This window comes from Haliaeetus leucocephalus, unplaced genomic scaffold (assembly GCF_000737465.1).
Source record: "Haliaeetus leucocephalus isolate CR32 unplaced genomic scaffold, Haliaeetus_leucocephalus-4.0 Scaffold417, whole genome shotgun sequence".
NCBI lineage: Eukaryota > Metazoa > Chordata > Aves > Accipitriformes > Accipitridae > Haliaeetus > Haliaeetus leucocephalus.
This window is the reverse complement of record NW_010972853.1, coordinates 6,372,741-6,516,390: the sequence shown is the minus strand read 5'-3', so window position 1 is coordinate 6,516,390 and position 143,650 is coordinate 6,372,741. Positions and strand designations below refer to the sequence as shown.

The following is a 143,650-nucleotide window of genomic DNA, read 5'->3' as shown; positions in this document are numbered from 1 at the left end:
GCGGTGCGTCTGGCAGCGGAGCCCTCCTTCCCCCGCCGTCGGAGCGGGGCGGCCGTGCGGGCCCCGGCCCTGCAGCCCCCCCCCCCCCGTAGCGGGAGGCTTCGCTCTGGCACCGGCCCCAGAGCCTGGGCGCCGGCGGGAGCCGCTGGTGCAGCCCGGCGGTGGTCGTTGCCCCGTCGTTCCTCCTGGGGAGGCCCTCCGGGTGGTGAGGAGCAGCGGAAAACGGGCCAGCAAACGTTAAGCGGATCTGGTGGTCTCCTTCCCACGCAATGTTTTAGGAGTAACCTTGGCGGTCTGGTGAAACAGCCACCGCTGCCTTCCCTGCCTTCTGTTTGAACTGGGTTTGCTAATGGGAAAGTAAAACTTACAACATCTGTCTTCTTTATCCTCTCGTGTTGCAGCGATGCTGCTGAAGTCTGAAGTTCAAACCGAGGAGTTTATGTCTTAGGAATTGCATCACTTTGCAAATCCCTCTATCTTTAAATATAAGCAGTCTTTTAGGATGTGTTCAGCTTGGCTGTTTTCCTTTTGTGAGTCAGAACTAGTGTTACTGCTTTTCATTGCTTGAACAGGCTCCACAGACCCATGATGCCTCTCTTAAGAGTTTTAAGAGTTGTTGCTCATGTGATGGGGATCATCTGGCATCCCTCTGTACTTAACGTTGCTGAGGCAGACAGGACCTTTTCCTTTTCTGTCCTGAAATGCTGGAACATGGCAATGTGGTAACTTGATTCTCTTTTGATTATGATATCCGATCAAAGCTGCGGCATCTAACTGTAGAGGAGGCCTCTGACCTGCGGTCTATTTTTTAAGAGAGGAATAAGCAGAGGGCAGGGAAGTTGTACCTTGCTGGTGATGCGTTGAGTTAGCAAGTCACAGGTTTCTCTTCCACATCTGTAGCTTCCAAGCACCCTTTAACTCCTGAATTTTTCTGTAAGTGTAGTTAGCTATTTTAATGGGGCTTTAAAAACTCCAAACGTGGTGTTTTTTGAAGTAATGAATACGAAAGAAATACTTGTGGTAGTTTATGGGTGTGAACAATCATAATGGTGAGTTGGGATTTTTTTCCCCCACCCTCTGTGAAATATAATTTTACAGTTTCTTGCCCCTAGGAAGAATGATCCCCTGTGGGGTTGATGGTAGTCTGCTTGATAAATTACTTGAAAAAGGTCTCTTTCAGTTAAGTGGTTTAGGGCCTTTCTGCCTGGGAGAATACGGTTATGGTGTAGTCGTGCCACACTAATTTCCCTTGTCCGTACTCTTGATTTTCTTTAAGAATATGCCTTAAAAGTTGGACGGCACCTTTAAAGATGCACTGAGATAAATCAATGAAAATAAAAAATACCATGACATTTCTAGAGTGGAGTGAAAGTACTGTTTTGGAAGTTAGCCCAGTCACCATTTTGTGATAGCTTCTCCAGGTGTAGGAATTTCCAGGTGGAAAAAGGTCTGTGAAGAATTGTGCAATGGAAAGTAAGGGGTGTTTTACCCCTGAGTAAGAGTGTTTGCTGTGGTGATGGAAGCTGCTGTTAACTTGCTTATGTTGATTTCGCATTTCCATTTCATTTATCTTCAAGTTTCTGAGTGTCCCTCTATACATGGTCTGAATCTGAACATCTGAAGTCAGGGAAGTGTGATGATGACACAATGACGTGTGCTACAGAAGGCCCAAAGAGAAATATTCTGTGTTTTTTTCTTCTAGGTCTATATTCAGATCACCTCACTTTTGTGTGCATGTGGGATTTTTAGATGGAGAGGATAATATAAAAATAAGCTATTTATAAAATCCTCAGTATGAAGGGTTTTGTTTTTTTTTTTCCCCGCCTAGTTGAATATTTTTTCATTATGCTAGTCCAGGCTACTTACACTGGAAGTTCACTTCTTAAATAAGATGAATTAATCAATAGATACTTCTTGTGTTTGTACTGTTGTTAGTAGATTAAAGGGTACATTTTGGAGAACTTAAAAATACCTTTTTTTAAAAAAATGCAGTTTTTAAAATGGTATGGGATAAGATGACTTCTGTTTTATTATGAATAAAATCTGTGAAATGCTGACTCTGGAAAATAGTAGCTGTTGGTCTGTTTTGGGGGGACGTATGCTGTCTAAATGATAGTGCATTTGTTCTCTTTTCTTCCTTTGTAACTTAATGTTCCTTTCCAGTGTACAGCTGGTAAGTTAACATTGCCAAGGTTGTACAAAGTGTTTTAATCACAGTTTTGGAAGGCCGTGTTTGGATAATGTGATGGTAAGGCAAATTGTTTCCTCCTGTTTTTAACCAAACAGGAGTGCTATAGCTAATGTGTGTACAGAGACAAATCAAGTCCTTCACGAGAACACTCAATTTGCTTAGTCCTTGATTGGCAGTCTCTAGTGATGTTGGGGATTTGAAAAATGGATGAACTAAAAAGCCTTGGCATTAATTTGTATTGTAGCCAGATATGCCAGTGAATTCATTAATACACTTTTGCATACGACTGCAGCAGGCAGTGCTGTGTTAACTGTATAGAAGCGTGTTTAAATTTAGGCTGTTGGTTTGACTGTTCTTCAGAGTCAGGATGCACACACTAGTGTAAATCTAGTAACAGTGCTAATAAACATCACCTGTTGCTTCTTGTGTAGCATTCCTTGGTTATACAAATCTTTAATAGGGAACAGCTAAACCTGTTTTTTATGTATCCCAGAGAAATTTCTCAAACTTGGAGAAAAGGAGAGCAAAATACTAACAACAATTCAAACCAAGAAGTATGTTAACAAGAGACAGGACTATTGGTTTTCCTGCCCAAATGATGTCATTGAACATTTAGACTGTGATGTGAAGGGGGGAACTCTGGTTTTAGAGGGGGTGGGGGGAAGGACATTGCCTCTTACTGCCTTTTTTTTTTTTCCTCCCCTCCTCTGAGTAAGCTGCTATCACAGAAATGAATGATGGTTTCTCAGGAAGCAAATGCGTTTCTGAGGCTATATATAGCAGAAATAAAGTCGTGAAATGTACTCACTGGGTAATTGAGGGGACAAAAGAGACCAGACCATTTTACAAAATCATTGTATTCAAACTCTTTCAAAACTTCCAGTACCCTCCCTCCATCCTGAAAAATCTTTTTCTGGTAGTCCCTTTTCTTTCTCCAGTATGCATTTGCTGGAGGCCCACCTGACTTTTTGGCATGTGTTGTTCGTTGTGACACTCTGGAGCTCATAGTTGAACATTAAAGTGCGTTTTTTTCCATCTTAAGCTTAGGCAGACATCCTCTGCACCTGAGGTCTTCGACACAGACAATGCCGTGGGGCTTCTTTGTCATAAGTATAAAAGATACTAATTCCTTTGCAAATGGGATTGTGTGACTGTAGGTTAGCTCAAGAATATCATGTGTTCCTTCTTTCCCTTTCATAATTTTTCTTTGGTAGATAGTGTTGGGAAAGGATTCCTGGCTGCGCTGGAGTGCTGCAGGTCTGGGAGCAGTTTGGACTGTAATGTTTCTGGAAGGGTGGGCTCTGTGCTTTACAAGATAGCACTTATATTGGATTTCGATGCTTGGAAGACCTAGGTTTATATATGTGTGTGTTTAATGTTGTGAGCTTCTGACTTTTAGTGTAGATTACAGTTAGTGCAATGACAGTAGCCCCAAAGGAAAAAATCTAGACATTTCTGACCTGTAACATTTTGATTTCCTTAATAAAACAGGAGCATTTATGAGCATTTAAGATTGCTCAGTGGTGCAGAATTCTTACCAGTGGTTATGAACATGAGTTATTGTCCTGGTTTCAGCTGGGATGTAGTTAACTGTCTTCCTAGTAGCTGGTACAGTGCTATGTTTTGAGTTCAGTATGTGAAGAATGTTGATAACACTGATGTTTTCAGTTGTTGCTCAGTAGTGTTTAGACTATAGTCAAGGATTTTTCAGCTTGTCATGCCCAGCCAGGGCACCTGACCCAAACTGGCCAACAGTGTAGTCCATACCATGTGACGTCCCATCTAGTTTAGGAACTGGGAAGGGGGGGGCAGGGGTTTTTGCCGCTCGGGGACTGGCTGGGTGTCGGTCGGCGGGTGGTGAGCAATTGCCCTGCGCATCATTTGTACATTTCAATCCTTTTATTACTACTGTTGTCATTTTACTAGTGTTATCATTATCATTATTAGTCTCTTCTTTTCTGTTCTATTAAATCGTTCTTATCTCAACCCAGGAGTTTTACTTCTTTTCCTGATTTTCTCCCCCATCCCACTGGATGGGGGGGAGTGAGTGAGCGGCTGCGTGGTGCTTAGTTGCTGGCTGGGGTTAAACCACGACAGTTATTAAAACTTTTACTGTCATGAGCTGATACGGATTAAAGTCCAGCACTAAAAGCTAAACTTTTTCTTTCTTGCCCTTTAAACTTTGTTCTAGTCTTGCTGTAGACAGGAGAGCAGTGCCAGCTCCAAGAGCCTTTTTGGGAGTGGTGGAGGTTTTTTTGTTTTGTTTTACTTCCCTGCCTTGACTATCTTGTGTGGTAAACTTCAGATGCTTTCCCTTCATTATCTTTTCTTAGAGATTGCATGTGATTTTTATCTGTGAAGTTTCCAAGTAGCGTAAAACTCATGTGGTGTAATTACAGCCAGATGTGTAATAATGGGGGAAACCACCAAATTATATGTATCTGTATAAAACACTTCAGATGAAGAGACTTTGCAAAACAGCTTTCTGGGTAGGTTCAGTTTGTCTTGTCTCTGTGTGAACTAGTTGAGTTAAACCTGTATCAGTAATAAATAATAAACTTGTTTTGAATTAGGTTTCAGTATAAGAAGTTAACCTACTCCAGCTAAACTGAACCAAAATAAACCTGGTTAAATCATGAATAAAGTTGTGCTGCTGTGGAAGCAATTCCTTTTGCTTGAAGCATCACCATAGGGTAAAATTGGAAATGTAACTTTTACAAAATTTGTACTTGCCCACAATTTATCTGCAAAAAAGAGCTTATAAATACTTAAAATTTCTTCTTGGTAGCTGTGCTGGCCAACAAGTTTGTTGTTTATACCTTTTGGGTGTGGGTCTCCTTTTCATAGGCAATTCTGTGCTATGCATGCAGGTTGTTTTAGAAAACACTCTTGTATCTTACAATTACTGGTTCACAGAACCAAACCATTAATTCCCTAAGTTTGCCTACAATTTTTTCAGCATTGTTGAAGTGCAAAATTGGAAAGTGTTTAACTTCTATTTCTACCTTTCCACTTGCTAGTATATTTTGGAGGAGGGGAAGAACAAACACTTGGCCATATGCAATCCACACTTGGAAACTCCCTCTTGGTAATTAATAGAAGTTCTAGGATGTTCATAAGCTTACTCTTGAATTGTTTGCCTTTGTGGGCCATGATCTGAGCATAACAACTGTCTCTCTTCATTGAAAGAGACACAATGTTCAGGTCATCCTCTTTGATCATATTCTTTCTTTCTATATATGATTAATTATTGACAGATGAGTGTTACTCAGAGTGAGTTCCTGTTAGTTCATTTATTTTCTTGAGCTTGTGTGGCAGGTTCCTGACACTGTAATAAAAAGTGTCCGAATGTTCTGATATGCCCAGAGGTTAGTGACAAGTCTGTTAGCACCTTTGTGACTTCAATAATATAAACATTCCAGTTAGTTTTGTGGGGTGGGAGTTTGTCCACTGTAGGTTAACAGTCAACTCTACCTTCTAACAGCACATGCTTTGTTATTCTGTAGGACTCTGTATTGGGGCCTTAGTCTTTCAGGCAGCATGCACCGGAGAAGGGATTGATGCTCAGAGGAGATGTGCTCCACTTGTGCCTGGCAATGCAAAGGGACTTCTTACTGGCTTCCTGGTGGCCATCAGTTCCTTGCTGATAGGCAGCCACTGCAGATGGGCTCTGCACCTGTGGCCTTTGCCACTTTTCTTAACTGAATGCATGTTATGAGGTTCAGAGAGACAAAAAAAGTGCCTGATGTCTTTGTACTGTGCAAGACCAACAGAATAACTTGTATTCAGCTGCCTGTAGTCTCTTAAGGACAGATTTAAAGGAAGGTGTTGAAACTCAGAATTTACAACTTAGTTTTGTCATTTTAAAATCTATACGTACACCAAAGTGATTGCCTGAACAAAACAATCTGACTTTAAAATACAAAACGTGAGAAGATCACAGAATCACAGAACAGCTGAGCTTGGATGGAACCTCTGGAGGTCCCCTTTTTCAGTTCTCACACACCTTCTCTTCAGGAGAAAAGCTATGTTAAGATTAGCTTTTTTGTTTGTTTTGGGAGATGTAGAAAGGAAATAGCTGCTTGTAAATGTAGATGCTCACTAGTTGAGAGGGAGTATCAAACATAGCAGGCTTTGTTTTGTTCTTTGCCCTTTGTTTTATAAGCAGACAGCTGAGTGAGGTCAGGCATTCACAGGTGGAATGGAGTTCTTGGTTACTAGACCTGAAATTTTCCTAACGGATGTTTTTCTGAGCCATCTTAAATTGTTCCCAAACTATTTATTTGTGTCTTGATCAGTACAGAAGTTCAGTTTCAGTATAAACACACTTTCAGTATGTTGTTTGGGGAAGGATTATTCTTGGCTGGTTTTAGTAAAACTCCAACTTGACAGAATTGAAATCATGTGACAATTGTTCATTTAAATTTTGAAAACATCGGTTTTACTGTAGCCTGTATGTATTTGCAGCTGTTCGGAAGTGACTGTCAGAGGAGCAAAGAATGGTTCAACAGCATGTGAAGTGCTGGATACTTCCCACATCGCTGGTAATGTAGTATGTTCTGTATTTGAAAAATGTAACCAAGACTGAATAGTTACATGTTTTTAATAATTTTTCTGGATGACAAACTAGTTTGGCTGTGTTACAGTAGCAGACTGAGGTTGCTTTAAGGTATGGTATTCAGATCACTTTCAGTTTACCAGGGCCTGAAATACGCATACAGAAATCCATGATTGAAGTGTGGTTTTTGAAGATTCTGACTTAATTTAACTCCTATGGAAATGAAAGAAAAGTCTGTAGTTGACTTCATTGGGACTTGAAGAGAACAGCTAGGCATGCTTTTTCCCGTGGAGTTGCTTTACTTTTCTACCTCCTATGTATTTAGGTAGGTTTCAGACATTCCTTTATTATGTAACTATGGGACTAGGTGACATACGTTTCTCAGATGCTAAGACTATAGTTATGGTATGTAGTCTATTCTTGAAATACCCAAATCTAAGATTAAGGATTTTTCTTGTGGTGATTGGTTGTATCTTACAAAGCTGTTAGTTAACCTGCAGTTAGACACAAATTGCATTTGTGGTTCAGTCTGGGCTTAAAACTAGAGTCTTTTATGTCAGGCCTTGCCTTGACTCTTGTGAGCTGATGCTGTCTGCTTCAGGGACCTGATTGTCCCCTGACCTGAGGTGTCCACATTTCCTGTCAGTCAGTGGAAAGAGTTTGAAGCCCTGAGGGCATGAATCAGAGCATTGTAGTGTTTCACAAAATAGTAATGGCATTACTTCAGTAAGCAGTATTAAAAAGCATGAACAGAAATAGCTTTTATGTGAGTCGGGAATAAGGCAATACAATTTTGTGACTGTACCACGTTAGGTGATTCTAGCTATGTCTGTCGGGTTACGTCCCATTTACACATCTTGGCACACCACCGTCCCTGCATGACCCAACTTACCAAGGTAATACTGAATTGTGGAAGGTTCTTGTCCTCAGCCCAGGGGATCAGTTGCACGGGTGTGGCTCTTGAGAAAGCTTTGTGAAGGTAAGAGAATTCATTGATCTGTGAAATTTCTCAGGACGAAGTTGGGACCTGTAACTTACTTTTAATGCCTTAATGGGATCTCAAATATGACATTTAACATCTTAAAATAAAACCTGGGTGTCTGAGATGATATTTTAACTCAAAGCCCTTATATAACAGAAGATTAATATGCCAGCCCTTAAAGGGTTAAGAATCCAAAATGCCTATAACTTGATTCAGGAATCTAGTAGATGTGAGCTATGTATAGGACACCTTCAGATCCTCAGACAAATTACATAAAAGACAACCAGTTTCAGGTTCTGGTCAGTTGCTAGACAATGTTTCATTTCAGGGGACAAGAAGTGTGCAGTTAAAATATTTTAGACTGGTAGCTTTTAAATTTTTTTTCTTTAAAAATCATGCGTCTTAACCTCCTAAAAAGAAAACTTCAAAGATAATGTCTGTCAGCTAAGAAGTGTCTTGATTCTGTTTACTTTTTTCCATAAAAGAAAAAATGTGTATGTATGTGTATATATATATTATACATAATATGTATACACACATACATATTGGACTTTGTCATGTCAAATAAAACTGCTTTTTTTTGGTGGTTATTGTGAAAGAGACAGTGCTATGTTTTGGTGTGGGAGAATAAGTGCCTATGATGGACCTTGTAAACTCCTTTTTCATGGTTCCAGATGCCTGCGTGTCCAATCCTACTTCTAGGTACTTGTGTATAAATCTTCTAATTCATTCTTCTTATAGAAATGACTGCTTATGCATGAGAGTTTGCAGGTCTGGGCTGAGGTAAGGCTTGATCCTGTTGTCCTTAGAGTGCAGTAACAGTGCTGCTGCATTGCTCTTAGGGGGATGGTAAGAACATGTTTGCAACTCTGCTTCCTCTTCCCTGCCACTAGTTTATTGTTTTTCTGGATGTTTGGGTAAATAAAACTGGGAATTCTCCAGTAGTATTGGACACTTGTTTATTTCATATTTGTCCCCTATGGAAGCTTGTGAAGCAGTGTATAGTCAAGATGCTGAAATAGCTTGTGATTAGGTGCTTGTTTCAAACAGTAATAGCTGATGTCTTTGAATTACTTATCTGAAACCTTGGAGTTACTTTAAATATTGGCTCATTTTTGTTTGTGAAAGTAGTCTTGTTATTCATTCAAAAGCTAACTGTGTATGGTTTGGTATTTGTTCTTCGTATTCCATTTAGTTACCGGGAAAAGTGCAGGAATGAGTTGTCTTTGCTGGTAACCCAGATACTGCTTTGATGGCTAAGTGAAGCTTCCTTACAGCCCCCTCTCAGAGAAGTGATTGGGCTGAGGACCGCAGCTGTGCAACCCTGAAGCACCGACCTGGTGTTCAGCAGCACCTACCACCTGAGGTCCCACAAATGCTTGTCAGATGCTGAGCTCTCCCGTACGTCCGTGAGCTGGGTGTGGTGAACCCTCACTTGCTGCTGAAGTAAATGGCCTGAAGTGAATTGTTGAAGGTCATGTTATACTTCAGTGGTAAAACTGTGATAATAATGCATCTTTCTATTTTTATGGATTGCCAGTGTGTCAGACTTCATTTTTATCTTTTAAGCAATTCCGTAAAAGACTTGAAATCAACTCAGTATGCATTTGAAGTCCCTTGGTATTTGAATTTGTGGATTTATGTCATGGATAATCTTGCCCAATTGGTAACACAAACTTCTTCTCCTTTCCAGTTTATAACAAACCAGTTACTTAGGTTTTTAGAGTAAAATAGGCAATGATGTCTATGAACTATTACATTTTCTGCCTCTTTCTTTGTGCATCAGTTGTGTCTTGCTCTGTAGTCTGACATAGTTTGTGCATGTACCCTGTCTCTGCACCAGAAGGAAATGAAATTTCACAGGTGGAGCAATAAAAGCCACCCATGTGAAGGTGTAGTGTCTGGGTGTTTCGTAGGGACCCGGTTTGGTAGCCAGAGTTACAGGAGTGCATTTGCTCACTTCCTGCTGGTGACAAAGCAGTAAATCCAGGGTTAGTTTTCTGTATGTTATCTCCACTGTGTGGATTTATTTCATGTTCTTACAACATAGGCTTGTCTGAACTTTACGACATGCCCAGCTTTGATGTAAGGGCTCATGTTCATTTTTGCCTTATCGTTTCAACATCCCCTACCTTCCAAAAGGGTGGTATGAGAGAGAGGTGACATTTTATGTCTGTTACGGCTTTGAAAGGGAACCTTGTTCTTCTGAAAGGGGGGTAAATACATAATTTTGCTGGCAGTAGGAGAAAAATCTGTTATATTTCATTCAGTGAGCTACTCTGGGGAGGGGGGTAGTAGGGATCAGAAAAGTGGAACCCAAACTGTGACATAATGTATTATAATAAGCTATTCTGAATAAACTCTTCTGAAAATGGGAAAGAGATATTATAGGATTTCCAGAAAGTGCAGCAGTCCCCCTATAAACATGTCTGAGACAAGAAGAAGTGAGACTTCAGTGCCAGTGAAACAGAGGTGCAATGAGTAGCCTTCTTAATGTTGAGGTGTGGAAGCTGTTGGAGCTGTTTATCTGATTAATGAACCAGTAGCACTGGTTCAGCTGTCCTCCTTGGATAAGGATTATTCCCATGACCTGGTCTCAGCTGTGTGTTACTCTGTCTAATCTCACTCTATATTTTCTGCCTTTGTAATTTTGTCTGTTCTTTCAGCATTTCTCATAATTTCTTATCTTGTCGTCCTTTGTATGTGTCTTTAATCATCAGGTTGCTCTCTTTCAAACCTTATTTAGCAGTCCCCTGGGATTTCTTAAGGGACTTAATAGGTGTGTATTTCCTGTCATGCCTCACCTTAAACATTAACTTCTGCGCCTTTGGACAAAAAATTTTGGCCAGAGATTGATTTCCTCCATTGACAGGTTAGTTCTCCCCTTTCCTCATTTTCTTGTTTCTTTATCTAAATAATCAGACTTTTCCAGCTTAATTTGAAAACAAGGTATCTTCTGGGGAGAGTAAGATGTGATGTTTCCTTTCTAGCTTCCATTTCTCTCTACTTTCCATTTTTCTTCCCTTTCACAAAGTTTCCTCTATCGTTCTTGTGAGAATTGCATACTTTAAATGAAACAATGAAGTTACTGATGATAAGGGATAAAAGGTAAGTGTTCTGTAAATGCCACTGCGGTATGTTCTGGGTCTTTCCGGATGATGTTATTACACTCTGACAGGATGTGAAATATTTCACACACATTGAGTAAATAATAGCTGTTAGGAATAAACGCTTATAAATTAGCAGAGCTGGATAACTTGTTCCAGAAAATCCTAAAATGAAAAGCTGGAAAAAGTGTGCATAGAATAAGGGGTTGAATGGAGGGAGGAGGGCCCTGGAATTATATTAGATGGGTAACTAAATGTTTGCTCTTTATGGTACAGTGGAGCAAAAGAAGCCAATGCCACACCAGTGCTGAATGGTCACTAAAAATAAGAAAAAGACAAATTTGAGGTGGTGGGTGGTTGTTTGCTTCAAAGTAGGGTGCTGTCAAGTCTAATATATATATTTTAATACTGTGCAGAATATTCTCTGTGTAATGAAGCTTAAAACTGGAGCAACGTACATTCAAAGGCAAGAGAAATAGATCTGTTATCTTTTAATCTTTCATGGAAATGAGTAATTGATTTCAGCGTAGGTTTATCTGTATAACAAAGTACAGGACATTGAAGGGCTACTTCTTCTGGTTGGCGTTTTTCCTTGTTCTAAAAAGTCTGAGCACTTTACTGGTAATATCTCCATCATACTTCTGAATTTTCCCTTGAGCTGCTTTAAAATTATTTTTTAAGGGTTAACTTCAGTATATATAATTTGTAAATTAATTAGACATTTATCTGTATCTGAGACCTCTGCTTTTTAAGAGATGAACTTGTATCTTTGCATATCCATAATGTGCATTTTTTTGTTTGATATTAGTTTGGAAAGTGGGACTTAAATCAAATATGAATTGTCTTAACTTCAGATATCTGTAAAAATCTGCTCTTATGTAGAATATGAAGATGAATAAAACCAATGGTCTGTTTGCAGAGCTTCATTTTATTACCACTATACAGAAGACCTTAGAATGGAAGCGATCTGAGCAGTATTATGTTTTGGATTGATAATATGAATCCTGATAAACGATTTATTGATTAGTCTGCTGTATTGATAGAATACATACTTTTTGTGTGTGTCTTTGGACTGAATGGACAGCTGAGGAAAAAAAAAGCATTTCTTGGAAGACTTTTGGAAGGTTTATTAGCAGTAGATCCTTGCTTGATTCCAGATGGAAATGTTTCAGTTCTCTTTGGGGTTCCTAGGAAATTGTTCTTTCCTACAGTAAGCAAATAGTCTCTCTCAAGTATATAAATGATGTTAGAATTGTCAAGCTGAGTGAGCAACTAAAAATAATGAGTTGCAAAGAATTCAAAGTATGCATCTGGCTATTAGGGCTATACCCACACTTTTCTGATATCATCCTTATTTGAAAAACTTCTCTTGCTTTCTTCGCTTGCTGTGCAGATGGCCATACAAAAGATTGCTCTTTGAAGAAAGAATGAAACGTCACTAGGCATAGTAGCTAAAAGCACAGAATGCACTTAACTCTGTCCTTCTCAATCTCAAAATCTCTCTCTCATGTGGATTTAGAAGCAGCTCTCATAGCGATGTATCTTTTGACAAATTGTTATCCTTGTAAAAATGAAATGAAAGCCTTTTAAGAAGTTATGAGAACAGGATTTGTAACATGCTGTGTGCCTACAGTCATGGCTCTTGCATTATAGATGCTGATTTTTCCAGGGTTGCTTGTCTCTTCTTGCAATACTTCTTGTATGAAATTTTCTTTGAGAGACGGAAGGTTCTCAAATAGTAATAGACCCTGTAGCCCTTAAGACATGTATACTTTGCAAATGAAACGCTTGTTTCTTTCTTCAGGCAAATGGAGTAACATGGGGTTTCTGGATTTTTTTTGAAGGAAAAAAAAATTCTAAGCTTTTTTTCTCCCAAAATGCTCTGGGGAGAATTAACTTTGAAAATTTAGTTGACTCCTGTTTTTCTTCTTTGAAACCTTTCTAACATATAAACAGGAATAATAAAGATTTTTAAGTACTGCAATCCTGATAGAATCCCACTTTTTAAAAAGCATTCGGTGCTATTGGAATCTTGATGAAAACATCTGAACTTGTGGAAAGCTAGGTTCGGCTACTGTAGTGGAGAATGACCAGAAGAAGGCATATGTAGATATGTGCATGTACCCACTGTCATCAGACCCTTTTAAGGATGATGTTTAGTGGTTCTCTTTTTTGAAACTTCTTTGCCTATCTGTATGTGTTGTGATTCATTGGTGGCCTCGTTCTACCTGTTATGCTGGATATAGTCTGTTTATATTTTGGCTCAGCATCACTCCTTAAATACATACTGTACACCTGCATTGCACATAAACATCCTATTAAAAGAAAAAAAAAAAAATCAATATCTCTCATATCTGCCCAGGCTTGAATTCAAACCTTTGAGTTTATGGGATTTTTTTGCTGTGGCTTGGGAATCAGTTGTGAAATTGTAGTGAGGAATGTGGGTCCTGCCTTGACCTGAGGTGTTGATGAAGATGGAAGAATTCTGTAAGCTAGGTGGTTTGTTTTAAAGACTAAAACTTGCCATATTCAAATCGCAGAAAGTTAGTGTTGTGGTGGAACGTAATGACCGATGCTTAGCAGAGTAGGGATGAAAACGTTATTTGCAAAGCAAATGCGTGGAAAATCAAATGGATCTACCTTATTATCTTCGTGGGGTATGGATAATTTTTTGTTTGTTTGGATTTCTTTGCTTTTTTTTTTTATACTGTGTAATATGTTAGTGATAACATCTATGATGAAATGCATGGCTAAATCCTTCTTGCATAATGGGAGAGCTACTGGAAGAGCTGTTAAATATGAAGAATTATCTGTAAGGCTTTAACTACCTGTCCTGAAGATCTCTCTCAGGGATTTATCCGGTTATTGAACATAATGAGCACAGAACATCATTAACTTTAAAGATACTTATGTATAGAACAGGATCCTGGCTCTCCATTGAATGTATGACAGTTAGGGATTTTCTTCCTCTTGGAGGAAGAAATTTCTCCTTTCTTGTGGTCTGTCCTGTCCTTGTTGCACACTTGTCTTCATATGAAAATTAATAGGACTTCCCTTCCTTTCCTTCTTTCCTCCTCAATTTTCCTTCTCCTTATCCTGGCATCATGTACTTGGATTGCCTTTCTTTTGTTTTATCTCCTGTTCCCTCCCTTCACCAAATTTCCCTTGGGTACAAGTGGTTAAAAAGACTGTAGTTGCAGCAGGATGCCCCCTCAGGTTACAGCATGATAGTGTGAAAGTTTAATATTAAAAGGAGCAGACTTTAAAGAAAGAAAAAAGTCTTAAGCTACCAGCAAAAATGTACAAAACTTTGATGTTTGACAAGGTGTAGAATGGCATGCACATTGCAGTGAAGAGTACTGATGACAAAAGAATATTAATAACAGTACTCTGAATAAGATTTTAACAATTCTAGGACAAGATTCTAGTCGATGAAAATCTGTTTAAAAATATTTTCATTTTGACTTCAGCGTACATTCTCACAGCTCTCTGCGCTTCCCACTGTATTGTAACAGGGCTGAAAAACCCCGAGTTAAACCATTTTTCTTTCCTTTCACAAATAAACAGAGGAGAGAATTGTGTTTCTGGTGAAGACAGCTCTAGAGCTGTGTATGAGGAAATACTAGATCTGAATTGTTCTTATTGCAGTTGTGAGAAGGCATCAGAGCAGTAAAAAATTCTATTGTGTAGCAGCAAAGACAACTAAAGGACGGTAAACATTTGGGTTTGATCTTGAATCCGATTTACATAGTTTATTTAACAAGGCTACCTGCTTTTAGAGTAGAAGAGCAGGAACTTGTGGCAATTATAAGGTGAGTAGTAATTTGAGTTTCCATGTATGCCTTCCTCAGGTGTTTGGGCTTACTGGGTGTCAAGTACCTTGAAGCAGTTAACGTACTTGCAAAAGCTAGAAGGAATACTGCATATGTTTGAATGCTCAGCAAACATTTTTCCTTTATTTTAGGCAAGCTCACAGGTATCAGAGTAAACTTATAAGGCACCAAATGTGCTGGTATGTTGAAAGCACGTCTACTCAGTGTGAACACAGCTGTACAAGCTGGCTTCTTCGCTACTGGGAAATTAGATCCTGAGAAGGGTGACTCCTCCTAACAGAAGGTGGAGAAAACCTGGTGGTGTTTGAAGGACTTAGTCCTTTCTCTCTGCATGTGAAACATAGCTAGCATTGTCTTTGCAGTGCAAGGGAAGAGAGAGTTGGGCAACCTTCCTGTGAGAGCTTCAGAGTCCATGCTGACTGAGTTTTAGAACATTGTATGGAAAAATTCTGTAATCTGCTAGCAGAGTACTGGTATAGCCAGGAAGTATGGCTGAAGTCTACTCTTAATCTGTTTGGGGTGTCGACAAATATAAGAATGAAAAAAAAAAAAAAAAAAAATTACATGGACTTGAAGAGAAGATGAAATTCATCTGATGTCATCATCATTGAGGGCAGCAGTATTAGCCAGAACAGCCTGTTGATTTCAAGTAAACTGTGCATTGATTTAAAAGCCCCTAAAGAGGTAGAACCACATAAGTTTGTTTATGAAACTCGGGTAATTTGAAGAGATTGTGGGTGTTTGTTTCACATGAGGCCTTTGTTCTCCCTTTCACCTACCCGCTCTCTGTTCATATTTTGAAGCTATACCAGGATTGTACCACCAACTTCAATTACGTGATTGCAGTATTGTAGGTTTCCCCCTGCCCCCTCTCCTTCAATAACGGTAAGGAAAATAAGGTAATTACTGTTCTCTTTGAAAGTGTATTGTTGAGTAGTAGCAATGACGGCATTTTATTAAAACTGTAGAACTGTCCTAGATTGCGCTCTCATCAAAACACCGTTCTTCAAACAAAATGGACTTGTTTTATGAATTATTCAAAAATGCAGTCTACTAATATGTTTGAATTGGAAGAAATAGACTCAAATATATGCTTAGTTTAATCATTTTTTTTGGAACTAAAGTTATGTAAGAAGTGGCAGTTGGTCACTTCTCTGTTACCTCTTCTCCTTCAGGGAGCACACCCAAAACACCAATAAAGGCAGACTTGCGTGGATCAGAGTGAGTAATGTTCCAAGGTTATGGCATTCAGATTCAATATGCTTTGCTCCTAAATCCTTTTCTTCTATACCACCTGCATAGTGCTGCCCCCACACTTAAAAAAGTTACATACTGAAGATCCATAAATTGGGGAATCTGATAAATGATTTAACCTCCTATATCAGCTAAGATCATTATCTCTTCTGTTCAGGTTGTGGAATGAAATTTGGAGATTTGAATTGCTCAGGGTATTCCTCAAAAGTATATCGAAACAGTAAGCACGGGGCAGGAGTTACCACTCAACTGAGTTGGAGTAGAGGTGGTAAATAGAATGCAGTACTGTGGTGAAAAAAGCAGTATTTTCCTTTGTGTCTGGATTATCATCATAATGTTAAAAGATAAAGGATGTTGGTGTGGATTTAGCATGGAGGCAAACTTTTTTCTTAAACTGCATAATAAAAAGTTGCAGTAACTTCTAAGAGACAGTTCCTGGCAGGCACTAGGATTATGACTATATTGATAAAGTTAGTTGCATGATTTTTTTTTTTTTCCTTTTGAGTTGGAGGTGGTGGTTCCTCTCATAGAAGATTTCTGAGATCTTCTGTTAATGTGTGTAACAGTGAGATTGCCAGGAAATGGTTCTCTAAAAATGCAATCTCTTAAGGCAACCGAATGCTTCATTGCAAGCAGGTTTTTTTAATCTGCAAGTCAGTAGGCATCAATCCTGTTCAGTGATTTGAGCTCCTGATTGTTTAACTTCTTTTAAAAGAAGAACATTCATATAATCCTGAAGTTTGTGTAATGCCAGTGCTGGTTGCCTAATGCAGATTATTTCTATGAGCTACTCTAAATTCTAGACTTCATTGGTAGTGCAGATACTTTACATTGTCTTCTGGAAACAGAAAGGATCCTCTTTTCTGCATTATTTTCCATATCCTAGTTTCAGAGTAAGTGAAGAAGGTCCATTTGCCTACCGTTTTCCACCAGTGGCCATAGCAATGTTCCTAGATGTTTCTGATTTCACAAAACAAGTTTATGAAGGTAATCAAAGAAAGGCCATTTTGAAATAGAGCAGGAGGAGAAAGGGAATCTTCCTCTATGGATACCGGCACTATGCCAAAGTGAGAACAGCTTGGAAGTCTGGCCTTTGCATATGGGTTTTCTTTTTTTCCCTTTTTTTTTTTTGTTTTTTGTTTAATGGCATGGGTATATCAGAGACAAACCATGTAATCCCTCTGTCATCATATGTGGAAATGCTGTCAGAAGAAAAATGGGAAGAGGGAAGATGATGTGGGACAGCAGAAAGATCTTAATTATGAACATGAACTTCCAAATCTAGTGTTTTCTTTTAGTATGTTTTCAGTTTGCATCTGTTTATTTGCTTGGAACAGAATTACCACTACTTACTTTAACCTTTCCATTTTTCTTTTTTTTTTTTTTTTTTTTTGAGCACTTTGGTTGTATTATTAAACCACTTGATAACCTAAAATGTTACTGTTTGTCAGTGAAGTCCATAACACCTTTTCGTTCTTTGGCTTAAAGGAAGAGATGTGCTCTCTGCTCATAGATGGCCTTTTTGGTTTGTGTGGTTTTGCTAGAAGGTGGTAACTGGCACCTTGCTTTTTCATAAAATTTAAGGGTGCTTTTTAATGAATTTCCTTTGCTGTTTTTCAAGGTAACTAATTCACATATTCAGTAACTCATAAGAAACTGAAAGGAAATTACATGGACTATTACATGGCTGTTTCTCTTTCAGCAATGCTTAGTAAGCATGTTTCATCATTCCAGAAATTCTGTTCAGTCTAAGCCTAATTTTGGAAAGGAAGGAAGACTGGCTGTTTCTATCTGGAACTTGCTTGTGACAGGACAGAAACTTTGTAACTGAAGGAATACATGTAATTTGTGTTTGAAGAAATTAATAACCATAAGGAAAAATTTGATTAGTTGGAGTCTTAGTTTTTTTATTTGATTTCAACTGTTACTGGAGAGTGACCAGATTCATTAAATGTTTCACCTAACCTCTCTTTGAGTATGCCCTAACCACGTGTATTGGGTTTGTGTGGCAAGGTTTTGGTAGCGGGGGGGGTTACAGGGGTGGCTTCTGTGAGAAGCTGCTGGAAGCTTCCCCTGTGTCTGACAGAGCCAATACCAGCCGGCTCTAAGATGGACCCACCGCCGGCCAAGGCCGAGCCCATCAGCAATAGTGGTAGCGCCTCTGTGATAACATATTTAAGAAGGAAAAAAAGTTGCTGGGGCAGACAGAAATGGCAGCTGGAGAGAGGAGTGAGAACATATAAGAGAAACAACCCTGCAGACCCCCAGGATGGTGAAGAAGGAGGGGGAGGAGGTGCTCCAGGCACCGGAGCAGAGATTCCCCTGCAGCCCGTGGTGAAGACCATGGTGAGGCAGGCTGTCCTCCTGCAGCCCAGGGAGGTCCCTGGTGGAGCAGATATCCACCTGCAGGCCGGGGAGGACCCCACGCTGGAGCAGGTGGATGCTGCCGAAGATGGCTGTGACTCCATGGGAAGCCCACGCTGGAGCAGGCTCCTGGCAGGACCTGCGGATCTGTGGAGAGAGGAGCCCATGCTGGAGCAGGTTTTCTGGCAGGACTTGTGACCCCGTGGGGGACCCACGCTGGAGCAGTGTGCTCCTGAAGGACTGCACGCCATGGAAGGGACCCATGTTGGAGCAGTTCGTGAAGAACTGCAGCCCGTGGGAAGGACCCACGTTGGAGCAGTTCGTGGAGGACTGTCTCCTGTGGGTGGGACCCCACGCTGGAGCAGGGAAAGAGTGTGATGAGTCCTGCCCCTGAGGAGGATGAAGTGGCAGAAATAACATGTGATGAACTGACTGTAAACCCCATTCCCCATCCCTCTCTGCCGCTCGGGGGGTAGGTAGAGAATCTGGGAGTGAAGCTGTGCCTGGGAAGAAGGGAGGGGTGGAGGAAAGGTGTTCTGAGATTTGGGTTTATTTCTCATTACCCTACTCTGGTTGATTTGTAATAAATTGAGTTAATTTTTCCCAAGTTGAGTCTGTTTTGCCTGTGATGGTAATTGATGAGTGATCTCTCCTGTCCTTATCTCAACCCATGAGCCCTTTGTTATATTTTCTCTCCCCTGTCCAGCTGAGGAGGGAGGAATGATAGAACAGCTTTGGGCACCTGGCATCCAGCCAGGGTCAACCCACCACACCATGTCTCTGGTCTCCTCCTTTTGGATGCTTGATGGCTGTCATTGTGGATTTTTCGTTAAGTGAAAATAACAACTTCAGTAGAAATAACAGTTTTCAAATCCACTTCTAAATAGACACTTATGAATAGCAACTTTGTCCAGCTGCTCATAGATTGCATTAATCCCCTTGCACTGCTTGTAATGGGTTTGTGGGATATCTTTAGCAGCTGGAAAGAAGTCTGTCTTAACAACGCTTGTCAGCATCACCTTTTATAGTTCCTACAGCATATCATCTACTGCTTGCTGCTGAAGTGCTGAGCTACTCTAGCTTGGATGCATGTGACTTATGAGTCTTGCATACATTTATCCTATGCATAAGCACTGCAATTACCTCATGCTTATGTGTCACAAGCATGGGCATGAACCTGCTGTGTAATACAGAATGCTCATGTAATGGAGGAATGCTTGGTGGAGCGATGTAATTTAAGTGTGGTGCAAACAGGACGAGTGTTTGTCAAGCATGAGCTGTATGTTCTGAAACTAGTACAAATAAATGGTCATCTTTTGGATGGACAGATGTCTAGCGCTTTGATCTGTCAAATGCTAGATGACAAGAGTATCAATTACTAAACAGAAAGCTGTTAAATCTTTTTGTTTTTAAATTTGGGTTTAGAAGATTGAGCTGTATGTTCTAATGCTGTTAAGACTAATTTACATCAACACAGGGACAATAGTTTCTGGTTTTAAAAGTCAGATTACTAGTTTTATTACTACTTTTAAAGATACTTATGCACTTTGGCAATGTTTGTGGGTTTGAACTATTCTGCAGAAGCAGCTGAGGCTTGAGTGGTATAAATGACATTAGTAGTGAGTAGGATTAAAGGATATTAAAACAAGCCAAGGAATGACTTGTTCCCTTTGTTTTCTTTTTTTTATTATTTTTAATATCTCATATGCATGAAGTGACGAGTTTCCTCTTGTTTAGACAGATTTAGGAATGACATTTCCTGGTTTCATCTCCTGGGGGAAAAATACCTCTAGAAGGAGGCTACCTTGGGGTGGCATTAAAAACTGCTTAGAGAAATAGCAGTTGTAAATGTGTGGTGGAGCTGTCCCTTTGAGGGACTGGATCTTTTGAAATGCTTTCCAGATCTATTTTCCGAGTTTCAATATGAATTGAACTTCTTTCAGAACAAAAACTTCCCCACTATCTAGTCCTGTCCCCAGAAATAAGTCGATCCATTATTTCTGGTGGTGTTCTACTATCGGTAATTCTGAACTGGTAGTTTGCCTGGCAGTGGTGGTAGTTTATTTATGTTTTATTGCTGTTTTCCATTTTGTATCTCAAAACGTTGCCTCCTTTGAGAAGAATCAGTTTATCAATAAGTGGGTATAGCAGTGCTTGTGTACAATGGGCAGTTATTCTCATTTCATACATCCACTGAACAAAAGTGGAGAAAACCTGTGGGAAATAATGAAACCTTTGAAATTCACCAAGGGTTATTATGAAATATGACCTCAAAATTTCTTGTAATTATACCAGGAGAAGTTGCAGTCTCTTACTTAATATATAGTCAGCATTTTGAGAGGTAGAATTAATTAAACTATTAAGGTTTGTGGCCAATGTCTTATCGATAGTTACACATACTAGTGATCTGTGAAATGGTTTTAACTCTCTGAACAATTGCACAAATTGCTCAAAAATCTGATTTAAAATGTTGATTTTGCTGTTTTGCTTATACAATAACAATACTAGCTCTTTGAGCTTTTTTTTTTCCTTTCTGTACAGGCATGCTTATAGGTTCAAAGATTTATTTCTTCTTTAATTTCTTCAAATTTACAGACTAGAGTCTCCCTGACATTCAGAAGGTTGCCTGTTGCTGATCCGTATGGAGAGGGAACCATATTGAACTGTGGAGCAAGACCATTTTGTGCATAATTCTCCTTTCTGGCCTGTTGCATTTGTCTTCTCACTAGAACAGGATTATACCCCCAGGATGTTGATAAATATTGATAAGGATCAGTTGCAGTCTGAGCAGTTACTTCTATTATGCATGAACTATTGTGTTTGAATAAGAAGGAATTTTTATTGACACGGGTATGATGTGTTGGGCTCTCTAATTATCGTACTGTTGTTAAAGTGGTTATCCCTTCGTCTTGACTTAGGGTGGAAGAACTGGCAAGGCTTGGGAGGTCCTTTGCCTCCTATCTCATTTGGATTCTTGCCAATGTCACCGAACCAATTTTTTAATGTGTGCTTATTAGACTACAATTTTTCGTATCGTTTTTCTTTTCCACTAAAGCTCAGCTCAGAGTTTGTCAGAAGGACTAAGTATGTTCTTGCGATGCTGGTGAGTGTTTTGAAGAACATCATTAGTCACTTCAGCTCTGTGTGTTTAGGCTTGCCTACAGGAGGCATGGTGACTAAGGGAGATGGTGTAGCCTTTCTAGGTCAAAGTCAAATTGGGCTGCTTCTGTCATTCTGCAGAAGTTTTGCAGCCCTCCCTCTGAAGATCTTCATCTGCAGTTCTGAAGCCCTCGCTGCCCTTGCTAACCACAAATAAGCACAAAGTTTTTGATTCAGTGGTATAGCTTTCAGATGTGTGCTGTCTTCCTTCCCACTGCTGAGCTCCTGTGCTGGGCAGTCTCTTGCATGATTACCTTTTCTTTGAAAAAGAAAAACAGTTCAGGCTGGCTAGTGCTGCTGAATTGGAGATAACTGCTGTGTGCAAGCAATGCTTAGGTGTTTCTAACTGTTTCCTTCTTGTGCTTCTCTGCTCTCACAGGTTGGCTATCCTTTACTGGTAGCTTCCATGGTAGTCTCTCTCATGGTCTGCAGTCCATTACTTAAAACCTTCTGAAAGCAAGTAAAAATCAATTTTGTTTGCTCGATTCCTTTGTTTTTCCCTTTCCCTGTCACAATGAGATTTGGACTAACTGTGTGATAGCAAAAAGCTTGAGTCAGTCCGGGCTTTGGATCCTGCTTGCTGCTTAAACACATTTACTCAAGCTCTTTGTTCCTTGCGCAGACAGTTGCTGATGGTTTTCAGTCGCTCTTTTGTTTCTCACCTTGGTTAAACCTGCCCAGGCACCCTGTGGGTTAGTGGCTCCCAGTGGCCAGGGCACCAGGAGTGGCAGGGGCACTCTGGGGCTTGCAGCCGGTGGGGGGGGGTAGCCCCAGCCCGAGGCATTGGGCACCTCCCTGGGGATGAGGACAAGCTGAGGCCAGGCCAGGACATCAGCCCGCGGGCAGGTGAGGGGGCAGGATCAGGCCCGTAGAGGGGAACTGTAGTCAGACAGGGCTGTAGGGACGGGCCAAGGCCAGGCTAGGGTATGGGCCCGTGGGTGGGCCTGGCTCGGTGAAGCCCGTGGCTGGGCAGGGCGGTGGGGAGCTGGAGGGCGGCCCTGCTGGGTGTCACTGGGGCAGGGGCTGACGGCCCCGGGGGCTGGCGTGGCGGCCTGGGCTGTGGGCAGGGAGGGGGGAGCCCTGGGGGGGCTGTTAAGGCCTGTCAGGGTCCTGACAAAACCTATACAAGGTCTTCGCTGTAAAATTAAAATACCTAATAGAGCAGTTTAAAATGCCTATTTAAATACGAGGCGTTTTTTTTTTTAAAGAAAAAACATAGCGGAAGCACTGGTGGTGGTCAGATGAGTAGAAGGCTGGACTGAGGATATTTGCTAGCACAGAAAGATCATGAACATACTGGCAATCATTTTTGACATCGTAAAACTTGACTTTTAAAAAATTTAACTAGCTATTTCTTTGACATGCTTCTGGTAAATTTCTTTTCTATAACAGTAAGAGGTGCTGTACAATTTTAATATTTGTACTCTTGTACCCCTGCTGATGCTTTCAATGTACTATTTTCTTTTTTGGTCAGATTGAATGTCATGGAGATAACAGCTTGTCATCGCTTGTTTGCAGATATCTTCTTGGAGAATTGTAGTCTACATTTAAACCTTGGCTGAGAAAAGAGGATTACTTCCACTATTCCCTTCTCCATCTATGTCTTTTCTTTCTCCTTTATGCTAAATAACAATTAGTACGTGAAGAACTTTGTTCATGTAATTGATGTGCCAAAGATCGTATGGTTTACAGCAGCAACAAAAAGTCTGAAAGTTTTTGCACGCTATTTTTATTTTGTGGCATAAGACAACCTGGTTTTTGCTCTTGGCCATACATAAATAAATGAAGTTAGTAGTGCTATATATTTACCTTATTATGGCTGCTATGTAAATCAAATGGGTTTTGTGAGAGTATTTTCTCTGATATACCACAACCACCTGTTCCATTTGGGAGAAACTTGCTTGCTGATTTACATTATTTAAGGTAGAAGGTAGACAAAAAGTGAGATAATTCTAATATTGCTGTTCTAATATTGCTCTGAAACTAGATTAATCTCAGACTTATTGGGAAGAATGCAATGGGAATGTGGCAAAATCACTTCTTTAAACCCAGCAGTTTTCTGGCTATCAGGCAGTGACCAACTGATGGACGTGTTGTGTATTGAACTTAGTATGATATAACTGACCTGTAGCTGTTATGTTCTATACTTTTGTATCTTTGTCAGATAACTGACAATGCCCTTAATAGACCTGAATTTAACAGTTGCATGTTGATTGCTTTGCTGCAAAAGTAGAAAATCAAGGATGGTAGAGAGGTGGTAATATAGTGGTTTTGGGGGTTTGTATTTCTCATATCAAAATACGCATACAGTTTTATTAAGGAACTAGTTACATGCAGCGTACAGTGGTACTAAACTCTTACATCATCAGCTCAAGGTAATCTGTTTCTCAGATTACTCTTAGTTTGGGCTATCTCTGTAGCTCAGATGAGTAAAGGCATACATTTGTTGGTTAATTGCCATAGGGTTTTTCCAGGTTGTTAACATTTCAGCTGCATGGATGCATGTCTCTTCTTGCATTTGGTTTGAAAGCTGTGAGAAAGATCTTTCTTCTGCAGTATTGAACAGTATCTAGGTCATTGAATGAAGACCAGAGAGCCCCTTAAAACACAAGTGAAATGTAATATATTTGAGCATAAATAAAATAATTTGAAGTGAGGGGTTTATGACTGTGTATTTGGAGCTGGTTTCCAGTTCCATGCATTTCACTAAGGTATGGATACTTAGCTTCCATTAATGCTTTGAAGTGCCAGGTTTTCATCACTGGGATGCAAATTAGATACACCTTAGAGTAGTGTTAGAAAAGAAACCGGATAGGAAGGAGGAAGTACTGTCTTAGAAAACAACGAGCCACGTGCAAAGGAGGATATGGTTATAACAGGGTGGGGGAGGAGAACGCAAGTGTGCATCATAAGTAAATTTATCTCTATTGAACTGGTTGATACTGGGATTCTGTGCATTTTAGGGGTAGACGAAAATAAATGTTTTATTTACTAGGGGAAGTCGCAAACATCATGTAATGGTTACTTCTCTTAAGTTAGTGTAACTCCACTAATTTTATTCAAGTATGCAGTGAGAAAGACTTTTAAAAACTTAGTTAACAAAGCTGTCTGAATGAAATCACTCTACTGTTTTAACCTTTGATGTCAAACTGAACAGTGCTGAAAGTTATTTCTTTCATTATCTGTTAATAAACTGTACTTTGGCCTTAGTTTAATTTTATGTCACAAGAAACAAATAATAATAGTTTTTGCTGCATAAGATCTATGGAATTAAATTTTAAAGCCAGAAACCTGAATATTTAAAAGTTACACATTTTTACAGATCATAACTGGGAAATTAAATTTTTATTGGGAAGACAGTGTTTTCTTTTTCCTAAATAAGCTGTTCAAGCATTGGCAGCATCCACTGCTATTTCAGTGTTAACACAATAGTATTTACAAAAGAGTAAGGCAGGAGCATGACTATCATGCTTTATCTTCTGCATACAAAGTGAAGCTTGATATTTTTAAGAGTGAGACATGCTGAAGGAATTAATTCATCATAAACAAAACATCTGTCTCCCCAGCAATTTTTTGCTGGGTTTGGAATGAGTCATGGGTTTGGGAACTGTGCTGGTCTCAGCGCAATGAGATCACCAGAAGACTTAAGGATTTTCACTGTGTTTTCCAAAAAGAAAAACTATATTGTGAAGTCAGTAAAACTTACCTTCTTTTTACGCTTGCACATGGCCATCTGCTTTTGAGCCTTTATGATACTAAGAACTCTTTTCCGGGAGAGCAGTTTCCTTTTCTTCCCCATTAAATGGATTGAAGGGACTTGAGAAAAAATTTCTGTACTAGTAAAAGTAAGAATCTGAATGCAGTGAGAGGGAATGAAGAGTATGGCAAGAGTGGTGACGAACAGCATGCTGTTGCCAGTTCAGTTTTGGCCTAAATTTGTATATGGGTGAATACCATCATTGAGGGAAAAACTTTGAGTGACTGGCAAAAAGTAGTACAGAAATGTTTCAAAGAAAATCAGATTTTAAACACAAACTACTTGAAAAGCTGTATTCTGGCACTAGTAGATGGAAAACGGTTGAAAAATGAAGCTGTTCTCTTCTGCACTTGATTTTTCTGAGGGTTTATTTGTGAAATATTAGTTTATTTATCTAGTTGAGTTATGGGGGTTTTTTACAAGAAGAAATCAACTTGACTCTTTCAATACATCAGTCCATTCTTTCTAATTTTTGTAGGAGATATACTGGGTTTTGAAATACTGTCTAGCAAGGATCTTGTACAACTGTATTATCCGGATTTGGTGCTGTAGTTTATAAGGTGAGAACAGCAACTATTTTGTTGGCAGAAATGTACACAGTTGGGTTAACATAATCACCTCATGCTTGAGCTTTCCTTTCTGACACTTTCTAAAATCTCTAGATTTGATTTATATGGGAACTGATCCAATCTCAGTGCCTTAAAAGAATCTAGTTTGTTTTATACCTCAGCTCCTGGATCCCATGAGCTTCCTGAGATCTTTTGTTACCATGGTGGTCAGTGGCCCTGTCTCTGGGTCTTTTGCGTGTGTTCCTGCAGTCAGATTCTCTATCTGGCAGTCTCATTAAGCAGTGGGATTCTGTACTGCAGTTATTAGTCATAGGCCCTCCCATGATCTTACTTCCTCTTTAGGGTCTGATTTTCTGTGGGAGTTTTAATTTTCAAAGTTTCTTTTATTTACATTAATATGTCTTAGAGACAGCTGCACATAAATTGAGGAAGGAGGCTTATCCTAAGACTCTTAAAGCATGAACAAATTACTTTTGTACTTGGCAAGACCATTAGGGCACAAGAGTCTATCACCGAACTGCTTCCCATGTCTTTGAGTCAACCCCTTGTCTGGCCAGCCCCTGGCATAGCTGTAGTCCAGGTTGGTAAAACCCAAACCTGGATTTCACCGCACCCTAGCCAGGCTCCATAATATGACCTTGTGAAGCACCTTCAGTGCTTCTGCGTGGAGGCTTGGCTTCCACTAGCACCCACATTTCTGCAGTGAAAGAAACAAGCAGTTCAGCTCCTGAAGCAATAGCTTGGTTTTATTTAGACACTGCAGGATTAAAAAATAAAATAATTCTTAGGCTCTGAAAGGCATTTTATGATTTCAGTTCAGTGTTGGAGAAGGAACAGCTTTTCTCCAGGTATCCTTTCAGTTATCAGAAATCTAGGCAGGGACGGTGCTGCTACCTTCCACAACCCCATTTCATATCCATTGCCAGAGAAGAATGAAGTGTCTGTCCTTCCTGGCTGGGCTGGGATCTTTTGCAACTTGTGTGTTTTGCTCAAGTCCTTAGGAGGAGCCTTCTTCTCCTGGCTCTGAGCGTACCTGATTGCACTCGGATAGGAGAGTTGTACCTCTTCGCATTGTCTCAGCCTAGGGGTCAGGTAGAAGGAGAAGAAAAAAATGACTTTTATATTCTTATACTTGGATGGAAAGCAATTGTGATTGTTCACGCTAATAAGGCAAAATCAGGTTCCTGTGAGGTGTCTTGCCAGAATAGCTGCTGAGACTAGTGTGTTCTAGTTATGTAGGATATACTGCAGTAATAGCATTGTATAATATTTTTGTATATTCCTATATGCAGCAGGTTCTGATTTAGTGCAGAAATTGCACTGCAATCTAACAGAGCCTAACTTCCAACCTGCCTTTTTGCTATGTCTCTGTTTTTAAACCAACAAATAATAGAGTCAGTGTACCAAGAAATTTGCTTCTATCCTGAGACACGTTTGTTCTTATTGAGGAGAAGGCCCATATGAACTCCTCTGTTTTACCAGTTTTTATTCAGTTTGGTTCTTTGTTGTTAAGTTTTGATTTTGAAAAATTTTATCTAGATTGGCTCCATGCCATGTCTTCAGTCAGCCAATTTCACTCAGTATTTGGTGAAAGCTCCTGACATTTCAGGTTCTGTCTTTAAACCGCAATTTCATCATCCTTGTAAACTAATACTGCTGGTGCCTAAGGCAGCCCTAATCTTACCCCTGCTCTTCCTTCCCATGTGCTGACACACAGCTGCGTAGTGAGCAGAGTCAGGGAGTTGATCTGAGTAAAACCAAAACTAATCACTATTTTTCTTCTTTTAAACTGGATTAAACCTGGATTAATTCTCCTGTCTAGTTCAGTGTGCTACCACATAAGCACTGTGCTGCCATAAAGAAGAAAAGTGCACAGGGAAATCAATCATTTCTGCCAACACAAATGCATGAGGTAGACATAAATGAAATGTGAAACAACACAAACTGCTGAAAGAAACTGTCCATGCTCTGAACTGCAGTCCTTCAAACCAGTTTCCCTTTCCCTGGGGAATGTCAGCTGCTCCTTCTCACCAAGATTCTTTAACTTCTTTTTTTGAAATGATTTTTCTTTGCTAAAATATTGGACAAACAATGGAACAAATGGAAAGAGAGCTCAAACCCCAAAACACCACCAACTTAAATTGATTTGTTTCTGTGATAAAGTATTAGGCCATATGAATAAGTTGGAACTGACAAATGTATCTCAGTGATGCCTTTGATACTGTCTCATGTGACATTAGTCATGAGTGAACTAAGGAAATCAAGTTTACATGGAAGTAGCGCAAGATGTAGGAACACAAAAATGATTGTAGAATTGTATTCAAAGGATTTGGCATCTTTCTGGTTCTAACTGGAGGAGTGAAGGGAGGCTGTGTTGGGTCTCAAACAATTTTAAGTGGCTAAAGTGATGGCACACAGTACGTACGTTCTGACTTTTGGTGGGTGTCAGTCTAGAGGCCTGCAAGTGTTGAGAGACAGGATTGGAATTTAAAATGATCTTACAGTGTTGGAGAAATGGCCTGAAAGTAGTAAGTACAAAAATCCCCTGTTAAGTGGGAATAATTAGTTACTCAGATGTCAGATGTCTTTTTTTCAGAAAAATATTGAAGAACATGGTAGATGTTGAACTGAAGCTCTTATCTTTTGCTGACCAGTTGGAAAAGAACCATGTATGGCAGTAGCTGTATAAGCAGGAGTGTTCACTGTAAGGTTTATAAAGTATCAGAGAATCATAGAATATCCTGAGTTGGAAGGGACCTATAAGGATCATTGAGTCCAACTCCCTGCTCCCCACAGGACTACCTAAGACTAAACCATATGACTAAGAGCGTTGTCCAGATGCTTCTTGAACTCTGACAGGCTTGGTGCCATGACCACTTCCCTGGTGAGTCTGTTCCAGTAAGTGACCAAGTAGTTCTTCCAGTTGACTCTGGTGCCATAAATGAAGCTGTGAGTCCAGATTTGAGGATTGCATTTCAAAAAAGATGTAGGGCAACGGGAAAGAGTCTAGAGAGGTGAGGTGTCTGCAACAAGAAATCTGTGAGGAATGACAGAAGAAACTATAATAGTTCAACCTGCAAATGAAAGTCTAAGGGTGGATGTAATAACTGGTCTTATAATCTAAACATATCTGAAAGGTTATAAGAATTAAGTTGACTTCTTAAGACTATCATTTTTCAACGTTGCTATGCGGGTGTAGTAGTTCTTACTGCTATGAATGACCCAGCGTCCTGAAGTAATAAATACAACTTTCCAGAAATGCAAATGAGTTCTCTCTGGGGCTTTGTTATAACATCTGGCAGTTCCTAAGTTTCTTTGTGAATCTCTTTGTGAGATTCAAAATGTTCCTGTCTCAGATTACTCCAGCGGCAGTCTGCCCAAGCACTTCTGGGTTGCCTTTTGGTAAGCAGTTTCATTGTTTGGATGGTGCTGCTTAATGTGGCATTGTCTGTCCTTATTTTCAAATTCATATGTTCTCAAACAATAACAACTTTCAGATTTTGGGACTCTTCTAACGAGAACCTCTCTGAGTGGGTCCCTAGCTGTTGCTCTCCACTCGGAGAGGCCCTGACAAGGCTGTACCACCTTCTACTGAGATGCCTTTGCCTCCCTGAGGCCTCTCCCAGAAGCACCCCCAGCTGTGCATATGGGGTGCAGGGGAAAGCATATTTAGGGAACACAGCTGCTCTTGGCTGTTAAGAAAATGCTTAGAGAATGAATGTTCACAATGTCCACTGATTCTTGCATTATTATTTTATTAACTGCTTAGGAGTATAGTCTTGATCCAAAATGCTAAGAGAACATGAGCAGCAATTCATTTTAATTTGCTGCAGTTCTTGAATGCGTGATTGTTGCATGCCTGTTTAGTGTGTTAACTGTGTGCAGCCGTTGATACACAGAATTGCAGTACAGAAATGTTTTGTGTCTTATATTTGAGTTGGATTTTTCCAGCTTGCAGTACTGTAGGTTCACTTCAGAATTAGCATCCTCTTGTGAGCAAAGTTTAGCTGGGACCCACCATACTGTTTATTAGGACATTAGCTGCTAGATCTGGAATTGCTGTTTTCTTGTCAGAACAAGAAAAAATTGTTTTACCTAGAATATACAGTAACCCATCTATCAGTGTGCCGTCTTTGCCACCTCCTACTTAATTTTCTGTACCTCTCGGGGAGAGTTTGGGGACACAGAGTCTCAAAAGAACCAAGTGATGTTGCATCTTCTGCTTTTGCTACCAGCTGGCTTGAGGAAGTAAGGGTAATGGTTACCATGATGCTGTATGTATGTGTCTCACTCTCTCAGTAGTATAGGCCTTTACTAGCGCAGAGTGCAGGAATGAAAACAGCTGCTGTCTTCCACATGACAGTGGGACTGGTTCTCATTTACCCACTTACGGGATTTCTGTGATGTCCCTGATAATCTGTCATTGTAAGTAGATGTTTGGGGTTTTTTGGGGTGGTAGAGGAGATAAACAAAACTTCTAGGTGAACTTTGTTCATTTTTTAAAAGGGTTGTGTTATGGTCTGCCAGATTGAGGTACTGGATGATAAAAACTCAAAGGTACCTTTCTGTTCTGCATCCCTTTTTTATTGCTTCTTTATAAATACATATTCCATTCAGAGCTCTTGATGCATTTGATCTGTTTAGATCCATAGGTCCATATAACTTGCACAGAACTCAAATCACCTTCCTTTGGGATGAAAGGCTGTAGGAATTGCTCAGGGCCTCAGACTGCCTGCCTCAGGTGAAGAAACATGTCAAACATCAGTATTCAGGCACTTACTGCTTCTGTCCGACTTCAACATATTACTGCTGGGCACTTTGCCTTTCTCCTTTTATTTTTTTTCTTTTGAATAAAAACATCACATGTTCTCAGGCCACAGAGTATGATACCCAGTATATTCTTTGCCATTCCTTTTCCTTATTCTAGGAGTTTTTGAGATTCATAGATCATTCAAACCAGACTGCTTTAAGGGATCAGTAAACAATTCTGAACACTATGAAATCCTTGTAGCCAAACAATAGCTTAGTTAAAAACAAACTTAAGGCAGCTTGTATTTCTAATTTACAGTACATTCTGCCAAACGTTGGTCTTGGATTAGGTGGGCTACAATATAAAGCCTTGTAGGCTCCACTTAAAAGAATGAAAAAAGTCACTTCACCGCAAGAAAGACTCAAGGTTTAGATTTAGGAGCCACTGCTCTCCAAAGTATGCTTATGTCCAGCTCAGCTTTATTGGGCAGACAGTTTACTTTGTAGTTATATATGTAAGTAAAAACACATTTCTTGTTTCTATTTTAAATTGCCACAAATACAGTTACAATTTAATAGTTTTCATATTTTAGAATTAATGTTTTATTCAAATGAACCAGTCATCACTGAAATCTTATTTGAAAAAATGAATTGGAAATGTGACTGTCTACAGATAACTCTGGAGAGTGATTTTTTTTTTTTTTTTTTTTTTTTTTTTTTCCCCCCAGTAAATACTTTTAAAAGTTGTGAACTCATGTTAGTAGGATGTAGTAGAATTTTTCTGGCCTATGCAGTGGCTGCTGCTATTGTCCTAAGTTAAATAAAAATCTATCAAGCAAAGTTAGATTTGGAAACAGAAGGATGACAGAAGATACTCTGATCTTCTTGTTATGTTCAAGCCTTTTAAAGATTTTTACCTCGACTGTTTTAGAGTAAGGTTGATCTACTGGCTTAATTCTTGTTTGCAGAGCTAATTAAACTTGGTGTTATTCCTTTAGGATAGAGTTAAGCTGAATAAATCTATTGCAAATGAACTTTAGAAATTTTATGTTCTCCTATTTGTTTTTTTTTAAGGATTTATGAATTATTTGCCTTAGTTTAGCAATGATTTTGTGCTTCTCCAAAGTCGTGCTAGCTATTTGAGATGACAACACAATTTTTATGAACAGTAAAGATCAAATATGTAGTCTCAACACTTCCAGCAAGTAAATACCAGACAATGATCACAATAGCAGAAGCTGGGCTTTTAATAATGGTATCTTGCAATGATTTCCTAAAGTAGATGTTCTCTGTCAGGGTGGTGGCTTCATTAAAAGCAGATTTGAGTGCTTGCTAGAGCTACCAGTGCAGCTCAACAATAGTTGGTTGCTCAGATGATTTCACGCTGCAGGCAGCATTTCAGTGGTCAGCCTGTCCTGTGAGCCCATCCCTGTTTGTGATTAAACTAAAGATCCTTGAAAACTGCAAGACTTAACATACTGAACATTTTTTCTTTTTTTTGGGAAACATCACTTGCTCTTCCTTCTCTTGCATCTTAGTTCATTTCTCCTAGCTAATTTACTACTATTTAAATTCTGCATGCTGAGGATTAGTTTCTCCAGTTCTTTCTGTATAACAATACCTCAACAAAGATACTGTAAATCTCCTTTTTCCCACTTAACTTGCATAGTCCTATAAAACATCTGGATGTAAAAATAAGTTAGCTGCTTGCTTGCTGTCTGTCTGCCTGAGAACAGTCTGAGATTCTGGCTGACCAGAAAATGGTCAAAGTTTTTTTGTTACTGAACGTGTGGGATCTGTGAAGGTATCGGCTTAAGTATCTTGGTTTTATTTAATTTTTTTTTTAGAAATTACCTTTAATTGCTGTCACCTCACACACTTATAGATGGTCAGCAGTTCCCTAGGAGGAGTTTTTAGTGATGGAAATATCATGGAGAAGAATTGCAGTAGAGAAAGATTTGAGGAGATGCAAATGGGGAAGTGTATTGCAGCCACTAAATCAAATCCACATGGGAATCTTCCCTCTCAGGCGTTTCTGTTGGGCGCTGGGGGCACAGTGTAAATGCTGACATCCTCTTCCATAATGCTGTAATGGCTGGAGTGAAAAACCGCGGGAGGAAAATGGAATTTTCTTTGTTCAGCCAAAAGTGTCATTATAATAATTTGAGCAGAATTAAATATGTGGAACAAAAAGTGTGTGAGGCAGGAAATGCAGGCTGTCTTTAAAGACTCTTAGGTTTATTGAGACGTTTTAATCCCTCTTGCCTCAGAGGGGTAAATGTTGGGAACAGTAATGCACTGTCTCGGAGTGCTCAGAGTTCCTCCAATAAAAGTTTCTTCTTTAAGGCATTTTGTATTCGAGCATGGGGGAAACGGTTTGCATTCTGGTGTGTGAGTCCACATGGGCCATGAATGGAAACTGCTGATGGTTTGAATTCATCTGGGAACGTGTGCCAAGAACAAACATTACTGTGTGAAGAAATCTGCATGTACTACATGAAGTTGTGCATGTACAGCCAGCATCTTTTTTTTGGTGTTTTTTTATGAGGTGTTTTTGTTGGAGAATGGGAAAATGGACTTATTCATGTTCCTTGAGCAAGTCTTCCATTTTTATTTTTTTTTTTTAGTAAAGCTAACAAAAAGATTACATTATGTCTGCTTTTAAAAAAGAGGAACACTGGAATGTTTTACTTGAGCACAGGTCTTTTGCATAGATCCACCAGTAAATATGGAGAAGGTTGCTTATTTAAATCCAGCTGGTGATTTTTTTGACCTATGAAAAACAACTTCATCCAAACTATACTGACAGCTCAATCTTAAAAGCCTGTTTGCACACAGGCACAGTTAGTTGTTTTCTTTTTTAAATAAGTAGGCTTTTGTGGTTCGTGCTAGTGTCAGTTTCCACATTAGATTCAGCAGGCATGTCAAGTATACTGCATTAGATTAATTGCTTAATTCTGGCATCTGAGGCTGTTGTAAACCCAAGTATTGGGAATAGAAGGATCACAGCTTCCCAGGCAGTGAGCACATGCTTTAGTTGGAGGTTCCAGTTACAACATTTGGTATCTACTGCATCTGTCTACAGCTCCTGCTGGATGAATATAAAAGCAGCTCAATCATAAAGCAAATAACAGCATGCAGCAATAAACTGCAATATTTGATTGTTCTATGTCATGTCTTCCGTGTCTCTACTGAAACGGCAGATTTAATACGTCTTGGGATACCGTTTTGAGCTGGACTTTAAATAAAGTTGGATTTGTATGATGATTGTGCATAAAAGTACTTGCATTAAGAGATAGAGATGTGTATATACATCGAGAGGTATGTTAATCACATCTCCTAGGTTTTGCATTTATTTTGGGTTATTGCGTATGTGGCAGTCATTCTAGTTTCGTGCTGTAAGTGGCAGCGCACATATGAAGCAAAATGATTTGGGAAATCTATGAAACAGGATTTGGATAGCATCTCTTGTTTGTTTGGCTTGCCCTCTTGTTCAGCAGTCTTATCAAATGCAACTATATACAGTGAGACCTATTGCTTGTAATATCCTTAAAGTAAATCTTGAAGTACTATATGAAAGTTTTGAAGCTATAAACCAGTAACATTTTCTGCTACAATCAACTGTAGGTAAGGAAAACTTACATCCTCTCTTAATCCAGGAAGCTTTTACATCACTGAGTATATCTTAGAAATCACACTTTATTTTGCCATGTGTGAACCTCAAGAAAACATCTGAGAACATCTATTCAACGACTCAGTTGCAGAATTAACAGCATCAGATCATTGCAAGCTGGAGAACACTTTTTCAGTTGGATGTAACTTGAGTATATTTTTACATGACAGCATTTGTGTGTGTTTTCCCAATAAGCTATTTATTGAAAATTCTTTAAGCATGCAAAGGTCTGAGACTGAAGTTGTTTTTGCAAAGATTATCAGTCTCTATCTCAGTCAGAAGGAGATCTGTGTGATTAAACCCATAGTCATTGACGATGGCCTTGAATTAAAAAAAAAAAACAAAACAAACCCCAAAACAACCAACCAACCAAAAAACCCAACCAACCAAAAAACCAAACCAAAAACTAGTTATAATGTGCCAACAGCTTACATGCTGGTATAAGATATGCTGCAAATATTTTCATAACATAGAAGAGGAGAAAATTGTGGTATAATGAATGTGAAAACAACCTTTTCTAAGTAAGTAGCAGGTAAATTTATTGTTTTGATTCTGTTTTTGTGTTGATATATTTGTTGTTAAAGGATAGGTAACTTACATGGTAGGAGTTATGTAATCATATCTTTTCAGGAGCTGTGTGTTCTTTCTTCCTTTGAAATTGGACTGGATTTTTCTTTTGATGGGGTCCTTTTTTTAAATGCAATTGATTTTTGGAAAGGTGCGTGTAAAATGTCTTAATGCTAAAACTCTTGCATACCTCTTTATTGGTTAACTGAAGTATACTGTTACAGATTATTTTGGCAGCGGATTCTGTTTTTATTTCAAAATAGGTAGGTGGTGAATTTGATTTGGCCTAAGTTGTGCTTGCTCATGCCTCCATGTATGCAGCTCTTTATTTTTTGCCGTTTTCCTGCCCTTTTCCCTCTCCTCTCTCTCTGTCTCTCTCCAAGATCAGGAAATATCATAAATAAGTGCCAACAAAATGTTGAAACTGCAAGTGTTAAGACAATTCCTTTACTGATAGTACTCACACTAAATAATGGATCCATGACTCTTTTGGCTTCATAATCCAATTTGACTGGAATTTATCTATGTTTTCTAATAGTTAAATTGTGGCAGATATCAAGTGATCCCACAGACAGAATTTCTGGCTTCAGTAGCTGAGACCTGAAGATGATCTTATACTAAGAAAGCTAGGAGTTCAAAAAAGATCTGTGGGCTTGAAAGTCTAAATAATACAGAGATGTGGAATTTAATCTATGTCTATTGGAGCATCATTGTATTTGAACAATGAAAAGGGTCATTCAGCAGTCTCTACCAGTGGGACCTATGTACAGATTTCAGTGCAGAACTAATTGGAGTTATAATTGTGGTGGTGTCTACATAAAGAGCCTGTTAATGTCCCCTCTGTAACTGAGTTGTCCCTCCTTCAGTTAGGTTCCTCTGTAAGCTGTGGCCGGACGGACCTTTCCTTTGCAGGACATGCCTGAATAAGCAGCTTCCCTCCATCTCCCTCCCTGTTCTCTACAATTTTTTTTTTCTCTCCAAATGTCTCTCCTAAGTTGACTGTGCTGTTTTCTTATGACATGCATTGAGGAACTGACCTCAGTCAAAATTATTTAGCAGAAAAGAGGTGTGGTTTTGTCTGCATTAACCCCAATGGTTTCTCCGACACTGTTTTCTGTGCAATTGCCTAGTTGCTAATTACTGAGGGGATGAGGTGCTAAAGCTGCAAAAGGTGCAGGAGCTGCTTCATCAAGTACTGTCACCAAGAGCGGTGCTCCTGAAGGAGCAGTCTTACCGAGTCTGAAGCTTTCTGTATTTTCTGTGAACACAACTTGTTGTCTGCCAGCACAACCACAGTGTTCCTTCCCTGTGCCCTTGCAATGCTTTCCCTCTCTATGTGGATGTCCTGGTTTCAGCTGGGATGGAGTTAATTTTCTTTCTAGTAGTTGGTATAGTGCTATGTTTTGGGTTCAGTATGCGAAGAATGTTGATAACACTGATTTTTTTTCAGCTGTTGCTAAGTAGTGTTTAGTCTAAAGTCAAGGATTTTTCAGCTTCGCATGCCCAGCCAGCAAGAAGGCTGGAGGGACACAAGAAGTTGGGAGGGGACACAGCCAGGGCAGCTGACCCAAACTGGCCAAAGGGGTATTCCATACCATGTGATGTCATGCCCAGTATATAAACTGGGGGGAGTTGGCCTGGGGGGATGGCTGCTCGGGAACTAACTGGGCATCAGTTGGCGGTGGCCAATTGCATTGTGTGTCACTTGTTTTGTATATTCCAATTCTTTTACTATTGTCATTTTATTATTGTTGTTATTATCATTATTAATTTCTTCCTTTCTGTTCTGTTAAACTGTTCTTATCTGAACCCATGAGTTTTACTTTTTTTCCCGATTCTCTCCCCCATCCCACTGGGTGGGGGGGAAATGAGTGAGCAGCTGCATGGTGCTTAGTTGCTGGCTGGGGTTAAACCACGACAGTGGGACAGATGAGTTTCCCTCCAGTTACCAGAGAGGGAATTAATGAAGCTTTTATGCAGCATGAAGTTACGAGGTGTCTATCTGAGAAGATTTTGCATCATCCTGAAGTGCTAGTGTGGACAGCTTCTGCCCAAAATAAGTTGAGCTAGTTTAAGAGAATTGAAGAAGCGTGGAAAACAACTTCTGTGAAGACTCTTAGAGACTTTGAAAATTCTGCCTCTAAGTGTGTGAAATTATCTTCTAAATTCTTTATATCACTAAAACCTTTATTTGAAGGTCAGAGCTGGTAAAGCCCATGTGAATTAACTGGACTTTCATGTAACTTAGGGGTTTCTAATTTTTTTTTTTCATTTATGATTTTATTTTTTAGAGAGCGGCAGTCTGCTATATCTGTGATCTACAATGAATGCAAAATCTGCAATCAGCAAAGAAATTTTTGCCCCACATGATGAAAGGATGCTGGGAGCTGTCCAAGTGAAAAGAAGAACAAAAAAAAAGATTCCTTTCCTAGCTACTGGGGGTCAGGGTGAATATTTAACATACATCTGCCTGTCAGGTAAGATTGATTTTTGACATCCAGTTACCTGTTTAGTTTTATCTTTGATTAACTGATTAGCTGTTATCCATACCCATAAGGAGCTGGGTGAGTCGAATATTAATAATGAACCAGAGAATTATGGCGCTTGTATCTTTAATCTAAGGAACCACATGCTTAAGGCTATTAATATTTATACCATATAATAAATGGAACAGGTGGTTTCATTGTTTAAAAAAAAAAAGGTGTTCGCTCACAGCATAGCTGCAGAGTATGAACAAATAGAATATTTGATAACAGTCTTTGCTTATTGAGGTTAAGATTTTTCTTGGAGGGATGAACTTAACATTGTATTTCATTTTAATGCCCTGAAATTTTTTGTTTGAAGCAAATATGTTTGCCGCCTCTTTTCATATTTGCCTGTATATGTTACCGGCTCGTTGGGAACTTAGGCAACTTTCAGCCAGAATATTTTCAGTTCATTGAATGGAACAGTGGTGCTATGTGTCAATCACCTGACTTTTAAAAAGGATGAAGATGGAAATACTTGGATTGAAGCAGAAAAGGATGTATAAAGACACATTATGTGAGAGGTCATGGGGAACAGGGAGAAATTATCTGTGTGTTGATAATGTGTTCAGATGAAATTAATTTGAGTTTCTCCAAGGTTAAACCAACACTCATAAGAGTCTAGATTTCAGGAACAGGGTAGGTACTTGGTGTACGATAGTTGGCTTTATTTTTTTACCCTTTCTAATAAAATTAAAGGTCCAGTTAATGTTTTTAAGTGTATAAATGAAACCCATTGATTGGGTACTTGTGGTTAACTATGGTATTGTAGGTTTTTTGGCTGGCTTTTTTATGCTTTGAATACTTTCTGTTATTGTAGTGAAATTTACCTTAATTTAAGATTACGTCTCAAGGCAGTTGGAAAGCAGTTTGTGATCTTGATTTGCCTGTGGTTTATACCTGTTTTCAGACTTAGAGTGGAATTCAGTTGCCTGGAGGTAGGCATTCAGTGCAGTTTTAGGTTTGCAGCCCATCCTTCAGGTAGCTCTCTAGAAAGGCAGAAATCCTTTGTTGTTTCTATGCCTGCCAACTGAGTGTGTGTGAATATCTTTGGTATTCTAGGGTAATTTAGTCACTTAGGTTTTTAGGCATATCAGTTGCTCCCTTTGAGCATATGCATCTTACTGGAAGTACAACTAGTGGTCAGAGGAAGAAGTGGTCTGTGAATCTCAGAAGACTGCAATTATATTTGGACTGAATGGAAGATAGTGTTTCATGGACTCTTTTTTTTTTTTTCCCCGTTGAAAACTATGTTAACACTTTCAATATATAGGAAGTAAAACCCTGTGACTCTGCTACTGGTATAAGACATTACACACCTGCACACAAAATGTACATTTATTGAATGCTATTGGATGAAGTCTTATATGTATGCATATGTACAAATGCTTATGTTAAAATAGAAGGTGCAGAGTATATGCATACACGTACTGAGGACAGCGAGATAAAACAGAAGACTTCTCATTTCTAGCAATGTTCTGCTTGTCATTTTCCCCATATACAAAGCTGCAAGGAAGGGTTTAAAAATTGATTTACCTAGGCTTTTCCCTAGACTTGTGGTTGGGATACTCTTTTTGGATGTAAGGATTGCAGGTTTCAGTCCTCTCAGGTTGCAGAGGAAACTGAATCTAGGTCTCCCATCTCTTAAAGAAATGTTCAAATCACTAACTTTTTGAAGCAAAGGTCAACTCTTCTTCCTTTGGCAGTCAAATTTTTCAACTGTTAGTCCAATTTCTTTTCTAACTCTCTTACTTTAAAGAACAATCCTGTTCTAGGGCTGTGCAGTCCGTTTTGGAATACCCGGGTGTTTGATACCCATGTTCATGACGAAAGATTAGAGGTGTGATCTGTGCTTACAATTTTCTGTAGGCTAAGTCTATTCAGTAGGTGGATTTTTTTTTTTAATTGCTATTCTGGGGAACCTAGCCCTCTTCCAGCTCCCCCACCCCCATGTTGATGTGTAGCAGCTAACACGGATTTTAAGAGATTGAATGACCTTGGACACATCTAATGTCTTTCTGTAACAGGATAACATATTATGAGTAAGGAATAAAGAGCAGATGTCCTGACTTCAGCAGAGCTTCTCACTGACAAGGAGAAGTATTCAGGATCCAAATAAAATTATTGTATGGTGGGCACCGAAAAGCTGCATAATTGCATTGGGAGAGCCCTCATGGGTGGCTCACTATTAATGGAGTTTTGCATGGATCTGAGACCAGTTGTTTTATATACATTTATAGTTTATATTATGGAATGTACAGTATGATTGGTAATTTCAGTAGACAATGAAGTGACTAAGGAGAGGACTGCCTGGCTGTGTTTGTGTTTAAGGGCAATATTAGAGTTCCAAACAGTCTGATCAGAAAGATGATGCAATTCAATAGGGTCAAGTGCAGTTAGTTACTTAGTCAGGAATAATCAATGGCAGAAAACTAAGGGGTAGGGAACAACTGTTTCTACCACTGTGGTTAAAGGAAATGTGACAATGATAAACTATGGTTTTTGCTAATCCTGATGGCTGTGAAGCAATAATGGTTTTACCTACAGCAACAAGTTGTGTTACAAATTAAGGAAAAGTTTTTCTTTAGTAAGGGTAAGTTAATGTGGGGATGGCAGTTTAGCTTTGTCCCGAAACAGTCCAAGATGAACTATATCTTGGGATAACAGAATATACAAAGTGACGTTCCATTTTTCTGTGATGCAATGAATGAGGCACAATGGTGGCTAGCTCTGGATTTTAGTTTCCACTTTAAGTGACCCATGCTTTAATGCTGAATGTGCAACATCTATCTCGGAAACACCTTTATCAGCCTTTGACTCTTATCCTGTTTTTCCCAGTTTTGCAATGTATTAGGTAAACGTAGTGACTGGAATATGTGTTCTTAGTTTCCTTGGACGAACTCAGTTTGGCCTTTGCTAAAAGAATTTGATCATTTACTGTTTAGAACTGAATTTCAACTGTCAGTTGAAAAAATACACATAGAAACTGACTTGCTAAGGGACTTATAAATATTTAGGAATATAAAATACGCTGCTTAGTTGTAGTTTCATTCAAGATATGGTACAGAAAATGAAACAGCCATTCTGATAGCTGCTTTTATTTACTGCTCAGTTTGTAACTGACAAATTGTACGAATTGTTGTAATCAGAGTTAAATGTTTTCCTTTCTGTGTTGAATTGAAAATACATTATATTATAATTGTTTTCTATCTGCATTTTTGTAAGCATGGATAGAGATGCTGAGCAGGGAGAATGCAATGCCCTCAGGCCTCAAAGTGATAGAATAGTGAAGCATTAAAAGAGTCAAACATTGAAGAGAGCAAGATGGGAGAGTAAGAGAGATTCTTCCTTAAAATTTGTATTTGAAGTATGTACTGGATTTTTTTTTTATCTGACAATACTAAATACTGAATTGGTTAGAAGGTAATACTCGTTAATGCTCCAAAAGGGTGTACCTAAAGTCTGTCATCTGAAACTGGAGACAGGTTAAGGTAAGAAATCTGAAGCAAGACTGCTTCCCAGACTGCTGGAAACCAAGCAGCTGGGTTACCTGCAACCTTCTAGCCTGCGCTAGTGGTGGGACTGGCCAAGTTAGACTGGCAAGCAGAGCCAAGAGAGATCTTTTGAGAGTTATTTAGCTGAAGAACAGCAAGAAGGGAGTAGACAGATGGGAAACCCAGAGGTGGGGTGGCTGTAGGCAGAACAGAGAAGATGAAAACTGGGATATTTTTTTTTTTAAATGTAGAAGAGGATTTAACACAGAGGAAAGACAAGAAATTCAGAGCTGAAAGTGGATATTTGTCACCTCCTCCACACTAGCAGACCTAGTGACAGTTATTGGATCAGATCTAAGTTTTAATTTTGTCACCATTGTCTTATATAATTGAAACATGATTGTTTAAAATAGTTCTTAGCCTTATTTAGAATTCTGAATTAAGTATAAAATACTTAAAAGGTCACTTCAGAAATACAGGACAGTGGCAGTCTCTCCTACTTGCTTGTGCACAGTTCTGTGTGTGTTATTTCCCTTGACACCCTATCATTATGTTTTTTAAGTAACTTCTAATATTTAAAAAGATTTTTAATGTAGTGCATTGGAAGTGTTCCAGTTTGTACATATGGATGTGGCGTTGACCTTTCAGGGCTAAAAATCTATCGCAGTTGCAGTGAACTGAATGAACCAGATGGTTCCTTTTGAACCTGAATTCCTGTGTGTCATAACACTCTCAGCTTAGCTGCACCACTCTTTCTAGTCCTTCTGCTGAAAAGCTTGGGATTTGACTGTAAAGCTGAAGTTATTTAAACTTGGAGTGGAACTTTTTCCCACTGTGGTTATGACTTTAATAGTGTTCTTTCTTTGCCATCTCCAAATTAAACTAACATATTGCCAGTTCAGCGGTTTTTTTGGATGGCTTTTATGCAAAAGTACAATCTATCAAGAATGGTGCTAGAAGAGCCAAAAGGAAATGCAAAGAAATCATAAGAAATAGTATACAAAAATAAGATATACATGCAGGGGGAGAGTGTGTTGGGTTTTTCTTCCTTCTTTAAAATTTAACCTTATTGACCATGCCGTGGACTTTTTCAAAAGACAGGCAGTAAATAGCTTAGAAAGCTATTTGCAGTTACCACAGTAGGTTTTTGGAGGTTGTTTTATTTCTGTTTCTAAGTGTACAGAGAGTCAGAGGCTCCACTTATTAGCTTAAATAATCCTGTGAATATCCTCGTCTGTGCTCTTACAGCACACTTACTTCAGCAGATACCTAGCCACAGCACTCAGTTACACTTCCAACATAAGCTTTTGTATTCTCTTTTTTGCCTGTAGAGCCAATGGTGCTGTAAAGTTGTTTTTCAAAATATGAATTTGTTGTTCTTCCCATACTGGCTGCTCATGGAATAGAATATTACTTAGGAATGACCTATATCTCTTGCTCCTTTTCAGGTTACTTCACATGGCTGCCAGAAATTGGCCATAGTTTCATGGGGAGTTCAAGGGCAGGTTAAGTACAATTGAGTTTTCAGCATGGTAGCTGAACTGAAAATTGGAAAGTAGTGAGAAGGAGCTTCATATCAAGAGAATTCAGTTTTCTCCTAATGTGTTCTCATTTTCCGTTTGAGTTTTGCTACTGTACTGAAGTGACAATCTCCCAATTTATTTTCTATATTTTCTTGTTGAAGAAAATATCCCATTTTCAGGAGCTTATAGTGTAGAGGATTCCCATGGTTCCTTCTCGGGACATGAGAAACCAAAGTAAACTTCATTTTCTCACTGATGTTCCAGGAGAATGCTGTAATCGCCTCCCCCATAGGTATTACTGAGGTATTACCGCGTATGTGGCGGGGAAGGGGGTGGCAGGGGTGGATTTCCTCTCTGTTTAAATGTGGTATTAAGAAGTGAGAATGATACTTCAGTGTTCATGGTCAGACACAGGGCATTCACTTAGAGCCTGACCCACTTAGATGTCACACTCTCCATTGAATGTTTAATTATTTATGCAAAATAGAATATGATTTACATGAGAGATTCAGTCAGCCCAGAAGAACATGCATACCAAATGGTGGTGCAGTCTTCTGCCAGCTCCAACGTGGACGGCTGTTTGAAGACAGTTGTGGTGCTTTCCCTAGCCCCATGGACCTAGATTGGCACAGCAGGCTGAACATCTGGGCGTAGATTGGTATGTTCAGTCAGCGATCAGGGGAAACGTTTCTGGAACCTGTACTTAATGCAAGGACTGCCTGTTGCAGACAGTGGCTTTAATGTGAAGACTCATATTCTGTCCCTCAGAGAAGACAGATGTTAAGTATTCCTATGTCTCAGATGAGTTCCTTGAATACTAACCATCAGTATAAAGAGTGTGGCTGCTGTCACCAGTCACCAGTTGGCTGCCTAACACTTTTGGATTTTATCTGAAAATATCTGGTAACTTTCTGATGGCCAATGGAGAAACTGTTCCAGATTCAATGGACAGGACTCTGCAATGCAGAAAATGTAGAAAATAAATATACTATTTCTTCTTTATTGGCCTTTTTAATGTCAAAGTACAGACACATTGGAGGCTTTCTTTGGCTACCGATTCCTCTAAAACCTTCTCATTGTGCAGAGTCAGTGGCTGCTTTTGCTTCCAGTTACTCAGAGATCTAACCTACACAGATTTTGTGCAAATTTTGCATTCATGTTGACTAAGGCAAAGTCATACAGTTTGCTAGTGTGGGTGGAGTTAAATTGATGTAACATTATGTGGTTTCCACACACATGTAGTTAGTTTCCAGTTTAATGGCAACTTCTTCATGTTTATTCCTGGACTTCCATGGACTGATTCCTCTGCCTTCCTAGTGCTTACACTGAAGTTCATGTCTCTATATAGTGAGCTGACCATAGCAGCTCACTGAAGCTTTTTACCATTGCTTATTCAGCTGAGCTGGTGCAAATGTGTGAGCAAGAATCTCTGGCCATAAGAAACATGAACAACTGAAACAGAAGTTGACCTTTTTTTTTTTTTAACAGTAAGAATAGCAAGTCATTGGTATAGCTAGCTATGAAATGTTACAAAATATGTCATTGGAGACCTTTGGGAAGAAGCTGTGGAAGTGTGTCAGGAATGACATTAAAGGTGACTGGGTTTGCCTTTAGGATAAGAAGATGCTTTGAGAGATCACTTGGGTTTACTTCTAGATAGATATTGGTTTGTTTAATACATTATTACATAGATTAATTTTTCAGAGTAACTTCAGCACAGAGGAAAAAAAAAAATCAGTGATATTGCTATTTTCTGAATGAATAAGCTACTGATTTCCACCCCCCCCACTCCCGTTCTACTGCTGGTTACCTTTTGATGTGCTTAGATGTAAGTGTGTTGGCATATACCTGTGTAAAATATAATCATACTAAATCCTTTTATTTTTTATTCAGTCTTTATACAGTAGTTGTTTTACCACCAGAAAGTAAGTAAATATACACAAGCGTTGTCAGCCTTTATATGCTATTTCATATATGCCATATCTTGTTTCTGCATTTCCAGTTTTTTGTTTGTATTTTCAGGTTAGAAAATCTGGGAAACAATTTTCTGGCTGTGTGCAGCGCACCATCTGTATAATATTTAGTTGATAATTGGAGCTTGTAGAAGACACTTGAATACTCAGTTTTAGTCCTTCTAGCCATGGTTCAGTCTTGAAAAATCAGCTTTCCTCATCTGGGGAAATACTTAATTCCCTGAAGAAGCTTTCCAGGGAACCTGCTGAAACACATAAGCTCTTCAGTGGAGTTTAAGGGGGTGTGTGAGGATTCCTTAAAGTGAGTCAGGAGGCTGTGGCAAACATTAAAAAGGGTCAAGAACTGTGTCCTTTTCAATACCTATGTTTTTACCTTGAAACTTTCGATGTTTGGAGGGTGGAATAGGCTCATTCCACTTTCTTCTTTGCTTTGCTCCATTAATTTAGAAAAAAATTATTTGATCATTCCAATGCTTATCTGTTCTACTTCTGAATGAGATAATGCCGCCTTGGGATTGTGTACATGGCAGATCATTCTATTTTCTTTACCGCTGAGTGTGTTTTAGGCTGGTGCTTGTATTTGTTGCTTAGCAAAGTTATTTCCAGTTATGATATCAAATTCAAAAATTTCATTAAATGCTATGCAAAAAACCCTCCATGCTTACTGACTGTAAGGATTACTATAAAGGCAGTTTCTGCATAATGTAAATTCTCAACTGGAAAACATGTTTACATCATCAAATACACAAGAATGATTATGGCCTTTCATGGACGGATACATTTTTCCTCCTTATTAACATTGCTTCAGAAGTCAGTCTTAGTGGAGTTGAAATCCTTTCTAAAAGCAATAGGTTTGAAGCTAGTAGGTCTCTTCAGCACTCCTACCTTGTCTTTACTAGGGTTTTTTTTAACCTTGATTACCCATCAAGTTAAAAAGAGTTTGGAGGAATTCTCTGACATTTGCTCTGCCTTTACTTCTCCTTTTGAAATAACTACCTAAAAAAATCATCAAAAGCTTTTTGGTTAAAACTTTTAAAGTTATTTAAATTTTATTAAATTCTTTTAAAAATAAGGAAATAGAAGTTTATGCATGTAGAGGCATAATGTTATCATTAGCCTTTCTGTGGAGTGAACTAAGGCTTATTACAACCTTGATGTCTTCTATTCAAAGATAAATAAAAAATAAACAAAGTCCAAGAGATGTTTCAGACCTAGTCTTCCCTACCATGAGCCTCTAACCATGCATGTGTATTGCTTTGGGTCCAGGTGTTAGCTGGGTTTTTTGCATTTTGTTTTTAACAACAAAAACAACATAAGTTTTGTACTGTGTTTCATGGTGAAAATGCAAAACCTTTTTTTCATAAGCCCGAACAGGAAAAAAACCAAACAAGCTTCTCTTCCTTCCACTTCTTCCAAGGGTAAAGTTTGTAACCATTACTGTCGCATGCTGGTAATGGCTTCTTTAAGGTGAAGGTTTAATTATTCAGGTACCTGTAGGGCAAATGAATGCCTAGCTCCTCTTGCTGTGTGCTCTATGACCTATATTCACTGCTCTGACATGATCATTAAGCTGGCTAAAGGAAAGCACTGATACTTTTTGAATTGTTGCTTAACATGGTTACATTCATGTAGTGTACTGTGTGTGTCTAAATAAATATATATTAAATGTATACATATGGATGAAGTTTCCATCTACTCTTAGCTGCTAGCCTCAGGGCTTGTAGAAACTATGGAAGCAGTTGTCTCCGGTAATGCTGGTTGATTATAACTGGCTGTGCTCAGACTTAGCTCGTGTTGTGGCTTGGGAGACGGGCAACACAGACAAGGGTAATGCTTGTCTCAAAACCAGCTTCCCTGTTGCATCACAGCTCAGTGAATTTGTCACGATGTTGATGTTTTGGGTGCAGTGCTCATATTAAACTGTCAAAATATAATTGCCTTCATCTACTTACAATAAGTGATTGTGATACTGAATACAGTTCTTAACAAAGCCTCTCTTCCCTTCTTGATCAGAATGTTTTTGTCTTTGTTAGGTATTTCTGATATTTTAATTCTGTGGTTCCCAAAAGGAGTTTTAGAAGTCCAAGTATCACTTGTTCTTAGTGATAATAAATGCCAAATTCCATTTCATAAAAGGAATTTAAAGATCTGAAGTCGTGTTAAGGGTCTTTGAAAAACTTTAGCAGTGATCGAATCACAGAAGTGAAAAACTGATGGCTTTTGGGTGGGAGACGGTTTAACCTTCTGTTCTTCATTATGGGTCTTTTTGTATTTATGGAAATAGAAGAGAGGAAACGATGAACTACTTTGATGGGTAGGCTACAATTATTGATCGTATTCAGAATGATACCCTTAATATATGTTGATGCTCTGATCCCTCCTGACTGTTGAGTTGTTCAATTCAATGTAACCAGTCCTTTTTCACAAGAATTTTGTGTAGGAGGGAATCTTGCTATAGCAAAGCTACAGAATTGCATATTTGAAAGCATCTAGACTAAGATTAGTGGGGGTTTGGGTTTGTTTTTTTCTTTTCTTGAAGTGGAGAAAGAAGGTATATGTGCGCCCGTGCATCCTCCCAACACACTACTTGATCTAATTTGCATGCAGGAAATATTTTCTAAATTGCAAGCTGAAGGTGTGTAGCTATATGTCTGCTGTTCAGCTCTTTTTCTTTTTTCTTTTTTTTTTTTTAGAATAGGATTGTAGCAGATTGATAAAGCTTAACAATTTACTATTGTGCATCACTTTCAGTTTTATAAAATGATGTCTCAATCCAGGGAACTTGTGTTACTGATGTTGCCTTCAGTTTTATTCAGAATTGAGCTTTTGGAATAGGTTTTCACTCCACCTCAAGCACACATGGACTCCTTGGAGAGATTGTCAAAATCCCAAATGAGATTATCTTGGAAAAATAAGGAAGGGAAAAACATGAGCAAAACAAAACCATAGAAAACTTGATGGGAAAAGTGAAGTATCAGATCTGTTTATTTAGTCAGATGTAATTTTGCAGTAATTAAAAGGGATAGGTTTAATATTCATAAATACGAAACCTGTATTGATACAATAAGTTTTTATGCATAAAACAAGTTGGTTGCAAAGCTTTACATTGGAAGCTGTACACAGGAAGCTGTATGTTGCCCCATTCATCATAAATGAAGCTTGATGAGATTGTACTTAGTTGGAATTTGTAGCCTTTTCCATGGAGGCATCCAAAAATTACTCTGAAGGCTTACACCAGGTAGTTAGGTTGCAGACTCCCTTTCCCACCTCCATGTTCAGAAGAGGATGGTGGCTCTGCAGTGCTTTATCCATTCGTTGGAATTACTTGTGCTGGGTAGGTTTGTATTTCTCAAGAGCTGGCAGTAGCTTCCTTCAGTGAGTATAGTGTATTTCACTGCAGTGATTTGCCCAGAACATGGCAGATGCTTGCATCAAGTTTAATGCCAGGTTAAAATGTTTGAATGTCGTCCTGTCTTTGGAAGCATTTTGTTCGTTCTTTGTCCAAGTGAGGCTTTTGGCAGGGCTTGGTGCTATCTCATATGTGATAAAAATGCAGAACTTAGAAGTAAGGATATGCTAAACAATATTGCATGGTAACTATGTTTTCAAGTTGAAGTACAGCAACCATACATGCAAGACCTGCATGAGTATCCCCTAATTGCTAGCTTTGATAGAAACCATTCTCGTTATACCATAACAGTTAAACCTGGTGTGTTTTGCTTTGAGGTAGGATTCATTTTGAACAGTTTTCATAGTTTTCATTGTGCTGGAGAGTGGTATTTATAATACCCTGACTCACTGTGTTATGGATTGTTGAACTTGAATCGTACTGGGCAGAAAACATCTGGATTGTTCCCTTGCTGTTGCACTTCAGAAAGCATTTCTGTCAATTGCTGTGTAACTCTCCTCTTAGTAGTTGTATCAGCTTGTGAAGAAAACCAGAAGTTCTATTTCTGCCTGACTAGTGGTTGGTGTATTACAGGCTGTCTTTTAGTAGATAAACATCAGATTAAATTCTTAGCCTTTTATAGTACTCCAAGCTGTAGGAGTCAAATCCTGAAAGTTTTCATCATACTTCTGACCTTTAAAGACGGTACGATCAAATAATTTTCAGTGCAGAGCAGCACGTAAGAAGTACTTAACAAAGGAATTGCTAAGGAGATTAGAATATTGCATCAAGCTTCTGTATCATTAGGTAGGTTTTATTGTTGCCTTGACAAAGAGAAGGATGAATAATGCAGTCCTGATCTCTAAATATTTTCTGTTTGTGACTTTAGTCTACAAATAATCTTTTTAAAGCAAGTTAAATAGAAAAAGAACAGATCAGAACTGATGCCTGATCTTCTGCTATGATTTGCCTCTATCTCCCAGCTTATCCAAACTGCTGCCACAGGAGCTCAGATGCCAATCAAGTAGCGTACCACCTATAAAATACAGTAGGGGGGGGAATTTTGAACTAATTCTGTCCAATTCTCCCTCACTGGTGTAATATCTGAACATTTCAGACTGTAGCAATAAAAACAAGCTCATGGTTTTGTGTATGCATGTATATATGTTACCGCAAACAATTGTTCTGTATTTACAGCAGGCAATGTTTTTCCTCCAGCCTACTTACGTTGAGATTTTTACGTAACTTAGTTTTTGTAGTCTGATTATGCATATCCTAACAAGAAGGAAAAAACAACATATGAAGGGTGGGGAGGCTGAGAGAATATAAACTATGCAAAGTTTTGTTGGCCTTGTATCAGGGAGGAGCCTACCCATTTGTCCAAGTTAAAACAATCTCTAGTAACTTGTCTGGAACAAGTTCATAGAGAAAGTCTGGCACACCCTGCCAGCTGCTCTTTTGCTGTGTTCATTAGAGCTCAGCAGCACACAGTAACTTTCGGTAGCCTCAGGGAGTGATGGACTTAAAACCATACTGCAGCTCAAATTCTCTAACGTTAGTATTTTGAAGAAAACCTCATTTAGGTGGAATCTTTAGTGGGTGGGTCTGAGATAGCTTTATAATATTGTGGAACATATGCATCAGGCAGTGAAGTTTCTTAGGCAATTTTATCCCCTAAATCTAGATGGCTATTGGAAAATTGCTTTAAGCACCTAATTGTCCTTCCGTATTGTCTCCTCAGACATGTCTTCACTGGACAGGCTCAGCTGGAAGGCAAGCTGCAACATAAACTTCTTGCTGGATGAAATAACTAGTAAATGCTTTTCATGAATAATATGATATCAGCCCCTGCTGTGTTAGTTTCCTTAAATCTCTGCCTCTTGTCCCTCTTTGTGGAACACAGTAGTAATGGCAAGAGCAGTTTTCTGTGACTGGATCAATGGCGTGGAAGAGAACAGAACTGTAAAAAGAATATTCTTTTACTTCTAGCAAAGAAAGCATTTACACAAAGCATTTAAAGCATTTACACAAAGCATGCTTTTCCTGAGTGAGGTGAAAATTGAAAGCTTAAATAAACAAAAGCTTTCAACCTCCAGTCATTGTTCACCTGCATTAATGACAGATTCCTAACATCTTGAATGTTCAAGTGTCTGGGAATGTCTAAAGTTGTCCAAAATACTGTCTGATAAGATTTTTGGCAGCTGAAATTTGTTAAATTTATTTAAAAAGAAAACGACAAGAGCCAGGTTGAGAATTTTTTTTTTTAAGTTCTGGAATAATTGTGTTCTGTTTTATTTTTGTATTCAGATACCACGGTTTCTTTTAAGAATAGCTTTCTCAATTTAGCCCACATAAATTTAGCGTACAAATACACACAAACCATCCTTCAGCTGTACCATCTGAGGGAATGCTGGTTGCTTACCCACTTTTCATTCTGTAACGGGAGGTAGTTGGGAAGCAAAAGAACAAAAATCATCCTTAACTATGGAGAACATAAAATTGGAAAAGACTTGGAGAGATGCTTTGAAATTTGTCAGGAGTTGGAAAAAGGAATGGTTTGTACCATGACATTTGAAAGATTCTAGACCACTCTGTGTGTTGACTGATAAAGCCATGAAGTATTCATGTTTTATTCAGTTGGACTCCCAAGTAAATTCTAAATTTTTTTAATTTAAATTTTAAAAACAGTTTTCCTGTTGTGTCCTGTCGTGTCTTCTCCCCCTCCCCCCCAAAAAAAACCCCACCAAATTAAGCAAGCCTGCCTTTGAATGTGTCAACTTGTTGAAGTACTGATCCGTGTTCGTAGCAGGTTGTATAAAGCAATATGTATCAGTTTTAATCAAAGGTGAGGTTTGTTTTCTATCTAGAAACTGAAGTAGCCTAATGAAACATTTTTGCGCTAATGTCAAATAGCTTTTTTTTTTCTTGGCCAGCGGGAAGGGTCAGGAGGGGAAGAGCAGAATGGGAAGAATCAGTGTGTGCAAATACACAAGCTGGTAGAACTACAGACTTCTCTTGACTCTGATGTGTTGGAGCATGATGTTGCCATTTTGCAAGATAGGTCTTTCAATCCATACTGAGGTACTGTGAGGACTAGAGCACTTTGTCATTAACTTCCGGTGGTAGTGGGGTTTTTGTGATCCAGGTGATGAGAAATAACATAGATTTCATTAAAGGCTCTAATTGTTTTTAAATATGACAAAAATGTCTTTTTGTTTGTTTAGTCATATTTTAGTTATGTTACGCTAATCATAGAGTGGCAGAACAGGCCAGTTTGGAAGGGACCTTGCAAGATCCTCTGGTCCAACCTTTACCCACTAAATAACGTATCCAAAAAAATAGTGTGTAGTGAGACAGTGGTGCCACTCAGGCAGTCTGCTAGAATTATTCAGAGCAGCAGTCTAAACAGTAGAATTATTGTCAAGAACTGTATTAACCATTCATTTAGATAGGTAGCACAGTCTCAAAAACTTGAGTAGAGGTGTACTGTTGCTTTGAACTCGAAATTTAATGAAGTGGAGAAAATCTCCTAAGAATTACTTGTAGTTGTGACTTTCTACAGCTCTGCTTTTTCTCTTGTAAGCATTTACCCATAACCTATGGTTTTGGATTGTTTCAGCTCAGTCTTGGTCACTTTCTTAATGGATTTCGTAAAGACTGTTCTCACATCTCTGCTTAGTGCGTACCTGTTGAGACATTCATTTTTCCCATTTGCTCTTTGCTCTTTTTAAAAAAAACAAAACAACCCTACATGATTTAGGGGAATCAACTTGGTTTCATGATGCCTTCCCCCTTTTTGCATATCTAAAATGTTATTAAAGGCTGGAAAAAAATGTTTGAAATGCCCTTTTTCTGTAAGTAGCTCCTATTTTAAAACAAACCTGTTGTGGACAGCTTCTTTTAGTTGTCTTATTTGTGGAAGTTTTATTTTGGCAAGGTTTCTGTTTATTACTTCTACTTTTAAAGTATTTCTTTATGGTTAATTAATTGGATTGTTTCTGCAGCCATGGGTATTGCTTCTTGCCATATCAACAGTTTTCTGTCCATTGGTTGTCTCTGTGATTCTCTTGGGCTACACCACCTTGGAGAAATTTCAGTCACTAAACGTAGTTCCTTCGCTTAAAGTTAATTCTTGTTTTAATTTTGCGCACTTCCTTCCTGAGTGTGAATATTCACTAGTAACAAGCCATTGTCAACTTGCCGCTATTTCTGCTCAACTCAATTTCCAGCTGTCCAGCTCTACACAAGAATCTACCCCTTTTTTTAAACAAGTAAAACGTAACACTGTTCTTCCTTTGTGAACCGTTGCTGATGCCAACTTCTTCCGTTCCTAATGCAGACTAGTAATGTTGCTGATTGACTGTTAACCTTGTGTGATCATCCCATCCCCTCTTACTTTCTTGCTCTTTTTAAGCAGTCCACTTTTCTGACTTTTTGTCTTACAGTCAAAATCTTTAATTCTCAATACCTCATCTGCTCTGTTGGACCATATTTTTGTTTTGTTTTGCTTTGTTTTTCTCTTTCCCTTTGTTTCTAGAATCCTGCTGCAGCTGTAAACCCAGGCTTCCGCTATGCCATTTCCGTGAAAATTTGATATCCTATCACTTGGCTTCATTCCCTGCTCAGGAGGAGTCATTTGGATGTAGAATTCCCATTTCTTATTCTTCTTGCATGCTTTGCCTCCAGCCCAATTGGATGTTTGCTATTTCTATTGGGTTTTGTGAACTCCATGCTTTGTTAGTGAGTGTCTATTGGGAGATCAAAAGGTATTGTTCAGCTGATTTGTGTAGTATTTGATTAAAGCAGTCCTAGCACTTGCTTGTCAGCTCTGTACAGGGGGTCACATAGCTGAAGGGCAGAGAAATTGTTGGTGAAAAATGGTTTGGGGTTTTTTTGGCCGCAGAGCCTGGTTTTAAAACCATTTGGAAAATTAAGAAGTGCACAGAATAGCAAAGAAACAATGAGTATTAGAGCAGCCTTGTAGATCCATATTTTTGGCTGTGAATGAGTAGTCATTAGGACAAGTTTGTGGGGATGTATCATTGGGAACAGCTGTGTTGCATTCTCTTAAGTGTTTGGGATTCAGCTGTAAACTTCTGCTATAGCTAGTTGTGCTCTGGCTTCCTTTTCATGTGATAGAGTATACTACTCCTTCCCTCTAGGAGACCTTTTAGCTTTACTGTTGTTCATGCTTCGTTCTCTTTTGCATATTAATCTCAACAGAAGGAGAATTTACAGCTTCTTCCCCTCTTTTTACACAGTGTTCTCCATAAATACTATTATGTATACGTATAAAAAAAATAGTATATTGCATTGTCCATGTGTTGAGGCTTCAGTGACCAACACAAGAGAGAGGAGTACAAATTGATTTCTCTTTCAACACATCCATCCTCATATGTTATATTAGCAGCTTTAGACCTAGTTCCTACATTTGTTATAAGTTGTCTCACACCATTTCTTGCAAAAGAGTGCAGTTAAAAATTGGGTAGTATGCTGACTTAAAGCATTTTATGGAAAAGAAAAAAATTATCTCTGGTAGTGTGACATGTTAATAACACAGTTTGTCAAACATCTGTATGTATATAGACAATAGAATAAAAGAAATGCAAATTCTTTGGGCCTTAAAGTGCTGCCTAAGCAGACAGTTTCTCTTAAATCGTAACAGGAATGCCTCAGTTTGAGGGCTGATTTTAAAATTATTTTTCCTAAGTATAGAAATGGTTTTTAAAGGATGGATTTTGTTTCATTTTGAGCATAATACAAATATCTCAAGAATTGGATGGAATTGATATTCAGTAAATTCTGGAAACTTAATGTAATATATGCACATGCAACTTTGTCAGGCGATGCCTTGACTATGTGCTTTATCTGTCAAAGCAATCTGACTCAGAGTACACATAGAATTTCCTAGAATAGGAATAACTTGACTGACATGTCCTTTATTTTAAGATGTTATTTTTACTGAACCAGTAGTTTCATAATCTAGTTATCAATATTCTTGAAACAAAGGCAGTTACCACCAAGTTGCTAAGTGACTATAAGCTTGCATAAGGGGTAATTAGAACTGTAAAGAAAGGGGGTAGACTGCCCACTTCTAATGTTTCTAGTATAAAACTAAGAATTCTTGTCTAACTTTTCAGGTTCATTCTTTGACACCAATGTGGCTGCAGCTTGCATAGAAATTAGTTTTATCTTGCTGGATAGTGAGTACCAAAAGATATATTAGAAGAATGCTTGAATCATAACGTAGCTGATTGCAGGATTACCTTTCCACAAGAAATGCTATTTCCTTATTACCTGAAATGTTGGCTAGTGCTTTGTTTCATTATTTTTTTTTTAAAGCAAATGGAAGCAGGATCTTTACGAGGTACAGATGACGGAGTCTCAAGGGACAACTGATGCCATAATGTGCAAGCTGTGCGCAGTACAGTGCGCAGCCTCCATCATGAGTAGGGTGCAGCTGTGCAACTGCACTGCTCACATCCATTGGGTGGCCAGACCTTTAAGTGCAGTATCATCAGCCACAGGAGAGTGAGGCTCAGAACTTCTGGGGCACATTTTCATAGATTTGGTATTTTAGCTAATGGTATTCATAGTTATTTTATTGAAATTGAATCTGGATTAAGGGAGTAGCAGGTGTAAATTAAAATGTGCCACAAAGAAAATAAGTTACTGGAAGTGATGGTGGCTGCAGAACATCCAAAATGCAATTAAGCAAGGCGTCAAGATACTATTTCTGGATATTTCAAGTAACAGGAGAGTCTGCTGGATTTTCTTCACCGCTATAATACAGTATGAAAAGAACAAACAATAGAAGTAATGAATTAGCTTGCATTCCCTTTGGTATTGACCATAATGAATTGAACAAGCGGACTGAGGCAGGTAAAAGGAGACTGATTTACTAAACTGATGTGTATCAATACATGCGAACCTTGTGTTGTTAGGGTCTAGAATCTGGGAGGAATTGTAATATTTGGGAAGTAAAAGGTGATTCTTACGGACATCTCTAAAAAATCAGATGTACTTTGACAGTAAATGTGAGTGATACAGTATGTGTTATCCCTTTCCACCTGTGTACCTTTGGGATTGCTTTGTTGCTCTGAAATGCAGAGAATGTTCTAAAATGACTTTGTCATCTTCCCCCATCTTTTTTTGTTGTACCAGTAAGTGCTTGATGTACAGTTGATAATGGTATTGATAACTTCTAAAGAATTTAATGTTGTTTTCTTCCAGGTTCAGTGTGTTAGTTGTTTGAGATGCACTGTAAAAGGAAGTTGGTGAGGTGTCAGGAAGCATAACCCAGGTAAGGGGGGGTTGGAGATAGAGAAAAGAGCTATAGTTCCATCTGCAGCCAGTGTATCTTGCTGACAGTACGGCTGATCTATAAAATTAGGTGGATACTACCATAGCCAGTACAAACAAGTCTTATTTTATATCTGACATACAGTGTCCGCATTTGTTCAGAACGTCAAAGTTATTACACAGTTGGTTAGGTGTCTGTTGTGCCTTATCTGCTGGATTCTGTTTGAACTTGGTTATTAGTGTTCCACAGGAGTGCTGACAGGGGTAATCACACACTTAGTAGGTGGGTTTTTTTCAGATAAGACATTCATATTTTTTGTTTTAGGAAACTTTGACCTCTTAATCATATAAATGTTTTGATGCACTCCAGGAGAACAGAAGTTTACATTTTCCCAGCAGTAGTTCCGAGTCCTGAGAATACTGGACCACTACTGCACCGAAATACTTGGTTATTCAGTGTACTTTTATATACTGTCTGGAAAATCTTCCTTTGAAGACTGAAAGGTAGTTATCCTGTAAGGTCCTGCTATTCTGATTCCGATTTAACTATAATTTCAGAACTGTTTACTTTTAGTCATAGATTATATATAAACTCTAAAAAACCAAACCCCAACCCCTAAATACTGTTATCTGGAACCTCCATCTGTGATCACAATACTGTATCTGTGGTCCCATAATGTTAAATCATTCATCAACGAGATCTCTTATGTAATCTGTAACCTCAGTCTACAGATTAGCATTGTTTATCATAATGTGGTAATAAAATGTAATAATTTCCTACTCGTGCATTGCTGTATTTTTTAACTCTACAGCGTCATCCACATGATGATCGCTCTTGGCTGTGTCTCGTCTGTATTATGTATTCCACAGGATCTCTGCTGGTAACGTTTGTGTAAGCTTTCAAGATGCAGCTGCTTTATGTTATTAAATCCTTTTTATTATATATTCTTTATAGAAGGATAAATACAAATAGGTTAAATAACAATGGCAAGAGAGTTTACTGCAATCTGTGGCTATACAACTGCGATTTGTGTAGTATTGTGCAGTATGCTATGTTCAATTTTAAAGTTCAATATCATTAATCTACAAAGAAGCCACTATGAATTTGCTGTATAATTTCTAAAATTAGACTTAAAGCTGAGCTTCATAGGATAGTAGGATGAATTAGGAAAAGGCTGGAATTGCTATTAATGCTAACTGATTAGTATACTATATTGGCAAAAGAACTACTAAAATTTCTAATATTAGATATTAGATTAATGTTAGATACTAATCTGAGGACAATGGTGATGGGTACAGTATGAAATTCTAATTTAAAAATCAACTATTAAAAAATCTAAGTATCTTTAGTACTGGGTATTAGGATTTCTTGTTTGTTCATGGAAAATCCTGTAAACAAAAGAGTTACCTGCTGCAAAACCCTACCTATATTACTATGCATTTTCTAATCTCTCGAGATATGACCCTTTCTGAGAATTGTTCAGCACAAAAATTGGTCTGTGCTGCATATGTGGAAGGCTAAGGAATTATAGGAACTTTAAGTAGATATTGAGATGGTTGGTTTTTCCAGCAGCTACAAGCAGGGGGCAGTAACTCAGCTAAGTATTAGTTTGTTTCTATTCCAGGTACTTGAACAAGCTGATGTCATTCCAGGCCATGGGCTTTTGAATCCATGTTTATTTGCTCCATTGAGACAAGTATGTGCAACTCTGAGAGCCCTTTATCTTTCTCAGTGAAGGAGTACTTGAGTGAGATTTTTGTGGTATTGCGAAGGACTCCAAGCAATCTTAAGCAGAATTCTTGTGTTTCTGCATGGGATTTCCAGGCCAGTATGTATGAAAGTGCATGCATTGCAAGTCCTGAAGTGTGTTAGATGAACTGCAAGTGCACAATCAGTGCACGCACTCTACAGGTGTTTCTCAGGATCCTGGTATGTTGTTCAGTCTCATAGTCTCACCTGAACAACACATTCTGTGGGAAACATCATGCAAGTATTCAAAGTCTTCAGCTTATGTTTAGAGAAGGCTTCCAGATGGAAAGAGAGGAGGGTGTATCTGAGGAAACCTGAACATAGGGCAAGTCTGTTTCTTAGGTTTGTTTTATTTTCAGCTTTCTGGAAATTGACTTGCTTTATAAACAAAATGTGGAAATAATAGCCTTGTTTGATAATGTTAAAATAATTGATCTGCAATAGATGACAGATACTTACGTAGAATTTTTTAAAAGCTTATTGTATTCATATTACATGTTAAGGTTTGGGGACCAAGTGCGAATCAGGCTGGATTATTGTGTTTTAATTTGATTTTCCAGGTTAGAATGCTTTATCTTCTTACCCCAATTTGTAATCAAATGTGTCTAGGGGATCCTCCCTCTGCATATGTGAAACACAGTATCTTAAGCAGCTTCATAAAGCCATATTTTCCCATTCCTATCTGAACAGCAGTAACCCTAGCAATGACCCAGAGAACTTGCCACAGCATTGATATAGTACATACTGAACTGTTTACACTCTTTTTTTAGCTGTAATGATTTGGGTGAGTTTAGTAATATATCCAGTGGTGCTTATTGTTCTGATGGTTATAAGGCTTTAGTTATTGTAACAGTTGCGACCAAGTCCTAACTGGCAGTGCTGGCTATGGGAAGGTGTACTTCAATGCTCTATTGTCAGTGCTTTTGTTAAGGAGAGTAGTTTCTAGGTAATCTAGCAGTAAAAGATAGATTAGGTGTTGCACCTGAACAAAAGTGACATACTATTTATTTTAATGACAGCACATTGTTGTTATATTGGTGGGTGAATTGGAAAGTAGATGGGGTCCTAAGGCAGTAAGGGTTATTCAGCAATTGCATTTATAAAAATAGAGGAATTGAGTTCTTTTAGGAAATGTGCTTGATGATAGCTCCAAACTTGACTATTTGCTGAAATAAATAGTCCCCTTTTTTAGTCTCATGTATTAAGCTGTCATAATTTCAGATAAACTTATTAGGTGAAATATTTAAATGAATTAAATGCTGTAAGATATAGTTCAAGTCATATATACTAGCTTGAAAAGTATAGTGGGAAACACAGGTCAAGAAACTGTTTTAAACTAGTCAGTAGGGTCTGTTTCCTTCATGTAAGTTAGTTACTGTGGTTTAATTTTTGAGAATTTCATAGCTTCTTTCTCAAGCTGCAGAGTTTTGGTTGTTTCTACTTTTTCTTTTCTTGAAATAGTTTGAACCAAACATTAAATCAACAGGAAGGCCATAGCTTGAACCAGAACTTGGAAAACGTAGGATTAGAAGAAGCCCAATCTTTAATCTGTCTAGTCTCACCTCTCTAGTAGCATAGGTCATAGAATACTGCCCAGCAAATTGAGGTTGAATTGGTATTTAGTCAGCTCTTATCCGGTGTAATGGTGGACTGACACAGTCCAGGTCATGGAAGACAAGGAATTAGATCAGTAATGTACTGGGGGATGTGTCAGAATTGGGGGGGTGAGGGGTGGTGAATAACTCACAAAACCCCCAAAACCACAGGTCTGAAGGAGTCTGCAAAGCAAGTCCTTCAGCATAAGTCTTCTCTCTTAACATTTTGGTGGCTCTTTAGGCAGTTGCCGTTCTCTTCCCCTCTGATGGCACTGCAGTTTGTGCGGTTGTATACTGACCCATGTCAAGAACTGATTCAACTGAAAAATATTCTTCTTTTCCTGTGTTCTTTTTCAGCCTGCTCACTTTGCAGTCTGGTTTTTTTTGTGACTATGAAAGCCACAGCGTGGGACATAGTGAAAGCTAAGGCAATGAGAGGAGGAAGCTGGCAACAGTACCTGATTTAAACTGTACAGGTACCAAGCTTCTAACCATAGTCTGTGCTGCCTCTGCACTGCAGCTCTTGTTTGGTGCTGGTACAAATCCTGAACAAACTGGTTCCATGCATTTGTGCAAAGCTGTAGCTGAGCTTAGTGAGATCAGGTGAGGTCTTCATAAACGAGTTATGCATTTATTAGAAGTAAAGTAAAAAAATTGTGTGTAAATAATCAAAACAGGAACAAAGTGAAATTCACAAGGTTGAGGTATTATGCAAGCGTTTTCCTAAGCAGTAGCTATTAGTGTTACCTTAATACTTCAGATGTGCTTTTTTTTCCCAAAGACTAGAACAGTAGCTTGCACAGACTCCCCTTGATGAATTGGTCCTATATAGCAGGATATGTATTCAGAGGAAGCTAAGGGGCACAATGGCCCATTACATAAAGGAGAAGTTAGCAAGCTGGCTCAGTGTTCTCAGCCACAGGATGGCAGCTCACAACCCAAGTAAGTGTTCCAACTCAGTCACCCAAGCCTCTCAAAGATGGCTGGCTATGTCCTATTGAAAAGATTGTATCTGTCTTATAGGCATTTATCCCTACCAGGTTTATGTGAAATGTATGGTTTATTTCCTCAGACTATTTTTCTTTATTTGCCATTGATTGAAGACATAGTAAGTATCAACATTGTAGATGATCTCAAATCTTCATATTTATTGCAATGAATTAACTAACTTAATATTATATTTATTGCAAGAGTAGCTGTATAATATCTCCATCCTTATCTTTCTCAGGAGAAATGTTGTTTCTGATTGGCAATATCAGGTGAGTTGGGGAAAATGTATGGCATTATTGTTTTTCCTGTCATATTCTAATCCTTGTGAGTAAAGAACAGCTTCCTTCTTAAGCAAAAGTATTCCATCAGAGAGCATACCTTTTCCTGGGTTTTTATGGAAGTATGATACTAATTTGTGTGTACTTCATGGGTAGGAAAGAAAGCTATATAGCTTGAAGGTCTTTTATTACTGCACAGGTGACCTTTCTGCAAGGTCACTTCAAAATGAAATTAATAGCTCTGATGTCTGGACAATTTGACAAACACAGAAGGGTAGAAAAATTTCTGTTCCTTTTTTAGATCACTGTTTAAATGCCTCATATGTGGGGGTGATGTAGCAGTGAAACATCACTTGGCTGATGATGCATTTCAGCTCTTCTTAAGAGAAATTGATGTGGTTCAATTATTTGCTTTAAAGTAATCTGATCCTACTTATTTCATTGCAGTCTTGCTGGTCATATTCAATACCTATTAATCTGGGAATGGTCTGACCTAACTCAGCACATAAAATACAACTGAATCAGATGTCCCTTTAAAATACAATTAAAACTGAGAGGCCTTACTATTCCCATGGTACTGTCCAGTAATCTTTGAGCATTTGTAAACTATTGGGATGCTTCTTTAACCGGTCTGTTCATCAGTACTGTAGTTGTTATGCTTCATACTGTTGAGTTTGACTGGGGAGAGAGACATTAAGATAAACCCCTTCTAATGGGATAGGGCTGCTCTGCTCCCTTCCCCTGTAATTTTAGTCCTTGCATCCTTTCAATTCAAATGGCTTTGCTTTCTTTCCCTGATGTTGTAGTTTCTATAGCTATTCTGGATCACATTCAACTTCTTATGTTGGCAGTCTTTGCAATTATACCTCATTCAGTAAATCTCTGACAAGGCTAAATTGACTTCTGAAGAGTCTTTTGAAGGCCTCATTACCATCAGTTTCTGTCCTGACGTGCTAATAGGGACACATCCCTGCACTTCTAGCAGTGCCAAAGAATTAAGTACTTGAATACCTGTCTTTATGCAGTATAAATTTTTTAGGATAGTGCTCATTTCTTTTAGTTTCAAATAGCATATTCTTTACAGCTGTGGTAGAGTAGGTCCATGGAAACTTGGAACTGGGATGCAGATGTGTCTGCTTAAGAACTGTTAAACCAGCTGATGCAGCACCGTACTGCTTGTACAAAGCTCTCTCTAGCTGGCAAAAACTTCTTTAGATTCAGAGGTAATCTTGTGGATTTAAGATTCTAGTTCACGTAAGAGCAAACCATTTCAGTATTCTCAGGCTTAGGAGAAGGACAGAAAGGTTCAGTGATTGTCTCTTACCAGTGCTATGGGAGATTTTGCCAGCGAATGTTATGAGCAGCTGTTGCAGTAGTTAGGCAGGTCAGATGATAGGTACTAATTACTGTATCCCAGCGGTTCCCAGATATTCTGATGCACCATTTATTGTTTCATGAACAGAGACTGAGTTTTGAAAGAAAATTTTTTGCTTCTTGAAAAGCCGGTGACAGAAAAAGTGCCAGGCAGGGGAGAACTCAAACAGGAATGCTGCAATGGTTTTTAGTGCATAATGTTATTATAAACTCTTTTGATTTCTTAAATGGGCATGTGAGAAGATAGGAGGGCGGATTAAAACCCTTAAAGCAAGAGGTCATGTTTCTTGATCTTTTATTTATTTGTTTATTTCAGGGGGGAAGCAAAATAACTTGATTTTAGTAAAGCATCTTACCTAGCAGCAGAATGCTGTTCTGAGTGAACAGAAACTGAAGCCATAGTGTTTGCAACAGGTCACTAACTAGGAATAATTACTAGATGGAGAAAGTAATGGAAGTGGACATATGTGAAACAATGAAACGTTTCTCATGAAGAGAATTAGCCTGGAGGGTGGGGTGGGTGTGTTGTCCCCCCCAGGTGGTGTCTCAAACTGCTACTATTAATGTGTACTACTTACGTAATTAAGCTATTGAATGCCAGTAAATTGTTAAAACTTGTGTTTCTAGGAGATTTCTGTGGTGTTATTTTCTCTTAAATTTCACTCTGAAGCAACTTAAATAATGTAATGGCTTTATTGCTACTTTTTTCTTTTCCATTTTCATTTTTTAAAGGCTTGGGACTTGTAAATTTCCAACTGATTTTGCCAACTTAATTTCAGTGGGAGGCAGGGTCAGGCCTGCAGGAATTATGGTAGCTGTTGACAATATGCTGCTATTGTAAATTCTTTTAAGTTGTGAAGTGAATCTTTATGGTGTGAAGCAAACCCTGTGTGTTCTTTTTTTTTTAATACGAAACTGAAAACTGAACTTAAATGCTCAGAGAACTTCTTTAAGTACCCAGATTTTTGCATTTTTGTTTCAAACACTTTTTAACATTTCAGTTCTGTTTCTACCTTATAAAACTATTCTGAAATATAAATTTATTTACTCAACAAGGTTCTGTTAAGTAAAATAAAGGTTTGTTGAATAGGATTTGTGTTTGCAGGGACTGATCTGTGAAATTTTTTTTTTTTTTTTTTTTTTACTGCTTCTGTGGAAAAATAGTAATTTTTATTATTATTATTTTTTCCCTGTAATGGAAATTCTTTAGCAACAATTCTGTCTAACTTTTTTCATTTCAAAGGAGTGTAATAAATAGCGTGCCTGACTTTTCTAGAAGGGAAAGATATGTAAGTGCACTGTACCTCCTTGGTGGGTAGAGGAGGACAGAAATAGAAGCAAGCTATGGATGTAGCATGTTTGACATGCTTTGAATTACCTCTGTCTCCTCAAAATGTGTGCTTATCTGAAGAAAACAAAACACTGAAGCAATTCTTTGTACAAAAATTGATTCCTAGCATTAGAGAACCAACCGCAAATTGTAAAGCATAATAATAAAATAGGACTTGATACAGTGTAGTGAGTTCTTCCAGGCTGAACAAATCAAAGCAGTTAATTATTAGTGAAGCAGGACACAGTTTGACACTGCATGGTTGAAATCTTCCTCAATTTATACAAACAAAGAAAAAATATTAGCCTTAGGCCACGTGTGTAAGACAGTGGCTTGGAACTGTTTTCGTCCTGAAACATCAGCCAGAGACGTGGAGCTCCAATATAGTTATCTCTTGATGGCTGAGGATGGCTGGCTGTGAAATGGCGTGGAAGAGAACTGTTAAGGGAAAATAGATTGTGCCAAAGCTTCTTGTCGTGTTCCCCTTTTATCTTGACTTAAGAAGGTTGTCATGCCACTGTCGCAGGGCTCCGATAGGAAAGGGAAGTGTTACAAGTCTGAACTCTGCAGACAGTCGTGGCGTGTAATACAAATGTGTGGTTCAGTTAAGCATTGAGAAACTGATATATGGGCTGCAATCCTGAATTCCCTGGCCCCACTTCCTGAAACTGTAGAGCTGAGCCCAGTAAAGTAAATAACTTTTGATTTGAAATGAAAGAGACTTTCACTTGCTTATACCAGTATGCTTTAGACTTTTACAGTGTTCTTTTCAGTGCTCAACATCTTGTTTTAGCCATTTTGAGTCTTTTAAGGACTTCACAAAAGGCAGCTGAGAAATCATTCTTACAGTATTTTTGTTTGTTTTGTTTTCCCTCAAAGTCAACTAAGCATTTGGTAACTTGCAAAGAACTAGGATCCAAATCTAGGTTTGAATTTTATTTATAGTGGGTTTTGATTGAATAGCTGTGACTGGTTATTCTGTAACAGCGATACTGAGAAGGATCCATCCAGCTGCAATTTCTTTGATACTGCCTAATAATGAGTAGTTGGGGAGCGAAGATAAGGAAAGGGCAAACACATGTCAATATACTCACTAATATATTTTCTAGCTTCTTTCTAAATCTTAGACTTACTGAACTTGATACTGGATCTTTATACTTAATTTTTTGACGATCCTTTTTTGCAAGCTTGTCTAATAAGTTTTTAAACTCATCTAGGTTTTCTAGTGTTCTGTGACAATATTTGCATGGTTCAATTTTGAACGGCATGTGTTTCCTTTTTTGATTAACTTAATTTGATGTGAGAAATTGTGAGGAAACATTGAATAGTAACTCCCTATTCATCATCTTCATGCCATTCTTGAAGTTAGGACTTATAATATACTCCTCCCCTGCTTTCCCCCTTCCCAACGTTTAGTGCTCTTTTTCTAGATGGGAAAATGATATTTTTATTTTCTCATTGCAAAATTTCCCTGCACAATCTTTGATCATTCTTGTTATGTTACTCCATTTCTTCTAGGTTTACTTTTTCTTGTACAAGATGGAGGTACACCTACAGTACAGTACTACTGAACGCATACATGGGTATCTTAATTATGTTGCAAAAATATTAAGTAACATATCTAAATCCAATTATATAATATGGAATATAGAAACATGTACTGTGTTACAATAAAAGATGTGTAATTAGGAAAATAGTATTAATCTTGTGAGCTGGAACTTAACCTTGTTGTAATAATGATCTATTTAAGATAAAGTCTTTGTCAGATGATGGTTATTTAATCTTTCCTCCATTTTGTATTTGTCTTTCCTTTCTACTATCAGATAATATTATAATTTGTTGAAATGGTCAGTGATTCCTTTTAAAACTGATGATAGCACAGTTGTTACAAACCTTTTGTTTCATTTATTTGGTTTAGTATTTCTGGTTTTGCTTCTAAACTTCAACTTTTTGAGTGGAGTTGTATTGATTCATTGCTGCGGTACTAATAATGCCTTGTCCGGAAAAGATTCAGCAGTATAGCTAGCTTCCAAGCTAGAAAAATCACTCCCGAGTCTATAAGATTGCCTCTGAATGAGAAAAAGGTACTATACAAGACTATTAGTTAAGACATAAGTGTGTTTTTATCTTGATGATAGTGGTCTTAATACAGTTGCACACAGAAAAGAAGCCTCTGATTGAGGTTAAGCAGTCCTAATAAATTACTTAACCATGGGGCAGGGAAGAAGTGCAAATAAATAAATTTTAAATTCTCTATATTCAGAAAGAACTTAAAAGGATGTTATACTGAGAGTATAGAAGATGAAGTGTTTCAAGAAGATATAACATGCATTTTGCCTAACTTTTGGCATAATTTCAAAAATACATATCCTGGCTAAAAATAAAAATAATTAAAAAAAAAACAAACAAAAAAAACCAAAAACAAACACCAATCTAAATAGATGGTTGGGGTAAGGCGGAGAACATTCTGAAATCTGTTTGTTAGAAATAGCCATTCTATGGCTTTCATATGAAGTAGCTATTCTCTGAAATAAGTCCTGGTTCAACTCTTTAAATGGTATTTAGGCATTAAAAAACTCTAGAAATACATTCTTACGGAAAATGTTTTCTGCTTGTAATGCTTACGTTTATTTACTAACTGTCCTGTTACAGTGTTCTGCAGGGCATTTTTTCTTTTTTTAAATGTGAGGATTCTTAATAAATGTAAGAAACCATCAGCTGGATCCACTAGGGATACTGAACTTGCTTCTTTTCTTGCTTTGGCAGAATTTTGTTGTTGTCCTTGTCCTTTTGCTTATTAAATCTATAAAACATCTGATCACAGTATAGACAGTCATCAAAGGTTTTGTACTGATTTGCATCAGCTGATGAGTGGATGTAAAGGCCATGTGTTTAAACTGAGGTTGGACTGGGGCTTACTCCCTTTTGACAGCCTATAGACCAACTGGACAGACTGCATAATATACCACAGTCCATGGAGAGGGACCTCGTGTCTTTGGTCTTCAATAGTTATAAAGTTCTCAGTAAAATAGGGTATCTTTTATAAGGCACTTTTGCCTTTAATAGTTGGATAGTGATATACCAAAAGCTTATCATGTCATAGTTTTTTAATTCTTTAATTAAATCTGAGTCAAGACTGCCATGTTGTGTTTGTGGAATTATAAAAGCTTTATTCGCTAAAATGAATGTTTTTGAGGGGTCATTTTGGTAATGTAAATCACTCAAAATCACTGGAAAAAGCTGTTGAAGCTTGAGTTTAGTGACAAAACTTGCTACTTCTAAGGAGGCTTATTTTCTTTAGGAAGTTTTGACCCTCGTTTTCTTGGTTAGCTCTCATCATACGATTTCTGAATGTTATATTAAAAATGTAGTTATGCCTGTCAGCGATCTATAAGTATACCATTTTCTTAATGCTTTTAAACTAATAAGTCAGTACCTGTAAATTATGTTCTGAATTTTATGATTTAAGTACTTGGTTCATCCTGACGTCACATGGTAAATGTAATTTCAAAGGATGTTGTGCAATAACTTTTTTCTTACATAAACTTAAGATCTGTGTCATTAATTGATTTACCAGGAAATCTTTCCTAATCTGCAATGAAAATATGTAGTGTTACTGATAGGAGGTGAAGTAGTGACAATCTACTTTATGATGCTGTCATTGGAAAGGCTATTTTTAGACTGTTGGAAGAGTCTAAAAAAACTGGCAGAATAATTAACTTTATATATTTGTACACTTGCAATTATGTCTCAAGTATAGAGATTCACAACAAAGAAGCATAGAATGTGGTAAAATCTGTAAGTATCTTCTAAAATATATTCTTAATTTATGTAGCATAAGCAGAAATACTTCCGGGAATATCTTAGCAAGGTGCTTTGATGTAACTTTTGATCAATGTTCAGAATTTACTTTCTGAATTGCCAAAGCTGAATACAAGTGTATGTTTTGCAGTGATACTGATGAGCGTTGCAAATGCATTGCTCACGACACAGTTCCACTTTTTTGTTTGTCTACAGCTATTAATAATTTAACAAATGGAACTGCATTTTTATTCTAATTTTTATAAAATAATTTTATATTGTGCTTTTTTTATTTTACAGAGGCAAACTATTGTCTTTTGAGGAGATATGGTTAATTATTGGTGTCTCTAGCTATTTGTGTAAGAGTTTAATATGTTTAAGACTTTCAGCAAGCTTTGAAAGAATTTTATTTCACATAGGGTGGAGGCTTAAGGAAACTGAACAAGCTATGGAGTTGTTATTGCCACTCTGTAGTTCACGTTCAAGGCCATTCTGTTCACATGTTAAATAACAAAGTCCAATGTAGGCTCAAGCCCTTGAGAAACACATTGATACATTTAAACTAAGCAATTTATAGTAAGGACAGAAGATATATTTTCTTCTTTGCTGCACCATTTAACTGGTTTTATAAATGAGTATTTACGGATGACTCTAACAGGGTAATTACAGGATAGCCTTCATAGCAGACAAGCCAACACTCATAGTGATTTTTGGTTCTAAACTATGCAGTGGGAAGAAGCTATTAGAAGCAAATTTACAAGCAATGAGGCTTAGAGTAATAGAATATATTGATACTGTGTATTAGAGAACAGGAAAATCAAACAAATGCTCTACTATATATACAGTATCAGATTAGACATAGGAGCTTTCCTTTCAGGGTGGGAATTGTCTGGTTTAGGGGTATGTAAAGCTGAGAATAAGAAAGAAACTCCAAAAAGTCATAGCCACGACAGAAAAATGTTTAAAAAGGCAAATACAAATACAAAAATGCATGTAACTTGCATAGTAATAAATTTCATACAAGAAAAATAGGAGTTGGTTAGTTATATGTTGAAATCCCAGTTGTTAGTCCTGGAGTTTGGAGATTCTTCTGTTTCTTGATGGGAATTTAAATTTGAATAGGAGAAGTGGAGGAATGGGTAATTTGGTAGAAATATTGTGGGTTTTTTCTTTTACTCAATCCCTTCATTTTAAAGTGCTTACAGTTTTTACAGTGTAGTCAGCACACTAAAAATGACTTTGACATAAATGTTAAGGATATAGAATTTGATCAGAAGAAAATGCTGACACCAAGAAAGAGGGCAGTTAAGTTGAATAAGAGAATTATTTCTGAGTAATAGGTATGTAATTTCTATGTATTTTTAGAGTCCATTCACGCTTTCACTATAAGCTTATGTAAACATTACTTAAATTGAAATTTGCAAATCAACTTTCATTTGCAAATCTGCTCAGTGCTAGGCCCTTAGACACTATGTTTGGCATTATAGAATTGGTCTGATTTTAAGTGTTAGGCCCTGAGCCTTCAATAATTAAGTAATGCTAAAGTAGAATATCGGTGAGGGCAAAAACTAAGTATTATATAAAACTGACATCAAAAGATGGAAGATCTATAGCTCACTGTTTTGCATTACAGTGGTAAATCGATGTATTGATGCTTGTAATGGAATTTATAAATCCTCAAGTAAATCTAATATCACTCGGTTATCATATGGGAACGTAGCCATGTAGAAGTGTAGCACAGCTTTCAATGCTCTCCCTTTCCATCCTTGCAGGCAGATAGGGTAATTTGGATTGGAGGGGTGGACTGCTAGGTGAGGGGAAGAGCTGGGAGGACCACAGGGCTCAAAGGTGTGGTTCTGTCTCTCCCTGGTGGTTCGGAGTCTAACTGGCCAACTGCTGGCGGCATGGTGCAGGGGCTGACCCTGGTGCCTAGTTCATCTCCGTGTCTGTGACCGGGACAATGGGATGTGCTGTGCCTCCCTCAGGTTTGCAAGTGATGCCAAATTGGAGGGGCGTAATCGGTACAGAGGGAGGGAGACAGGACTTTTAATAAGCAGACTCTAGATGGGGGAATGGGATGACAGGAACTTCATGACGTTCAGCCAAAACAAATGCAAAGTCCTGCACCTGGGCTGGAATAATCCACTGCTCGGGCTGGGGGCTGGCCGCTTGAGTCGGGAGCAGCCTCGTGGGAAAGACAGGCTGGACAGGGTCCGTGGACCACCCGTGCAGCAGTGAAGATGAGCTGCATGTTGAGCTCTGTGAGCAGGAATGTAGCCTGCAGATCAGCAGGAGTGATTATTCTGCTGGGGGTATGGGACTGCATCTGGAAACCTGTTTTCAGCCTCCTAGTGTAAGAAGCATACTGCTGAACTGCAGAGTCTAGCACAAGTCAACGAAGGTATTTAGGAAGCTGTAGCATATGACGGGAGGAGAGACTGAGGAAACTGGTTTTGTTTAGAAAAGATCAAAAGAGGAGACAAGGCCAAGGGGGATCTAATTGCAGCCTTCCACTCCCTAAATGTTTCATAGAAGGTAGAACTAGATTCTTAGATGTGTACAGTAGAAAACTAGGAGGCAAAGGTGACAAGTTACAATAGGGGAGATACCAACTGGTTAAAAGGGAAAGGAAGAAAAAAAAATAAAATCACCATGAGGAAGTGAAGTGTTACGTGGTTAGTTTTACTATGTTTTGCCATTAAGCAGTATCACCGAATGTTACAGTTCGCCCTGCTCTGAGCAGGGCTTTGACTAGATGACCTTGAGAGGTCAGTTTCAGTTCTGTGATTCTGAATTGTATAAATGAGCAGGAGGCGGTGGAGGAACTCTAGCATGTGTGGACAAAGTAATTCCAGTCTGTCGTGAAATCACAAACATTTTGGAAATTGAGTGCTGTGTACAACAGGAGCTTCTTTAAAGCTTCGTAATGGAATAGGAAAACGCAAAAAACTCTTCTGGAGGAAGAGGAAAGTATTAAATTTAGGTTAAACCTCTTTATGAACATGCTGGGTGCTTCCTGAGGCTGTCACTGATAGCAGTGGACATTTTTTTTCCCTGAAGATTGAGTCTGGAGATGTCTGTTAGTCCTGAATTAACTTTGCTTTTAATTACAAGTACATTACATAAGAAATAGGATGCTGGTAAATGCAAGACACTTAGCGAGAGAAGGGAGCTTTTATCCAGATAAAACTAAACTGATTTTATCCTCACTCCTGATAAGTATTGTCAAAGTACCTGTGCTGGGTCTAAAGTTTGTTGGTTATCTTTTCCAAAATCTAGCAGAGAAGTGTGACAAGATTGTAACAGTATCGTGCTGTGAAGGAAATCGTACTTGATTTTAACTTCCCAGATTAATCTCCCTCACAAGGAAATTCTACAGTATTTATTAAAGTTGATATTTGAATCTTACTTCTCCTTGATGGCTTTAATGTATTCATTCTGTAACTATTGGTTGGACTTGGTTTTATTTGGTGTGTTTTGTACGTTAGTGTAGAATGGGTGGACCTAATGTGTTTTGGGTTTTTTTTTTGCTTTAGGTTAAGTGTTGCAATAGATGTATGAAAGTGAACACAAATTACCCATTTTCTCATGACTTCTGCAGCAAGTGCGCTGAGCCTTCTTGCTAGATTACTGTAGACACAAGAAGTAGGGAATTTAGTGAGTCCAGTTTTAAAGAAGTCAGGATAATTATTTTCATCTGATCTTGTTTGATTCTTGTGGTGTCTGGCTGGAAGAAACCAGATGCATTTTCCATATCAAGCATGTTTCCAGAGAGTTTCTTTTTAAAACATGTAGTGTGGTATATGTTATCCACACTGTTACCTCCAATGCACTGCAAAGGACTGAAAAAATCAGTCATGAGACAATAAAATGTCATGAGACGAAAAAGCTGCACTGTCAGATTTCAGTTTGCAGGCTGTGCATCTCTTTAGAGGTGGTTGTGTTTAGAGATCATAACTTCAAATATATGCTTTTAGAAAACCCACTGGAATTTGTTGTGTTGTTTCACATCTTAACAGTCTTGCCAGGTACCAAATTTGCCTGATCGTGTGCTGGTCTGCACCTCATTTCTTGCCATGGAAAAGCTAAAAATCAGTCAGAATTAAGTACAGGGAGACATAATGAGCAGTTCATCCATTTTAACATAAATCCCTCACATTGCATTGTACAATGAATACATAGTGACAACAATAGGAACAAATCTGCAAGGTGTTACAGTGGTGCTTGTAGTATCAGTTCTGTTTATGTTCAGACACTGGTTTTGTGTAAGGAGACATTTGGTGAAATGCAGATAGTTGGGGGGGTTTACAGCATTTCTTCATACCGAGATTTTCCTTAGCTCCCCCCCTCTCCCCAGTTTAAAGTGATCCTACTGTGTTTCTCCTGGTTTGGGGAATTATTTGTCCTCCAGATACTGCTGTGGATTTTAGGGCTTTTTTGCACTATTGTAGCATTGTATTTTTCCTCTCCTGATATGTGACTGTTTGTGGGAATAACTCTTTTTTAATTTGATTGCAGTAGTCCTAATGTCCTCTGTACAGCTGCCCACCAAGACAGCAAGTAGTCCACTCCATTATAGCTCTTACACCAGCAATCACAGCATGACTGTAGGCTAAAGGGGCACACCTGCTGACACAAGTTCGAACCATTGAGTGTCGTAGTTGTACAACTTTTGCTAGATAGTAAAACTATTTAAAGTATTGATTCATGTTTCACACTTGTTCTTTATCTTTGGTTTTGGTTGGGTTTGTCTTTTTTTTTTTAATATCCTTTCAAGGTCTTTCAAACTGTTGCATTTATCTGCTTCAAAATATCTTTAGTTTTAACCTTTGAAGGCAGAATAAATCAGGATCTGAATTGTTTTTTTCCTTTCACCCAGTTTTAATTTGACTATAAATATAAATGCATTACTCCATATACACAATTAGCAAAAGAAAATAATTGGTATTCCCCTCTCAAAGACTGATATTAGTAGTACTGTGTCCGGGAACTCTATGGATGATGCTTTAAAGAAAGTATTCTTTCCCCTGTGTGACAGTTTCCTTTACCTTATCCTTTGTGTACTGTCAATTCTTTTATACTTTCACTGGCTGTTTTCTGGTAGGAAATTGATCCAATTCAGTCATGCAAAACACACACTTCAAGCCAAATAATTCATAGTTATCTACTTGGACAGATAAAATCCTATTGTTCTGATGGTATAAAAAAAAAAAACCCACAAAACAAGCAATAGTGCTTTTAACAGACATGGTTTTATTTCTGGTTTGGTGGTGGTTTGTGTTTTGGTTTGGGTTGGGGTTTTCTGTTGTTCTGTTTTGCAAAGCAGATGTATGGGCTAGATGTGTAACAGTTTTGGTGCGTTTTATACTTTCTGAGGAAGAGATTTTGTGTTTTCTATTTTTCCATGAAGTGTGCCACAGTAGACCAAGCTTAGATGAGATGGTGTTCAAATGCTAATCTGCTGATCTGTTTCAAACCAGGCATTAGTATGCATTCCCTGTCCATAGAGCATAACTGAGAGGACCCGAGTCATTAGCTCAATTGGCCCTCTGTAGAGATGATTAATAACCCTTCAAAAGGCCAACTCAGTTCAAAAAACATGGAAGTTGATGCATTCTTTTGCAGCTCCTGAGGTGTACACTTCACTAATTATCTGCTGATTCCATCATTCAACCTCTAAAAAAAAAACCACCAAGGTCTTGTATTTTAGTCTATATATTGGAAGTGTTGAAAATAGTGGCTAATTTCTTGCCCTGTGAAGGAGGAGAAGGACTTTTGTGGTTCCATCTTATTGGAGAAGGGAGAGAGTCACTGTTTTTAGTCTTTCAGAAAAAATGACATATCAGTAAAATCTGCTAGACAGTATCAGAATTGTCTTTGGCAGTTGAAGCAAGTGCATGCTATAGCACTTGGGTGCTATACTACTGAATGCCTCCTATTTACCTTAAATTGAATAGTGACCACTAATGTATAGTATAAAAATAACTTTTTGAAAGTTCTGACTTCATTTTTAATCAGTTTTGATTTCTATTTAACTGATTTACGGTATCAGTGAGATTTTTGCTTTTGGGGGTCAGTATATTTTAACGATTTTTTTTTTGTCTTTTTGTTTTTTTGTTGGGGGCTTTGTGACTTGATGATAATTGGTGCTTGGTAGAGGAAAATGGGAATGTATGTCTGTAGTAGCTTCTATTGTTGGCATCTATAGATGATGGACAAAATTAGTGCAATCTATACAGACTTGTTAAGTGACACTTCAGTATTGACCTGGGACCCAAAATCAAACTTTGAAACGTTTCCAAACTGAAATATGTTTTCTCTTTTAGCATCACTTAACATTTCAGCTATGACTTTAGGTCTAGCCTCTTAATGTATCACTTAATGTGTCAAAAAATATTTCATGGCCTTTGGGTCTGTTAGTTTTCCTTCTCTCCTCTTTATCCATTTGGGTAGGACCGCAGTACTTAGAAGGCTTTAGTGAGTGTCTCCTAACCTGAAAAGTACTTTCATTGCAAGCCAAGCTAAAGACGACAAAATAATTGTGGATTGTTGTTTGGTTAGGGGTATTGGTTTTTTTGGTTGGTTGGTTGGAGTTTTTTTGCACAAAGTAGAAAGGGAAGCAACATAGTGACAATAGTATGTAAAATAACAAAATTATAAGAGACTTTTTTTTATCTGTTTAGGTGGTCTTAGTACTTTTGCCAGTGGGCTATTTCCTGCGTTCTGTTTTCTTTTGGAAACAATTGTCTCCTCAGGCAGGTCAAACGTAGACACCATCCCAACTGAACTACTGGCAAACTGTTAATCTGCTGAGGAGCAAATAGTGAATCTGTCAGATGTAGAATGTGAAAATATTACAGTGAAACATATTCACATTACGTGGGTTTTAACAATCCTGTTTGATAAAAATGTAAAGGAAATTATGATTTAATGTTTAGTAAAGACAGTGCTAGTGATCATTGCAATTACTGGAAACAGTTTTTTTCATTTGTAACTAGCAACATGTATCTAAGGTGGTAATGAGTTTCTTTTGGGGGGGTGGCATATTAACAGTTGGTTTTGTTTGGTTTTATGAAATGTAATGAAAAGGATGTTGTCCCTCAATAGTGCAGTACAATGTGTACAGTACAGTCAAAAAATAAGGTCAGTTGCAAAGGCCTCTCGCTATCAGGATCTGTAATGTGTAAAGAAATAAGGGCTCATTTTTTTGTGCTCTAAAATAAATTAATGAAGAAAACTCCTTTTTTAAGAATGGCAGTATAGATTATTTTTGGAGTAATTTTCAGAGGAAAATTTTTTACAAAGGAAAAGTTACTATAAGCAGTAAAATGTTACTGCAAATTAAAAATTAATGCTACGTTAGCACAGTAAATCATTAAAAGGTTTTTAAGATACTATTTTCTGTAGTGTAACTCTGTAAGAGTTATTTCTAGATTCTTTTTTTTAAGACATTTCTATGTCTGTAGGGTATCTATTTTTCTCATTAAGCATGAGTCATCAACTGTCTTAAACCTGTTTCCAAATTTCATGGGTTAAGTAATAGCCAGGGGCAGATTCAGGTTAGGTTTTCATAGCTTCAGAGCTGAGAGATTAAATCTGAAGCCGAATTTCATTTAACTGAGTTATGAATAAAGAGAAGAACATAGTCTTCCACATTACTGGGCAGAAAATTTGGGGCCTCTGAGGACTACCTAGGGTATATTCCTGTAAGAATTATGCCTATGAAATAGCAGTAATTAATCCTGTAACACAAGGAGCTTTATTGTGGTATGGCCTTTCGATGTGTCAGTCTGTAAGTAAGTGTTGATATAGTAGAAGTAGCAAAGTACACATATACTTCAGTTTCTAGGCACTTTAATTACTTGCATCTTGTTCACGAAGTGAAACAAGCTCAGTGGGTAGCTGCAATAAATCAATAGTTGAAAGAAAAAAAAGCCAGTTTGAGAAACGCCATCATTGTACAAATTTAAAATGGAGCAGGAGAATAAAGCATAGTGGAAAAGAATGGAGGGTAAATACACAACCTAAGTGTTGGGTTCCAGTTCAGCAAGACACTTATTTCTGTAAAATGGATGTTTTTAGCACTTCTTAAGTTGGCCTTGTTAGGGTCTCAATTTCACTTGATTTTCAAATCACTATTCACATGCTTAAAGATTTCAAAATTTTAAATATTACTCACGTATTACCTTCTATCTCATGGTCTCAAAGTGCTTTGCAAACCAAATTGGCATACAAGTAAGTGGAGGTGACCTCTGACCCTGAAATGCTGTTGTTGAACAGCACATGGAAATAGTGAACATCTTGGCAAGAGACTATACTGTCTCTCTTCAGATAATTAAAGCTGTAGGGAGTATTCGTGAAGGTTTAAGAAAGTCTGTTTATTCTGTGGGTTCTGTCAAGAATACTTGTTGGTTGATGCCATTGAAAAAGAGAACTCAACCACTGAACTCAGTGTGCAAGAGCAAGCATTGAAAACCCTTGGTTGCAGATGGGCAGAGAACTGATTTCCAGAAGCACAATGGGCACTGGAAGTGTGACAAGGATGCCGTCTGCTGAACTGTCCATAAAATACTGCACAGGATTCTGTCCATGGAGGTTTTTGGTCTTACCTCTAAACTCCCTTGATAGTGTTTAATATGTAAATTTGTGAAAATTGGTGTCTAAAGTTAATTTGCTGCATTCACACTTTTTAGAGCAACTAAAAAATTGGGGGGGTAAGACTGCATTTCAGAAGCCTGTTCATTCATATGTGCATATATGTATATATATGAAATAAAATAAAAAATTACTCTCTGGACTATTACGGGGATGCATAGGATAGAGATGGGACCTGCTGCTATATAAAATATCCTTTGTATTAGTGTAAGACACACACAACATGAGCATTCTTCCAGATCTAATAATAGTAGTACTGGTAGTCTTATTCTTATGAACTTAAATCAAGTTCAGAATATTCAGAATGTGCATACTTTAGAGGTGATTTTTTTTTCCCTACTTTTGCATCTCAGGCTACCTGAAATGTATGTGTTGCTTGCTGTATCTCGTTTTAGTTGTCTGCAGAAAATAATTCAGACAGCAAAAAACATCAGCATGTAAAAACGTCCCTTCATAGTAATTACTACACTTCCAGGGATAAGATGCAAGAAAAGCTGGATATGTGGCTTCTGCTGAGTAAATGTGTTGTGGGTTATATACTACGGGTAGAGTGCTTCATAGGTTGACATACTGGGTTTTCTTGTTGTTGAATGGACAGGATTTAAATAACGGGCTTCAGTTAAAATAATGTATGATGTTAACTTGGCATTGCAGCCATTGGCCCACTTAACTTGTTTTTCTTCCTGCTTGGCCTTTCCTTTAATCACCCCTTGTACTTCCCCACAGATGTGTTTCTGGGTTTTTTTGTTGTTTTGGTTTGGTTTGCGTGTGTGTTTGGTTTTTAATTTCTTCGTAATCTGAAGTGGTCAAAGTCTACCAGCCTTTTTTAGTTGCTTATATTGAGACTTGGATGTTATCATGCCACATGTGAATGTGAATGTTTTTGTAGAATTCTGTCCATCTGCAAGTTTGAGCCATAAGAATATGGAATAATTTACACACTGCTGTTCTGACTTAGGCCATTGTGTAGCAAAAGCTAGCGATTTTGTATTGAACAGATGTAATAGAGTCCTTTCTTGCATCTGCTGTGTGCAAAGTATTTTCTTTAGTAGTAGTCTCATCTACTATATTTTAGGTCATTGATTCAGTACAAAATCAAGAAAACAACACAGTTTTCTAAGTCACTTTAAAAGCTCCAGTAAACACTCTACCCTTTTACAACAGGATCCTCTAAGACTGTAGGGTCTTAAAAGTCATTGGCTGATTTGTTCCAGAACCTGACGCCTGTCGAGTTACCTAAGCAAACTTAGAAATGGAGAACTATTTCTTGATACTGTACTTTTTGTGTGAGTTAGTGAGTAATGAATTCAAACTTTAGTTTTCCAGAGCCTTTTCCTGCCCCTCAGGACACTTGCTGTGAAGTTCAAACATTGTTTTCAGGCTGGTGAGGTAATTCCTAGTGTACTCTCCGCATGCGGATGCACATCTGTTAACTTGTATTGGAATTATGCCAAATTCCACTTATTAAGTTTAGAAGTACTTTCGTGGTATTGACTTCAACTGGTTCTCCATAGTTGCGGGTGCTGAAGTGACCAGAATGTGATAAAAGGAATATCTCAAGCCACCCACACAGATATTCACTGTGGTTTGTATCTTGAGCCATGATTTCTAAACTAGATTAAAGTGGGGTTTTCTGAAGCGTGCGTAAATGCTTACAAGGCTATTTAAAGTATCCTGTTCAGCAAAGTCTGTGTAGGATGCTGCCTTCCTTTTAAGGAAAAGGGAGAAAAGAAGATTGAAGCTGTAGATGATCCAAACTAATACAGAAGGGCACATGCTGTGGTGGGCTCAAATTCTCAGTCACAAAATACCTACTGTCCCAGGACAAGGTGAACTACTAATGCAAAATTCCCTAGGCCAGGATCAGCAGGAGCTCTACGCTGGCTGAGAGGTCCCCAATGAAGACTTTGGTTCCTGGGTTGTGAGGAATTCATCCCTCTTCCCTGGGACCTGGCTGGAATACCTGTTATCTTCCTCTGCAGTAACAGCACCTTGTGTAGTGGTTTGACCCCAGCCAGCAACTAAGCACCACACAGCTGCTCACTCACTCCCCCCCACCCAGTGGGATGGGGGAGAAAATTGGAAGCCTAAAGGTAGAACTTGTGGGTTAAGATAAGAACAGTTTAACAGAACAGAAAGGAAGAACTAATAATGATATAGTACTAACAATAATAAAATGACAATAATAATAAAAGGATTGGAATATACAAAACGAGTGATGCACAATGCAATTGCTCACCACTCACCAGTGGTGATGCCCAGTTAGTTCCCGAGCAGCGATCCCCTCAGGCCAACTCTCCCCAGTTTATATACTAGACATGACGTCCCATGGTATGGAATACCCCTTTGGCCACTTTGGGTCAGCTGCCCTGGCTGTGTCCCCTCCCAACTTCTTGTGCCCCTCCAGCCTCCTTGCTGGCTGGGCATAAGAAGCTGAAAAATCCTTGACTTTTAGTCTAAACACTACTTAGCAACAGCTGAAAACACGAGTGTGTTATCTACATTCTTCTCATACTGAACCCAAAACATAACACTATACCAACTACTAGAAAGAAAATTAACTCTATCCCAGCTGAAACCAGGACACCTTGGTAGATCTGTTGGAGCACCATCCTGTCCTCTCAACTAGGTTTTAACTAAAAACATATATGCAAATCAAATTTGGTATATTTGACTAGAAATATCTCAAGAGTCTTCAAATGCAGCTGACTGTATGCAGGAAAAAGGAGGTGGGAAAAGTTTGAAAGTTGGCTGCTTTGCAATATGGAATAGTAAAAGGCAATTCCAACAAAACCTGGAAGTTCAGTCATCATTCTGGAAGTGAATATGTGTTTAATAAGATTCCTTTCCAAATATTTGCAGTTAAGCAGAAGCTTTTTCTCTGGCTATAAAATGAAGTCTGCCATTCTTTCCAGTGTTAACTGCATCTGTCTGTATAACTGTGCCAATATGAAAAGCAGTTGCTTTGGTATCAATACCTTAAACTTCATATACCACAGCAATATAGAATAATTTAAGCAAGCTATTAATTTATAACTGCAATACGTCTATCTTCCTAGCTTTAAAAATTTGCTAGGAATGAAAAAAGAGTCTGTCAAGAAACTGTAAGGACTGTAATGTATATGGTATGATGGGGGCTTAAAGTGTTTTAACAGGCATAAAAACTATTTTTAAGGACATGTGTTTACATGGTTCTGTGAAAAGTAAATATAATGGAAAACTAGGTGCAAAACTGAAAGGCAAGGCACTCTGCCTATAAGCAGCAGTTTGTTACTAATGCACTCGGTATGTTTGGAAAACATACAGGCTCTCACTTCAGGCTTATAGCACTTTATGGTGTGTTAACATGTGGAAAAAAGAAAGTTTTTTCATTGCAACCCAAAGCAATTATTTTTTTTTTTTTTATTTGTAGGCACCAAAAAACTTTTGTCTAGTCTTTCAACTTGGGAAGATATCGCATACCTTAATCTGAATTTCCAGGGTAACTGATTTTTTTTATTATTTGAGTTTTGGTTTACTATTCAGTAGATAAAAATAACTTATATGTAGAAAGAACAAATACTACTTCAAACTATATTTTGAACAATGTATGAACAAACCTTAATTAAGAGATACATATCTTGTACATCTTTATCTTGAAAACAGTGAGAGTGAGGTTGACAACTTGTTACGAACAGTGATGCGGTAGATGCTGATTTAAGCAGACAGATGATGCAAATTGTTTGTTATTTGAACTATTGGGAAGGGCTCTGGGATAAACAGTGTGTGTTTAGACTTATAAATAGTTTGCCTCTGTTGTATCTGAAAGCTTCTCTTTTCTTTCTGTTTTCCAATTTGATGTCAAAACATGCTGTGCCTAAAGAAACAGAAGGAATTAATTTTTGGTTATACTGCTGTGCCTTTAGGGCCACTGACATCCCCTTGTCCTATTTGGCAAGTAGAGAAGGTAGAAACTGTGCAGCTTCTCCCTGCTTTCAACTCCTTAGATCCCAGATGGTGAGAAGGCAGCATTGTCAGAGGAAGGACAGAGGAAATATGGGCAAAGGTAGGAAATGCAATTCTGAGAAGTCAAGCCTCAATTTATCAGACATTTTGACACCTGGCAAGCCTTGACATGCAAGTGGGAATTTAAACTTGCCCCAGTTTTAGCTGCTTTTGTTTATTTTCAGTGAAGCTAGCTGTCTTCTACTGCAAAAAATACCCTTTTTTTTCCTGTACCTAAAATTAATCCTGGAGGTGGCAGAGTCTGGGTTCTTCTTAGCACTGTCTTCTCAGAGCATCCCTGAGGTTAGCTGAGGTTTAAGAACCATGGCAGATATGAAGGTTGCAGGAGGTAGCAATTGGGCAACTATAGTGGGAAGGCTTGAAGTTCTAGAATTAATTTAGATGCCACATTAAATCAGCATTTAGTTGAAACTGCTCTGAGAAAACAGGAAATACTGCAAGTTTTGGTGTTCAAACTCAAAGCTGGAGTTGATAGACAACAAAGCTTGCAGCCATCATGTGAAGCAGACTGGAAATAGTTTTCCTGAAATCCCCATGGTATACTAAGACAGTTTCATGTATCTGGTCCGTATTCTTTAATACCTAAGTAAGTCAGAATGTATCCATTTGTTCCACCTTTCTTAATCCTCAGCTTCATTTATCTGATTTTTGGAAAGTTGCTTTGGGAAATTCTGGAAATTGCTTGCCAGGACCATACTTTGCTTATAGGAACATGTGGCCTGAACAGTATTAGCTCAAACTACCTTGGAGCATTGCAGAACAGCAATAATACAAGCTTCTACTATCATAAGGGTTGAGGAATGTGTTATTTAGTGTCCTTTCCCCTGCCTAGTCCCCATTTCCTCCCTCTGGGAAGAGAACAGAGAGAGTAAGATTTTGAAATGTAGAAGAAAACAATTGTAAGGTTGTTCTTGTGACAGAAGGAAGAGCTCCTCATGTTATAGAGGTAAATCATCTTTTTTCTTGACTTTTGCTTTGGAATGATGTAGGTGAGAATAGAAAATCAGGGTCAGACCTTGTAGATATCTTGTTGGTATTGTCTTTTCTTTCAGCCTTTGTACTTTATGACATTTGCAAGAAAGAAATGTCTTGGGTTTCCTCAAATTTCTGAGGCATTTCCACAAGTTACTTGCGCTTTGTCCTCTCCGTACAAAAACTCAAAACATGTTCCAGAATTGAGTAGTAATTGGACAAAGAAACAAAAAACTCACTGGTTTTTTGATGGTCAGAAACTGCAATCATCAGCCTGACTGGTAGCCATAGCTTACTAGAATTGTGTACAAGACTGTCAGAATTTTAGTCAATAAGCTTTTTGCAAGTTTAAGAAATAGTTGTTTCCTTGGTGGCTGGGAGTGAAGGGACTTGCAGAATGAGAATTAGATGTAATTGCAAAAACAGAAGTCTGGAGGGAGAAGACAGCTTTTCAAAATGTAAATCTGGAGAACTGGAAAGTATAGAGCAGTAATTATCTCTGTCACAGTCTGTTCATAACCTACTTTTTTTCCTTAAGAACTGTCATGAAAAAAAAAAAGCATTTCTACCACAAATACTAATACATGATTTTACCTATTTCCTAAGAAAATCTGTATGGGATATTAAATAATATTTTTAATTAAAATGTGCTGCTGCTTTTAAGTTTGCTCTTTTTATTCTGACTGAATCAAAAGCTGTTTGGGAAACTCCTGGCTGTTTTTAGACTTGGTCTCACTGTGAAAAGAAGAGTTTGCTTTAGGGCAACATTTCTACAGGAAGGTAGGAATGATTAAATTCTAGATACAGTGACCATGAAATCACATCAAACTGTCATGGTATTGAGTTAAACTTTCTCTTAATATCAAAAAGATCTTTTTTTAAAAGGCTTTAGACCATCTGGAGTGCATTCTAAAGATTTTTTTCATCATTAATTAATAGTAGCCAATTTGACAAACTTTGCATCATTGGTTATTTATGAGTTGAGGGATGAGTATCCACTGTACAGGATTTGACATACAGATAGATTATGCTGATCTGACATTAAATTGATGAATAGTTTTGGATTGTACTACACAGCCAATGCCTTCAGTAGACTTCTGCAGGCCCACTCAGGAGTGAGTCTTAGTCTGTCACTTTCACAAATGAAATCATTTCATAGATGAAAGTAATTTTTTGAGTGATCTTACTTCATTTTTTACTTTTTTTTTCCTCAAGAGCTAGTGACACAACAGCAATAAAAGTTAAGGCTGCTTAATTTATTAATCTGTGCAGTGCCCAGATAAAAAAAAATCTTATTATATTGTGAACAGTTGCACCAGTCACTGCCTGCTTCAGGACCTTGCACTTCTTAATTTCTCCCTTCAGTAGTTATTTCAGTCATTCAGCACTTTAGAAATACACTGCAACATGATTAGAAATTTTGTGGGGCGATCAAGCCATTTGTCATAAGATTACTAACTACCTAGAGTTTGAGTTATTAAATACACAGATCCAAATTTAAAGAACATCCAAAACATACACAGATATTCAGAGTCAAGACTTCAAAGACAGACATTGCTTTTTACATATGTATTTCAAATCTGATAAAATAAATAAAAGTTCATGGTGTGGTGGTTTAGAGCTTTCAGGCCATTTCTCAAGGGCAGGTATTTTGGGGTGAGTATTTAAGGAATTAACCATTTTTCATTATTTTATCTTTTCCATTCAAGACTCAAGAAATAAAGAAAATGTATTCTGGACTGCAGATGAGATGAATTTGGACTGTGACTTTAGTCTCCCTTAGCTTTCTGTGTGAAGAGCTGTATTGATTTGCTGCTTAAGATGCTAGACATGCATGTGGTCCTGGATTCTAGCTGAGATCTGGAATTCAAATACATTTGTTTCCATGTGTTCCGAATGATGAGAACAGTGACTCTTCTGACTGTCACAGCATTCTCTAAAGCTAATTCTGATCTGACTATTTCTGCCTCATATTCTCTGATCTGCTTTTAAAACAGAGTATTTTGCTTAAATGCGTGCCTCTCAAGCTTTAACAACCTCTTTGAAACTTGATACCAAACTTATTTTTATTTACAATGCAAAATAGTTAATAATGTCTTCAGTCCCAGAAGAAATAGTGCTGTTTCTGACTCAGCGACTTTTGGTTGTATGTTAATCTAGTGTTTAAAAAAAAAACAACAAAAAAACCCAAAAACAAACCTCACAATGTCTTCTGTCATAAATTGCTGTAGCTGTCTTATCACACGTTCTTTCTTACTTTAAGAATAACTGTAGGTTTCTTTAAAAAAATAAATAAAAATTTAAAAAGCTTATTTATTTGCATCTGATGACACACAGAAATTCTGTATGGACCAACCATCTATTGATGGGTTCCAAACAAATGTACTTTGCCCACACTAGTACAGCATCATATTTTGAAGGCATAATGTTAAGCTATGTTCCGCTCCCCCCCCCACCCCAAAAAGCAAAGCAAACAAAAAACGCCACCTAAAATTGAATCATAACTTAAATATTGTCTCTTATTAAGGTAGATAATGATTGTGGAAGATGTTAATGATCACATCTGAATGACTTGTCAGAGAGGGAATATGGCTAGGAGCATGTAATTGCTTTCAAATTTTTTCAGGTTTAAGAAAAGAATTTTACATGTTTGCAAGGTACCACCCACTCAGTGGCTTGTGTAGAAGTGCTCTAGTTTGCAAAGCAACATAATGAGCAGCTAGTGAGGATGGTTTTCCCAGCTGCCAAAGGGTTTCACAGAGTTGTAATGATTGCCATACTACTGTCAAGCTCTCATGGACTAAATGAAGGTTTTAAAGCATGTTTGGTGGGTTCATGGGTGGCTGTTTTTTTGAATGTTCTAGAAATGCTAGCTTTTTCCTAAAATACCAAGACACAAAAGGTGAAGTGCAAGTAGATCTGTTTGGCTTTGTGCAATAGTCACGAGTGTGAGACCTAACGGGAGAACTGCCATTTTTCCAAGATCACGTCAGCTAACGTGAGACTGAATTTCTACCTAAGATGACTGAGATACCCAAGACCCTTATCAGCTCTTCCGTAGAAGAGCCCTCTTGGCATCTCCCAGAGTTACTGTGTGGTGGATGATATAGAAAGTCATCTAATCAAGGTGTTTTTATGGTTGATCGCTAATAGGCATTTTTAAGAGTTGCTGAAGTTTAGGCACTTAATGTAATCTTCTTTCGCCAAAGTACAGAGCACTAACAGCTCCAGCTGAAGACAAAGCTGCTGTTCATTTATTATTAAAAGTGCTATACAGAGAATTTGGAGAATTAGATTTTGGATATGACAGATCAGTGAAACAATTTATGGAGCTGTTGATGCTAGACATTTAGTGTTTAACTATTGTATCTGTAAAATTTTGTATTTTCATCTTGAAATATGTCATGACCCCTGTTTTCAAAAGCACTGGAATGTATGACATGTAGAAGCCTTCACAGCAGCGAGAAGCCTCCTGTGCTAAAGTTTAGGGCAGTACATCTTGTAGTTGATTATTCATGAGATTCTGAGGGGGAAGAAATAGCATTTGATCACATAATTGTTTTGTCTAGTGCTTCCTAGTTTTGAACACTTTGTTTTGCAATGCTACTAGTGTTAATTCTGTATGTGGCTTATGTATAGCATGCACAATTTTTTCTTTTTAATATTCATTTAGTGGTAGATTATTGACGGTTTTGTACGGAAAGGGAATAATCCACAGACCATAAAACTTGAGCCACTGTTAGATAGCCTTCTATTACTACTGCTTTGTAGAAAATACATGAAACTTGGTATAGTGGAATGCTATGGAGTTTGCCATAACTTTTGAATTTTTCCCACTCGGTCTGTAAACTTGCAGTAAAAACAGAACCTGTACATACTACGTAAGTATAGATAGGATGCCTGTCACCTCTGCTTTATTAATATTGTTGGGCTTGGGTGCATAGGCCATTGAGCAATCAATGAATCTTAAATACCAATCTCACTTAGTAGTATCTAGTCTTTGCATTTCAGTAGTTGTTCTCATCTAATTTTGCTGCTACCTTTCTGATACTACATTGGTTTTCTCTGTTCTGTACTACTTGATGCGCAATTCTGAATTGCATACTGCACCAATTTGGTTCTCAGTGCTTCAACTGCTATGAAGAGACTTCTGGCAATCTGTTTATTACATTAAGTCCAACTATGCTTTCTATTCCAAAGTAACTTATTAAAAACAGTTGTCTGCCATGTGGAATGTTAGTATCTGATTTATTTATTTTTTTACCTACTAAAATTTCTTTGGAAATTAATTTTCTGTTTATCAGATTAAGCTCTCATAAGGGTGCTTGGACTTTCACATGTACAGACATACACTGAACTGAAAATGTGTAAATCTGAGATATTGAAAAGAATTTTTCATATTAATCTGCATTTGCTAATCTATTCCAAAGTTCATTTAATATCAAGACAGTGATCTGTACATTGGTAAATTTTCATCCTAAGAAACAATATTAACTTTTTAGCTTTACAGAATGATGAGGTATTACATCAATGTTTACTTACTGTAAACTGTGCCCCTGAGCAGAGAAGTGCACGCAGCATGCATCTTCAGAGTGGGAAGCCTGTTTTTCTGATTATTTGGATAAAGGGGGTGCACAAAAATAATTGTGCTATTACTATTCAAGTCTTGATTATTTTAAAAGCGTTCTTTAACTGCCAGCATCTAAAAATCAGAGAAAAGTGACTTTTCCCTCTTTCCCTCTTTTGGGAGGACCATATGGATAAAAGAATTTTTGGAAATAAAGAGTTTAAGGACAAAGGTAAATGACACACCATCTTTAGCAGTTTGTGCGGTACAATGATTCTACAAATTATTTCTTCACTGAAAGTTGAAACGTGTTTGGAAGTGATTTAACTTACAGGAACAGATAAATAACATGTAAATAAAATACAGAGTATGATTATAGAAAGTGCCTCAAACTGCTTATAAAACTTTCAAGGAGGTTAAAAGATACACTGATGAAAAGAAAATTTGTTTGTTTAGAGAAAAAGTCTAATACAGGAAGCCAATTTTCCTGCTGTTGAAAAGTTAGCTTTAATGTTTAAAAACCTGATGCTGAGTTAAAGGATACACTAATTGGAGGGGTTTATATTGCTTTCTTTTTCAAAAGCAGGGCAGTCTTGCATGACTTTGTGGTTTTTAACATGTATTTTGTTTATAACAAGTAAGATCGTTCTTATTTATGGTCTTTATTTGTGGTACCTAATAGTTTTTGGGGCAGTTGAGCAATCTTAAGCTCCTTAATTCTTATAACTATATTTTTCACAGACTATTGTCTCATTTGGTGGGTTTACTTTCTCAATGCAGTAAGTGCGTATACTTACATCTGTTGACTAGAAACTGGAAATTGGGAATTGAATGTCATAGATGTAGGTCATGCTTGTATAACACCACCAACATGTGACGTGTTGTGAAAAGACTGGAGAAACCTATATTTTTTTTCAATCAATCACCAACATGAAAGTCAGTCTAATGTAACAGGATTTTTTTTAAAAGTACATAAATGGACTTATACTTACATGGAGATGTCTCCCTACACCACCACCACCACCCCCTTTGTGTTCTCTTGTCTAAACTGACAAGAAGAGAAAGAAATGAATAAGAGGTTGGGTATGACAAACATCAGCTAATTAGCGGGGGGGGAAGAGAACATTGAGTTGATTGTAAGAATGCAGATGGAAGGACCTTCGTTTTAGTTCTGTTTTTCACAGGGTGTTGGCAATTTAAGCTGATAATGGTTAAAATATATCCAATTTTGAGCAGTATAATGCTTGTTTGGCATCGCACCATCATACTGACAATAAGAAATGTGCTTTTCAGCATGATATCCAGGAAGGGGAATGTGTTCTACTGTCAGAACCAGTGACGTGTGTTAACTTTGTGGGACATTATAGAAAATACACCAGCAAACCAGCTACTGATACAGTGAACTAAACAGCACATTCCTGAAACATTAAGCCCATTTCAGTTATATGTTTTTTATTTTATATGTTCAGTGACGAACAAGAAACCAGCTCAAGCTTCTATTACGAAGGTGAAGCAATTTGAAGGCTCTACATCTTTTGTCAGGAGAACGCAGTGGATGCTCGAGCAGCTTCGCCAGGTCAATGGTATAGACCCTAATCGGGTGAGTCTGAACAGTTCTAGAAAATGAAAATTGAGCTCTTTTGTAACTGATTTGTGAATCAGACATTCTTTCACTATTCAAAAGGCATCTGGAAAGATAAGGTACAAGTTTAAGTGCAAATTCTCAAAAGCTCTCAATTTCAGAAGAAATAACTCAATGGAATATGTGAAATAAATTTTAATGGGAAAGATGGGAGGAAGCCACAACTCATATGGGGCTTTTTCTTCCTGTCTTTCCCTACTTTTCCTACTCTCTCTCTTCTTTGTAAAGAGAAAAATTAGAGCCTTGTTTGCCTTGTCTTCAGCTATAAGCCTCTTGGGGTCCGTTTTGGCATGCAGCTGTGTTGCAAGATAGAGCAGTAAGTAGAAGCAAGGACAAGGAGAGGTTACTGAGGTTCAAGTTTGTGAAATATTGTGAACTTTGCGTTTTTTTTTCTAGGACATTCCTCGGATCGTTCTGCATTTCGTATCTTTTTCTACAAAGTGTGGTGGTGTGGTTTAGTTGCCAATGGCACAAGAACGTTGATTTAAACAAACAAAAAAAATGCCAACAAAAATAAAAGAAACAAACCAACCCCCCACTAAATAGTTTTGGAATTATTCCTTTAATGTGGAATATACAGCCTGCCTTGAGCTGTCTCAAGACAAAGTCGTACTAATATGTAATGAGCTTATGAATACAAATCTTCAGTAGTAAAACAGCAGAATTAGAAGTTAGGAATGTGGCTCATACTATGTGATCACAAAGTGACTTACTGTGTTTGTTGTACAGGAAAATATGTTTGTGACTGACCCCCTTGGTTGGTTCAAAGCTGTGCTCTGATCAGGCACCTAAGCATCTTAACAATGGTGCACCAAATTCTGTTACTACCCAGTACAGTCTTTTGTACAAAAAAGAAGCCCTATGGCCCCTGCCCTATGGAATGCAGGGAGTGGAATTACATTTTCTTTGGGTAAATGGACAATGAAAATGAGAGCAATGACAAATAGGTAAGGGATAGGAATTTTAGGCCCTTTTCCAGCATCTTCTATGCAGCTATGTAAACAACAGATGCTTGGGATACTCTTAGATTGAAAGTCCTATCAAGTTCTTAAGCTTAGACGTGTTCCTTTCAAACTTGTCTTCCTGTGACTTCCTAGTGTCATTGATTCAAAGAAAGCATTTACTAGATTAGACTAAAAAACGATATTTAGCAAAAATTGCTAAATATATAGCAATGCTTCTTGCATAAAATCAATTTACTTTGGCAGTTGGTGCTTGATTTAGAGCTGGGCTTTCATTTGTTCTAGGAGTACTCTTGTTCGTGTTATTCTGAGACCTATGCAACACTTCATGATAATACAAGAACTAGGACTTGCTATTTGTTTTCCTTCTTTGGCTGAGCATTGAGAGCAGAACCACATCTTCCATAATATAGTGTAAAAGTAGATTTTGTGCTGAGAGGCACAAATCCTTGCATAATATAGAAGACACATCTAACTATATATCTGTAGATAATAAGGATTTCTTATGAGTTTCTAACTTTTCATTTTTTTGGTCTAAAGTATTTTTGTTTTCAGGTATTTTTGTCATAGCTGAATATTCCGCATTAAAAATACCTGGAAGAAAAAAAAACTTCCTTCCTGTTTTGTTTTTTTGCATCCAAAAATATGCAAAGGAAAAATAATCCTAGGATAGTCTTGAGTTGCATGACCATTCTGCTTTTTCCAGCATAATTCCTTTTCAAAAATAATAGCTCTATATCTTTCTCCAAATCATTTATAAAACTGGAGTAATAGTAGTGTGTTTTTTTTCTTCTAGGATTCCCCAGAATTTGATCTACTATTTGAAAATGCTTTTGACCAATGGGTAGCAAGCACAGCTTCAGAAAAATGCACATTCTTTCAGGTCCTACATCACACTTGTCAGCGATACCTTACAGACAAGAAGCCAGAATTTATCAACTGCCAGTCTAAAATTATGGGAGGTAAGTTTATTGAAGCTGGAGTACTTCGTGCAGTTGGACATGAAATGATTTGCACATGAGTTATTCTGTGTTCAAATGAGCTTGCAGCCTAATTACATCTTGAAATCATGGGTCTGAATATGTTAACTTCACAGTAGTAAACTTGTAGGCTTCAGCATTTCTCCATCAAGCACCACTTCACACTCTTCCACTAACTTTGTTTCCCTAGTCTTCAGTTCTAGAGGCAACATCCCCTACCCACCTTTTGAGAAGTCATTCTCATCCCTCTTTTTAGCAACCTTGATTTCAATTTGTCTCTACTTTTGTTCATCCAGAAACATTTCTGAGTGGCCTGAAATACTTACACTAAAAGCCTGTTCTGCATTGCCATTTCCTCACAAGTCTGTGAAAAAGTGGTTATTACTAAACTTCCCATGGTTTTTTTGGAATTTACTTTTATCTTGACAGAAATTGGTTAGTTTAGAGTTTTGTTGTTTCATGAGTCACATATCTTAAGGTGAATTTCCAGAATTAGATTAAATAAAGTCTGGTTAGGTAGAAAAAGTCTGGTCAGTATGTGAAATTGGTATTTTCTATGCACTTCCCGAGCAACAAAGACTATTTGGGGGGGGGATTTCATGTATTTCAGAAAGTATTCTTCAGGAAAATAAACTTTTAGTTGTTCCCTTAGACTGAAATTTCTGAAAATAGTCTCCTTTTTGTCTGCTCTAAAACAGAACACTTTTAAAAACTCTTACACTTTCTATAGCTGGAATAAAAAAACCTGTTTTTCTCAGTGAGTCTCCAAACTGTAGAAGAGAAGTGCAAGCTGACTTGGGGTTTGGTTTAGTTGTTGTTTCTTCCCCCTAGTAGACATCAGTTATAAATATGGAGAGCCTTATTCAGTTATTTCTGGTAATTCTTCTCTCTCATAAAACTATAACACGTACCTGTACAATATTATCAGAACTATATTTTGTGCAGCCACCTTTATATGTTCTTTTTTCTGGCTGTTATATTGTCTTGTGTCCCTTTCCTCTAAAACACTAAAGGTAAACTTGAGGAAGGGGGAAATCATCTCCAGTTTGGTGCTTACATTTTAGCTACTGACACTGAGGTTACACCTAACTTTGTGGTCATAAGTCAGAACTGTTCTGTCAATCATACTTTTAGTGTCTTCTCAAACTAAGAAAAAAGGCACAAAATTTCTTGTAAACTTCCTCTCTCATTTTTTCCACTTCCACATTAATAGGATTTCCTTTGTTTTCTTTTTGGTGTGGTGGGGGGAAGGGAGGAGCAGTTTCTGCACTGATGGGAGAAGATATCCTCTACAATTTTTCCATTTCATATGGAAGAAATCTCCTATCAAGCCTTTGTTTGTCATCTGTTTGCTAATGATGCTCATGTCCATCCTTCCTGCTAATAAGTTAGTATTAATACAGCACCACACATTTCAGCCTTTGAAATTATTTTATTCTCATAAGCTTGACCTGTCCAAAATTGAGTTCCTGATTCAACTGACCCAAATATTAATCTTTATCCTAATCAAGTGTCATCACAGTGTGGAAAAAAAAAAAATTGCCACTGAGGTTCATAAACTTCTGCTCGACTTCTACTTTTTTAACACATATTAGACCTTACCATGTCCCATGAAGCATACCCGCATTCTCTCTGTTGCAACTTTGTAACTAAAATGGGCTTATTCAGCCATCCTCCAATACCAGATGGTGACTGTTTCCATATTCCTTGCCTGTCACTCTGACTGCACAGATGCAGTCTGTGTGTGTACACATATGGTACAGAGTACAGACATGGATGTGGTAGAGGGCCAGGGAGTAATAAATCTCGTCATGGATACAGTGCTTCTGTTGTTCTTCACACTGTCAACGTTTTCCTCACACTGGGTTACAGACTCCCTGTGGATAAGTTTAAATTCGATAGAAACTGTAATAACTGTAAACCAAGTACTGGTTGACCCTAAATTCCAGTGACTTTCTGTGTGTCAGCCTCACTGAGCAAAAAAATAAAAAAAAAAAAAAGAGTCCTCCTTAGCAAATAACTGGTATCAATAATTATAAAAGGCAGTGCAGTCATATTATTGGAAATTGTGTTGTAATATGTAAGGTGCAATAGTGTGTTTAAATGTCTGCTGTTCCTTTCAATATTCAGTTTGGTATTCTTAATGCAATGCTAAGTTTTCTACAGAAATACTGTATCTATACTGTAATTACATGCTTTATACATGCATAGAGGTAAATTCGTACTCAGTTCCAAAGCATTGTCCTAGCACCCATGCTGGTATTTCCTGAAAACATAGGTAGTTAATTATGAAAAAATAGATTAAATTAGCTTTTCAAACTAAATTGTTTTAGTTGTAGAAAAATTATTTTTCTGCCATGTTTAGCATTTTTCCTAATGTTCTCGTATAGATGGGAATATATTTCACAAATCTTTCCATCATCTTCAAAAGCTATTGCATTACTTTATATTTAATTGTATTTATCTAGTAAAGCCATGCCTCCTCCACTGATTAAAAATAAATAACTGTCATAGCAGCTTTGAAATATCTCCCAATTAAAGGCAGGTCTCCCTGGTAATATGTAATACTGTGAAGTTAGTTCAGTCACTGGGTTATGTTAGTTGGTCTGTTACTTTGAGACAAATGGAGTAATTAAGTGACTGGAAGCAGCACTATTCTTTGACTTTAGAAGCAAGTTGGTAGTTGGCAGGTGCAGACACTAGGGAGATACCTGCACTTCTGCTGGTCCTTGTTTGAAGCCCAGGGATGGGCCAGCTGTGTATCAAAACCCATTTAGTCTGAAACCTCCAGTACCAGAGTTTTTTATGGAAAATGCAGTGAAATGTGTTGTCGATCTCAAATTCATCCTGACTGGAGCAAGTAAGGTCCAACTGTAGCCAAGCAAACCAAAGAACATATACTTGAGGATACAGCTTGAAATTAATTAAATTCAGTTCAGAATTTGCACCCTGGTTATTTTGTTATTGTTTTCTTGGGGTATTTTGCTAATTAGCCAAAGCAGTATATTCAAGTCATTCAGTCAGATTTCAGATAAAGCATGTCACTTCATCCTCTCTACCAAGGTACCATTTATATTTTAAGTGATATTCTTTTGAGCTTTCAGGGGGCTATGAAAAGTAATACTCTTTTTGGATGGTTAGTCAGTTTAACTTCTCATACTCTACAAGTATTTTTTAAATAAATTATTAGAATATATATATGCATGCACCCATGTGCTTATGTGTGTCATGATACAGATATGCACATCATATATGTAATGTGTATCTTGTAGCTAATGCATATTTTGAAAACAAGACAAAAAAAATGCCACCAAAGAACACTTCCTCCCAAGTGGAACTGAAGATGAAAGAACTTGAAGGGCTTGTTTACAAGCTTACTTATCTTATTGAGCCTTATTTCTTCCTAAAGGATAGGAGTGAAGAAAGTGAAATTCATGCTGCTCTTGTTTCTGCAGGAAGTGCTTAGGAGCTTAGCTGTAAGTAAATATGGGTGTCCCTGTGGAACTGCAGACCCTCTTCATTGCCTTCCTCCTTCTACCTCCTTCCCCATACACACACTTCCTCCTACGGGCCACAGTCCTGGCCCTGATTCTTCTTCTCCAGAACTGTTTTTTGCTTTATTTTCATTTGAGTATCATGTAAGGATATAGTCTGTAGAGTTAAATAGGCTAGACAGTTTTCTAATGACATTAGTAATTACAGATATAATGAGAACTGATTAAAGGTGTGGGTGCTAATTCTGAGAACAAAGAACAAATTCAAATTTAGGAAGACTGTAGCAAGATTCCTCCCACTAGTATCTTGTACTAAATATTTCAAGTTTGTCTTTTGTTTAGAATTTAGAAGCGCCCTCTCCATAGCTTACGTGTGTTCTGGATGTTATTTTGGAGAGGAAAGGAAAGGCAGGTATTTGGGGGTACAGGGTTTCTTGATTGAGGTAGGAAATATTTTTCACTTTTGTATCTTTCTAACATACAGGTTCTGATACTGGAATATGTCTGATTTGGAGTATCTTTGTGTTAATTGTTATTCAGTGGCCAAGTTGAGCAGATTGTATTGCTTTTATCTCAGTAATGTAAAAAACAAAGTTGGAGATGAGTGGTGTACAGAAATTTTGGCATCTACAGGTTGTGTGTGTTAGAACAGCTTAATTCTTGACAACATTAGGCTGACACTGAGGGATAAGTTTGATTTCTTTCTGGATAGAACCCTGTGATACAGCATTTGACCCTCTTCAAACGATTTCTGGGCCTGTAAGAGTAAACAGTTGCTGCCACCTTTAGATATGTATTAGAAATGCATAATCCTTGGTAAGGAGCAAGACCTCAGGTTGAAGGAAGATGATGATCTTGTGGTTTTGTTTGGGTTTTGTTTCAAGCTTTGTCCTACCTATATGCGTTGGTTTTAACAGTCATTCTGCTGAATTAATTAAAATATTCTTAGAAGCCCAAAGTAATGACATCTTTGCCTCTGTAACCTTTTCTCTAGGACAGCTAGCAGGAGTTATTAATGGATCATTCTTTTCCTTCTCCAAGAATATATTGCCAGTGTGAGAATGGTAACGAGTACTTCTTTTTGCATACGCTATTGACTTGACTTAGCTTACCACATTTAAGCCCTGGGAAGCATAAAGTGGTGTTTACCATACTGTGCAAGATTAATGACTGACTAAAGGGGAGGAATGAAAACTTTCTATTGAGGATTAGGATGGGAAGAAGGACAATTGTTGCCCTCCCTTCTGTCAGATAACTGGTAGTTGTTGGTTTCAATTCTTACCTGATTTGCCATTGAAGAAAGTGTGTAACTGAAGATATTATTCTTACAGACTTTCACTTGTACATTAATTCTGATGCAAATTAAGTTGAACAAACAAAAAAAAGGACGAAGTATCTATCATGTGATTTTGGCTGTGTTTTGCTGTTTTGAAATTACCAATTGGATGAATCTTAGCAATGTTTCTGTACAGAAACAACATTTGTTGTATTTGATTAAGATATTTCTTGCCAATGTATACCAAATACTCAGTTGCTTTCTTTGAGGAAAATAAAGGCCAGTGTCAGTCTAGAGATTGAAATATTAGAAATAAACTTTCTGCTACCAAAGACCTTTTCAGGTCCTTGATTTTATGCTCTGCATGTTCATGTCCAGATTAATTCTGCTTTACCATTTTTTTTTATTTAACTGGATGGATTTCAGTTGTCTTAAGCATAAAAGCCATGTGTTGAGATCAGAATGGATAAGAATAGTTGAGTGATTGTTCCATAGAAATATTGCATATAATCAGAGCTCTAAATTAACTTTCTAAAATGGGAATCTTGGGCAAAAAAGTACATTATATCCTTGTAAAATCTGTAGGGGTACATAAAATGAGAAGGGACATTTGTCAGTGTAAAGGTTGGTTCCTTTTTGATCTGTACAACTCTGAGATGAGATACAAAGAAACCATTAAGCAATATATTTTCTTCCTTTTTCTGAAGAATGAAGGTCTAAGTGAGGTGTTATCTTCAAGACGCAGAATATTACTGTTTTTCATAGAAATGGGAAAATTTTTTGTGTCAAATTATCAGATTTTGGTGTTTACACAGCCAGAATGGAGTTCTGTGCTTTAGTGCTAATTACTGATTCTCAAAGTTCCTGGTTGGTTAGACTGTCATTAAGTATAAATATTAGTTAGTATTGAAAATATAACTAGCTAAGGTTAGTTTTGATTTTTATAAATGTAATAAGTTAGAGTTTAAAGTTTTCAAGTTTAAATAAATTTCTCAGTTTGGAAGAGGGTAAAGGTTGTGGTAATATGAAATTGATCCTAATTAGATATTTCCTTAATTTATAGCCAATCGGCAATATACAATAACGTCCTGTCCTCGCATTGATGCCAGTATTTTAAAATGTCAATGGGAGAAGTACATTTGAAATAGAGAAGATAAGTTTTTCTGCAGGACAGTTGTGACCTGTCAGTTTGGCTCTTAATCATTGTGCTATATATTCTCTAGACTTTAATTACTGATTTCTAATTTCTGTAATTTTCACTAAACTTTAAACTTCAGTACTGTATTTTGGAGGTGGGAAAGCAGGGACATCAAAACTATATGGTGATGTTGAACCCTAGAAGAAACCAAAGTGTATGAATGTAATTGACTTGAAAAATTATAGATATCTTACCCTTTTTTTAATGGAACATTTATTAGCACTAAACCAGTTCAAGACAAAAAGTTCAAAGGTAGAAAGAAAATTAAAAAAACACTTAGCTTATGAAAATCCTTGCTTTAATGTGCTGCCTGTGTAAAAACATTTAAAAGATTAGCTATGTAAAGATTTGGAAGTAAACTATTATTCTCATGTTCTTCTGATCATCAAGCAAACTAGTAATTATTGAAGCTTAGGGGATGACTGTTGTGTAGTTACTCCAGTTTGCCTACTGCAGTATTATATCCCTTTGAGAAGGTGGTAATGCAGACAGCTAGACAGACCACTAGTCTGATCCACTGTGGCAGCCCTATTTACTTCTCTCCTCTATAAATAAAATACAATTTGTTTATAATGCAGTTGTACTGAACTGCTGTCATATCTGTAGTGCATTCCAGCACCTTTGAGCCATATGTTTGTGTGTAGTTTCACTGTGTGTCTGTGCCTTGGTAAATATTTTCCTAGGAAATTGCATTTAAACTGAATGTATTGTTTATTGTGTCTTGCAAGTTACTGCACCACTGGTTTTGGTGCATTAGAGTTCTGCTTGAAAAAGTGCTTTTGTGGAAGAAAGTGAACAGCCTGTAAAATAAAGTTGATAAAGTAGTAAGTTTCTGCACCTCAGTCATGCCATGAATCTGATTCCAGGAGAAGGCACAGTGTCACAGTGCTACCTATGAGAAGAAAAAGCTTGTGTGGGTCCCATGTTGCATTAAAGTGAACACTAGTGATCACATCCTCCAGCTATAAAGAAAGTTGCTGTATTTCAGATGAAATGCAACCGCCTGGACTCATAAACTAATGATGACATTGCTAAGAAGTTTGCAACATCTTTGAAATGTTGGCTGCAGGTAGCTGATATTTGCTGTGCTTCCATAAAGAAAATTGCTGATAAGTAAGCTGAAGAAAAGTTAATGTTTTTCTTTTTTTACTGGTTGATTGGTCTTAGCACAGCTGAGTTATTACATATTCAGTTTGTCAGTCCTGTAAACCCACCTCAAGGATTACTTGAGCTGCTTCTTTACCCCAGAGGTGGAATTTATCATGAATGTAATTTATGATAATAGTGGCAAAGCTATTCACTGCCAGTTTGACCCTGATTTGTTTTACTGAGATGTCTTTTATTGTTTCACCTTACATGGCTTCAGTAGGTGTTTTTAATAGATTTTGAAGGTACAAGTCTGATTTACACGGTATATTTATATGTATATAGATGTAGTTGTGTATAGATAAAACATATGTTTGGTTTCGTATATGTATTTTATAGTATTTTGGAATTCATCAGTACTTGCTTAAAATGAGCTGGGTGCTAGTTCTGTTTTGATTCTGCTGTGCATTAATTGATCAGTGAAAGCTGTATACTGGTCACCTTGTGTGTAACGACGTGAGACCAGCCAGAGTTTCTTCATCCTTAATGAAACTTCTTTTGATCTAGCCATACTCTGACATGGACAGGAGGTTGTCCATGTTCATAATGACTTCAGAACTATCAGAACTATTAGAAATAGAAAATGGAATTGCTTCTCTTTAAAAAAAAAAAAAAAAAAAAAAAGCCTTTGGCGATGGCCATATCAAATCTTTAAAAGGGGAAACTGCACCACCTGAATGCCCAGCTGTTTTAGAAACTAAATTCCTCCTTTTCTGTTCCTGCAACCCGGTATTTATGTTTGTTCTTTAACCCACTGTTACTTCATTTAATGCAGCCATTTTTCTCAGTCAGGAAGGTGAATGTAAGTGGTGCATCGATAGTAATAACTGGAAATAAACTACTGAAAATACCTCTATGGGACACACTTGAATCCAAATCCAGTTCTTAATATCTGTGAGTTTAAGTCCTTAAGAATGAACTTGGCATAAATTCTTAGGTTGCTTGAGACAAGAAACCTCAAATGTAGCATTAAATAACATTTTTTCTGAAGATGACAGTTCTCCAACCATTTGACCTCATCTTGTTTGTAAACCACTACCTCATTTGGAATGCATTGCTTAGAACCATCTGGTGCTTAATGAATTGATACATATTTTTTTCAGAGTACGTTTCTGTTATCTTTTTAAATTTTGATTCTTTCCAAAATTTTGATTCTTTCCAGTTTCAAGTCAGAAAGGATAGGACTTGATCTGTCTCAAGAATCACTTCCTGGTCTTCCGGGTAAAAAGCCTATATGCCATATTTTTCATAATTGGTCCCTTTCAAAGTCATGAGGCAATGACATTACTATACATTTGAAAGAAGTAAATAGGAAGTGTAAATCATCTTGTACTTACTGTCCAGCATTGCTTCCATTCCAAAAATCATTCTAAATTTAGGACAGTGTAGTCCTTCCTGACTAGCAGAAATTCATTAGTGTTGACATTTTCAGTCTTCTATACTTCTTCTGTTAACACGGATAGGAACAGTTCAGTATACATATCCCCACTGTGTGGTTTCACAGCAATAGCTCTTTCTACTTTGATAGCATAGGTCATTTCACTTCTGAAGGATTTTAGCATCTCCTTAACTTTTCACAGTTCCCATATTGACATAAGAATTAGTAGAAGACCTTGTTTGGATAGTCTTATTTACTAACATTTCATTTTTCTTTCTCATTGTTCAGATGCAATGTTAATTTGATAGCTGCATTTTAATTTGTAATAACTATAGTATATGGGATGCATTTTTTCATTGTTTTTTCATTTGTTTGTGTTGGGGGGGGGGGGGTATTGGGGTTTTGATTGGGGTTTTGCCTTCTTGTAAATCTGGTATTTGAAAACACAGAACTCAGAATATGCCACTGCAGCAGAAAAAAAACCAGAATTGTTCTCCCTCTGACTTACGTTCTCACAGTTCAAACTGCCTTTGAATATGGCTGACCTTCCCAGGTTCAGGGCTTCCAAAAAACGAATTGAAATATAGTATTTCAATGTTGGAAAAGTCCATGCTAAATCTATGTGAAGATGAGGCAAATGACACCAGTTAAACTACATTCTCTATCTCCAGACTTTCTGGGAATTGAGGGGAAGGAGGATAAAGAGAGTTATTCAGCAGCTGGGATGTTGGGAGGTGATCCCTTTTGTTCCACATGGTAATAAAACATAATCCTTTCCTGGTCACCTGGAGTAGAACTTCGAGTCAGGAAGCAGGTTAGAGGAATAAAGGAATAGAACAACTAAAATGGCTTCTGTATATGTTAATGCATAGTTAATTTTGTATTCAGCAAAACTAATTCTAGAACAAAGAAATACTATTAAGTATTTTATTGCTAAACAATGTTCCCTCCATGTTTTCATCTCTCTCCTCTATTGCAATTCTGTGTACATAACTTTAAAAAAAAAAGTCTGCTGGCAATGCTGTTCGATAAAATAGCCTATTGTAATTCTCTGTAATTCTGTTATCCACCCACTGATTTTAACAGCTATTCCATCCTAGCTTAATTATATATATCCAGTGTCCACATTTGAATAGAACGTCAGTCCATGTTCTTCTTTGGCTTAGAAGAAAAAGCTAGTTTCTGGGTGTCATAGCATATTTCATCTGGTCTCCAAATGAACATACATACGAAAACTTTCTCCTAACCCAGGTTTCTAAACTGTTTAGATTTCTAACCTGGAAGAGGTAAATTTAAAATACGGAGTTTTAGACCATCAGTCTAGGTAGCAGATAAATAGGAAAATGTCTTGCAGGCTACTCAAGCCATTTGAAAAATAACCCATAAAATTTAGTTGCAATGACTTGATATTTTTATGATTCCTTTTCATGGGTTAGCATTATTGTTTAATATAAAACATTAAGAAATAGAACACTGTATATAGTCTTGATGATATCTTAGACCAAAGTGTTGGGTTTTTTGCTGTTCAGAATTACTTACAAAAGGATTGTTTCAGATTGCCTGCTGTGGCATGACAGTAATTTTCTAAGTATATAATTTATTGATTTTCTGTCTTTCTTTCTCTTCACAGTATTAACTGCACTCATAAAATGCAAAACAGATTGGATCTACATCACCTTCACTCACTGTAGACATTAAAGCATTGCATTACATCTGTGCAGCTGTAGAACATCTTGAGAGGACAAGAGGCTTGGTATGGACGCCACTGTTTTGATTCCCAGGGGTGGAATCAAATCTGAAATGACAATCCCTAAAATCACTTAACTTTCCCATTATTGAAGGTTAGAAGCTGATCCAAGCTAGTGAAAGACCAGTTACACTGGTTGACCATGATAGATCCTGGGCTGCTATCAGGCTACAAACAAATTCTGTAAACACATTTGTCTCATCTCGTCATTCTGTTAGAAATTTTTCTTCATTAAAATAATATATAGTTGATGGATCTATGTAGTATTTTCTGTTCTCTCTCTACTGCCAGATCACTAACAAGATAAAACATCAAATGATTTCTTTCCCTCTTTGCTTTTATTTACATTTGACAAAAGTATAAAATGAGTACCTTGGCTGGTTGCTGTTTCTGCTTGCCAGTGCATACCCTCAGTTTGCACACTTACATAAACAATATTCTTTCTTCTCTTTCCTTTTCCCCTCCTTCCCATCTCTAAAGGGCTAGCGCTGAAATGATGCTTTAAAGCCAGTTATGGATTTGGACAGGACAGTATGGAAGGTAAAGTTCTCTCAAGTGTTGACTTAAGCTTGCAGTTAGCAAAATCATTGCTATTCTGACCTGGACAGGCTTTTAGTAGCATATCCTTCCACTCCTGCCAAATTAAGGTTGGTAGTATCTTTCAGGCTTCTCTTAACCCTCTTTAGGAACCGTAGCAGGCTCCTCTTCATTCACTGTGAACTTCAGCTCTAAGTTTCTTAGCTGTTAAGCACCTGGACACTGTGATTGTTCTACATGGTTCCTGGTTAATAGTGGTGCAAAAGTGAAGAAACTTTATTCCATCAGTGTCTCATTTAGAACATTTCCACAAAGGTATGATAAAAAAAGCTCAAGCAGATGAGTAGAGCATAACTCTACTAGTAAGTAGAGTACTATCAGTAGTCTAGTTATAGCAATCTTGAAATCAGAGCATTTACTCAAGTCCTCAGGTGGACCTTGCGGTCTCTTCTGAGCTTTCTGCAGCTGTGACAATATTACTTGCAAGACCCTGGATAGCTAGCAGTCCAGATCTGGAATGGCTGTGTAGGCTGCAGTCATTGCAGGAATCTGAAATATAGACACATTCTTCATTCAGTCAATCCAGAAAGAGCATGTAGCTTTCTTTTTTAGCTTTCGTTCCAGTAAATAGGTTAAACCCAGGGCTAAAATAAGTGGGATGTTACCCACTAGACTGATTTTTTTGTTTTTCTTTTTTTTTCTTCTTCTTAAAATGTACCTAGCAAATATAAAGAGCTGACATGGCTAATGAGAGCAGAGGAGGAAACTGATCTCAATTGTCAATAAAGCTTGTCTTGTTTTGTTGTTTGCTGATGAAGGTTTTGCAGCTGAACAGTTAGGATTATCATTTTTCCTCCTACATTCTTTATAATCAGTATGACCTTTTTAAAAGTATAATGTTATGATTCACAAGGTATTTTTTGTTATTGTTAGAAATAACTTGGAAGTGTCTGTTTAAGTCCCAGGGTATAGATATTTCTTAACTAGCAGCAGGAATATAATACACCGTTTCCTCATGTGAGAACTGAGATATATGAAACTTGGCTTTTTTTGGCCTTAAAAGTACAAGATTACAGATACGTAAAAAGAAATTGTATGCAGATGTAAATAAGATTCAAAAGCAATGAAGTGACAAACTAGCGTTAAATTAGAACGTGTTGTTACAGTATAAAATATTCATAATTACTAGAATTAATATTATAGGCTTCACTGCAAGTCAGGAAGACTCAAAAGTATGGGGTCATATTTTAAGAGGTTTATAGAGTGCTTATAATCCACTGTTTCTTTTTCTGTCTTGTGCTTTGGACAAAATACAAAATTAGATGGATTTATTATTATCTAAAAGTCTCTCTGTTTCTAAATAATATGCAATATTTGCCTGAATTTTTCTATTAGCAGCTGTTCGTGGCCACTATTGGTGTTAATGGCTATTAAAAGATTAATTTGTGTCAGAAGAAATTGCCTACCCCACATCAAAACAGGGGAAACTAGTGTAATCACTAGTCTTAATTTGAGATCACTTCTTACTCTGAAACCTGTGTCACTTTCCTGGGCAGAATCAGATTTTTACGAAGGTGAACATTGATCCATGACTTGAGAGTAGAGTGACTCTTAATGCTGTGTGATTGGTAAAAGCTAAATTAAGTGCAGAATATATACCACTTATATCACAACAGTTACCAGGCTTTGGTAACTCATGCTTCTTTTAAAGGTCATAAACTTTCCAGATTCAGGTGCAAAGACCTACAGAAGTATTTTATTTACTTTCAGAGAAGGTGAAGTCCATGGAAATCCTCCTGTCCAGGCTGAGCTAGGAGACTTCTAGATTTTTAAGGCTCGAATTTAAGTTGGGAAGTACATTATCCTTGAAAGATAAATTGAGCAATTGATGATCAGATTTAAGTTCAGGTTTCAAGTATTTCAAAGTTACAATTAAATTAATAAACCCAGTAAAGATAATACTTTCTATGAATGTTCTGTCTTTTGGATCACTTAGTCATCCTTTCTGGCTGATAATTTAAATATTGAAATTATCTAGAGAACATTCCATTCATGTGATATGGGCATTCATTAAGTTGTAAGAGGGAATTATCTTATAGGATTACAATCACAGAAATACTGTTTCTGTAATCTACTTAATAACTTGAGCTGTTTAATAAGGCTTTTGTGTGGCTATTTGAGAGGTCAGAAAACTTTCATCTGTTTGGTTCTTTTTAGCAGCAGTTTCCTCTTTTATTCAAAAGAGCTCCTAAACGAGGCTGTCAGCACAGCACCAATGTGAAAGGATGTGCAACAGTCACTTGGCAGGGAGGTGAGAGGGATGAAAAAGGAGGGGAAGAACGCATTCATCCTGTCGACCTTTATGATCAGCTGTTACGTTACAGTACTGATGGAAAGCCTTGGGCTAATGGTAGTCTAGGAACCGTAACTCTCTGGTAGTGGTGATTTTAACAAAACAAATATGCTCAGTAAGGAGAGGCAGCATATGGAAGTGTGAAGTGCCACCATCAGTTGGAACTTTATCAGTCTAAATATTTTGATTTTGAAATACCTAAGCTTCCCTAGTTAGAAGCCTAGAGTTCACTTAGTCCTTCATTACTATTGTGGTGTTGCTGGTGGGTCATTCTGGACACATCTGTTCCTTGTTGTGAACAGTTTCTGTGACAATTTTAGCGGAGGAAGAGATTTGCCTTCATGTCTTCAGTGCTGTGTTGCAGTAATGAACAACTGTTAATTTTTTTTAATGGCATAATTCTTTCTCCTAACAAAATTTATTGTTTAGACTGCTGAATCTGGCTAATATGTGGGAGTCACCTGAGCCTTGACAGCCTATGGGAAGCTTTCAGACTAGAGAAATTTGTAACTTCCTCTCTTGCCTTTTCCTTGGGGAAAAAAAACCGTTCTAGGCAGTTGAATTCCTGCCTGAATAAATGCCAGGTAAAGAACCTGAGCTTCCTGTGGTCATTTTCTTCTTTCTGAAGTGTTGTTTTCAGTGGTTAAGTACAGTTTGGAGGGTGGAGGAGGTGGCAGCTTTTGTGAAGTGCTCTCTAAAAGGAGTGACTAATCAGATACAAGCTACATGCAAGTTGATTTTTATTACTGACAGTAGCTGGTCAAAACAGATAGGAGAAATGTGCATGATTAGCAGAGAAAACATTCAGACATAAACGTAGTCACACCAGTCCTGAGTGACTGGGATGTTGCTAAAAGATTGCCCTTAAACGTATAGCTCCTAGGTTACCAGACCACGCTCTCCCTGAGGGCAGCTGCTGTTGCACAGCCAGTCAGTCTCAGGCCAGACATTGCATTTTTTGGTTTGCTTTGTTCAAACCATTGCTCTTGACTGACTCCATCCTGACCTTGAGCAGTTCTCACTCAGTCTTTTTCATTCTTACTCATGAACTACAACTTTATTTCAGCCTATGTGGTAACAGGAGATGGTGATTTCGAATATGCTTTTTAAATAGTCTTTTTGTAAAAACAGAGATTGAGTTTGTCGCAGATACAGAATTTTCAAAGTCACCTACCTGATTTAGTGGTGTGAATCTGTTGACAAATATGTTGTTCCATGCCTCCATTGTAGCACGTTAGTGCATTATGTTTCTCAATAATCATTAACACTAATCAGAAGATCAATCAGTAGTATTGACACAGAGACTATAAGCAGTACCTTTGTTTAGAAGAATCCTGCGTTTCATCTTCAGAGTATGTTGCTACCTGATTCTTCTACACACCCTAAAAGAAATGTCAATACTTTGGGGAATTGAAGTTGAAACAAAACAAAACAAAAAAATTGCATCTGGAGATGTGTAAACCCTTTGGATTGCCTTGACAGGGAAAATGTCAATTAGACTTTGTATTGGTTTTGGCTGGGATGGAGCTCTTTTTCTTCCTAGCAGCCAGTATAGTGCTGTATTTTAGATTTGTGACCAAAACTGTGTTGATAACATACCACCGTTTTAGGTGAGCAGTGCTTACACTGTGTCAAGACCTTGGTTTCTCATTCTGCCTGCTCCCAGCAAATAGGCTGGGAGGGGGGCACAACCAGGAAAGCTAACCCAAATTGACCAGGATGATACTCTATGCCATGTAACAGCATGCTGAGCAATAAGAACTGGGGGGGGAGCTGTTTTCCCAAGGTAGCCACTGCTCTGGGACTGACTGGGCATTGGGCTGCTGGTGGTGAGCAATTGTTTTTGCATTGCTTGTTTTTTGTTGTGGGTTTTTTTTTTTTCCCCCTTCACTTACTAAACTGTTTTTATCTCAATATTTGAGTCTTCTTACTTTTGCCCTCCTGATTCCCTTCCCTCATCCCACTGGGTGGGAGTAAGCAAGCAACTGGGTGGGAGCTTACCTGCTAACCAGAGTCAACCCATCACAGGCTTTTATTCAAAATAGGGTTTTTTTCATATTAAATATAACTCCTTATAGTAGTTACCATCTTTTTATCCTATATGAAATCTGTTTCCTCCTTCTGAATATTCCTTACAGAAAAATATTCTGATTTTGAATGGAATTCGATTGGATATTTCACCTTGTGATCATGAAGAAATGCAGGAAATACCAGATTTCACCTACTGGTAGAAATTGCTGAAAGGTTTCAACCAAAAAAAGGATACTTTTTCTTTACAGGATGACATCAATGTCAGTAAAAAATCCACATGGAAGTTATCCCATTTCCAGTGATTTTACCACTCAGCTGATCAAAAGCAGCAAAGCTTGCAAGCTTTTTTTTTTTTTTTACTCTAATGGCCCCTATGTTGTTTAATGTCACTATTTAAAATAAAAGGGTGCTAGCATCAGATAATTTTTCCATTTTCTTCTGACTGTGGTAAGAAAGCTTATCCTACTCAACTGTCCGTGCAAGAGATTTTTGTAGTCCCCTGCAGAATCATAAGAAGAGGTGGTTTTTTGCAATACATCTCTTTCTAAATCTAAGATTTTTGCAAGCCGCATTGAGAAATTTGGATACACCTTGCTTGTTAGAAGTAAAAATACTGAACTGTTGAACCCTTAAGGTGATTTTTTTTTAAAAAAAAAAAAACTCATCTTCTCCATTTCATTAAATTTTATTCCTTGTGCTCTGCAGAAGTCATTCTGTTCACATGCTGCTTTCAGGTTTTGGTCAGCTAATGGTCTGCTGTGTTTCATGCTACCTGATCTTCTTTAATTTGTGTGGTTCTGGTTATAATATGTTGAAATAGGTGAGTTAAACAGCAGAGATCATCCAGATGCATTTATTTGGTATGTTTGGAGATAATATTATTTGGCCAGCTAAAAGTGGGATTGGCTCTTTTCTTAGAGCAGTTTATGAAAAGAATTCAATCAAGATGATGTGTGCAAAGATACTCTGTCTTATGAAATCCCCAAAGCCACACATAGTTGGAGACTTGGAAAATATACTAGATAAGTATCACTGTATATTTACCTTGCTCTAAAACTTTTTTGAAAGCATCTGCTGATTCTTGTGATTTTCTTATATGTCCATCAGTTTTTGTTAAACAACATCTTCAGGAGTTTTCTTGGAACATTCAGACCAGATCATACTAAAATCTGTTTAGCCTAGTATTTTGTCTTTGATAGCAGTGATCTCCTTAATTTGTTATTTGCCAAACAAAATTACCAATTTGCAATGCTTTTGGGGAGATGGGAGAATACACATCCTAAAGTGAAGTTTTAAAGCATTTAAACAGGATAAAGCATGTTTGTCTGAAGGAGATCAAACAGCTGGCTTTAGCACAGTTCCTACCTGTAGCTAGATTGATTAAAATTAAAGTAAAATTAGATAATAATACGAGCATAATACGTGTTACTATTGTCAAACACTAACTGTAACTCAGGATTGAGACTTTCTGTGACTTGTTCTAGCTGTTGTGAGTCCAAAGCAATGTTACAGGAATCATCCAATTTCTGCTATGTTCAGAAACAGTTAGTTTTTCTGTGGGGCAAATCCCAGCTCTCATCCTTGAACGTGGAGAGGAGTTTTGCAGTGGAGCTGCTTGTACCCTAGTAGATTTAGGGGAGGTTTAGGGAAGCCTGTGTCAGGGGTGTTCATGTGCTGCAGAGTGTGGTTACTTGCAAGCTGTTGATCAGCACTGCCAGTGGAGATATTTAGCTGGAACAAGTACAAATTCCCACAGAGCAGCCCACACTGGAGGATTTCTTCCCCCTCAATTTCCTGCTGCTTGAGGCACATTACCTTCAGGTTTAGCATAACAAACGTTATCTCTGCCAGAGAGATAACCTGCCAGAAACAGAATGCTAAAATAGCAGCCTTTCACTGACAAAAAGACACAAAAGGACATTAGGTAAAAAAAAAAAAAAAAGTCTCTTTGTGACTGGAATGAGCTGTCATGCTGATAGATTTGATAAGGTTTTCTCCAGTCTATTAAAACTTTTTAAAGAAGTAGCGAATGAGTTTAGTATCAAGGAAGTACTGTGTATCTTCCCTGTGCATTAATTATGGGTAGGTGTTTTTCAGAACTTTTTATGAAAGACAAGATGGGGTGGATAAAAAAGATTTGACAATTCAAAAAGAAAAAAAAATTCCCCCGCCTGCCAAACCCAAACCACTTCTACTTTGAGGTACGCAAATGACTAGTAATTTTTATCAAGCCTGGAATTTGACAATTAATGCTTGACACTGACAACTAAGACAACATCCAATGTGAATAACCATGTTATGGCTAGGACTGAAGATTAAATGAGGTTTTCATGAGTTTGAATTCTATTTGCATGCATAGAGAAGGTTTGGTATTTAACAATTATTTGAACCAGGTAGTAGTTCTGTGCTGAAAACTTCAATTGCTAGTTAACTTGAAATACATTTTTTATCTTTGTAAGGCTCTTGAGCAAATCCTTCTGAAAGACTTTTGTAGACATACAGAGGGCAAGGAGTGCTGGCACCAGAGATTTGTTAAAAGCAAATTGTTCCCGACCAGCTTGTCTTCTGTGATGAAGTGACTGGCTCAGTGGATGAAGGGAGAGTAGCAGATGTCTTTTGGTTTTTTTCCCTTTACTTCAGCAAGGCATTCAACACTGTCTCCTCTAGCATTGTCATAGCAAAGCTGGGGAAATACAGACTGGATAGGTGGGCGACAAGGTGGGTGGATATGAAGGGTAATGGTCAGCAGTTCAAAGTCCAAATGGGAGGCAGTTACTCTTGGCATTCCTTTTAAGTCAGCACTAGGGCCCATGCTATTTAACATTAAGAGCCTGGATGACATGCTAAGAGAGACCTAAGAAATTAATTGTGGTTCTTTAAGGGAAAAATTTCACTTTATTATATTTCTGAAGTTCATTTAGAAATAGATGTATTATCTTTAAAAATTACAGAAATACTTGACCTGAAATTACTGTTTATCTTGAGCATTTTTCCCATGCTTAGGTAACTTGCCAGTAAGAGATTTGGAGCGTGCCATCACAACGTCAAAATATTAGCAAATTGGGGTTTTTTTCTTTGTAACTTTCTTTATAATTTAATCAAATTTTATGTATGTATATGGAGTCTAATATTAATCATTGGTTTGAAGGGTTAGAAAACTGCTATAACTGAGCAAAGAATTTGAAGCTGGTCTGTTATATAAGTCAAAAGGATCATCTTTAATTTTAGATGGACATTAAAAAGGTGATTTATTTTCAAAATTCTCTTTTGAAGCTACAGTCTGTCTTTGTCACCTCCATTATTAAGGAGTGATGAGATAAACTGGAAAGTAATCTTAATTCCTAGCTATAATTAGAAATACAGTCTTAAGGCTTCTTTCACTATTCTTTCAGAAAACCCAGAATTTATATTAATCCTTCCCCTATTAGTGTTTTTTATATTCGGCTTTTGTCAGTTTAAACTAAACTGGTTTTTTCAGTAAGACTTTTGAAGTAACTTTTGAAGAATAGAAATAATGCTTATTATATAGCTGCTTCCCTTCTTCCGATCACTTTCCCACTTACAAAAAGCATCTGTGATGCTCCCTTCTTTCACAAGGATATGTTCATTCTTAATTGTTCAGCACCTTCCTTTTCCCCTTGGAGTCCTTTAGGTTTTTTTATTGATATTTTAATTGTTCAGTGCTTTTGGTTCTTAAGTGATGAGTGCACAGGCAGTTAACAAAACACAAAATAGTGAAGGAGAAAAAAGCCGTTCTTTGTATTTACAATCAGTGTTTCCAAAATTCTGTTGAAATTCTAGTTGCACCAGCATATCTGAGTGTAAGTAGTATGTGTAGGCATATAGAATAATTATGTTGTGATAGAGGTGGTCTTGTTAATGAACTGATTGTCATTATGCTTTTAACCGTTATTCAGTGACACAGGTCCAGTTTTATGCAGTTGAATGGATACCATTAGTACCTGTTTTCTTTAAATAAAAAGGTTGTTCATGTGATAGAACTTCTGAATTATTGTTGCTAATTGCATTTATTTCCTTCTCAGAAGGAGGTAGTTGGTCAATGCTGTGTTAATGCATATACAAATAAAAAGTAAATGCTTGCATTTACAAATGAGTCACTGTAAAGTCTTATCACTAACATACAGATAAATCCCTGCACTGAACTGAAATACATTTGATATGGCTAATAGAGAATACCATGAACCTTTTATGAATGTGTGTTAAAACAAAACATGAAGACTAAATAATGGTATCTCTATAGACCAATGAGTTTCTTCAACATACAGACCGGTTTCCATGCGGATTGATGATAGTATCTCCATATCTTTCATGTACTGTTGGGTTAAGGATGTACTTCTCTCTTGTGCATGATAAAAGGCCTAAAGCAATGTCACCTGATTTCATGGGCTGCAAGACCCTCTGATATAGTTTGTGATCATAAGAACCAAAAATTTAAAAGTTGGTCTGAGAGGAGCTGCGGTGCTTCCTGCAAAGTGTTATTTCTTCAGTGTTTATGTCCATAAGCAAGTAGTACTTACAGGTTCACTGGTCTAAAACACTCACACGAGGGCTGCTGCCCTTCTGCTGTTTCTGCACCTTTGGGTCCCAGTAACATTATCTATAATTATACAAGTCACTAATTGAATTTTCTAAGGGGAGGGGGGAGTTTAATTCCGATAGTTTATATTTTGCTACAGCAAATTCAAAATAAGATGTCTATTTTGCTTAGCAAATTGGATTACCAGGTTGTGTAGCTATGGATTGATTTGGAAATGCATGTTCCTTTCCTCTGGGTAGACAACTTCAGATAAGATGACAAAAAGTATTATAGAAGAAAAAACTGGTTTAGAAGCAACCTTATTAAGCTACTTGTTTGAGTAACTGAAAATAAATCAGCAGTATGTTTCTTGCTTTTATATATAGCAAAATTAAACTGAAGAAACTCACTGAATTAAGCTTGATTTGTTTAGTTTCATACTGAAGTTGGCCTAAATATACATGTTCTGCTGATACTAGAAATTAATATTAACCTAATATTTTATATTAAACTCAGTATAAATACATATTTTCCCCATGTGATCTGGCAGTATTTACTCCATTTACTCAGTGAGTCTGCAAATACTGTTAGATAGTGAAAAGCTGTGTGCTTGCCCTTAATAGAGACTTCAAAAAAAGCTGTTTAGTAAAATGACAAAATATGTAAACTTTTCTATTTTCCTTTCATGTGTATTTGAAAGAGAAAAGTCTGTTAGGCTGGGATCTGTTCTACAGAGCTATAGAAAGATATAGGCACTCCAAAAATGGGTGGATCTCTGTATACCTTAGAAAAAGCAGCAACATAAGCATGTGACTTTCTGTTCAGTGAAGTCTGTAGCCATGCAAAATTTGAGATCACAGACCCCTGGAGTTCGACATCTTGGGAATAATGCAAGTGCTTTCCTACAAAAAACAATTCAGAACATCAGCTGACCCATACCCATATTTTGGTGGTGTTTATCTCATCTTGCAAGTGTTAGAAAATCTCTTTCCTGAGAAGAAGTATGTGAAAAGCTGTTGAAAGTCTTCCATTGAGGAGCTTGTGTTTCTCACCTGGTAGTGAGAAGTCCTGAAATTTCTCAAACTTTTCATAGAGAAAGAAGGGGGGGGGGGACAAACACCAAAAAACCACCCACCCACCACCAAAACAAGGTGGTTAAGAGCAGTTGTCAAGTCTTTGGTAAAAACTAAGCGAAGATGGAAAACGGCATTTCCAGACTCTAGGAAAGAGATGTTAACTGTCACATTTCTTTGAGTTTTTCTTGAGTGGCTCAGTGCAGGTGGTTGGCATGTTTACACCTAAGTGGGTACAGTTCAGGCAGTTTTGTTGTTCGGTCATGGAACAGATTTCTCTGGAGATCTTGAATCGTAGTAGTTGTGTCCTGAAGAACAGCTTAAAAAATTTGCAGGTTGTAGGGGATTTGTTCATAGGAATGATTCTCCAATACATCCAGTACAAGTGTTGCTATTCTTGCAGTGATACTAATATAAGGACAAGGCATAGTCAGTCATACCAGAAACCACCTACACATGCTCTAGATATACACCAGTGAATAGACTACTGACACATGGGTTTCTGTGTTGCTCATAGATTGGGGTGGGGTGTATTATTTTACTGATGTTCCATTGGAAAAGATTATCCAAAACTAGTTCTCCAAAACAACCTCAGAATAGCAGCTTCTGCAAGTCACTGCCCATAGAAAAATACAGCAGATCTTACCTGGAGAGAACATGATACTGTATTATCTAGAAAGAAAAACAATTATTATTACTGTGCCAAACTTCCAAGTTTTCTTCTCTGCTGAAAACAATGTGGAGAAATAGATACCGATCTTTGGCCACAAATCCTGGTATTTTCAGGAATATAGAAAATACAGAATGTTTTCATTCTGCAGTTTCCTATTGACACTGACAGAAGGTCAGCAATCTGTGTTAACTTCTACTCCTGAACACACGTTAAGACTTCAGAAGATGCTTAGTTTTATAAACCTCTCCATGTACCCTGCTTCCCTTGAATTCAGCAGAAGGTTTGTGATCTTGTAAAGCAACAACAGAGTTAATCCAGTGTTGAGAGCTTTTAAAACTCTTATCTTAGAAAAGTAGCACTGATTTATACAAGAGGTTAAAGCCTGTAGATCACACCACCAAAAAAGGGAAACTTATTTCCAGTGTGGTGTTGCCCAGTACGTGTGTTTATTGGAAAAGTTACCTGAACTGACACCAAAATAATCTCCTAAGAACTGGCTTTAAACGAGCAAATTATAAACAAAATAACAATTAACTGAAAAATCTTGAAGTGAGAAAGTGTACAATATTTAAAGTTGTTCGGTTTTATTATCAGACTCCTCAGTGTCTGAAGAGAGACCACTTGAAAAGATAGTTTCATTTCTGTCTCTGCAAATTCCAACTCACAGTATTCTCGGATATTCATCTCTTTAATGCCATTCGTTTTTTTCCTTCTGTAAATCCAGCCTTTTTGTTCCATGCAACAATAGACAAAACCAAACCTGTAGCTGTTCCACATGCTATACATCTGTTATTTTTTTTATTACTGATGTGAAAAATGTAACAATATTGGTATACAGGAGGCCAGGGTGCTCTTTGCTTGATATTTCTCATATTGACTCATCATGTGTGAGTCACTGTGTGTAGGTTCCTGGGTCCCTCCCCTGCCTCCACAGTTTGATACTAGTTGTGTTTTAGTTAAAAAATTCCCTTAAAATTTTATTAATCTGAAGAGTTCCTGCATGTGCAGCTTTGTACTGTTGATCCACAGGCTATGTGGGGCAACCTTCCGTTTCACTCTTCATTGTTTGTTTGCTGTTTCTAAGGAAAGGAGTATTATGTTAAAAATGAGTCTGAATGGGTCTTTTGTTCTTTTTCCTTATGAAACTAATAGCAAAACAACCCTCAAATTAATGTTCGGGTTTTATTTTTTTAACCTGGCAATACCTTTTACGTAGACACACTTTTCAGACTAACAATAAAGGCAGTAGGTTTGTGTTTATTTCCACTTGTCTTTGTATGTGAGAACAACAGAATTTGTTGTAACAGCAAATTTGCTGTAGTGCTCAGTTCAGCTTCGTGTCTTGAACTGGTTTCATACCTTTACCTGCATAATTAATTTAAAAGTGTTACTTACATATTTGGTTTTAATGCTGTGAAAAAAAGGCTCAATTTGATTACAATATTTGGGGCAATTTAGAAAACTGGCAGCAACAGCGAGCCTGGTAGTTAATACTCTGTCTGTATTGACTTTCTGGCTCTCACGGTGCCTTTGTATATGTCTAGACAGCAAACTGCTAGATAACAAAAACCCTGTAAGGTAGATTAAGTTTTAAAGCTTGTGGAAAACACCAAGGGACTACTGTATTGTGAAAAGCTGAATTTTTACTAGTCCTTTGGCTAAAAAGGTTAAAGGGATAGGGCAAAATATTTTTTTTTGTCCTACATGTATTTTAATACGTACCAGTTCATGCTGATAACATGCAGCTTCCTCTTCAGAGTTTTCAGTTTGTACTGTGGTTCATATTATAAACATTGATCAGCAACTCATTCCAGAAAGAGGATAATCCCTTCTGTTGAGAAGCAGTATAGAAAGGAGTACTGAAAAGATTGAACATTTGAAAGGGATGCAGTTCTGTTGAAACTTGAAGAAACTACTACGTTGTGTGCCAGAGAAGAAACAGAGAAACTGCTAAGTTGATTTGGATGGTAAAGGTTTTAGGAGATACTGAGCCTTGCTGGGACTTTAAATACTAAGGTTTAAATAAAGTATGTTGTCACATGAAACATGGCTGGTGCTCCATGTGGAGAAGGGTCAAAGTTAGATAGATCAGAGCAGCATAAAATAACTGTAGTAATAGTGTTTTGGGTGCATTTGTAAATGAAATATTATTATAATAATTATAATATAGAAAAAAATGGTGAATTCATACAGACATCTCCTGCAGAGTCAATTATTTATTCTCTAGGGAAACAGTGTAACTTCCAAAGAAGGTTTTTCTGTATTAACATGATAGTGCTGTGAAGAAGCTGTGTGCACTTGTGAACAGTTTAATTGATTTAGAAGAATAGCTTCCTGAAATGATGTATGAGCATAAGGCTTAAAAAATAATACATAGCTAAGTTATGTCCACGGCTTCTTTATATTCCCCAAGTATTATGTTGCAACACAGTACTTGTTTATAGATTGCTAATAATATGATTTGTGTGAGAAAACAGTAACTTACCCCATTATCCAAAATGCAACTAGATGATAAACTAGCAGGTAACACATCAGCTCTAGAACATTATAAATCAAAATAATTGTATTTAATACAAAGCATATATATATTTGGGTGTTCTAATAGTTTCTTTTGCTATTGCAGGAAACAGCATACTCCATTCAGCAGCAGACAGTGTGACAAGTGCAGTACAGAAGGCAAGTCAGGCTTTGAATGAGCGTGGTGAAAGGCTAGGTCGAGCAGAAGAGAAGACAGAGGAGCTGAAAAACAGTGCTCAGCAGTTTGCAGAAACTGCACACAAGGTAAGATTTTGGTGGTACAAGGCTCTGAGTAGGTCAGTCACACGTTCCTTTATTGTGAGGGGAGGAAGCCCTAGAAAGAATCGTAGTTGGTCACTGTTTACAAACAGCTTGCTGTTTTCCTTGATGCTCTTCCTCACTTGGCAGTTTTCTGGTTTATAACTTCAGTCCATAGGTTTGCTGCATTGCCACTTGAATTGAAACTACCTGTCTTCACCTTCCTGAAGCATATTTCAAATCCGTCTTCCCACTATTGCTTGGAACTATTCCCCATACTTTGTGCAGCAGTATAGTGAAATTGTTGTTAATCTCCTCTGATAAGCAGTCATAGGTCTGTGACTGTCTGTTTCTGAAGAGGTATCTTTTTATGTCTGGAAATGTTAGTTATGAGGATTTTGAGGAATTGTTCAGTCTCAGGAATGTATGGACATTCTCTATTCTTGGTGGAAGGTATTGATAGTACTATGCCTGTTGCTTCTGCATGTGCGTAATGGTGCTGAGCTTCCATCTCTGTGACAGAAATTCTAGGCATCGACAGCATTCAGTTTGGTGGTAGAAAGTTTTCTGCACATGAGCAACCATTTTAGCATGTAAGTGTGATAGATTTGCTGCTTAGGACATGCATTAGGCTTTGTCACGCTTATGCCAAACAGTGCCTGGCTACTGCATTAGCACTAGAAATCCTGGGTTGTTATCTTGCAGTTCTATACAAGCCTCTGTCTTATATAGTCTTTAAAATTCACAAACCAACTTATTTTAATTTTTAACGGGACAATCCTCTACTTTGTGGTCCATTTGGATTAGCATGGTTCAGCTTAGTGGCGTGAGTATGGTACGAGTCTGCTCTTGGACTCTTCATCTAAGGCCACCTTCTTCCTCCCTCCCCCAGTGATGATAACTACGCCAACTCAGAAAACCAACCTTATACAGCAGCTACCACCCCTTCTAGGGTAGGGGGCAACAGGTTTGGCGCTTTAGAGTAAAGCGTAGAGTGCTGCTTGGTAGGGAGTTCAGAAATGAAAAATGCCTCTGATAGTTGGGCCGCTATGAATCTTGATTAAGATTTGAATAGGTTTCATTAGTGTGTGTTGCCCTTTCATCTTCCACATGTGCAGAACAGCAGTTCCACAGATGAAGCCATGCTGTGAACAGAAACAAATCCTTTCAAACAGGTTGTGTTAGGAAAATCTTATTTTAAGAAACTCTCCAGATTAAAGTATGCGGTATTGTAATAAAAATACCATCCTTGATAGCCTATGCTGTACCATATTTAGAAATAAACGTTTACAAAATAATAATTCAAAACAAAAATTGGGGGGGGAAGCAGCAGGAACAGTGGAGAAGCTAAAAACATCCACAATACAATTTTTTTTATTATTAAATAAAAAATACAGGGAAATTCTCAATCAGAATTTTGTACATAGTCGTTTGAGTTTACATGTCTCTATGGCAGAAAGCCAGAACAGTTTCTGCAGGAAATGCCTAAGTGATGCAGAATAGAAAAGGGTAATCTCCAATTCAGACTGTGTGCTGGACTGAGATTTATGAAACCTTTCTGCCAGTCCAGTTCTACAGATTACCAGTCTTCCTTATGTGAGTGTGAAGGGCTGTGTGCTGTTGAAGCTATCCCAATTACCAGCTGCCTGAAACAGGAGTGTGACAGTCTTTCAGTGGATGATAGTTAAGGATTTGTAGTAAATGCTTGGGTTTTGTCTTTTTAACAAGAAAATAGCATCTTTGTGTTAGAAGAAAACAAAACATAGTTTAGTTCTTAGAGGACCATAAATGCTTATGATCTCAATGATCATAAGGATAACTTAGTAAAATGGGGTTTACAACGCTTTTTTCTTGCAATTTTTTCTGTACTGGTGCCCCAGGTCTTGAATTGTATCTTAGAGGTGCTGTAGTCCTGCAATTCCTTTACTCTTATCTCACACAAATGCAGCGGGCAGCCACCCAAGAATGTATTAGGTTAGAGACACGCTTTTTTATGGTGGTGTGCTTTAGTTTGCAAGAGAGTTTTGTTGGGGTTTTGGTGGAGCATTTAGGAATAAGTACAGTGTTGCTTATTGTTAATATTCCTCTGATTAAGTCTTTGAGGGGCAGCTGCTACTTGGACCTTAGATGTTCTTTGTACAGAAAAGAAAACATACTACTCCAGTGAAACCCGAAAAGCAAGGTCCAGCTGAGTGTTGCTCAAATGGCAAAACTAACTTTCTGGCAAAACAGTGACAGTGAAGAGAAAGGCACCAATTTCAACTTACTAGTGTTTGTGAACACTTTGTGCAGCAAAGCAGAGTTCCCATTTTGGTGGCTTTATAGTCACAGCAAAGGGAACAACTCTGCATATCTGTGTGCAAAGAAGTTATGAATTTCAGGCATCTTGTGGAGAATTTGTTTTGCAAGCTTTTCTCATCCAGACTAGCCACATTAGCTTGATATAGCTATGGTTACATGTGATCTCTCTTTAATTCATTTTTTTCTTTATTTTTCAGCTTGCCATGAAGCACAAATGCTGAGATACTGCCCAAAGTTGAAACCTTCCTGAGAAACTGGAAAGGCTACGTTCAGCAGTTCTTACAGGAGATCCAGACTTCTGTGTGCTTTTTTCTTCCAGTTCAGTGGAGATGCATTCTTTCAGTTTCTGTGCAGGAAAAAGTGTTGCATTTCTACCTTTTTTGACTTTTGTTCCTCTTTTGTAATATTGCTACACAGTCCTGCAGTACTTTCTACCTGTATTTCAGTTGTTACAGGAGTGAAAGCAAACAGGGGAACTGGACCAAATGACAAGTTGATCGGGATTAAAATAGTAATACTCTTTCCCATTTGTACAGAAAGTTATTTAACTGGTTATGGACGTATGTGTGGAAGTAAAATCCAAAGAAGGGGTATACTTTTCTTCATTTTATGTAGCATCAGCAGGATGTGAATGTTGGAATTAAACACCTGGGGTTGTAACTATTGTGGAGAATAGGCTGCTTTGTCCTGGGAAACAGAAAAACGTGTTTCTTCTACCCAGTGCAGGAAGTTTTGCATGTGCCATCACCAGCATTCAGAAGTGCATATCTGAATTTCATAGGGGAATCTGTTACCAGTGCTGCATTTTGAGTATTTCTGTTTTCCCTTCAGGATTGATTATTTGAATAGTATAATGAAACCTACAGAATGTATGCTTGAAGTTTCAAAATAGAGGGGGGAAAAAAGTAATTTTTACGTCTATACACACATAGCTGTGCCTCAAACATAGTCTAGAATTTAGCAATCTGGTATAAAATAACATTTCATTTTCTTTTAACCTGTGATTCTGTGGCTAAAGGTCTGTGTAAATGACAATGCAAAGGCCTGGGAAAATGAGAATGCATCATTTTCCAAGTCACCTCTTTTTCATAAATTCTATAGTAAGAATTTTTGGAACACTTCAGAAATTTGTCTGATTAGAATGACTTTTGTGTTAGCTAGTCGTCTGATTTTTAAAATAGAGGCTTTCAAAAAGCATGTCTTGGTACATAGAATCCTAACTCCTAGTTTGGGTCTCAGTTTTCAGTATATATTATCACTGCAAGGGTGGCTCCCTACTTCACTCTGTATTCACTATATGCAATATATGCACTGTATTCTCTTACAAAAATAAGTAGGTTACTCTTTTCCTTCACAGCTGTTTTCTTAACATTTTTAAGATGTTCTAATATGCTTCTAGAATGAAGAAAAAAAGAAAAAAAAAGATGCTGCTTTTTAAACAAAAGAACAACAAAAAAAACAAACAAAAAAAACGGTAATCTAGAAACAGAAATCCTAGCGGAAGTTTCAGCCTTCATCTTCTGAAGATGCCTGCTCTTCATTTCTGTCCTCATCTTACTGGAGAGACAGAAAGCTGGCATTATATGAATGTACTGTAGTTTTCATTTTCAATGTAGAATAAGATTTTTGCATTATTGATGACACTTTAAACAGTCTAAAATCCTCAGAGCAGTGCTTGTAAGAGAGATAAAAGCTTCTGTAGTAATTGAGAATATTTTAGTTACTGCAAGCTGAAGTAACTGAAAATCTCTTGGAAATACCCATTTTGTAAAAAGATGCTTGGTTTCAGGAAGACATGCTCATTTGAACTAAGGACACTGTCTAGTTAACTGATTGCATTCAAACTTTACATCTGTTTGGTTTTGGTTTTTTTTTACTGTAATTTAAACTGGTTTATATGAAGCTTTTTATTTATTTTCACACTGGGAATTGAGAGAAGGGGTAAATTTGTCATCTGTGTAGTACCATACGATCAGTTAGATCTATTTAGCGTCAGCTCTAACAGTTACTACATCCAACACCATCAACTGAAAAGGAATTTGGCCACATCTGTTATAAGTCAGAACAGGCTCATTAACAACATGAGTTCTGAACACTCCATTGAGCTACGTACAATTAATGCTTGCCCCGGAAATGCCAGTAGCTTTCTGAGCACTGCTGTAATGACTATGGGTATTTTCTGCAAATTAACCAGGAAAACGGTCTCTCATTAGAAATTAAACTCCTGCTAGAGACCAAATGTTAGGCTGTTTTTTAAAAATAGCTGCATTAGAAATTAGTCAGGGAGTACATTTTTGACCACATAGCTATCTTCTGTTGTCATCTTTTCCACTCTTACTTTTTTAACTATATTCTGCTGCTAACCTCACAAGTCTTTCTCTTGAGAGAAAGAAGGAATAGGTTTTGAACTGCTGCCATCTAGCTGGGCTTCTAAGCTTGTCAATAATTTAGAAGAAATGTCTAAACCCCAGAGGAGATAAACCTGAAAAGAAATAGTTGTTTAAATTCACATAACAAGACATGGTTTTCAGGTGTTTACATGAATATTGGCTGGACAGGACAAGGTCACAGTTGCACTGCTAAGTTCCAGACATTTTGTGAGTTGAACTGTTCTAAAACATTACTTTAGTCCCACAAACAGTTTTTCAGCATATTTTTTTTAATATTCTCCAGTTAAGTGTATTGTGTTATGTATCATAACTCAGGACTTCTATCCAACCATCAAAAGCCATTTACTATGGGAATTCTGAGTAACCTAGTGTTATTGAATGAAGGAAAAGCGGTTTGTCTGTGTGTTTACTTTGTTCTTCTTGTTCATTAACTACAAGATTTGGTAGTTTTTAGGGAAAAAAATATCAGAGGTGTATAAATGTCTATCCAAAGGTAAATCTTACAGCATTGCAATTTCCTTCTGGAACTTAGCTTGTAGTGTATACAACCTAGTATTATTAGATAGTCATGTACATAACATATACTATAATGCAGGTTAGTGTTTCATATGAAAGAATGTATTTGTAAATTGTAACAATATCAGTAGTTTCTTTATCTTTTTAAAGTTCTGCAAAGAATGAAAATAATGTATTGTTAGACTTGAGTGCTGTACTGCAAACTCTGTCTTAAAAGGCTACTTTTGTGTCTAGCAAAAGTTGTGCATTATGTGAAATATTAACAAAAATGTGCTCTCTAAAAAGTGATCTTAAAGGTAGGTAGGTTTTGCTATGATATGCCAGAATTGTAATACTTGCTGGTGTCTATTGTAACCAATTCCTTGAAAGTTCTCAAAGATGTAGAAATTATTTTGTGCCATTCTGGGGAAAAAAAATGGGACCTGCTCTCTTGAGTCATTACTGGAAGCCCTGATTTTGTCATTAAATACTGTAACTGTGATCAAAAGAAAATTGTCCTTGGATTATTTGAGTTACCTATTCAAAATATGATTTGTAAATGACATTTTTATATTTCACTCTAGGAGAATTTTATTTCACTCTAGCAAAACTGAATAAAAATTGGTTTCTGCTTTAACAATGAAAACTTTCTTTAGAAAGAATACTGCCATTGAAAAAGAAGTAATGGGAACTAGGTTAATGGATTTCATGACCAAGCAGATTCCAAACAATGGTTAACACAGGTTTAAATTAGCATCGTACCTAAAGGCTGTACAGGTAAAAAAGAACTTCTGTGTTAATTTACTTTCAATTTGCTATAAAATGCTTATTCTCAAATTGTTACTGTCTTCTTTTGGCCATCTAATTTTATTGACAAATTTTTATCAAAACAAAAGCAATTTTAATTGCTCTATGGGAATAAAACTATAAAGGTAGAATTCTACACAGAAGCAATCCCATATATTTGAATGAGGGCAACTCACAGAAGACTTGTATGGAATATGAACTGACTTTGCTGCCATCTCCTTTTTTCAGGCTTAAACGTGGTCCCTAAGATCCTAATCTCAAAAATGTCCTGTCGGCAAATATTGTCAGCTGATTACATTACTTTAGTTACTAGGTAAATTTTGTTAGAATGAATGTCATCCATCTGATGTTGAATGCCATACATGCCCACTGCCCAAACTGTATGAAACTTTTAGTAAAAGAAATAGATCTCTGGGGCATCAGAAGCAAACTTGCTCAGAACAGCATTTTGTTGTAGCTTACACATAACAATGGCAGTTCTTTTCCATTGTTATTGTACATTTATCCTGTAAGAGTAGAAAAAGAAAACGTTTTGTTCATTTTCTGAGGATTTTTTAGATCAATTTCACCATGTTGGCATTGTTTTTCTTGATCTTACAATTTTCACAATTCATCAGCCTAATCTACTGCTGTGTATGCTAAAGATGATGGGGTTTTGTTTGATATGTTTGAGTCATGGAAGAGACTCAAACATGAATGTTTACTGATTCAATATATTAGGATTTCCACGTAAAAGATATGCTAGTGTGTTGGAGAATATTGTTGCTGCCATACTCCTGAAGGCACAATATTTGACAGAAAATCAGACTAAGATGCCTGTCACCTTCAGCTGCAAGTCACAATATCAATGAACATATGCACTACTTCAAGTAGTGAGCAGACTAGTAGACCTGTCCGGTACTCACTAAGGATTGCAATGTCTCAGATTAAAAATTGCTTTAATTTGTTTCAAAATTAGTCCCTCATGGAAGTGGTCAGCTACCAGTGGGGTAATAACATGAACTTATATAAAAACTAATTTGTCCAATGATTCTGCAGCCTCAGCATCCATGTCATAGCACATCATTTCAGCTTGTTTTGTGCATCATCTGGAAGCATATATGGCATTATATATATATGTTTCAATTATACTTTTTTTATTTGAGTTGTTACTATCTTTTTGTCTGTTGTCACCTCATGCAATCCGAATTGTGATAACATTTTAATAGATAATGTGATGGTGGCTAGCTTTGGCAAGGGTTAACTACGGATTACAGGCAGAAAAGGTAATTTACTGTATATTTTCACAATGACTGAGCAACTCTAAACTGAGTGTAAACATACTGTTACGTGGAGGCATAGTAGTATGGCAGATCTTCAGTGTTAAGGCCAAGTATTCAGGGTATAAAAGGGTATAAAAGTAAGCTTGTTAGCTAGGGAAGTCAGATGGCTTTAGAAGTGTAGAGAATAGGCATCTACCGAAATTCTGATGGATATTTTAAACAATTTCACAGGTCTCTGGTAGCTAAAATGGTGATAACTTTTGCAGAGGAACTAAAGTTTGAGCCTGTATTGTGTTGAAATTCTGTTTCTGCTAAAGATGGGAGGACAGAGTTTTCTTATGTCTTAAGTGTTCTCTTCTGGATAGAACAGAAAGAAAATGTGATAAAAATAAACCAGAAAAATTTGATAGTGTTTCATACTATATCAAAAAGGAAGTCTTCAACATGTGCAACTAACATTAATCAACAAGCTGGTTTGCAGGCAAATCAGTGAGTTGGGTTTTCTTCGTATTTCAGAAAGAAGAGATAGAGTGAAGCATTCTTTGGATTAGCATGGTCAGAAAATAACAATTTCTACAAAAAGTACATTTACTTGTGGGAAGTAGTAAGATTTTAATGAGAATCCTTCTTTCCAAAACCTTTACCAGTTTTATTAAATACAGCATGTGGAAACATTTGATGGCAGCTGTGAGATCCCTAGCATTGTAGGTATGGTTGGCACTCTAATAAAAGGTATTTAGCTTTAATAATAGATTGCTACGTTCATTTGAGGCTTGTGAGAGCTTAGCTCAATTGGAAGCATCCCAATATTGGTCTTTAGGGATAAGGAGGTGTAAGCACTGTTCATGCTGCAAATCAACAGCAGCTAAATTCGGAGGTGAGGGTGGGCAAGGTGAGGGAAGGGTTGGAGACTTCTGGGTCACCATGTGGGCAAGACAGAAGAGGTGATGAAGTAACTGCCAAGAGAGCCCTGTGGGGATGCAGCTCCCAGGGAAGAGGACAGCAGTGGTGGAAGGGCTTGCAGTTAGTGTTTTCTCGCAAGTGGGCAGAGAACCATCTGCAATTCTAGCAGCAAGTTCTAGCAAAATTTCTTCAGGACGGTCCTGAGGGCTTTTAAACCTACCTATAGAGAAATGTGATTACCCTTGGGTTTTATCTTGCCTGTTCTTTTCTGTTGCTTCCCCATGTGCAGTTGTTCAGCATTTCAGACAAGCTGAAAACAGGTCTGTTAAGTCAGAGCCCTCAAACTGCATGACAGGTACTATTCTTCACTGAAGCCATGAACAATTGCAGAGCTGCCAGTGTCTGACTGAAATAATGGCTGTACATATAGGATCATCTGTAAGACAGATGGCTGAGAAAGGTACCATTTATCTGCCAGGCAAGGTTTCATAACTCTTAGCATCCGTTCATGAGGAAAGCATCATTAACTGTTAGCTATTGCTAATTGCCTCAACATAGTAGATGTTAGATGAAAATCCTTTTTTTCTGAAGTCTCTATTCTATATGGCAATCTCTGCAATGGCACTGAAAGAGGAAAAGTAGGTAGGAAGGAAGAAGTTATGTGTTCACATTCATTTGACTGGGTATGCTTCGTAGAATCCGTTCCTCTGTCTCTGTCTGGCACAGTAAACGAGCAAGGTTATTTATGGCTTCCGTTCCTACCCTGACTGTCTTTCCTAGTTCCCACTTTTGTACAGTCTTTCCATATTCAATATCATGTTTTTTCTCTTATTACTCACAAGTCCCTCATCCTAAGAGGTGGCTCCACAGCTAAACTCTCGGGATTTTTAAGGCCAACACGAAGTACATCTTTAGCCCTTGCCCTTTGGGGTTTCAACAGCTCCTGTTGCATTATTTATTGGCTACAGTTTGTTGCTGTTTGTAGATGAAGATGTAGACGTGCACTGCACATAAAATGAGGATAGGTCACATCGGCAAAGTTGCAGTGAAGGTGTTTCAGCATGACTGAAAGGATTTAGGATAAGATTTAATAGTCAGAAATTCATAGTGCTAGATCACCAACCTAGGCATTTCTTCCTTAACCTTGCTAAAGGTTTTTCTCCAAAGTCCATGCTGAAGCTGTAACAATACAAGGTATTTATCTTGAATGTAGTATTTGTCACCCTTCTGTAACAAGAATTCAAGGAAAAATACCACATTTCTTTCATACAGGTATAAACTAAGGCATGGAAGTAATTTACAAAAAAATGAATGGGCAGGAATAGAATGGAGATCTGAGAATATAAATCCCAGATCTCTTTATTCCTAGTAGAAAATGTCAGGAGTATAATGGAAACATTTTTAATTTCTTGTTTTGTTAAAAGCACCAGAAACAAAAGTAGGCTTCTAACATACTCCCCCCCCCCCCCCCCCCCCCCCCCTTCCTGCTCTAGCAATATAATATCTTTCATGGTGTGCAGTATACATTGCCTGCAGAGCACAATCTGTCATTGCAAAACGTTTCTGGAGAAAGACACACCAGAGGAAAGCTGGGCAAAGGTGGCAATAAAGTCTCATTGCTTCTCTACTTGGATTTTACAAGCACTGCAAGAAGCTGTCAGCTTTCAGCCTGAATGCATTTGTGTAAATGCAATGAAAGAACCGAGTTCAAGGTATTTGGGGGAATACTGTGTATGTATGTCTTTTGTCACAGGCTTCAGCAACTGTGAGGAAAAAAATGTCTGTTGCCTTGTGCTCAAACAGTTTTCTGACAGTCTCTGGTTTAGTGTAAGGAACAAAAGCATTTCTGTGTCGGAGCCACACAGAGCGCCTTGTCAGTGTTGGCTTTCATTAAAATGCCCTTTTGAAACACACAAACCCTCCCTTCTAAAAGCATGGAAGAAGTAGTTCAAGGGAAAGAAGATAAATCCTAGTAAAGCATCAGAAATACTTGTATTCTGCAATGGTATTTGCTATCGGAATTCATACTGCAAACAGTATTTCAGGCAGCCTAACTTGAGCTGTTTTCTTAACTTGGCTGAATGAAATTAAAAAGCTCTGCAAAGTCTTTCCTGTCCCTGCTTTTGGAATTTAGAAATTGAGCATTGGAATTGTCAGCTGAAGTGAAAGAGACTGTGTTACAAAAGAACAATGTGGAATAAGATGAGTACTTTTAGAAAGAAGACTTACCACTACCCATGGATGACACCCAGTAGGGGAGTCATGCAGCGAACGCAGGAGGCACAGAAAGACCAGAAGGTCTCAGTAAAGAAATGAGGAGAGACTGGGCCACTGTGACCCTCAAAGGACAACAGAATTCAGCATTTCAGGGGAGAAGTGATTGTCTGTGGAAAGGATGTGATCGTGGTTGTCATGCAAGAAATAAGCTAAGCAAGGCAGTCACATAGAGTTAAATTTCATAAGAACATGCAGAGAATTTACAAACAGAAAACTAGGCAGACTTTTATTTTTTAACATCAAATAGTTTAGCGCTCTCTAATGAACAGCATAGGGTTTCATTTTAAGGTATGCTCGTGATGACTTTAATTCAACCATTTTCAAGTTTCATGCCCTAAGCTGTAAGCAACTTTCTCATTCCTAATCAAATGCTAGTATATTGTCAGAGGTCTTAGTTTAACCCAAATGAAAGGTAAACAGGTGTCTTAATTTTCATTCTAACTGGCCAGAAAATACAAGAAATGAGGTTTTTGGCCATCCCTTCCATACAAAAAGATCTTTGCAGTGTTGGTAGTTTAATATTTCACCAGCTCTGCTAAGATTTCTTGTCCTGTAGTGGGGTTAAGTGAAAACTTCCAATATCTGCTGTTTTCAAATCTGGAATTTTTCAGTTCTGAGATTTATAAAAATGTTACTACTAAAATGATACAAAGCCTTTATCTCAATTTTGTTATTTTACAGTATGGTTTTTATCTGAAATGCATCATAGTGGGATTAGTGGCTGACAGCTCATGCTGTGAGCTGCAATGACTTGCCAAACCAGTGTAGTGTTACAAAGTTCCAATCAAAATTTTTATATTGGTAAATACTAATTCCTGTCTTACTAGAAATTGTATTAAAATCTGTCATACTTTTGACACTGCAAGGATTGTAAAGCAATAGAGTAGCATTTTGGCAGAGAGGCACTGATTCCCCAAGTCAGACTGCAAGTGCAGCTACTTGTGTCAGGGGAATCTAGAAATCTCTCCAAATAAAATAGCTTCAGGATTTTTCTTGCTAAGAAAGTCAATGTAAAACAATGATGGAAAGGCTTTGGGGATGGTGGTAATAAGGTATTTGATTTTTTTTAAATTGAAGAGAATGAAGAGAATGGCTGGCTGGAATCCCTAGAGAGCACAGAGCGGAGGCTTTCTAGGAGGTGATGATGGTAAAGGGTTGTTTTGTGTAAGCCAAGATGTAGGTTTGTTTGTATAATCATAGACTCTCTAGACAACTTTTGTGCCTCAGCTTCAGCTCTGAGATTTTTGTGAGTTTCAGCACAGTGCATTAAGGTACTTATGAATGGGAGGTACAGAAACCCAGCATACTGTCAGGAAAACCTTCAAAGGTTTCATATGATACCTCTAAAACAAAGAAAACGTGCAAGTACACCATGTCTTTTCATGACTACTAGAACATATGTAGAGTCAAGTATTAAAAGCATATTTAATGGAGCAAGTTAGCAAAATCACATTAGTATATGAAAATACTTATTTGCCAGACATACTCAGGAAATAACTACTCATCATAAAAATGTAATCCTATGTTCAAATGAAACAGAAGAACATCTTCCCGTGGGAAGATGCAAGTCCAATAGCTTTCATCCTGTCAGCTGTAGCTGATCCCTAGAAAAATACTATACGCACATCATCAGAAGCAGTTCAGATACAAGGGTTTAATGAGTTCCCCAGTTAGGTTCTGACAACTAACTGGGTTCAGACTTAGCCAATAAAGGAAACTTGCTTAAAACCACTTTTTGGGATACTCAGCCTTTGTGTTTTAAGCAAGCATGGTTTATTTTGCAAATAGGAAGTCTAAGAGAATCTACATTGCCAATTTCTATAGCTTGACTAGGGAGTTAAGCTTGCTCGACACAGTATGGCAGAAGTCACATAGCCATAACTTAATGCTTGTCATTTTAGTTACTGCAATTATAGTTTGCATTATCATTCTTTTTCTCCCTTTTCTGAATTTCCCCTCAATACAGTGTTTCTGTTCTCTGTATGTGCAGATAACAGATTTCTGGAGTTACGTATATAGTTTCTAGACATTAGTACCACAAATGTAATCAAAATATACGCTTAGTTAGCTGGTTTTGCTGCAGTAAACTGTATTTGGCCACGTAAGCCTGGTGTTTGTGTGGATTTTTCAGGACACTCTCAGAAAGGTTTTGAAGAATGACATGAACAACATTCTGTACAGGAAGTTTGCTGAGCTGAGAAAAGAATAATATGAGGAGAAACCATTTCTACTGTCAAAAGGCACTTACTGAGTTAATTAGCCTATTTACAAAAGCTAAAAGGAAAATACTGTTTCTTACAATTCTTGTTAATTCTGTCATGCTGATTAATAAAAGCAATAATGATTATGTGCCTTGTTTCTTGCCTATTGTGTAGGCAATGGGATCCTAGAGGAGAGTCAGAAAAGAATTTAAATCTCTTGACTTGAAAATGTAGAGCATACTGCCACAGTGACTTTTAATGTCCTACATGAACTGTTGTGTACAGAAAAAATTAATCCTTCAGGTACTGGTATTGAAAGGATGTGCAACTATAACTTCTCAGAATGCAGGAGGGACATTTTAGAAGTTTATGATTTATCAGAGGTTAAAAGTTATATGAGCCAGCTGCATGCTATAATACAATTCTTTCATGTGAGAGGAATTGCTAAAGAAATGATTATTTCCATTATGAAGTACCAGGGAAAGGGAAGAACTTCACAATATTAAGAGATTGTATACATTCCTACTACCATTTTTACTTGCATTAAGATAATAGTCTCACTCTTTTCATGGTACTAATTTATCATCCCAATATTTGTCATGTAACAATATATACCATCAAGCATACGTGTGTCAGAATTAGTACAAGTTGTCTTCCTCTTCAACAAATGCACATTATCAAATATTTTCAAGCTCTCTTTGAAAAGGAGTATGCTAATCTCATTGCTCCTGCTGCTGTGGGCACTTGTGTTCAGCAGTCATGCTTGTTTTAAGAGAAATTCTCTGAAATGCTTTCATTTATTACAGTATGTGCTCAATTGTATTTTTGCTGCTGCTGTTCTCTGTGTATTAGGTGTATTTTGTCAACCTTCTGTGCATGTCAATTATTAAGACATAAATAAGTGGTGAATTTCACACTAGGTCTGCCTTGAAGAACTATTTTGCTAAAGCACATGGAATTTTGTGATGGTCCTTTATGTAATGTTGTAAGTTACATTCAATGATAGAGAAACTTAACTTTCCATTTATTAATTTGGCCTCTTAAGTGTTGTAAATTACAGTACAGATTCCCTGGTGAAATTTATTATTGTTGTAGGTGTTCTTAGCCTGATACTTAGAACTGACTTATAGATGGATGCCCTTGGCCACTTCTGGATCTGAGATTTCAGTTTCTGTAGAGGAACATTAGCTTGGATATATTCTTTGTGTTAGATAACAAGATTCCCTTCTCCTCTTTTGCTTTCCCTCTGTTTCCCTCTGAAAGAATGAAACCTGGCCATGTAGAATGGAAGTAAGCCACACACTTTTAATCCCTTTTGAGATAACTGGGGAAAAGAGAAAGTGGGATTTGTGGCACAGCACATTTTCCTTCAGTCTTGACAGACCAAAGAGATTAAGACTCCTCTGCCCAACATGATAAATCAAGTCATTTAGAGCTCCTTTGAAAAGGTTGAAAAGTTAATATTCTTTATGTCTCAAAGTGTGAATTACAGCAAGTAGGACCTGAGAAATAGATTACTTCTGTGAGCACCATAGAAAGGCTTACCAACTGTAGGCAAGGGATGCAAGAAGGCATAAAAGAATAGGTCTTTCTGGTCTAGGATTAAGATTTGAAAGATGAGGGCTTACCACAGTGTAATTGTTGTAAGAGAAAAAGGGACTCCCCAGGTTTTCTTGAACATCTGAGGAAGAGACATGAAGAAATGTAATTTCTTAATTGTAATGGTTGTTACAGCCAGAATTCAAATGTCAACTTAAAATCAGGGGAATTAAAAATTCAAATTTGTTGGTCAACGTAACTTTGGGTCACAATGGAGTTAGACAAGGCAATGCGTGCACTGGGTCAATTTGTCATGACCATTAATCCTTCCAGTCACTGGAGTCAGTTTCAATTTACAATAAATTACATCTTTATTGATTTGCAAACAAAATAATGCTGCAATGACACTGGCATGGGGGAGCCTTTGTTTTGTTTTGCTTTGCTTTGCTTTGTTTTGTTTTGTGTTAGACAGGTTTTTATCCCTATCTCCCTGGTTGTGTATTCACAGTTTTCTATGAAAATAACAACTGGTTTTTTATGTAAACATTTCTCTCTCAAGCACTGTCCCTGGGGTTTGGAATTGACTGTGAACTTGTACAAGTCTCATTCACACCCAGCTTGTAGTTCTTCATGGCTTTGTATGGAAAGAAAAACAATTCACAGATGCACAAAATAAATATGTAGAAATTCTATTAGATATGTACACATGCAACACTCAAAACATACCCCCAATGCATCATATTTCTAATTTGTAATATATGTGACTCATTTTTCACATAAACATCCTCCATTTTCTCAGGAGTTTTGTATCCTATCTCCAGTTTATTTGTATCTCAGTAAGATGAAAGATGAGGTCACCTGAACTAGACAACTGTCAAAAAATAAAAGATTTTCTTAGAAAATTATTTCTGAAACGAGAGGGTATTTGTCTACTTGATAATATATCCTTAACTATCATGAGCTGAACCATTAGTTCAGATTCCACTATTTCCTGAAGCAAGACGTAAAGAACGTGCTACCACAAGTGGTATTAGAAAATGTATTTTTCCCCTGCTTAGAACTGAGTGATGAGGTCAGATTGAATGGGTGCATTTTTTCCCTTCTATAGTTTTCCAACCATATCAGTCTAGCTTTTTCTTTTTATTTTTTTTTTAAATCATCAGGGGAAAGAGATTTCTAGAAGTCACTTCTATTTGTAAATATCAGTAATTAAGTAGTTGAGAATTAGTCTGAGAAATGGTGACTCGAAGAAGAGTCTCTGTCAAATAATTCTTGTTCCTGCACAGTACCAATTATATCTGGAGCTGCAGAGCAGTGATCATGATGCTCTAGTCTTTGAAGTATGTTGTTAGTAATATCATAATTATACTGAATTTTCAGAAAAGAAAAAAACAATTCATGGCATTTATTTTCATAGTGTTTTTCTGTCATGAATTCAAGCATGACTATTCGCTCTGAAGGAGAGAAGTGTCCTCATCAATCATCCAAGTGAAAAAGCAAAAGTAATATTGCTGTAGCATCCTTTTTTATTTTTCCCAAATCAGTGTATATGTGAATTTGTAAGTATAGTTCTTAGAGCATTACAGTTGTCACTTGAAGCAATTAAAACTGATAAACAGCTACGCTGTGCTATGAGTGATAATTATCTTGGCCTTTTAAAAATCACCAAAACTATGTTAAACTGTTATACTATCCATTATACATTTCTGAAAAAGCAGTTTCTCTCGAGTCCCATATTTAATGTGCAAACTATTAGGAAAGTCACTAGTAGCAAAAAAGAAGGAAAATTTAAACAGGTTCTAATTTTAATGATCCCACCAGCTAACTTTACTGTTGTAGCTATCACCTCTTATTTCGTGGTTGTTCTGCTTCAGATACAATTCTTTATATTATCACTTCTGTTTTAGCTTATGTTCTGCCATCTTCTTCATATAACAGGGCTTGTTTTCCTCAGTTCTTCTGATAACATTCTGCAAATTATACTAGGACTGTTTATTTATTTTTTCTCTGTTAAAATGGTTTCTTGTAAAACATGAAGAGGTGCTCTTCTGTCAAGAAACATAAGGAATCTGGGACTTTTCTTGCTTGTTAATTCCACCTGTCAATCAGTGGGCTGTGCTATTCATGTCCTCATCTACTAAATAATCTTTGTTTGCCTATTATAGTGATATAAAGTGTAATTGAAAAAAAGCTCTAAAATCCTTAAATACTTTTGAATAAATTGTCTTACTCTTTGAGTACAATATATGAAATACTGAAATACAGTTAATGCATTACTAATAACAAAAAAAGAGGTAGAAAAAATAGAACAGTTTCTCCACCAGAATTTAATTTCCTCTTTCAGATATATTTCTGAACTACAATGTTGTACTAATTGTTCTTTAAACTGAGGTAGCTGGTCAGGCTATATAGGAGATAATTAACTATTTTTCCCTAAACATCCTTCACAAATAGTTTGCCTTCTCACCTTGCTGCAGTACATAACTACTATTGATTACCTGCTTTCTGTTAAATTCTGCTTCTGTTCAGCACTGATGGGTGCATACAGGAGTTCTGGCAGATTGATCGGGACATGCAGAATGCAGTTTGAGGAGATGATAGCTCTGACCTTCAGCTGAGAAGCCAATCCAAGCTTCTGTGTGAAGTGTGTTCTTTCATTACCCAAGTCATTGCATTGATATTTTCTCTAGCTTTAGAAATAAATATATATGGCATTTGTGTAAGTTTCCATAGATATATGCTGAGCAAAGTTACACAAAGGAGTGTTAATTATGCCTGGCCATTAAAAAAAAACCCAAAACCAAACAACAAAAAAAAACCCAGCAAAAACCAAACAAACAAAAAACCCAACGACAAAAACCCCCCAAACAAACAAACAACCCCCCCAAAACCACAAACCTGAATTTTGAAACTTTGAATTTTAACTTCTTTTGAAAAATGCAGTTCCTACAAATAATATAGGAATACAATGCAAAGGATCAGCAAGGTTATAATGATCTTGATTTGACAGTATTGTACATCTGGCAAACAAGGCACCTGACTTACACAAAGTAGTGAAGAGGAGAATAGAGTTGATATTATCTCTTGGAAGAATGTTCGGTATAACAAATCTCAAAATAACCTTGGCTTCAAAAACACAGATATTAAGATTTTATTTGGGAGTGAAACGGGTTAAAAAATCCCAACCAAAAAAAAAGACGTTAATGACACATTCCAAGTAACATAAATAAAGGGCAGAACTTGAATATAATCTAACAGAAGAAACACTCAAGACAAGTGTAGTATTTATTGAGCTCAATGATATCTGAATATCTCACCAAAAAAAAAAGAGAATGTACATAGAGATATTTAACTTGACAGTTGTCAGCCAACCCTTACGTGCCATGAAAATGTGGTCATTGAGAAAGAACAATAATAAGTGATTGGAAGTAGGTTATTTACCTGCGTCCTGAAAATATCTTGGAAGTGTCTTTGATCTGTATGTTGGACTGAGGAAGAAAACCTTGAAGAGGATTGCTGTCATTTAGAAAGCATCATAGTATCAATGTTGTGTTATATGCATCATGAAATAGCAGAGAGTGATAATGGTCGGACACCTGAAGCTCCTGTATGGAAAAAAAAAAAAGAGGAGGACCCTCTTAGATATGGTGATATGTTCTCATCTGGGTCTGTAAATTGGAGGATAACGGGTGCTTACAGCACCCCACCAAGAGTGAAGAGATGAGAAAGGAAAAGTAAAAAGGAAGAAGAAAAAAAAAGAAAAAAACTCTGCCCTTGTATGTTTTGCTAGACTTGCTATTATTGAAATAATGCAAGATCCATAGAGAAGGACAAACAATTTAACCATAAGTCCTTGAGCTGTTTTCCTGCTTACAATATGATGTGCTTGTATCCTAGACCTCTAAAGATTTCAAAATGTTAGGGCTGGTGTGCTCAGAATTTCTATTTTGACATTGGAAGTTCAGAGAGGTTCAGAGATTTTTTTTATCATTTTGGTGGAGAAGCATGGTAATAGTATTTAACTTCCAGCAAGTGCTAGCATAGCAAACAATAGGAAAAAAAAAAAAGGTTCAGACACCAATTCTGTGATTGCTGAGACCTAGTTGTGAGCAAGAGACAGGATATTGGCAAGCAAGACCTGGATATTGGCTTAACGTGTCCTGAGGTTATGTTGGCTCTTCTTGTTATATATAAACCTAAGCATGCCGATCACTTTAATCTATTTAAGTGGCAATATTAGATGCCGTTGTTTTTACATCAATGCTAACTCTTGTTGCTTTCAGTGTTGTGGACTACAGAATAAATGGTGTTATGATGAGAACGGTAACACCTCCTGTAATTTCCCCCCCTGTCCTTTGCAAGGGAGCAGTGTCTAACATTGAGCAGAACATTGTGCCTCTGGGCTGAAGCTGACTCCAGCTCAGGTGTCATTCTCAGCTGTAGCTCCCCAACTTGCTTTAAGGGAAGAAAGAGGTTGTCTGGTTTTTTCCTGTCCTGTGCTGTCCATATAGATTTATAAGAAAATTCAGGTAATTTTTCTACACTAGATGACTACACTAGTCACAAGAGAAAGGAAGATCTCCTGCAGATGAGGAAGTTACCTTTCCTCTATTCTGGTTCTTCTCCTCTTCAAGGACACCTGGCATCATTTTAAAGCTGGAAGAATTCATTAGAGAACTCTTGGGGATGCCAGGAAAGAACCGCTCGTGGCCATATTTACTGCATGTGGCTAGTATATACTGGATAGCTTTGGCATTGGTATCTACATGAGAGATGTAGATATCCTCAGACGGGTATCTGCATCAGACAGGCTCAAAAGTGAGGCTCAGAGTATACTGCTACAGGTGGGAAGAGACAACTGGAAAAGTACAAGTAATGATGTGGGAAATTAAGAGTGGTGACCACTTTCTTGTTGATTAAAAAAAAAATAAAATGTTTCCTTACTTCTTTGATGTCTGGAAGTATATGCTGCACTAGCTGATACATGCCTGATGTTTAGAGGTCCTTGAATTTCAGCTCCGATTCCAAGAAACGTGTGTACTGGAACTGAAGTTCTTTACATATAAATCTTGATGTTGTTTCACTGGCTTTTTAGAAATGAATCTAAGTTCTTGTATGCTGCAGAAAATACATCTGATTAAAGTAACCAAGGTGCAAACTGAAAAATGCTCCATGGGCTAGTTGCAGGGATGTTTTTCTTGGCATCATCATCATCACTGTGATTGAAGAAACCCCAACACTATGTTAGAGTATAGACAATCATACCCTTATGGCCTGCGTTATTTTTTTTAACTCTTACCCTTTTTACAGCATCTATCAGGTGGCTAACTTTCTGCTGTCACCTATTAAAGCAAGGCTAAGCAGCAGGAAGCCTCTGTGGTTTGTTCTATTATTAGAAGCCAATTACCATCTGGTGTTGTACATGGGGAAAGGTTATTCTCCTATGTCAGCAAATACAAAGCGCGGCAGCTTGGTGAACGTACAGAGGCAGTAGGAATATTGCTGCAATAACTGTTATCTTGATCTGAGAAGCCTTCATATGCATGCAGGTTGCCTGGGAAGCCAAAAGAACAGAGTGGCTAGCGAAGTTGTTCATCATTCACGTTTTTGATATTAGCCATATGGAAGGACCTGGGACACTGAACAGGGAATTTTGTTCAAGATGTTGGAAGCATATCAACCCCTCAACTGACACCTTTCTAACACTCATCCAAACAGCCATCTTGTCTTGAGCTTGCCATAAAAGTTTGTTTTTAATGAAGCAAAACTGAGTTTTGTGTTTTAAAAAACTGCTTCAAGTATTTGACCAGCAGAAGAAAACATGGCTAGGAAGCACTGTAGCTAAAGCCTCAGCATGAAAACAAATCTGAAATAAAAACCATTTGGGGTATTTCTTACATTCAAACAAAAATAGACTTTTTTCCGCACAAGGCACCAAATTTCTTCAGATAAATACCATTTTCTCTCAAATTAGTTCTGTTGGCTAATTTTTTACCTGCTTTGCTTGTTCCTTTTTCTGATATCTTAGTTGATTGAATTCCTTTCTCTGGCAATAATTCAGTTTTTCTGGGACAGATTCTTACACCCAGATGTACGCAACATTCAAACCATCAATGCCAGAGTGTGCTGCTACCCTATCCTTGTTCCCTTCTCTTTTTCTTAATAGAGTTTTGACATCCTTCTTTCCCCAGCACTTTCCTCTTCCTCATTTCTCTTTCACTGCAAAACAAATGGTAAAGTTCCTATGATTTTTTTTTTTCTATTCTTTGCCTTTCCAGACAAAAAAATATTGTTCACAAAGTCCCAAACCCTTTTTACTACTTCTGTTATGGACAAGTAATGCATTTCAATATTGCTTGCATTCTTGTTGACTCTTCCACAGAAGAGGCCTGACTTGAGTGGAGAGTAGCCTGGAGCTGAAGGGCAACAAAAATGATCTGCAAAGTGTAAGCCATGAGGAAAGTCTGAACACATTCAAGTCATTTAGCGTAGCAAAGAAAAACAGAGAACACATGATGATGAGTTTCAAATATATAAAAAGATAATATGAAAAACAAAGGATTAAAGAGGATTAAAGTGTTTCATAATAGATAGCTTAAGAAGCAATGGTATTACAGTTGCAGGAAAGCAGATATAAGCTAGACAATAGAAAATGTTTCTTAATGGTGTAAATATGCTTGAATGGGCATCACTGAGAGTTCTGAAGACTAGAAGACTATGATTTATCTTCTCTTCGGGCAGGTAACCTCAATATCCTTTTCATCCATATCATTAGTGGTTCTGTGACTTCTGATCTCTTTTCTATTAGCTGTTCACTTAAATAGACTCAATCAAACTGGATTTCACATCATCATTATCCTTGTACCGGCTCCCCAAATGTACTCATTACATCATGAATTAAATTAGATTGTAACTGACCTTTCCTTGAGGACTGCTTTAAAGTGTCAGTTCAGTACATGGCACAGTAGAAAAATCTATTGAGGTTACTCTGAAATGTATCCCTCTCTCTGCAGAGGAATTCTAAGGATCCTTGGAAATTAGGAGGAATGAAAAGTATAAAGATCAAAGACGAGGGCAAAAAAAAAAGTAAAATTGACTGGCTTGTCACACTTCTGAATAATCTTGGACTATGTCAATGAACATTGTAAGTAGGATCTGAAGTTCACAGTTGCCTTTAATCAAAACTGACTTGATAAGATCTTTGTGAGTGTAACTGAACAGCTATGTTGCAAAAGTACAAGACCAATAGCATCGTGTAGCTACACAGAAACCAAAAACTCCACAGATATGACTTTGTGCCTAGCAGCGTTAGTATGTTATTTTTCTCTGGTTTCCTTTCTTATTTTGTTCACACTTAATAGTAAATATGAATGTGAAAACAAATGTAAAAATTCCCAGAAAGAAATTGTTAGACTGCTTTTTTTTACGCTACCTGTAGAAGGTTTTGATAAATTAATGTTTTGGGTTATATCTCAAAACATCAAGAGCTGAAGACAGAGATAAGAGTGAAGTTTATACATTTATATTAAATACCTTTAACTATGTGCAGTGGAATACATTCCATGGCTCTAGGACTCTGGTTTGAACTAGATGTTTCACATGTAATTTGTGCAGATCAGTGTCTGATGTTGCCTAGAGGGCTGAAAGTAGTGTGCTAGCCATTTTGGTCCACAAGTTTTTCTGATGCCAATTTTTTCAGAAGCCAATAATGGTAAGGAGTGTCTCGGCACCTGATCCAGGAGTTGTCCCACTCCCAGCCATATTTTGTCCTGTCAGTATGAGACCACATTATCTCAACTAACTTGGGTAAGGTGAAGATCTTGTTAATACTGACAGGCCATCAGAAGCTGAGGTACAGGACAGATTAGAAAATCTTCCCTTGCTATTGCTTATCATGTATCTGCTCCTTAGCCAAAGAAACTAACTTCTTTCTAAACATCTGATACCCTATGATCAGCCATAGGCACTTTTTAAAGTAAATTTACAAAAGAAACTGCAAGTTTTACAGGCATTTGAGGCTTTTATACCATAGTTTCTGTGAGCTGTATGAAATAGTAATTTAAAATTACTTGCTTACATTCTAATCAATACTAGGATTCTTTCTTTCTGTTTTTTACTATGGTTCAGACTGCTTGAATCACATATATAATTTTTACTGTGTAATTATTTGTTGATTATTTTAATTCAGTCCTGAAGCCATTGATCTCCGTCTTGTACATTTATTTCCTACAGTGTTGTCTATCAAACTTTAGATCTAGTTATAGATTTAGATCCAGTTATATTTCTGTTTAAAACAGATTAACCCTGCAATGAAACACGTGGTTCTAAACAGTGATCAAATACACCATGTCTTTAACTCCCATGAATGGAAGGGGAGTTGTTAGTGAATGTCAAAAGATTAAATTCAAAACATTTATCCAATTACTGTTAGCTTTATTTTACAAAAACAAGTGTTCAGAAATGACTGATTTAGCGATTGTGAATTTTTTTTCACTTTCTGAGTGCAACATGATTAATTGCCTGAAAAAATATTGCATTAAACAATTATTCTTAAGTTTAAATATTTGAACTCTCTGCTTTTATTTCCTGCATTTTACTTAGCTATATTTTAACATAAGAATTACTTCATTACATTTTGCAGTTTTAAATAGAAGGTCACTTTTGGTAAAGGTCTACTTTAAATTATGTCCATTAAAATAACTCCTACTGTTTTGCAAGTGATTGGAACAGTAGGTACATTTGCTGAAATCTATTTTTCCTCTTTCTGTTAGAATGTATCAAAGAGAAACAGGAGTAAAAAAAAAAATCTTTTCTACCAATGGGGTTCAAATTTAACAGGATAACACTTTAAAGCTATTTTTGGAAATATGCTTAAGGGGTTACATTTCTACCTGATACACCTCTGTAGCTGATGGTGGGTGATTTTTGTCAAATAATGCTTATTGAGTTCACGGATTCTGGATTTTCACTTGTCAGTGATAACCTGCTGTTTTCAGAGAGCAGATCCTGCTTTTTAGGAGAAGGTGGTAATTCGAATCTGAAGGTGTAAATCATCTCCGTATTTATAGGACTAAGCCTGCACTTTTTAATTAACTATGTTCATCATTAAAACCACTTCCATATCATCTTCAGTGATGGAGCAACTGTGTTTGCACTAATATACATGAGGGGAGAATTTGGCTTAAGAAATCTTGATTAACTGAACTTCATCCTCCTGGCTGTCTGAGTGTGCAGAAGCAGAAGAAAGCTCCGCATTTGTACACTATATAAAATTGCAATTTATATGTTATAGACCAAGAAGTAAATTCTGACAGAAATGAAAGAATACATCCTCTTAAGAGATAGTTCAAATGTTAAGCATAAACAATACAAGAATTTATCTTGCTTGCTCTCTCAGTTTCTTTTAGGATTTTCCCATTCGTTTACTTAAATAACTTCACTATAGTCCTCGATATTAATGGTGAGATATATAGCACTTAGGCAGGAGGTTCAAGCTAGATTCTGACCACTTTTTATTTAGGATCCTAGTGTGCATTTTGTAAAAGCAAGACTGTCATCTTCAACAGGCTGGATCATAATCCACAGTCATATTCTCTCTGATAAAATTATCTTTGCAATTTTAATTGGATGTGATATTCTTCATCACCTATCTTAAACTATTTAAAAGATGCTTATACCAGTAAAAAAAATTGTAATTATGTTAAAACCTTTGGGTCTGTATTTTTAAGTTTGAGATGCTTTTATGGTTGTGCAAGTTTGGTATAAATATGTAGATAATGTGTACATGTCCGTAACTACATGCATACGCACGTATACACTAAATTTGCAAGATCAGGCATTTAAGAGTTAGGAAGGGCCAGTCTGTTTATGTACTATCAACTTGAAACTGACTCTCTTAGGTTTATGATTCAGTATTTTACAGTCATGTTGCCAACATTTTTTTTCTCCACAGATCTCTGGCTTAATTCCAGGCATGATAGTATTGCAGAGGTAACACCTCTGTGGAACTTGCTTTCATCTTATTGTCCTTTTTGATGTAGTGGCTGGAGAATGAGAGGAGATGGCTGTAGGGCTCAGGCAGGTAAATGTTTCCTTGGGGAGTGGGATTCTGTCCCTGTTTCATCTGATGTGTTCCTTTCTGATGCCCCGAGTTGCGCTTTTCCAAGTATATACAGATACAACTGTGCTTCATAAACAGTAGGTGTTAGAAAGTGTTTGGCTGCTCAAAAATTCATCTCCAATAAATGTTCCAATTCATGAACATAAAACTAATAACATTTTTTTTTAGTCTACCTTTAAAGTGGGAAATAATGTTTCACACCATAGTAAGTATTGTGAAAATCAGTACTAACTATTTGTGAAGGACTTGGACTTTATACCAGGATAAACACCACAGAGAACTTGTAGCCAAACTCATCACTCACTGTTCAGAATAGTGTTTGGATGATGGATCACATACAAGGTATGGACTGACAGCCTAAACACTGAGATGAAAACAAAAGTAAAATTGCTGCTTTATTGCTTCCTTACACGCAGCTAAATGCCAAATAGTAAATGTGCATTATTAAAAGTATAGAATACCAAAGATCTGCAAGGAAATGCTTCTTGCAGTAACGTGGTTTCTGGCAAAGTTTCATAGCAAAAAGTAGCTTGGCTGATTTTTTTTTTCTTTCAGTTTCCATTGATGAAATTAAATCAATCTTTTTTTTATTCATTTATAATCCTTTTAATCTTCATCCCCATGAGTGATAAGAAGTTAGTTCTTCTCAGAAGATGTATTCTCCTTTTCTTCTTTCTCCCTCCACCCCCCTCTTATTTTTTCTTTCATTTTCTTGTCCAGGTTTCCAGAAGATATTGAATATCCCATGTTGCAGACAGAATAGATGACTGAGCTGCTGAAGACCAATAGTATGAACCCAGTACCAGTCCATAAAGCAGGTAACTTAACTACCACTCCATTTAACAGAGTAACAGAGTATTGTGGAAAAAAGGAGTTTAAATATTCTCTCTATTTTTTTACTGTACTATTAATAAGTTAAGATTAGGGCTTTCTGGTTGTCACAGTGCTTAATGATGCCAAGTGTTTGAAATGAAATTAAGGAAAATAGTTTGAGAGTTTAGCTTAAAATTGTCAAGATGCTAAAAATAATATATTTGACTTATTTTTTTCAGACAGGTTTTGAACTGTCAGCGTACAATCAGGTCATATATACAAGCTTTTCTTCAACTATGGCTGTTAAGAGGAGCATGTTCCTCAAGGAAAGCTGAAAGCCTTTCATAATCACAGGTCTCCAGCAACTGGGATTTTAAGAGATGTATCAAGTATCTTGAAACCAGTAACATTACAAGAATTAATGACGCTTTTTTTTCCCCCAAAAAATAATAGACTTCTATTACATGTTTTATGGGAAACTGGTGTTGTCAAACCTGGATGGCACAGCTGGATTCTGAAAAACACCTGTATACATGTGCAACTCTTGTGACTTTCATGTGGATCAACTTGCGGGACCTACAAAGCATTCGTGCATACAGGCTAACATCTGTATCCTTATTGTGTTATTAGTTAGCAGACCAACTAAGATAGGTCTGTGACAGTAAGTATTAAAAATGTTATGTATTGTGTTCGTTTTGCTTTTATAAGTAATTCCAGAAGTTCTCACAGTGGCCAAAGTTAAAAAAAATATTCAGAATAATTCTAATTTATTTTTTTTTATTTACATTTACATGCAAGTACATTGTTTTGGTCTCAAAATTCTGAAAACATTGAATTGCTTGGTCTGCAGTCTGGATAACCTGTTTTAAAAAGAAAGAAATGTGTTTTTAAAAAGAAATCAGAGCTCAGAAATAAAAAAGAAAAAGTGGTGACCTTAAAAGTCCAACATTATAATAGGAAAGGCAGAGTTTGCCTCTCATTGAAGCTGGTGGGAGACACAGCTGACATTTTTCTGTTCTGCTTTGGAGCTATAGTTCAGAAACTCTTGAGATACTGCTCTATATTTTAATACTTAATCCCAATATAATGAGTAAAGCAAAAGGCTAGCTGAATAGGGCTATTAATATTTTTCTGTATGAAGAAAGAGTCAAATGCTAACTGTACTTTTTATTATAAAATACAGTCATAAGTCCTGAAGATTCTGAAATAAAGTCTACTTTGACATCCTGCTAATAGCTGTTCAAATTGAAAATTTTCTTGTGCCAGCGCACCACAGCCCAGCTGGTGCAAAAGATAGATGCTTCCTATTTTCTTAAATTGGTTTCCAGCCTCTGGATTATTTGCTATGCAAAGGCTGCTGTCTTAGAAGAGTTCATGGAATCCTTTTAGAGAGTGGATACGCTTGCATTAATTTCCTCCATGCCTTTTTTTGTGAATTAAGCCTTGCACAATTGTGACTGTTCCCTTCTGATCAAACATTCCGGACAAGGACTGCAGTTCATTTACTACCTCTCAAGTAACCATGTCGAAGTGCATTATAGAGCATGATGTCTGAGGAGGTGTTGCTACTATCTGCACTAAGCAGGCACATTTGCAAATTCATGAGCTCTTTTTGAAATTCATGAGCCGTCCTCTGCCCAGTTTTTCATTTTGTTTTCTACAATAGAATATTCAGAAGATTTAACTGTCTTTTTCTTCTTCTGAAAGCACATTACCACATCTTTTAAAATGTAAAGCCAACAATAAAAATAAAATATGTATATAAATACAAGGTAAAATAAGCACATGTGAATTATGGTCTTCTTCCTTAGCCACAATTCTTTCTTCGTTCAATGCATTTGCAGCTGAAATCATGGGGCATATGCAAATTCCATTCATTTCATCAGCTTTCAGTTAGCAGATTTTTTGTTGGTTTTTCTTATAGCAAATTATCCTGCTCCATGATTTGTTCCAGTGACAAAGTATTTGTCTGTGCTCATATACTAGACACAGGAATTGTACCTGATTATGAATATATGATGATGAATAAAGATGTGCCTTTTTGTTCAGTCCCATTCCAGTGTCTGAGCATCTCTTCTGATAAATCCCATCTGGTTTTCACACTGGGGAGTTTTCCTGGACTCAGGAGAAGGATGTATGGACAGCAATAATCTCCAAGATAATTTTTTGGACCCTTCTAACTATAGGGCTGAGTTTTACATTAACATTTTGTGGACACTACCAAAATGCTTTTTATCCTATGCATATCCTATGTTACTCACATTGTTAGGAGACAAAGTCAGAAAAGAAATTATTCCTTTTACCTATGCAGGGCAATGTAGATAACAGACTATACTCTAGGCATTGGATGGAATTCATTGTATGTTGACATATGAATTCTTCGTTTTTGACTCATTGCAAAATCCTTCTTGGTAACTTGATGATCTTTGTAAAAGACAATAAAGCGTATTTGTGGAAATTAGTACTAATGCTAATAAACTGCACTAATCTTTTATATAATGGCTACAAAAGGCATCTGTAGCAGGGTGCCTAGAGAACAAAAGCCAGAATGGTTTAAAGAGTTGTTAGGATAAAAAGTAACATGATAAGCTTCAGTACAGCGTGTCCTGATTTCTTTTTTCATTGCCACAGTAGACTGTCCTTAGTCTCATGCTAGATTTTTCAGTTTCACTTAAAGTGAGATGTGAACTGAATAAATACAGAGATGTCAAAATTGTGGGAGAAAAGACAGGAATTGCCCGGTTCTCTGTAACCCAGCATTAAATAAGCATAGTCACAAAACATCAAAGAAAAAGAAAATGACCAATGGGGCAGGGTTTTGAAATATCATTGACAGGGAAACATGAGAAAATTACAGAAGCACTTTAAAGATAGAAATCCCTTAAAAATCAATATCTAAAGAGATATCCCTACCAACTCTGCCAGTTCCAAGGAGGGAGTTGCTCTTCTAAAAGTGCAAATTTTGCACCAGTGAGACAATACTGTATCAGAAGTTGCAAAATCTGAAACACCTGGTATCTGGATATTAATTGAATTGGTTTTTTTATAAATCTTAGAGGTTTTTTTATTATTATTTTATAACAACTATCCTATTTAAAAGAATAAGGCTGGAAAAGGTTGAAAAATACATGGGTTTTTTTTTTCTGTTGGATAAAAAATGGATGTAAAAACCAAACAATTCGTGTAAATTTATTTTCAAACAATTTTTTTTGTGCTTTTCAGTCTTTTCCACAGCAAAAAGTTATTTAAGTTTTCTTTTTTTTACCAGCACTTCCATTAACATATTTTATTTTCTGTTTCAATGTATATGGTAGTACTACAGTCAAGGCCAAATCCTGCAGATGAGGTACTGACTGAATCAAAAAGTAAAGTGCAGAATCTTCCAATGTTAAGATAAGAAGGAGATAAGAAGGAGAATCAGAAGTGACCGCGGCCTTGACTTGTATTGGTAGCAGAAGTTAATCTTTCACCCAGTCGAATTCCACACTTCACTATGTGTTGGCCTATGTTAAACCCCTCTTTTTGAGGAAGAAAGAAATAGTCTCTTACAGTCTCCTGTATCCAAGCAGCTTTGACGAATGATGTCCAGAGCAGAGAGATTTCCATTGCTCTGTGGAAACCTTACTGAAAAATTCATGGACCTCGCAGTGTTCATGGCCTGCTGGTGATCGAGGAAACCCTTCTCAAGGTGGTTGTGCAGGCTAAGCAAGCTTTTTGTTAAACTCTACGTTAGTGAACTGTCCGTGCCATGTGATTGAGGCATTTTCTGCTTGTCAATTCTGAATACACAGACCCCAGCAACAAAGTAATGCAAACAGCCAACAACATTGTATTGCTTTGCAAATAGACAAAGGTTGAGTGTAAGTGAGCTTTACAAAGCTTTCCTACTAGTCCTGCCCCAGCCCTAAGTCTAGAGAAGTTCACCAGGAACCATTCAGTTTGGAGAATGAAACAGGGAATATTCTGCATCTCTTTAACTGTTTTTTTTTTCCATTGTTCACAGAGTAAGGCAATCCGTGCAGATGCACTGAAATACCAATTTTGGACACATCAGTATTAAACAGTGCCATTCTGCCTTTTGTAGAACACAGATTGTAAATACAAATTTGGAATAATTTTACTGTTTTCCTGGTTAACTTCTTGCAGTGAATAGAATATTGACTACTTTTGAAAAAAACTTGTGGAGGGAGGGGGAATTGGTTAAGTTGAAAATGTCTGGAACATGGGATAAATTGAGTAAAGTCATAAACTAAAAAAAATTGCCTCAAAGTAGTACTGTTAAGCAGGAAAAGATCATTATATGTAAAAAGATGAGATTCTGGAAAAGGAAATGACAAGATTTTTGTGTGTACATCTATGCAACATATATGCATTAAAATACTTTCAAGATGCTTAATCAAATATTTGGACTGAGCCCAACACAAAATCAAAGGATGATTCAGACAACTCAGACCATAGCAGCCATAGTGACATGACTGAAAAATTCCAAAGAAATGAGGGCCGAGTCTGAGTCTCTCACAGTTTTCTTCCAAGAACCAGGTCAGGCAATGGAGAAACATGACTAAAATCAGATCCGAGACTCAAGAGCTGCTTTGGCTACCCAGGGTACAACTGGTATGAGTGCACTGTCTGAGCTACAGCTGGCCCGGAAAGTGTTTCCTTATCCAGAAGGCACAGGTAGCTAATGGCAACTGAAAGTTTCGGTGCCACTTTGTCAGGAACCTCCACAAAACAGAACCAGTCTACAGAGCTGTGTTGGCTTCATCTGACACCGACTCAAACTTCTCACAGGTGTGCTGCTGGGATGAGCTTAGCAAATGCCTGGGCTCCGAGAGTCTTCAGAGATCCCACCGCCCCCACACTTTTCAAGATTTTGAGACCACCATTGGCCTAATGCCTTGGGGCTGTCAACACAGATCATTGTGAAGAGGAGGACTGTAAGTGGAACCTAGGAGCTGGGCAGTAAGAGTATATCAGTGTTTCTGAAATATTTAATGTCAGAAGATTTTTTAGTCCTGCAATAAAAAATGACAGTGAAAAAATGTGCTTTCCAATATTACTTACCCAATTAAAATAATAGATGTTTCAAAGTGTTTTTGAAAAGATTTTAAAAGTTCACTAAAAGTGAGATGTTTTAGTTGTCTAACAATAGGTGCTTTATAATGTATGTGTGCAAAAAGAAGAAAATTCCACTGGCACTACTGAAGTAGGAAATTTAAGGGAGTAGCTTTTCAGCTTTATGGCACCTAAGAATGCAAGCTAATTCTCATTTTAAGCATATCTGCTTGCTGGATGGTTTATTCTTTATGTTTTGCAGATGCTATGATATGAAATGGACAATATTCATTTGAGTGACTGCATCTGGCAAAATTACTTTACCAATGTGGAGGATTTATCCTCTGGAAAGGATTGCGTGGAAAGGAAGATTGGAATGCCAATGATTGTTCTTGTTGAAGAACATATTTTCAAATATGTTTTCAAACGTATTTTCAAATTAGTGTTCCACAAGAGGTTGCTGAGGGTGTCATGTGGCTGTACTGCCTCCATTCTGTTTTTGAAAGAGGGATTATAGACTCAAAGTGCTAAGACACAGCAGAACGCATGTGGACTTTGCTTTTCCTTCCCCCTCCTCCTTGCTTTTCTCTGCTGGAAGTCTGGGGACAATATTCTCTTGCTAAGGGAAAATTTGAACTGAAGATTACAAAATAATGAATGGCTTGCACAACACGTAAAAACATTATTTTTCTCAGGATTCCAAATGCAATGAAGGCAGAAGCCTGTGGAAGAAGGTGCTTTAAAAGTAAATTAATGACATTTCCTAGGATATTTTTTGTCTTTTTTTCCCCAGCATGTCAATGCTCTACACTTCTGTAATATCGGTTCCTTTAAAGTTTTTCTAATACGTAGCACTGGCTGCTTGTTCACTTTGCACATGTATTCCTTTATTTTTAAGCCAGGTGTAAGTTTAGTGTACATTGAATAGCAATATTGGTGTGAGCCAGACATTTTGGGAAGATACTATATCGGCTTTCTCTCACTGCTCTTTTGCTGCACCTGTATATTGACCTGTAGTATCGCAGTCACTGGCCTCAGCAGAAGAGGCTTCCAGACATCACGAGGAACATCGGTGTAATTTGCTGGTTTATGCTGTGGCAAAAGAGTTTACAAGGGGCTTTAAAATATTGAACTGTGACAGCGTTCAAATACTGCTCTCCAGACCTGCAGCACAAAGGCATTCATTGTAAGTCCTAGCTATTTTACACCATAAAAGTAGACGTATTAAGAATGTCATTACCATACCACAGAGATGTTCGCAGTATGTAAAACAGAACACTGCGTAGACTACATGGTGATAATTGCATGGTTTGGTGTCTTAGGAGGCTTAAAAACACAGTAAGGCCTAAATTAGTTTGTCATATTGAATCCCAGGCACAATGCAAATTTATTTCACGGTC

At 37.4% G+C, this 143,650-nt stretch overlaps 1 protein-coding gene across 1 annotated transcript; it reads left to right on the top strand.

The window, feature by feature from the left end:
* The first annotated feature begins 22,283 nt into the window (after positions 1-22,283).
* On the top strand, positions 22,284-115,273 carry STXBP6 (syntaxin binding protein 6 (amisyn)). The gene is made up of 7 exons (XM_010574234.1): positions 22,284-22,294; positions 28,131-28,132; positions 37,055-37,240; positions 85,755-85,885; positions 87,686-87,851; positions 111,936-112,093; positions 114,586-115,273. The coding sequence occupies exons 3-7, from the start codon at positions 37,087-37,089 to the stop codon at positions 114,607-114,609; spliced, it is 633 nt and encodes a 210-aa protein (XP_010572536.1). The 5' UTR covers positions 22,284-22,294; positions 28,131-28,132; positions 37,055-37,086; the 3' UTR covers positions 114,610-115,273.
* Positions 115,274-143,650: the final 28,377 nt, after the last annotated feature.

Excerpts from the sequence above, each read along its gene's own strand:
- STXBP6 (XM_010574234.1), top strand. The coding sequence starts at position 37,087 with ATGAATGCAAAATCTGCAATCAGCAAAGAAATTTTTGCCCCACATGAT. Across the intron at positions 85,886-87,685 it reads ATGGTATAGACCCTAATCGG|GATTCCCCAGAATTTGATCT; the intron begins GTGAGTCTGAAC and ends TTTTTCTTCTAG. Across the intron at positions 87,852-111,935 it reads CCAGTCTAAAATTATGGGAG|GAAACAGCATACTCCATTCA; the intron begins GTAAGTTTATTG and ends TTGCTATTGCAG.